This window comes from Mytilus edulis, chromosome 7 (assembly GCF_963676685.1).
Source record: "Mytilus edulis chromosome 7, xbMytEdul2.2, whole genome shotgun sequence".
Classification (NCBI taxonomy): domain Eukaryota; kingdom Metazoa; phylum Mollusca; class Bivalvia; order Mytilida; family Mytilidae; genus Mytilus; species Mytilus edulis.
In genome coordinates this window covers 49,785,151-49,922,423 of record NC_092350.1, presented here as the reverse complement: position 1 = coordinate 49,922,423, position 137,273 = coordinate 49,785,151, and the positions used below count along the sequence as shown (strand labels likewise).

At 32.8% G+C, this 137,273-nt stretch overlaps 2 protein-coding genes across 3 annotated transcripts; both read right to left on the bottom strand.

The window, feature by feature from the left end:
• Positions 1-18,253: 18,253 nt before the first annotated feature.
• LOC139481716 (uncharacterized) lies at positions 18,254-78,686 on the bottom strand. 2 transcript variants are annotated; one of them, XM_071265184.1, is made up of 15 exons: positions 78,565-78,684; positions 63,891-64,037; positions 61,933-62,072; positions 59,576-59,664; positions 54,918-54,959; positions 50,719-50,854; positions 50,059-50,132; positions 44,454-44,516; positions 40,462-43,786; positions 39,185-39,308; positions 36,174-36,300; positions 30,992-31,110; positions 28,993-29,188; positions 25,611-25,677; positions 18,254-22,061 (listed from the first exon to the last, which is right to left on the bottom strand). In XM_071265184.1, the coding sequence occupies exons 2-15, from the start codon at positions 64,029-64,031 to the stop codon at positions 21,734-21,736; spliced, it is 4,971 nt and encodes a 1,656-aa protein (XP_071121285.1). In that variant the 5' UTR covers positions 64,032-64,037; positions 78,565-78,684; the 3' UTR covers positions 18,254-21,733. The 2 variants fall into 2 exon arrangements, with proteins under 2 accessions (XP_071121285.1, XP_071121286.1); XM_071265185.1 differs by lacking the exon at positions 50,059-50,132 and having other exon boundaries at positions 78,565-78,686.
• Positions 78,687-94,548: 15,862 nt separating this feature from the next.
• Positions 94,549-115,331, bottom strand: LOC139481705 (uncharacterized). The gene is made up of 5 exons (XM_071265176.1): positions 115,189-115,331; positions 114,834-114,945; positions 106,839-107,506; positions 104,047-104,100; positions 94,549-101,779 (listed from the first exon to the last, which is right to left on the bottom strand). Exons 3-5 carry the CDS (start codon positions 107,490-107,492, stop codon positions 94,823-94,825), a joined length of 7,665 nt encoding a protein of 2,554 aa, XP_071121277.1. The 5' UTR covers positions 107,493-107,506; positions 114,834-114,945; positions 115,189-115,331; the 3' UTR covers positions 94,549-94,822.
• Between the last annotated feature and the right edge of the window lie 21,942 nt (positions 115,332-137,273).

Genomic DNA, 137,273 nt, shown 5'->3' with positions numbered 1-137,273 from the left:
TTAAATGTTGTAGTTGTTTTTCTCTTGTTTAAATGTCATGAATCAGGGCTATTCATGAGGGTTTGGATGGGGTTAAATGATTAAAGAATAATGCCCTTAAAAAATGAAGATTAGAGAACGGGCAAAAAAAATGAAGATTAGAGAAAAAAAGGGGTTATTTTTTTTAAGATTAAAGAAAAAAGGGGTAATAGACATAATGAAAAAAGGTGATAAAATAAAACATACTTACAATCCTATATGACTTTAACTCCACTTTAATTTTTTGAAGATAAGCGAAAAAAGGGGTGAAAATTAAATGTTTACAGAATAACAGACCCCCATCCAGACTCTCATTCATTGCTATTCTCATTTGAATTGTTTCACATTTGGTTATGTCAAAGCCTTTCAAAAGTGTATTGTATGCTCATGTTGAAGGCCATACTGTATCTTCAGCTGCTGATATCCATGTTAGTTGGTCTCTTGTAGCTATATTCATTTTATTGGCAATCATATTATATTGCTTTTTTTATATTCATTAATTCTCTTTTGGCAATTTGAAGTAGTCATAAGTATTATTAAAATTGAGAATGGAAATGGGGAATGTGCCAAAGAGACAACAACCCGACCATAGAAATAAACAACAGCAGAAGGTCACCAACAGGTCTTCAATGTAGTGAAAAATTCCCGCACCCGGAGGCGTCCTTCAGCTGGCCCTAAACAAATATATACTAGTTCAGTGATAATGAACGCCATACTAATTTCCAAATTGTACACAAGAAACTAAAATTAAAATAATACAAGACTACAAGACTAACAAAAGTTTGTTCACTAAATATTCTTCATGGAATTGTTCTCCTTTATTGACGATTTTTTTTTACCATTTTTTTACGTTTCACCTACAATGATGAAAATTAAAATAGATAAAAAGACACTTCAAATCAAAAAAAGGATTAGCAAGGCAAGATTTACTAACAAGTAAAGTAGATTGCTGATATAAAATGATTAGATCGGCTGTCACTCTTTATAAGTTGCCTTTAATTTAAAAATGAATTGTTTGACCCTCTTTAGTATTTTGAGCGTTTTATTTTGGTCTACAATGTTGGAGTTTCTTTTTTTGAATATGCACATAGACTAAGGGGAGCGACACAGGCTCTTTAGAGCATCTAGTTCAATTGTATTTTGATATCAAATGAGAATGAAAAGTGTAATTTTGTTTTTAGTTATGACGATGGTATAAAATAAGTCTCTAGTTTTAAAGGTACTATTATTAAAGATGCCAGTTCAATTGGACAAGTATTGAAACAATTTTTCCAAACTGAACATGCTGGAAAGCATAAAAGACAAAGTTAGAATTTGGTTATACCATGTATACTCTCAAAAATTGGTGTTTTCTGTGAAAAAAAAGATTGTTTCAAAGACAAATTTAGGAAGTACAAAACACTACATTTATATGTGATATCACAAATATTTCCGACTTTATATGGTTTCAGAAGAGAATTCAATGAAATTGGTCTCTTCCTTTAGTAGTATTGTAAAGATATCAACATCAGTCTGCTGTGGGATTATTTTTCATAGAACAACCCATATTTGAAATTTCTATCGAGTTTTTTTTTCCAAATTTAATTGTATTAATTATTCTTATTCAACTCACGCTCTTTCTGACTTTACTAACTACACTGTGTCAAACTTTGAAAAAATATCATATTTGTCTGAAAGTAGAAGTAGAAAATTAAAAGCATTACACAAAGTCCAGTTTTTATTATCAATAAATGTCAAATCTTGATCTCCATACCAAATTTTGAGAAAAAGGATAATAAAATGAACACAATGTATATGCACGATAAAAAGATTTGTGTCTTGACCTTCCTGCGCCTATATCACCCTGCTCAGTCATCACAGCTTTGAGTTGTGAAGCTTTTATGCTTCTTCGCTGTGCTAGCTCACTCGCCAAAATGGGTCACATAATGGCTCACAACTGATATTTTACAATATCAATTTGTAGAAAATTCCATAATATATATATAAAAAAAAAAAGGCAAATTAGTTACATTAAATTGATGAACTTACCTTTAATACCTGTGTGTTAAGTGAAACAAAAATCAGATTTAAACTATTTCGACTTTGACAAATAAAATTGACTGACACAAAATAAAATCACATTGAAGTGTGGTTTTAAATGTTCAATGTTTTATTATAAATGAAGATTTAGTAAAGAAAGTCACTTATAAATGAGGAAAAAGAAAATTATAATTATTCTGGGTTGTTTTATTGAATGCTTCCTCTACTTTTCAATTTTAAACAATGTTTCAATTTTTAACATGTAACAATCAAACCGATTTAAATTGTGATTCAAATGATAAAAGTATTGATTTAAACTGATAAAGACCAATTAGTACACACCAATGACTAATGATAAAAACTAATAGAGTTCAATTTAAAATAGTTTACATCAAAAACTGCTTTAAATTTTTATCTGAGTATTACACGAATTTCTCTAAAGCTGCTGTATATCACACATATCTAGAACATATGAATACTAAATATCTGAACTAAAATATAAATCATAAAAAAAATTATGTTAAAAAGATCCTTGTAAAGCTTGGCCCTCCTGTAAATAACTCTAATTTACAGTCTTTGGATATGATTTGGGACTTAATTGGGCATAAGTTTCCTGGCAGCGTGCTTCAATATAATCTAAAGCAAATGAATGATTGATTGATTGTTGGTTACTTAATATCCAGTGGAAAACATTTCATGCATATTCAAGATGACTAGTGAAGGCAAATGAAAGATCAAAATGTATACATCAATGATGTCAGAATAAAAAGAAAGAATTATAAAGAATGTATAAACCATAAGAGACAAAAATTTATAAAACAAAATTAAGCACACAACTCACAGTATTGCAAAAGATAAAAGACAGAAATTAATGACCAAATATTTAATCCAATAATAATCAATTAATAAAGAGACATAATATTTAGTTGGTTTTTTTTTGTGTAAGTTATCAATGCTTCTCAAATTATTTTCCTTTTCCATTTTTTCATCCCTGTTTACCTTTTAATCATAATTAATCTCTGAGAATCCGCTAACATAATCAAGATATTTTGTTTCTAATTAAAATACAAAACATTTTTTTTTTATATAATTGACCAACTTCCTGTTGTAAAATTCCTTTAACACTTCAGGCCGATTTTTATTAATTAGTGACTACGCTTTTCTCAAGCTCTAAATATTTCATTTAAAGTATCGCCAATTAAAATATTGGAACGTAAATCACTTACCAATTCTGAGAGGATTCCAACCCAATAGATTCACCAATACCAATAGAAACTATCTGTAAAAAAAGTTTGAAAAATTATATCAGTTCAAGCATTAAATCAGAATTAGGCTCAGATAAAGAAATTTTGTGTTTTGCTAATATTTTGCTCAGTGAGTGTTTCAGGATTACAGACGATAAAAATTTATTTTTAGGTATAAAATTTTAAGCTGACTTTTTCCAAAAGTTCATATTCTCTCCTTTTACATGTACATTTATTTTTGTACTAAAGGAAGGAAACACTCCAGTCATGAATCTATTTCTATGTTCAACCATTGGGTATCCAAGAAACATATAATGGAAGAAACATTTCAAGATATGGAACTTCATTATGAAACTCAGTACCATCATTCTCTTAATTAAAACATTGGATATTTGAAAAAAAAAATCATTTATTCAGGAAATTGTATTTCAAAAAATGGATCTGAGGCCTTAATGTTCAGTGGGGTCTCATTGGGGGGTTCCGATCCCGGATCCGGTTTAATGTTTTGTCAGATTCCTGTATCCCGATTACACTATGTAATGTAAGCAATTCTCATTTTTTTGTCATTTCCCGGGTCCTGCTAGACCTCATTTTCCATTTTCACAACACAATAATGTCACGCTTACAAAAAATCGGCAACCCTGCATCACGCTTAGACCCCAATGAGAACCACTTCAGTGATTGTCGTTTGTTTATGTTGTTCATAAGTATTTCTTGTTTTTATATAGATTAGACCATTGATTTCCCCGTTTGAATGGTTTTACACTAGTAATGGCCCCCTGTACCAATGACCTATAATAGTTTACTTTTATGAATTGTACTTTGGATGGAGAGTTGTCTCATTGGCACTCATACCACATCTTCCTATATTTACTTAAATCAATATTCTTTAATTGGTTCTTCCTCAATATCACAATTCATCAAAATATTAATGCAGGCCAAGTTAGAGGGCTGATGTTTATATTGATTGTACCTTTTCATTTCTATGAAACAAATTATTTGTTTAAAAACTATCTTATTTAGATCTTAAATATGCACCTGACATAGAATTAAATGATATTCTATGAATGCATTTATTTGCTAATAAAAGGTATGGGAATTGCATTTATCAACTTCACAATATTAGCAGCTGTTACCTGCTAGTAAATACCTCATTATTATATGATTTGATAATACATAAGTACCATCTTTTTTAAATCTGAAAGATATGTTAGAATAAACATGAAACATCATTAAAGTTGGACATGGTAATATAAGGTCAATCCAGTAAATATGTCATATAAGTATTGGTATTGACTGAATTTGTGGCTTAATATCTGATTTTGTCAGATTTATGTAAAGCTTACTTAAAGATATCAATTAGGCTTCAAGCAGTACTTATTCAATACTTATTGATAGAGTTCTACAACTTCATGTACTGATCATTAGAAATGCAAGAGATAATTAAGTTTAATACTATAAGTTCATTGACGGATCCAGGGGGGGGGGGGGGGGGGGTTCCGGGGGTAGGAATCCCCCTTTTTTTTGGCCTATCAATGCATTTGAATGGGGACATATAGTTGGAACCCCCCCCCTTTGTCCTGGGTTGGGATCCCCCCCCTTTTTTAAATGGCTGAATCCGCCCCTGAAGTTCAGAAATCTTAGTGCATTTATTACTGCAATTGTTGTGGTTTAATTAAATATAAAGAAAATGCACTGCATACATTTAAAAAATTTAATTTACAGTATTGATTATGAATTTATAACTTATATGCTATTTTTCCATTCCAGGATTTTGTATGTGAAGTAAAATTTCGACATCAAAAGAGAAATAGATATGTGTTCCAGAATTGCAAATAACAATTACAGTAACAGTAATCTAAAAGATAGTAAATTGAGTACTTGAAAAAGTCATTAAACCTTTAAATATTTTGCCAAAATGAAGTTCATACCATTACTTTCCTAAAAGAGGACTAAATGATACCAATGAGACATTCAAAGTCATAAGTTGAAAAAAGACTGACAACACCATGGCTAAAAAAGAAAAAAAACCAAATAGACAAACAATCCTGGGATCATACACAAAACACAACATAGAAAACTAAAAACTCAGATAAACACAAACCCTGTCAAAAACTTGCAGTGATCTCATTAGTGCTGTAGAAGGAGATCCTACTCAACATGTAACACCCATCATGTTGCTCCTATAAAACATGTTGAAACTGTATTTCAAGTGATTTTACAAAAAATACAATAAAATTATTAGGTCAATAAATGTATTTGTAAGCTACAGTTAATTATTAAGTTGTGAAACCTTGACCAATTTTGTAATATTTAGTTACAGTCTTATATTGATGTATACCCCAACTATACTTTTATACAATCACCTTCTACTTTTATTTTACTTACATTAGTAAGAGATATATATATATACCCATATGTAAATACAAAAAGCTTTCAAATTTTACAAAAGATAACCTCAAAATAAAACATAAGATCAAAACATGACAGGTAAACAAATATAAACATAAAATGAAGAATTTAAAAAGACACATATTTGAATATTTGTGGCCTCAGGAGTAGTGTTAGTAAATAAAGATATTTTTCTGGTTGTATTGATAACAGTTTCATCCCCTGCAGGGATCTATCTTGTCTTTTCAATTATAAAAGTAAAGTATAGGTCAAAATAGCATATATAAACAGGAAACTATATAATCTTGTGCACAGAACTTTACTTTGATATCTACAAAATCATCTTGATTAACATCAGTATATATAGAAGAAGGATGAAGCTGCAAGCCATGAAATCAGTTTTAACTTTATTATGATAAAGTTTTAATGTTAGAAATTTTGAAAGATGTCAGAGTACTTTATAATTCAAAATTAGATTTATTTTTTTAAGTTAAGTTAATTAAGTTATACAAATTATATTTATTTGTTTTGGTTGATGAAATAATCAATTTATGCAACAACTATATAAAGTCAACCATGGAAGTATTATATTGACAATATAATACTTCCAAGCTTATACAAATTCAGTTGCTTATAAATACAAATTCAGTTGCTTATAAATACAAATTCAGTTGCTTATTCAAATTCAGTTGTTTATACAAATTCAGTTGTTTATACAAATTCAGTCGACCACTGAAATAATTTCCCTATGATAAAGTTGCATCAAACAAAATAAAAAACAAATTCCTGATCATTTTAATCCTGTACATGCCAGGCTGATAAAACATATCTGTAGTAAAGTGGGAACCCATTTGAATATCTTTTCAAAGGTGGTCAGGAAATTTAACTGGTGTTTTCATAGAGTCAATGGGGAAAATGCAAATCCAAGGTCAAGAACAAATTAAAACTTAGACAAAGAACTAATAGCCATCATAAATGGTATCAATAAATAATTCTCAATAGAATAAAATATGGATTTCTACATCTTTTACCCTTCAAATATGATTTTGTAGAACTAAGCTTAGTCAGAGTATACCCTTGCCACATTTGAGGTTTTTAAACGGGTACTTCAATTCTGCATTCTTTAATTTTTTAGGGCATTTTTCTCTTTACTTTACTTTTTCCACAATTCTTCTCTTTTCTTTATATTTTATCACCCCATATTATAGTTCTCTATTAATGACCCCAATTTAACATTCTTTCTTTTTTATCTTTTTTTTTCTTTCTATTCTTCATTCCTTTGGCCCATTTTTTTCTGTAGCTATATATGATAGTCTTTGCCCATTATTCTCTTTTCTATCTAAGAATACAAGATATGGTTCAAGTACCCACCAGAGTGCAGTCATCACATGTTAAACAACATTAAGATATATATTTTTAACTTGTAAGATATCATATCGTAAAAAACAGGTGTTTTTTTATATATATGATCTAAATAATAAATATTTATAATTAATCAATTTTATAGATAATTTTATGATTTTATATCTTGCCTGTTCTGAAGAGGTTGAATGACAAAGGGATGCCTTTCTCAAAATTTAATCCCCCAAATTCAATGTAATGCTGATAAAAATAACTAGCTTGATTCCTATTTAAAGTTGCATTTAAGCTTCCAAAGTTGTACTAGGAAAGAAGATGAGAGATATCTGAGCTGGATTTGTAAACATGTTTGTGTAATTCAGAATGTCAGTAATCTGTTAGAAAAGTTGATTTGCATTTTACCTATAACTATTTATATATCTTCATTGGACATGTTGGAATCTATATACATGTAATAAATGAAAACTAAATAAACAATACATGTCTTAAGTATTAACCCACACAAATATTTATCAATGTTTTTTTTTTACTTTACATGTATATATATATTTTCATGAACAATGACAAATTCAATACATTTGTCCTAAAATATCCTGATCAGAATTGAAATTATTTCCAATTTTGCACAATTCAAGTTATTTACATCATAGATACATGTATGTTATGAACTAACCTGTAAGATTGTAAACTTCCATCATATGATTGTATTCCCACATTAATCAATGCTTTAAGAAAATTTATGTAAATTTAATGTCAACATAACATTTGTTTAACTTATACAAGGTTGTAGATAAATGTGTGTAATTAGTTTGACAGTGTATACATCTTTGTCAAATTAATGGAAAATAAATTATGAAGGCCATTCCATATTGATATCTTGTTTGATATTCTTTTTTGAAATAGCAAATTATTCGCACAATATTAAACCACCAGTGGCGGATCCAGAGGGGGGGTTCCGGGGGTCCGCACCCCCCCCCTTTATTTTGGCCGATCAATGCATTTGAATCGGGACATATGTTTGCACCCCCCCTGCACCCCCCCTTTGCCCTGGGCTAGCACCCCCCTTTCGAAAATTCCTGCATCCGCCACTGAACCACCAAAATTTATATATTTTCACTAAAACATGTCAGAATTGAACTAAAAAAATTATCAACAACTGAACAACTTCAACTATCGAAGGCCCTAAAAGAACCAACTAGAGGCTCTAAACAGCCTGTGTCACTCAACTTGGTCTATGTGAATATTAAACAAAGGACACAGATAAATTCATGACAAAATTGTGTTTTGGTGATGGTGATGTGTTTGTAGATCTTACTTTGCTAAACATTCTTGCTGCTTACAATTATCTCTATCTATAATGAACTTGGCCCAGTAGTTTCAGTGGAAAATGTTAGTGAAAATTTACAAATTTTATGAAAATTGTTAAAAATTTACTATGAAGGGCAATAACTCCTTAAAGGGTCAACTGACCATTTTGGTCATGTTGACTTATTTTTAGGTCTTACTTCATGTACTTTGCTGTACATTATTGCTGTTTACAGTTTATCTCTATCTATAATAATATTCTTGAAAGATAATAACAAAAAACAGCAAAATTTACTTAAAATTACCAATTCAGGGATAGCAACCTATTAACCGGTTATCCGATTCATCTGAAAATTCCAGGGCAGATAGATCTTGACCTGATCAACAATTTCACTGCCTGTCAGATTTGCTCTAAATGCTTTGGTTTTTTAGTTATAAGCCAAATACTGCATTTTACCCTTAGGTTCTATTTTAGCCAGGGCGGCCATCTTGGTTGGTTGGCAGAGTTACCGGACACATTTTTTAAATTAGATACCCCAATGATGATTGTGGCCAAGTTTGGCTTAATTTTGCCCAGTGGTTTCAAAGGAGAAGATTTTTGTAAAAGATTAAGATTTACGAAAAATGGTTAAAAATTTACTATAAAGGACAATAACTCCTAAAGGGGTCAACTGACTATTTTGGTCATGTTGACTTATTTGTGAATCTTACTTAGCTGAACGTTATTGCTGTTTACAGTTTATCTCTAGCTAAAATAATATTCAAGATAAAAACCAAAAACAGCAAAATTTCCTTAAATTACCAATTCAGGGGCATCAACCTAACAACGGGTTGTCCGATTCATCTGAAAATTTCAGGGCAGATAGATCTTCACCTGATAAACAATCCCCATGTCAGATTTGCTCTAAATGCTTTGGTTTTTGAGTGATAAGCCAAAAACTGCATTTTACCCCTATGTTTTATTTTTAGCCATGGCGGCCATCTTGTTTGGTTGGCCGGGTCACCGGACACATTTTTTAATTAGATACACCAATGATGATTGTGGCCAAGTTTGGTTAAATTTGGCCCAGTAGTTTCAGAGGAGAAGATTTTTGTAATAGTTAACGAAGACGGACGATGGACGACGACGACGACGACGGACGATGGACGACGACGACGGACGACGGACGATGGACGACGACGACGGACGACGGACGATGGACGACGACGACGGACGACGGACGCCAAGTGATGAGAAAAGCTCACTTGGCCCTTCGGGCCAGGTGAGTTAAAGAGGTTAACAAGCAGCTATCATTTAAAAGCCATAAAAGAAGAAATCACTCAGTTTAATCAGCTATCAAGGGCATGAAAAGAACAAATCACCTAGATCATTCATTTATCAAGGGCATGAAAAGAACGAATTAATTTAGTGGATCACTCATCTATAAAGGTACCTGAAAACAAATTACCTAGCATATTCATCTTTCAATGGCCCTTTTATAGACCAAATCATGTAGATCATTCTAATTCGTTAATCTTAATTTAAAGGGCCCTAAAAGAACACATCACCTAGAATATTAATCTATCAAGGTCCTTAGAAGAATAAATCACCCAGATCATTCATCTATCAAGGACTGAAAAGAACAAAACGCCTAGATTATATTAAACTATCACCTACTCTATTACAATCAAAAAGTAAATTCATTTCAAATTCAAAATTAAGATGCACATGTGTAAGACATAATAGTGTCCTGTGAAAAAAGGTCCATGAGGACAGTTTTTCATAGAATTTTGGTATTTAATAATGTCCATTGCCATGGAATAGTGTCCCTCAAATGGACAGATTTTTACTGCAAAAGATATGAAATAGTGTCCGCACACAGGACAAATTCTCATAGTAGTTGCTATTAAATTGTGTCCTCCAAGGGAAGTAATACAAAGGTCATTAAAAAGTTTTATTATACTTGAATTTTAATTAAAATATGAAGGATTGATGCAACATTGATTGATATACAAATGTAAACTAACAAATAATGGATGGAAGTAAATATAGAGAAATTTAAGTTCTAAGAAATTTCCAGCAAATGGTAATGACAATGAAAGAATAACAGTAAGAACGAAGTGTAAAATAAAATCGGAAGGACTTCACTATATTTATTATGTCAGAGAAGAAGGCACTGAACTGAAAATAACTAATATCCATTGCCATGAAATATTGTCTCCTAAGTAGACAGCATTTTACATCAGTCATGAAATATGGTCCATCTACAGAACAAATTTTGTAGTGAATGTTATTGAATTGTGTCCTCCAAGAAAAAATAATACTGAACAGCATCTGTTACTTATTTGAGTTTGAATTATACATGTATATAATTATATTAAAAGATATAAATATGAAGATAAGGATGGTATGAGTGCCAATGACACAACTCTATGTCAAAGTAACAGTTAATTAAAGTTCGCAATTAAAAGTTAAAATGCGGCCAGTTATAACAAGGCAATGATATCATTCAATACTTTAATCATATCAAAAAATACCCTGGCGGACACAATGTCCTGTGAAAAAATGTCCCCCTGGACAATATTATTGTAGTGAATAATGTCCATGTTCATGGACACTTTTTCATACCTGAGGACATATTTTCATAGAAAATTGTGTCCAGGACACATTTAAATAAGTAAATATTGTCCATGGACAGTTTTTTCTATGAAAATGTGTCCAGTGGACATTTTTTCATGGGGGACATTATTAAATCCTACACATACAGTGGTGGATCCAGAGGAGGGTTCCGGAACCCCACTCCCCCTTATTTTGATGATCAATGTTTTGAAATGGGGACATATAGTTGGACCTCCCTTTATCCTGGGTTGGGAACCCCTTTTTTTAAATTGCTGGATCCGTACATGACATAGACTATATATACAGATATAATTATCCCAAATGCAGCATAGCCAAACTTTACAGATGTTGATCAACTGTCATACAACGTTTTGCATAAGAAGTTTACAAAGAGCAGAATACATAATTGTTTTTACAAGAAACATACCTAAGATTGTGGTAGATAAATCTGTTTTCCCTCTTCTCAGCAGGTATTTTAGTCAAAGCATCACCTGTACTGACAAACTAAATAATTAGTTATGCAAATTTTATAGCCAACATATATTGACCATCAAACATTTTTTAGGTTCAACAATTTCATACTAAAATCCCCAATTATTGAAATATGTTACAGTAACACTAAAAGATAGAGGATTCTTTTTTTTCAAAAATAGATTGGAATTCAATCAATTTTTGCTCACACATATACGAACATCAAAAGACCTGTTTAAATATTAACTTAATAAAACTCACAGTGTAAAACTTTAAATTTCATAATAAAGTTCTGTATTAGACATCTATGGTCTAAATTAATGAATAAGATTATGACTTTAAAAGATTCACCTATGAAATTAAATAAGTTTATAACATATTTCTGTAAGTTAAAGGTGCAGAAATACTATTATGTAAATATTTAGTTAATGTTATTGTCAACAAAATTTTGTTTATTTTATTGACATGGAATGTACTTAGGAAATTAAAGCAGTCAGTTTATTGTATTTTACTTTTAACATTTCATCTAAATATATTAAAAAAATATTTCTTATACTATTGAAATGTTTATTTTTTTCAAAAGCTGTAATTTCTTTAAAAAAATATATAAAGTCCCAAACAAAATGAAAATTTTCAGACGGATAAATGGACAGACGAACGGACGGACCTACAAAATGCATGTTAAGTGACTGCTATTTATGTGACCATTTTATTAAAAATTATGTGACTTTACTAACTGTTCTTGCATGTTGGGGTTCATGTGACTTATCCGTAAGAATATGTGACACAAGAATGTCGCATAAATGTGTCTCTATAATTCAGATTCATGCAAGTCTGGTGATCAGATAATAAATGAAAATAGTTTCTAATTAATTTTGCGGTACACTTCTAGAAGTTTGGTGGTCACACAATAAACGGGATATTGTGTCACATAAATTTTGCCAGTAAACAGCTGGGTCACTTAAATTTTGGATTCATATAAGTGGTCACACAATAAATGGGATATTGTGTCACATAAATTTTGCCAGTAAACGGCTGGGTCACTTAACTTTTGGATTCATATAAGTGGTCACACAATAAATGGGATATTGTGTCACATAAATTTTGAGAGTATACGGCTGGGTCACTTAAATTTTGGATTCATATAAGTGGTCACACAATAAATGGGATATTGTGCAACATAAATTTTGAGAGTATACGGCTGGGTCACTTAAAATTTGGATTCATACAAGTCTGGTGGTCACACAATAAACGGGATATTGTGTTACATAAATTTTGCCAGTAAACGGCTGGGTCACTTAACTTTTGGATTCATATAAGTGGTCACACAATAAATGGGATATTGTGTCACATAAATTTTGCCAGTAAACGGCTGGGTCACTTAACTTTTGGATTCATATAAGTGGTCACACAATAAACGGGATATTGTGTCACATAAATTTTGCCAGTAAACGGCTGGGTCACTTAAATTTTGGATTCATATAAGTGGTCACACAATAAATGGGATATTGTGCAACATAAATTTTGAGAGTATACGGCTGGGTCACTTAAAATTTGGATTCATACAAGTCTGGTGGTCACACAATAAACGGGATATTGTGTTACATAAATTTTGCCAGTAAACGGCTGGGTCACTTAACTTTTGGATTCATATAAGTGGTCACACAATAAATGGGATATTGTGTCACATAAATTTTGCCAGTAAACGGCTGGGTCACTTAAATTTTGGATTCATATAAGTGGTCACACAATAAATGGGATATTGTGCAACATAAATTTTGAGAGTATACAGCTGGGTCACTTAAAATTTGGATTCATACAAGTCTGGTGGTCACACAATAAACGGGATATTGTGTTACATAAATTTTGCCAGTAAACGGCTGGGTCACTTATCTTTTGGATTCAAATAAGTGGTCACACAATAAATGGGATATTGTGTCACATAAATTTTGCCAGTAAACGGCTGGGTCACTTAAATTTTGGATTCATATAAGTGGTCACACAATAAACGGGATATTGTGTCACATAACTTTTGCCAGTAAACGGCTGGGTCACTTAAATTTTGGATTCATATAAGTGATCACACAATAAACGGGATATTGTGTCACATAAATTTTGCCAGTAAACGGCTGGCTCACTTAAATTTTGGATTCATAAATGTGGTCACACAATAAATGGGATATTGTGCAACATAAATTTTGAGAGTATACGGCTGGGTTACATAAAATTTGGATTCATACAAGTCTGGTGGTCACATCAAAAAAGGATATTGTGTCACATAAATTCTACAAGTAAACTGCTGAGTCACTTAAATTTTGGATTCATAGAAGTGGTCACACAATAAATGGGATATTGTGTCACATAAATTTTGGATTCGTAGAAGTCTGGTGGTCACACAATAAATGGGATATTGTGCAACATAAATTTTGAGAGTATACGGCTGGGTTACTTAAAATTTGGATCCGTACAAGTCTGGTGGTCACATCATAAAAGGATATTGTGTCACATAAATTTTACCAGTAAACGGCTGGGTCACTTAAATTTTGGATTCAAATAAGTGGTCACACAATAAATGGGATATTGTGCAACATAAATTTTGAGAGTATACGGCTGGGTCACTTAAATTTTGGATTCATATAAGTGGTCACACAATAAATGGGATATTGTGCAACATAAATTTTGAGAGTATACGGCTGGGTCACTTAAAATTTGGATTCATACAAGTCTGGTGGTCACACAATAAACGGGATATTGTGTTACATAAATTTTGCCAGTAAACTGCTGGGTCACTTAACTTTTGGATTCATATAAGTGGTCACACAATAAATGGGATATTGTGTCACATAAATTTTGCCAGTAAACGGCTGGGTCACTTAAATTTTGGATTCATATAAGTGGTCACACAATAAACGGGATATTGTGTCACATAAATTTTGCAAGTGAACGGCTGGCTCACTTAAATTTTGGATTCATATAAGTGGTCACACAATAAATGGGATATTGTGCAACATAAATTTTGAGAGTATACGGCTGGGTCACTTAAAATTTGGATTCATACAAGTCTGGTGGTCACACAATAAACGGGATATTGTGTTACATAAATTTTGCCAGTAAACGGCTGGGTCACTTAACTTTTGGATTCATATAAGTGGTCACACAATAAATGGGATATTGTGTCACATAAATTTTGCCAGTAAACGGCTGGGTCACTTAACTTTTGGATTCATATAAGTGGTCACACAATAAACGGGATATTGTGTCACATAAATTTTGCCAGTAAACGGCTGGCTCACTTAAATTTTGGATTCATATAAGTGGTCACACAATAAATGGGATATTGTGCAACATAAATTTTGAGAGTATACGGCTGGGTCACTTAAAATTTGGATTCATACAAGTCTGGTGGTCACACAATAAACGGGATATTGTGTTACATAAATTTTGCCAGTAAACGGCTGGGTCACTTAACTTTTGGATTCATATAAGTGGTCACACAATAAATGGGATATTGTGTCACATAAATTTTGCCAGTAAACGGCTGGGTCACTTAAATTTTGGATTCATATAAGTGGTCACACAATAAATGGGATATTGTGCAACATAAATTTTGAGAGTATACAGCTGGGTCACTTAAAATTTGGATTCATACAAGTCTGGTGGTCACACAATAAACGGGATATTGTGTTACATAAATTTTGCCAGTAAACGGCTGGGTCACTTATCTTTTGGATTCAAATAAGTGGTCACACAATAAATGGGATATTGTGTCACATAAATTTTGCCAGTAAACGGCTGGGTCACTTAAATTTTGGATTCATATAAGTGGTCACACAATAAACGGGATATTGTGTCACATAAATTTTGCCAGTAAACAGCTGGGTCACTTAAATTTTGGATTCATATAAGTGGTCACACAATAAATGGGATATTGTGCAACATAAATTTTGAGAGTATACGGCTGGGTCACTTAAAATTTGGATTCATACAAGTCTGGTGGTCACACAATAAATGGGATATTGTGCAACATAAATTTTGCCAGTAAACTGCTGGGTCACTTAAATTTTGGATTCATACAAGTTCGGTGGTCACACAAGAAATGGGATATTGTGTCACCTAAGTTTGTAGAGTAAATGGCTGGGTTAATGAAAATTTGGATTGATAGAAGTCTGGTGGTCACATAAATTTTACCAGTAAACTGCTCCTTCACTTAAATTTTGGATTCATACAAGTCTGGTGGTCATACAATACATGGGATATTGTGTCACCAAAGTTCGTAGAGTAAATGGCTGGGTTAATGAAAATTTGAGTTTATAGAAGTCTGGTGGTCACATCAAAAGGGATATATTGTCACATAAATTTGACCAGTAAACTGCTCCTTCACTTAAATTTTGGATTCATACAAGTTAGGTGGTCACACAATAATTGGATATGGTGCAACATATTTGAACACTAAATTGCTGGGTCACTTAAATTTTGGATTCATAGAAGTTTGGTGGTCACACAAGAAATGAATATTCATTTTATTGTATCACATAAATTTTGGCAGTAAACTGCTGGGTCACTTAAGTTTTGGATTCCTACAAGTCGGCGGTAAGATATTAGATGGATATCATTTAATTCACTTAAATTTTGGTTTCATACAAGTTTGCTTGTCACATAAGGAATGAAAATCATGCTGTGTAAATTCTTAAATAATCAGGTAAACACACATTAGTATATCAAGTAAGGGACATTAGAACCATCTTTTTTAATATGCTTTCAAGCAGTGAACTTTAATGTAAACTACTTCCAGTTCAGGGTGTGGCTGCATCTTAAATGAGTGATTTGGGGGTTCCAGTTTGAATGGACTGCTGGGACATTTTTACATTATTGATCAAGTGTGGAGACACTTCATTGTAAAAATCGTGCTACGTCACTGTCTTTCATATTGGTTGAAACTAACATTCACTGCATTTAATTCTGATTGTTACATATTTAAAAGGTAGGCCAGAGAACAAATGAGTGGTTTCTATGGAAGGCAGGCAGGTTAACTATACATGCAACATTTTTGCAATTCAAAATCTCGTCATTTTTTGAAATATACTGTATAAGCAACCTAAATGCTGATTTAGAAAGACATACCAATTCAAAACTAGATGCGACAGTACGACACGAATGTCCAAACCAGTCAATTTCAACAAAAATCAGCAGAGCTGAATGAAACATAAACATGAACTGTAAGTCACCATGGTAGACTCACACATCAAAAATCAGCTCAATTTCTCGAGCAGTTTAGAAAACAAGAGGCTCTCAAGAGCCTGAATCGCTCACCTTAATTTTTTTGGTTAAATCTCTCATCAATGATTATTTTGGCTTTTAAATGTTCTTTGAATCCTATTTTCTTCAAAAGCATAAAAAAAATCATTTTCTCCTATGTTCTATTTTAGCCATAGGAGCTATGTTTCTCGACATACAAGGAAATAAAATATAAATTTATACTAGATACTCTGAAACTCATTTAGCCTAAGTTTGGCTGAAATTGATACAGCAGTTTCAAAGGAGAAGATTTTTTAAAGTAAGTCAACATGATGAACAAATTGTGAAAAAAGTCTTTAAAGGGCAATAACTCCTTAAGGGGTCAATTGACAATTTTGGTCAAATTGACTTATTTGTAGATCTTACTTTGCTTAACATTTTTGCTATTAACAGTTTATCTGTATCTATAATAATATTCAAGATAATAACCAAAAACTGCAAAATTTCTTTAAAATCATCAATTCAGGAGCATTATACCTGAAAAACCAGTTACCCAATTCGGCTGAAAATTTCAGGACAGGTAGACCTTGACCTAATAAATACTTTAACTTCTTGTCTTATTTCCTCTAAATGCTGGATTTTTTGAGATATAAGCCAAAAACTGCATTTTACCCTGTGTTCTATTTTTAGCCATGACAGCCATGTTTTTTGACGAAATAGAAAATAAAACACAAACTTTATTTCATACACTGATCATTCAGTTGAAGTTTGGTTGAATTTGGTTGAGCAGTTTTAGAGAAGATTTTTTAAAGTTAGCAAATATGATGAACAAATTGTGAAAAATTGTCATTAAAGGACAATAACCCCTTAAGGGGTCAATTGACAATTTTGGTCATATTAACTTATTTGTAGATCTTACTTTGCTGATCATTTTTGCTGTTTACAGTTTGTCTTTATCTATAATAATATTCAAGATGACCCAAAACTGCAAAATTTCCTAAAAATTACCAATTAAGTGGCAGCAACCCAACAATGGGTTGTTTGATTCATCTGAAAATTTCAGGGCTGATAGATCTTGACCTAATGAACATTTTCACCCCATGTCAGATTTGCTCTAAATGCTATGGTTTTTGAGATATAAGCCAAAAACTGCATTTGACCCCTACGTTCTATTTTTAGCAATGGCGACCATGTTTGTTGATAGATCAAAACTTCGGATACAATTTATAAACTAGATACCCTAAGGAACGTTCAGTTAAAGTTTGGAAGTATTTGGCCTAGTAGTTTCAGAGGAGAAGATTCTTGAAATAGTTTACGACGACAATGGACGCCAAGTGATGGCATAAGCTCACTTGGCCCTTCGGGCCAGGTGAGCTAAAAAGTCTTGAAAACTGTTTGTTGCGGAATGACGGACAAGGGTAAAACTGTGTCCACTTTGTGGCCGGGACAAAAAAAAAAATATTATGTCATTCTAAAAGCCAAATGGACTGGCACATGAGGTCAAAGTCATGAGACTTGTGGGAAGATAATCCTATGTACTCAAGAGATTGAGAAGTAGATCATATTTGACACATCATCTATGGTTACTGGGAAATGTCATATTATGAAAACATTTATTCAACAAAATGATTTTTATTTACAAAGTCATACACAAAAAAAACAAACATCAGAGACGCCAGATCCAACCAACAACTAAATCTGGACTAGTTTTGTTACAGGGATTCATCACACAATAAGTGAACAGTGTACAGTACTAATACAGTATAAATGCAAATAAAATATCAAAATATATCGCATGGAGAACTCATTTTATTGACATTTTTCAAAAGTTAAGTAAACAGAAACCTGAAAATGTCATATCTCTCTTACTGGTGATTGGATTAAGTTACTATATCATTTCAACTTCTACTGTCTGACCTGTAGTCGTATGAAACAAGAGGCTCTCAAGAGCCTGAATCACTCACCTGGTAAACAATGCCTTATTGAACTTATTAACCATGCCAGGAAAACATGTACAGCTAACAATTCTTCAATATTACAAATATATATGACTTACTGTTTATAAATAAAGAAAATGAGACCAAAACACAAACACTTAATACTTAGCAATGGACTGTGAAAATGAGGTCAAGTTCAAATAAAACCTGCGTAACCGACATATAGATCATAAAATATTTTCATACACCAAATATAGTTGACCTAATGCATAAAGTATTAAAAAAATAGACCAAAACTAAAAAAGTTAACTTTGACCACTGAATTATGAAAATGAGGTCAAGGTTAGATGACACCTGTCAGCTAGACATGTACACCTTACAATCATTCTATACACCAATTTTAGTAGACCTATTGCATATAGTATAAGAAAAACAGACCAAAACACAAAAACTTACCCCTATGTTCTATTTAAAGTAAGGGCGGCCATGTTTTTTGACGGATCAAAAATCGAAGCACACACTTTGTGCAGGATAATCTAAGGAACAATCATTTTAAGTTTCATTCAAATCCATTCAGTAGTTTCAGAGGAGAAGATGTTTGAAAAATTGTTAACGACGACAGACGACGACGGACGCCAAGTGATGAGAAAAGCTCACATGGCCTTTTAGGCCAGGTGAGCTAAAAATGGTTACTTTTGTGAAAAATTATAGTTCTGGTGGGTAGCAAAATAATGTACTTTTAAAACATCCATAGCAAATTTCTAAAATTGATATTAAGCACATATATGTGACCAATTAAAATCGAGCATCATATAGGATTATTCCAACCAAATTAAAAAAGTAAAATAGGCTCAATGGGAAAAGACAAAAAAAAAAAGACTTTTGTAAATGAGAACAGCAAAAACAAGAGGAGTCACAACAATTCAGAAATATAGTCATAATTAAAAGTAAATAAGTTGACAGTAATTTTGTCTAATCAGTTTTATATATTGTGTGTTTATTTCCATAGTAATTGTAAAACCATGTGAAATGCAAGTGACTACCGGTCTTTTTAGCCTTGCAGTACATGTTTTAACCTATTTTTTTCTTAATCATTATGAACATTTTATAATTGGAGGCTCCTAGGAGCTTGTAATTGCTCACCTGGCACAAAGCTGCCCTGTCCATAGACCTGTAATTGGGAAATCATTTCAGTTCCCAAACAATTTAATGCTTAATTCCCTTTTTTCATCTTCATTTACATATTAATTTTAATGAGCTTTTCATACATTTGTAATTTTTTTTCTTTTAAATCTTTACCTTTCCAAAAAACTATAAAATTACCCCTTTTAGTAGGTAAAGGTGACTTTTCTAAAATAATTTTGTTTCTACATTTAAATTCTTATTACATGTCATTTAATGTGCAACTCCAGCTAACCTTATAATATAAGATAAATTTCAAATATTGACATCCCAACCATGACACTCTGACATTCAAAACTCCCAACTTTTCAATGCTAAATTATCTATAAATAGTCATATTTGCATTTATCTGCAGTGAAAATTTCATTTCAGAATTGTAGCAAAATAAAAATAGTAATTTAAATGAAATAATTAAAAAAAAAGTCAAAAGTTCAACTCATAAAGAGTTGATAACCTGATTAATCAAAACTGGCACTCTCTGCACACAATTCTGTTTAAAAATGAATAAGTGTAAAAGAAAGTTAAAATAACAATTCAAATCCCTCCACAATTCTTTAATTGGAGGGGAGAGGAATTATACAATGCATTCTTTTTGCTATTAAAGATATAACTGAGGTGCTATGCCAGCAAAGCATGATATGACTGCAGCATATCAACAAGTGAATTTTCAAAGTAAGTTTTTCCTAATATTCTGTATGACACAGTAATGTTTTTGATACTGTAACATACTTGACATAAAATTGTAAATTTTTGCAGCTTTGACTTAAAATAACCTTTAACATGGTAAGAAATAGCAAAAATCTGTCGAGATAGTGAAAGCAATCACTGAGAGGAATCCAATGAAAAAGTCATTCAAATCCATTGAAAAAAATATTTTCTGTGGCCTACTTTGCAAGTTTGGCCCCTTTGACCCCTCTTCTCGAAAAAACATGCTGTAATCAAACTTTAATTGCATTGTTAATGAGAATCATTTAAAAGAAACCCAATTGAAATCACATGAAAAATAAAAAAAGTTGAAAATGTGCCCAAAAGCATTTTTCTCATATTTGAAAACTGTATGAGATACCACAGAAATCACTCACTGAGAGGAATCTAATGAAAAAAATCCAATCAAACCGAAAAATAATAAAAAAAAAAATGTGTCCAACAGTATCGCAAATTTAGCCCTCGTCCCCTTTTATCCCAAAAAAGTTATCAAAATATGCTTGGATTAACTTTTATAGCATTTTGTCTCTAGAAATCCAATAAAAAAATCCCTATTAAAACCATATAAAAAGAAAAAAAATATGAAGATATGCTAAATTGCATTTTTTTGTACTTTTTACCCCAATTATCTTGAAAACAGTAAGAGATAGCAAAAATCAATTAACATATTACTGAAAGCTTTCACAAAAGGAATCACATGAAAAAGATCTTATCAAAATGGGATAAAATTTTTCCATAACACACAAACTAACATTTTGAGGACCCTTTACCCCCTTTAATCTTGAAAAAAGGAAGAGATACAAATACAATGTTTGGAAAAACTTTTAATTGCATTTTTTAAAAGAAATGAAAAAAAAAAAATCACATCAAAATTGGAAGAAAAATAAAAAAAATAAACTGTTAACACAGGGATATGTCTCGCCTGTTGCAAATTGTCGGAGAGTATTGAAGTCATTATTTGAATCGTTAAATCAAGTTTAAATATAATACCAATGACCTAGCATTCATTAGTGGTTCATGTTAAACTTGAGATTATCACAAACTTAGAGACATTGAATTTACATTGAACCATAGAACCCCCAAAATCAATCCCATACCATAAATCATACTAGCTATCATTATGTTAAAATATCATAATGATCAGGTATATTCACTATAACAAAAGATAAGTTGCTGAACCCTTGGTGTTCACACACAAAAGATTCCACCAATAAACACATGGCAATAACATTGTACAGCAAAATTTTGCAGTCGTATACAAACAAAAACTAGCGTTTAGCATGATTCATGTTAGAAATCTTTTTTATAATTAGATGATTTTCTCTCAAGTGGATGCATCCGTGATTCTTTTTGCTTTTTTTCCTCATTTCGTCTATAAAGGCAGATCTTGGTGTTGTGCCGGACTGTAAAAATTCATTAAAATAACGTTTTAGTTCTTTTACTTCAGCATCTGTCCATCTTTTCCGTGTAACTTTTTTTGCAATTTGCACTTCTCCCTCTTCTTCCATCTCTTCCTCCTCGTCCTCCTTGTCCTCTTTTTCTGCCTCTTCCGCAAATAGGTTCTCCTCAATGTCAACAGTTTCTTCTGGAATTGAGCTAAAATGAAGAAACACTTTATTTAGGGACTATTTATAAACTAAGATTTCCTGAACATAACAAGTGAAAGAGGATCTTCAATTCTAGAAATTCAATTAATTTGAGTTTCTTTCAAATTCATTGTTAGGCCAACTTGATCATTTTCTCAGACGAAAAACAGTGGCAAACAAACAAATCTTAATTTCATTAACATTTTTCTCTTTTGGGTGTTGCTTAAAAAAAACCCTCTTTTCAACTGGCGATTTAATTTTTTTTTAGTTAAAATCATTTAAAGTAATTAAAATGGAGCAGAATTTCAAATAGGTAAATGAAATCCAAAGAGCTAGAATCAAAATAGCCTTGCCTTAACATTTGATATCCATTATCGCAGGCTAGACAAAACTGTCATGTAACAGAATGCATAGCACAGACTATGGGTTGGAGGCTGAGAAAGATAAAAGGTACTGCAACGAATTTTAAACTGTCTAGCGGCAAAAAAAAAGTATTTCTGAATAAAAAAATATGTGCTTCGCCAAGCGCAGCTGGATACGACCGCAGAGGTCCAATCCTTAACAGTTTGGACAAAAAAGGACACAATATTCAAGCTTGATACAGGTCTGAATTTGGATTTTAATTAAATATTTCACACAAAATAGTTTTCTGTCACAGAATAAATGTAGTTAAAGAACTTGAAATAGGTTAAATGATTTGAATTTATTTTCAATTAAAGTTTTCATGTTGTTGCGCAATACACTGTGCTGTTGTGCAATACTTAGTAAATCTTGTTTTTAGAATAGTCAAAGAAATAGCAAAATAAATTGTGAGAAAAACCTAAAATTAAAAAAAAAAAAATTGCCATCCCCCCTAAAATTTTTGACCCCCCCCCCCCCCCCCCCCCCAATTTTTATCCAAAAAAAAAAGGTAATTTCATAAATTTTGAAGAAAAAATTCCCCCCAAAAAAATTTGTTAAGAAATTTAATTTTTGTAAAATGTGGTACAATTTCAGAGATATCAATACACTTAAACACAAGTTATAGTCTGAAAACTAGAAAAATGCTTGTTTTGGGCTCCTTTTTGGCCCCTCATTTCTGAACGATTTTGGCAATTACCCCCAAAATCAATCCCAACCTTCTACTTGTGGTATTAAACCTTGTGGTACAATTTCAGAGCAATCTAAAATTTTATTCACAAGTTATTGTCTGGAAACTAGAAAAATGCTTGTTTTTGGCCCCTTATCCCTAAACGGTTGGGACCATAACCCCCTCCCCCCCCCCAAAAAAAACCAATCCAAACCTTCCTTTTGTGGTATTGCACCTTTTGGTTAAGTTTCATAGAGATCCATACACTTAAACTAAAGTTATTGTCCGGAAACCAATCTGTCTACGGACGACGACAACGACGTGATAGCAATATACGAACGCAATTTTTTTGCGGATTTATAAAAATTCCAGACATTGCAAGACAAACTGTAGACTGTATACATGTGTGTTTCACTATAAAACCCCTTGTGTATTTACCATGAACCAACACAATTTTCAAACTTTTGATAATGACTGAATTATTAGAAATATTATTTGAAGTTTTTCACCAACCTGAATGAAATTAAAATTACATATGCTAAACCATATCATATCAAGCATTATTGACCTATGATAAGTAGTCCCCATTACAGAGTTTTTGACACTAAACTTGTTCCTTCTGGACAGAAATGTTACTAACTGAGAGGAATAAGTTGGATAAAAGATTTGAAAGATTTAAAATTGAAGTCATTTAGTCTGAGGATGTATCCTTTTCATGGCTTGCCGCTTATTGATTTTGATGAGTTGTTGAATGTGTTCCTTAAAAGTCAGACTGGCTTACGTGAAGGGTCAATCAGTAAGAGAGAGAGGATAAGAGATAGAACGTTCTTAGATTTATTCCATCACAGTCCATCTCTGTCTTAAATCAACATTGATTTACATGGGGTGTCCGATGTCTTGTTGACATCTATAGGTACAAAATGTATACCGCTTGCTTTAGAAGATTTAGTCATAACAGAGAGTAGTGAACTCAGACGAGGGAATAATAGTTCTTATCGAGAAATGTCCCAAGCTAACTAGTCTCCTTCTCTACTGACATGTCTAAACATCACAGAGGTAGGATTCTCACATATTTCAAACATGGATGTCCAAATTTGCAAAAATTGTCTTTTGAAATAAATAATGAGGACGAAGTACGAGGCACAGGATTGAATTATATCGGACCCTGATGTTTCACATTGCCAATAATTGTGAACTCATAAAAGAAGCATCATTCTCTGAGAATGACAATATTACAATGTATGGTGTTCTGGCCATGATTCTTGGAGACCTTGAGTTTTGATAGCTGAGATGATATAGAAATCCTTAAAGAATTGAACGACCCTGAAGATAAGGACAAGGACACCTCAGAATTGAGTGAAATAGTCCAGCAACAACATGATATCATCCAGAAATACCGTCAAAGAATTGCTGACATTCAGACAAACAAACCAAAACAGAGATTTTCACGTCTAACCAGGCTTGATATTCATTGTGGACTGACAACTGTCAAGAGGTGCTCAAAATTAAATATGGTGAAAGGGAGATTATTCAATTTGAACAGTCCATGCAAGTCCTTGGACATTATACTGTCTTCGACTTGGATCTTTTTTTCCAACACAGTTCAAATAACCACCTAGGCATTGTCTGGACACAATATTTTATAAGATTTATGAGCTTTGCTCATAATCCTTGGAAAGCTCATAATTCCTGTTGAGACCAACAAGAATGTGCCTGTCCCAAGTCAGGAGCCTGTAATTCAATGGTTGTCGTTTGTTGCTGTGTTACATATTTGTTTTTCTTTCATAATTTTGTACATAAATTAGGCCGTTAGTTTTCTCGTTTGAATTGTTTTACATTTGTCATTTCGTGGCCTTTTATAGCTGACTATGCAGTATGGGCTTTGCTCATTGTTGAAGGCCATACAGTGACCTATAGTTGTTAATTTCTGTGTCATTTGGTCTCTTGTGAAGAGTTGTCTCATTGGCAATCATACCACCTTTTCTTTTTTTATAAGAAACCACATATGCAGTCTTCACGCTGAGTCGCAGCCCAGGCTAGTGAAATTGCTCCCTGGCCTGTAAGAATCATATCTACAGGCCAACAGAATCTAAAAATTTTCAAAAAATTGAGCTCCAGGCCTGTAGATTTAAGAGTTCGTCGTGAAGACTGCATAAGCCTCAATTCTTTTTACTGACAGACAGACAGACAGACAGAGTGATTCCCATATACCCCCCCTGAACTTTGTATGCAGGGGTATAATAACTGCAAATCAATACGAGTTATTCTTAATTTCCTAAAAATTTGCTCCAGGGAATTTCAGTTTGCTCTTTATAGTATATATTAATACATGTGTGGTGGGTATTTTCAAACTTTCACCGGATTCTTTTAACTGAAATTTAATTGTAAACTGTATAGATGGTGGGTCTGACCTTCTATCTCCAAACCCCCATTCACGTTTTTTCTGGAATAGCCTTCCCTTAAATGCATTTTAAAGAAATTAAATCTTACAGATTCTCTGAAATAACGTCAGTTTCATCTTCGTCATTACAATCATCATCATTTGGAAAGACTACATCTGCAATGAAGAAGTAACATTAATTTGATTGCTCAAAAAGATAGCTGATTTAAATTAAATCAAACTTTACCATAAGATTGACCAACAGACCAAATATCATTGTCACTCACTAATGAAATTTAGGTCAAAGACAGGTGAAAAGTGTTTAAATGTCAATATAAATAAGAAGATGCGGTATGAGTGCCAATGAGACAACTCTCCATTCAAGTCACAATGTATAAAAAGTTAACAATTATAGGTCAAAGTACGGCCTTCAACATGGAGCATAAGCTCACACTGAACAGTAAGCTATAAAGGGCCCCAAAATAACCAGTGTAACACAATTCAAACAGATAAACCAACGGTCTAAGTATGTACTAAGATTTACCATCAGACCAAATATCATTGTTGGAGACATAATATAAATGAAGAAATTAATGTTTGAAGGGTCTTAAGCTTATAAATACAAACCACATAAGTCGGTTTGAAACACCAAAACGGAATGAACAATAACGGATTACGTTTTGTAGTTTACAAATTCTAAGCTGGTTTACGGTGGTCTTTTTTTACTATGTTTGGATCGTTTCAATCTAGCAGATACCAGTTTATTTCAAATGCATTGAAAAGAAACGAGAAATATGTAATGAAAGGTTTAGTTTTATATTTATCAGTTTTAATTTGATATTAAATAGAAACAACTTATTAATATGGATGAGTTAAAATTATTAGTTTGAACAAGAGTGGAAACACTGAAATGTCTCGACTGTTCTAGTGTTCATAATATAATTTATGTTGAAAGTATAAAAAAGCATTGTATACCACAAGCATTACATTAAATTAACTGTACTTGAGATGAAGGTGAGATAAACCCTTTCAGACATAAATGTAGTTCCTACACTCATTTCATACAACAAATCTAGTTTACCTATTGGTAAAAGTATCTCCGAATTAACTTCATAAAAATAATAACCTTGACCAATGAACCATGAAAATAATGATAAGATCAACTAACACCTTCTAAACAGACATACACACCTTACAATTATTCCCTACACCAAATATAGTACTGAAAAAAGACCAAATCATTGATGATTTAACATTGACCAATGAACCATGAAAATGAGGTCAAGGTCAGAGGATTATTGCCAGACAGACATGTACACCTTACAAACATTCCATACACCAAATATAATTGACTGAATGCTAATAGTATCTGCGAAATAGACCACAACACAAAAATTTAACTTTGACCACTGAACCATGAAAATGAGGTCAAGGTCAGATGACACCGGTCAGTTGGACATGTACACCTTACAATCATTCCATACACCAAATATAATTGACCGAATGCTAATAGTATCTGCGAAATAGACCAAAACACAAAATATTAAATTTGACCACTGAACCATGAAAATGAGGTCAAGGTCAGATGACACCTGTCAGTTGGACATGTACACGTTACAATCATTCCACACACCAAATATAGAAGACCTATCCTATCCTATTGCTTATAGTTTCTGAGATATGGACTTAACCCTGTAAACTGATCCATGAAATGGGGTCGTGGTCATGTGAAAACTAACTGACAGACATGAGGACCTTGCAAGGTACGCACATACCAATTATAGTTATCCTATTACTTATAATAAGTGAGAAATTAACATTGCAAAAAATTTGAACTTTTTTTTCAAGTAGTCACTGAACCATGAAAATGAGGTCAAGGCCAATGGTCATATGACAGACAGACAGTTCGTAACACAAGGCATCTATATACAAAGTATGAAGTATCCAGGTCGTCTACCTTCTGAAATATGAATCTTTAAGTCAAGAGCTAACGCCGCCACCGGATCAATATCCCTAAGTCTCGCTTTTTGCGACGTCGCAGGCGGGACAAAAATGATGAGAGCGCCCTCTACAATATCAATAACAAAGATGGCGGAACGTAAACAAACCACCTCGCCACGAAATTGAACTTGTTCTCTTATTTCTTGCTTATTGTACACTATAGTCCGCACCCCCTCTGGAAGGTCCAATTTTGGAGAATAAAACCGTGGACTATACAGGCCTTTCTAGGGACAGGTCAACATTTTTGTTGTAAATAAAATAAAGTGTGTAAACTGGTTCCTGTCCGACTACAACACTTTGTTCGGGTGTAGCAGAGTACAAGCAGATACCAGTTAGTTTGTAAAATAGTAAATATGAAACCAAGTGCGGTAGGCAGAGGCAATAATCGACTTCCTGTTGTTCTGGCCGCTGACTCGTCATTTTCCAATAACCTCCAAAAATGTGTTTTCAGGGGCAACAATTCCTAAAGGGATCGACAGCTTTTTTAAAATTTTACAGGTAGATAGAATTTGACCTTCTGATCACTTTTGCTAATCAAACTTCTCATCTATTTTCTAGTTTCGGTGATAATAGCCAAAAACCTTTAAAAAAAAATCATTTCTTGGTCAATAACTCTTAATTAGGTTGTCTGATTTTTCTGAAATTTGGCATACAGAAATAATGTCCTTCTTGTCATTTTTGTAACTCATACCATTCATCAATCTTCTATAGTTTTTCAAACAATAGCAAAAAAATGCAAAATTCTGTCAAATTTACATTTTAGGGGCAATAACTCCAAAACGGAGAATCCAATTAATCTGAAAATTTCAGGGTAGATAGATCTTGACCTTCTGATCCGTTTAACCCTGCCAGATTTGTTCTATCTGCTTTAGTTTTTGAGTTATAACCTAAAAAATGCAGTTTAACCCTATTTTCTATTTTTAGCCCTGGTGTCCATGTTTGTCGATAAATCAGGATATTGGATATAATTTATAAACTAGATGCCCCAAGGAACATTCACACTGAATTTTATTCAATTCTGTTCAGTTGTTTCAGAGGAGAAAGTTTTTAAAAAATGTTGACGACGCCCGATGCCAAGTGATGACAATAGCTCACAGGGCCAGGTGAGCTAAAAAGTCATTGCACAATGAAAATGAGGTAAAAGTCACATGATACATTATCTGCCTAAAGTTTTGATCATGAGGTTCATGAAACCAAAAAATCTAGTCGCTAGGTACTAGTTTCAAAGTTATTAACAATTTGAAAAAGTTTACGCGGCCTGAAAGAAAACCTATGTCTCGCTTTTTAGGGACTTTTCCACTCAGAGGAGACAAAAATCAGGAGTTGCTTGACAGACTGCTTACACAATGTTACATGATCACAAAATTTTTGATGTTGTGTAAAAATTGAAGGCTGATTCAAGGAAACAAAAAATAGAAGGCCTGACGTCAAAAGTTAACGACCCATTCCATAATGTGACAACATTTTTCTTTTGTCAAACAAAAATCATACCTTTTATGTCCATGTCCTCTAACTTCTTTCCTTTAAATTTGGAAGTCAAGTTCAAATCTTGAATGAGAAGAAGTTTACTAATTTGAGTCCTCTCCAATAACCCACTCATTTGTCTGTAATGTTCTTTGTGAACAGAACGGGTATGCCCTAGGTGATTGCATACCCAATCCAGCTGGTATTTATCAAGGTTAAGCATCTGTAAAATCATACACATTATCTAACATTAGTACTTGTACAACCCCTCTGAAAAATCAAGTATGCACAACTTTAAAGAAACTTTCTGATTCAATTTATTAACAGATTAATTCAGGGAAGCATACCTGTCAACTGACCCGTATTCTGCGGGTGTGACCCAAGATTTTCACAATTCTGAGGGATCACCGGGAACACCCGCCGGGTCATTGAAATAACCCGGGAATTCCGAAAATGACCCGATTTCACCCGTATTTCTTAGCCTTGAGATTGATTTCATAAGTAATAGTCCTTTGAAATACCGGCAAATACGTAATTCTTCCATGAACAGGAAGTTCACCTAGCTATGTAAACTGTCAAATTAAGTGACCTATTAAGTGCATGGCTTCACTTGACAGCTTTGGTGTCAAACACACTGTTAATTAACACCAATTACCTTAGCTTTAGGTCGTAAATAAATTGCACCATTGCCAATGGCATTGGTTTACAAACTAAACTAGAGTTACTTCCCCTTATTTGTCACCATTCAAAATTATTCCTTATATTTACGTTTTATGGGTGAAAAAGATTAAATCATAAAAATATAAAATTCAAATACATATTGAAAAATAACTTTTCATTATTTTTATACCTTTATACAATTTTTAAAAAAAAAAGTTGAAAATTATTTTTTACATTTATACTTCCTTGTGGAACAGTAAATTTAGTCCGGTAGTAAAATCTGTCCGCCAGACTTTTTTCCCTAGGAAAACAAGTCCATGATCATTATTTTACTAGGAATGTAAGTCCCAGGACAATTTTTCCTAGGAAAATAAGTCCATAGGTAGTAAAATATGTCTGGCACATATTTTCCTAGGAAAAGTTTTCCTAATATGTTATACTAGTATTTTTTTATTATAATATAACAATTATTGAAAATTAAAACAGAATCATATTTTTAGTTAAGATTTGAAAGTTTCATTATTTTTTCCCATTTAAAATAAAGAAAAGTGACTTTGTAACCTAGGAATGTTAATGACATGGACACGATGTCCTAGGAAAATAAGTCTGGGGACATATTTTATTAAAATATAATACACACCTCCATAACTGAATAATGAAACATAACATTTATATTGATATTTTTAAATAAAGGGCATGGACGATTTTACCTAGGAATTTTATTGACTTGGACACGATTACCTAAGAAAATAAGTCTGGGGACATATTCATATACAACTGTAAAACTGAATATTGAAACATGAAATTTTTATTAATCTTTTGAAAAAAAGGTCTGACATTTTACCTAGGCAGTAGCAATATTATTGACATGGACATGATTTCCTAGGAAAATTAGTCCAGGGACATTCATGTCATTAAATTTTTAATGCTCAAGCACTTGATCCGAACAATATTTTAAATCATCAAAATTGCATTTCCATGTAAATAATTTGTTTCATTAAAACGTTCCTTTTAAAATACAGGGCATGGACGATTTTACCTAGGAATATTAATGACATGGACAAAATTTCCTAGGAAAATTAGTCTGGGAACATTAACTTTATTAAAAGAATTGATACACAACTCTATATAACAATATCAAAATATAACATTTTTATTTACATTACAAAATAAAGGGCATCTACAGACAGCTAAGCCAACGTCATACTGTAACACAAACAATTTTTTGTGGTTGCGTATAAACAACTATAAACTGTACATTTCTCCTCTTCCTATCAAATATGAAACTATAACAGATGCTTAAAATCTGTCTCAGCATTAAGTTAATAAAAGATGTCACAATTTTACTGATCCTATATTATTTTACCTGTGTAAGGGTGGCCATGTATTTTCTCATGGAAACGGAAGTGATTCTATGAGGTGATACCAGCTGCAGTTCATTACAGATTTTCTTTACTGAATCATATGCCCTTGCATAATAGTTCACTGAAAAAGAGGAATTTATATACGTACATCAGCTACTGTAGCTCAGTACTCAATGATATATAGGAAGTAACAATTAAGAAATAAGTGCCACTGTAATGCTAACGCACTGGCCTGCAAATACCACATTTTAATAGTGCTTTTATAAACAGGACCAGTTAAAGTTCATATGTTACAAAGTTGAAGTGTTATTCCCATGACACCAGCTCCCTCCCCTGTTTTTATACACTGTCATAATAGACTACACCAATGTCATCAGGCACCAATATTCATTCAATTACTTACAGTAAATCAATGTTTGTTTTTTGTACATATAAAAAATTTCAGAGTTTTTGGCAAAAATTGTATTTAAATTGATAGATGTACTTATGGCCCTTCTGAATGATACATTCAGTCGAAAGAGCATTAATAAGTCAAAATAAGCTTAAAATATTGATAGGTTATAAAGGTCGTTATTGAGACTAGAGCATACCCGTGAATTCGCAGGTCCGTACCCGAGTTAAAAAACATGCTCTTTATTTTTAGCTTGGATGCTTAGACGTCATATTGTTGTTTGGTGAAATCAAGCTGATAATCAGGTGCACATTAATGTCCAATGAAGAAGTCCAGGAGTAGCTTGTAGCCATTCATACAATGTGAACATATAACTTACACATGATTTTCAACCTGCATACCGGGATTTGTATGTAATAGTTGCCGCAGTACATTTAGTTTGACCTAAGTCCTTATAACATTATCCTGGCTACAAGCTTAACCCTTTCACCGATTGCTGCCCAGACAGAAGCTACTCTGAGACGATGGCTTCCCTGGCTACTTTTACTCAAGTGGGAGATCTTCATAATAAATGTCAATGAAAAATTTGTTTGTAGTTATTTGTGTATTTATTTCATTCACTAACACCATGTTCAGTTTTTTTTATGTTTTGATATTTTTTCCTCATAAAATATTCTAATTTTCAATTTTTTCGGCATTATTGAAGTGAAATTGTCAAAATTCTGCTCTTTGACCCCAAATCGTAATTTTTTAACCCAAAACGGCAAAATTTTGAAAAAATTTGTGAGGCTGTACAAATTCCTCACTGAATGATGTCCATTCCAAGTGTTTTGTACATAAAATGACATTTTATGTCAAAAACGTATACTAGTTTGGCTTAATTTTTCCATATTCTTTCCCCAAAAATGTTCCCTCATTTAAAATTCTCGTAAATTCCGTAAATTTCCTCTGATTTTGACACGGTTTTCAACAAACGGAACCGCCATGTTTACACTTTCATCCAAGTATCCATCAAAGAAAGATGACTCATGTTTGCACTATTTTGAGCGGGAAATAAAGATGTATTCCGATCCCGGTAAAACGGGACTCATCGTCAGCAGTCTGAAGCGTGAATCCCAGTTAAGCCTGGCTACAAACTAGTATTTTATTTTACTCTTATTTCAGTGCATGTAGCAGCGTAAAATATATGTTCCAGACCGTATGAGTATTTGGACCGTACGCGTACGGTCTGGACCGTATGCGTACTTTTTCAAAATACTCATACGGTTGGACCGTACGTGTACGGTCTGATTAATATCATTAAGAAGTTGCTTAAGTTTACAAGTTACAAATGCATGTAAAGTTCATGTACAGATCAACATAACTTAACTCTCAAATTAGTATGGAAAAGTTCAATTGTAATTGGAATAAAAGCTTTATTTGTTAACTAATAAAAAAATTCACGCTTATCTTGTATTTAGTATGTCGATCAGTAATACATTAATAAAATTATGATCATAGAAATTTACGATATCGAAAGTTAACATGATGTGGGACGACAGTTTTAGAATATTAGAAACTTTACAAAAAAATGCAAATGCAAAGGAACATGAATGAACTGCAAACATGTAAATGTATAAAATATATCATTAATTGTGGTAGCAAGTGTCACCTTGGGCGAGAGTACCAAAATAGTATTCAGATATACAATTAAACAAATATTTAATGTCAATTGTTCAATTGTTCATTTTATCCATCTAAAAGTAATTGTAATGATAACAATTTATAAAACTAAAAATAAAGATTGTGATAAATGGTTATCTCGTACTGGACCATACGCGTATACTCATACGGTCCGACCGTACGAGTATACGTATACGGTCTGGACCGTACGCGTACGGTCCAAATACTCATATGGTCTGGAACATATATATCAACAATATTCCTACTTTCGAGGTTATCACAATGTTCATTGCGACACCATGGATTCAGTGTTCATTCTGTTCCAATACTTAGAACTAATATCAATGATATACTGCAATATATAATTGTTATGTAATCGATAAAAAATAACGACAACATGTAATAAAATGCTGGGTTGAGTTCAAAATCGTAGCAGCTACGTAGCCCCTATCAGTATCTATGTAGCAACTAGTCTATATCTACACATTCAATTGTCAAAATCTACATAGCACTACGTACTACATAGTCAACCCTGACTCAGAAGTGCATTTGTGGATTCTATTTCCTCATGAACGACCAAAAGACGAATATTTGAAGGCCAATAGTCTATAAGACAATAGCAATTTAAAGCCAAGGAGTAAACAAAGACTCAAAGACTGATAAGAACTGCAATAGATGATTTAAAGATGATTGTTCAGAAATGAACGTTTAATAATTTCATCTGCCGACATGATTGCAGATAAAAAAAAGTTGTAAATAAAAAAACAATAAAAACAAATATAAGGGAATACACGTGCATTTAATAATTTCATGCCTTAAAAACAGTAAAAAATATATTAATTCTCAACCCTAACATACTTTTTGGCTTACTGCGATTTGATTAGTTTTCACTGTTGCTCCTAACTGATGAGCATTTGAAATCCATCAGAAATGTGTATGTTTAATAATTCTCTAGCTTAATTTCTGCATATCATTAGCAGCGTAACATATAATATTGTTTGTAGCAAATCATATATTACATCTGAGTCTATTACCTTTACAATTAAAATGCATTAATAAAAGTTGGTCTAAATACTCAAGGTACGGTCATCTTTCAAAGTTACGACCATCTTGTGTCGGTTACGACCATCATCCAAAATACTATAGTTGAAGTTACGACCATCACACATTTAAAGTTACGACCATCATGCTTGAATTTTTGAATGACTATTTTACGAAAATTGGAATGTTTTAATGCATCAAATTTGGTTTTAATATCACAGGACTGCCGAATAGTATGTACGAGTTTGGTTCAAATGAACCTTTTAGTTCACGAAAATCGGAAAAGAAAAACTTATCCCTAGAGTTGTCTCCCTTCTCCGGATGGTCGTAACTTTTAGTTACGACCATCCGCTTACCACCAGTGCATATTGAACTTCCAATTGGCATAAAAAACATAACTTTGCAAAGGACACATTTAGAAAGGGACCATCCTAGTAAACTTTCAATTTTTTTGTTAGTTTCGCACAAAATTTGTTAATTTGCATATAGAACAAGAGTGCACACGCTGAAATGTCTCGCCTTCTATACTAATCATTGATGTTATGTTGATAGTCCTAAGTATAAAGCTTTATTACAACTGTCTCATAAACTTAACATTAACCCAGATAACTAAACAAAGACCAATGAACCATGAAAATGAGGTCAAGGTCAGATTAACCATGCCAGGCAGACATGTACAGCTAACAATGCTTCTATACAACATATATAGTTGACCTATTACTTATATTTTAAGAAAAATAGACCAAAACACAAAAACTTAACACTGTGCAATGAACCGTGAAAATGAGGTCATGGTAAAAAAAAACCTGCGCTACTGACAAAGATCATAAAATATTTCCATACACCAAATATAGTTGACCTATGGCATATAGTATTAGATAAAAAGACCAAAACTCAAAAACTTAACTTTGACCACTGAACCATGAAAATGAGGTCAAGGTCACATGACATCTGCCTGCTAGACATGTACACCTTACAATCATTCCATACAACAAATATAGTAGACCTATTGCATATAGTATGAAAAAAACAGACCAAAACACAAAAATTTAACTATAACCACTGAACCATGAAAATGAGGTCAAGGTCACATGACATCTGCCCGCTAGACATGTACACCTTACAATTATTCCATACAACAAATATAGTAGACCTATTGCATATAGTATGAAAAAAACAGACCAAAACACAAAAATTCAACTATAACCACTGAACCATGAAAATGAGGTCAAGGTCAGATGACACCTGCCAGTTGGACATGTACACCTTACAGTCCTTCCATACACCGAATATACTAGCCCTATTGCTTATAGTATCTGAGATATGGACTTGACCACCAAAACTTAACCTTGTTCACTGATCCATGAAATGAGGTCGAGGTCAAGTGAAAACTGTCTGACAGACATGAGGACCTTGCAAGGTACGCACATATCAAATATAGTTATCCTATTACTAATAATAAGAGAGAATTCAACATTACAAAAAATCTGAACTTTTTTTTCAAGTGGTCACTGAACCATGAAAATGAGGTCAAGGACATTGGACATGTGACTGACGGAAACTTCGTAACATGAGGCATCTCTATACAAAGTATGAAGCATCCAGGTCTTCCACCTTCTAAAATATAAAGCTTTTAAGAAGTTAGCTAACGCCACCGCTGTAGTCGCCGCCGCCGGATCACTACTATCCATATGTCGAGCTTTCTGCAACAAAAGTTGCAGGCTCGACAAAAAATTGGCAATGATTTTTCTGGTAAGCTTGGTTTCAAATGGTTAAGAGGTTTCACAGACATGGCCTTTTTAAAACATTTCCACATAGTGTCATATTTTCATTTTTTTTTTTAAATTATCGATTTTATATGGCAGACATCTTGGATTTCTGATCTGAGCAAATCCAAACTTTGTAGAAGACAGACAATCCAATGAACATTACAACCACCTTTTGTTTGGATTGGCCCAGTAGTTTCAGAGAAGGTTGAAATGTAATTCTACAGATGAAAACAAACGCACAAGTTTTGACAATAATTTGCATGACCCTTTGGGTCAAGTGAGCTAAAAATGTAGCAACCATTGTATATAAAGTATGCATACCAGAATTTGGAAACAGGTACGGATTTCCCTGGACTATTTTTGCTAGTTTTCTTTGCTCATTATTGGCAAGAAAAGAGAGAGCTCTTCTACAATCTGGTGGAATAATTACTGGAACTGGTCTTCCTCTCTGCAAAAGATTAATGGTCATGAAGGTCTAAAATATACAGCTAATAAATTAAAGGTCAATATAACAAACTTTTCTTGAAGACTTTGAAAATCAAAGCACTAGAGAGTGAATATAAACCAGTCTCTCATTAGCCACTTTGGCTCCCTTTCTTGACCGTTTTCTCATTGATATGAAAGCCACCTTCTTATTCAATAGACATGAAAAAGATGAAGTTGTGTGACAAAAACATTCACAGGCTGATAGCTACTAATAATAGAACAAAAGAAATTGAACTCTCTATTATAAAAGGCAGGAAAGGTCTTGCATTTGTGTACATTAGTTGTATCAACTGTAAAAGCTTACAGAATCTAGACATACATTTGCAATTAAGCATATAGATAAATAACAACTGTACTAATCCCTGATAATGTTACTGACAGTGGGTATCTTTACATTTGGGATCCTGAGAAGTTTCATGAAAACAATCATGAATATTCTTCACATATTAATTAATATACATGCAAAATTTGAGTTCTGATCCTTGTTGTATTGCTACAGGAAAAAATTCCAAAGTTGATGCATTTTCTGTAGCAGTAATATCTATCTTAGTCCACCTGCATCAGTTTCAAACCAGTGTATCCCAAACTCTGTCTGACCGACAAAATGCCAGACAAAAAATCATTCAGTCACAGAATTTTTTAGGATTTTTAGTTAAAAATATAGTATAAAACAAAAATTTCCTTTTTGCTAAGTCAGTTTGGCACAGACTGTTCAAACAATTAGTAATATTCTTTCATTTCATTATTTTCATTATCTATCAGATCTTAGAATGTAATCTCTGGTCCGAGCTGTTTGGGCTCAAGAGAACTTTTTCCAGTTGTTGTCATTTTAGTGAGATGAAAGGGTCCTTTTGTTAAACAATTAAGACCATATATTTCAGCGTTCTTATAAAGCATTATTTATTATGAACTTGTCAAGCAATTGTGACTGAGGGAAACAAACTTAATGGCTTTTGCATCGATTATGATGTACTTGAAAAAAACGCCTTTTCCCGTCGTTATTTACTCACAAGCGTCTCATGAATAATGGCAGATTACCAGTACGGGTCGAGCTCATATTTAACAGGGAGATAATTTTAGCAAAGTAGCTTTCAGCCCAGTACACTGATCATTAAACTACAATTTGGGTTTCATCCATGTACAGTTTGGATCTAAACAATTCAGTTTCTAAGAACATTTCCTTCAAGCATTTTCTGACAAGTTGAAAGCCATATGGCAACAAAAGTAAACTCTGCTTCACAAGCGCAGCATATCAACAAGTTGATTTTCAAAATAAGTTTTCTAAAGGATTTTAGCAATTAGCATGGTGACCTAAAGGAAAATCTTTGATCCTTCCAAATTCTGCTATTGAAAACTAAGTTTTAGAAGAAAAAAATCTGTATTTCCTCAATATTTTTGGAGACTATTTTTGGGATATGTTTCCAATGAAATTTGAAGTGTCCATATGGTACAAAGTACACACCACATAATTTTTAATTTCTCTACTCTCCACAGTGAATACTCCTTCATAAGAAATCAGTATTTTTAACCCTTTCACCGATTGCTGCCAAGACAGAAGCTACTCTGAGACGATGGCTTCCCTGGCTACTATTACTCAAGTGGGAGATCTTCATAATAAATGTCAATAAAAACTTGTTTGTAGTTATTTGTGTATTTATTTCATTCACTAACACCATGTTCACAGTTTTATTCATGTTTTAATAATTTTTTCTTCTTAAAATATTCAAATTTTCAAATTTTCGTCATTTTCTAGGTGAAATTCTCAAAATTCTGCTCTTTGACCCCAAATCGTAATTTTTTAACCCAAAACGGCAAAATTTTGAAATTTTTTATGAGGCTGTACAAATTCCTCACACTGAACGATGTCCATTCCAAGTGTTTTGTACTTAAAACGACATTTTATGTCAAAAAAGTATACTAGTTTGGCTTCAATTCTTCCATATTCTTTCAAAAAAAATGTTCCCTCATTTCAAATTCTCGTAAATTCCGTAAATTTCCTCTGATTTTGACACGGTTTTCAACAAACGGAAGCGTCATGTTTACACTTTCATCCGGGTATTCCATCAAAGAAAGATAACTCATGTTTGCACTGTTTTAAGCGGGAAACATAAAAGAGGTATTCCGATCCCGGTAAAACGGGACTCATCGTCAGCTGTCTGAAGCGTGAATCCCGGTAAACCGGGACTCATCGGCGAAAGGGTTAAAGTATCAGTACCAAACAGTACGTAGAAATCTTTATAAAATGAAAGAAATATAATATTAAGGACATCATTTCAGACAAGAAAAAAAATTGAATTTCTAAAAATTCCTTCACCGTTTCCTGTGGAGAAATTAAAATTCATCTGTGTCAATATGTGCAATTCATTTTGGGTAGGCAGTAATAGCAATATTTTCTGCAATCCCTCTGTCCATTTCGTAAACTTTGGTATGTATGATGGCTTGTTTCGAAGCCGAGACATTTCTACACTTGTGGTTCGATTTTCGGGGTACCATATGTGATAAAACATTTCCGCTTTTAGAAAACCTCAAAAAGCCCCTTGTGATGCGTCTTATCGGAATGAAAAATTCCAATTTTCACACAATGAAATTCTATGGCAATTGAGATCTTTCCAAACATTTAATACCTTTTTGGTTTTTACATCTTTATTTTATGGTCTTCTGCCCTTTCAAACAGCACAAATGGTTCAATTCAGTCAATTCTTTTAAACAGTAACATGTCCAATATCATGCTGATTAGATGTTTTTGTTTACAATTGTAGTTGTGTTCCTCACTCTGGGGCGCATTAGGGATATTGACCCATCTGGTGTTATGCAAATATATTTCTTTAAGGTTACTTAAAATTTACCTTTCCTCTCACTGTCATGAGATCTTGTTTCTCCACTAGATATTTCTCCACCTCAGTAAAATCTTTAGAAAGCGAGTCATCTATATCCTGAAGACCTTGACTCCTTGATGCAAAACTTTGCAGCCTGCAAAATAACATAAACTGTTGCCTAAATTTAATTTTCCAGCACATTTTGGGACCTTATCTTAACAGCAGGTGAGGCTAGTACTTAAAACTAAAACATCTATTTTTAAAAATTCCTGCACTTTTGTTCCAATCTGCCCAGAGGATACAAAAAGGAAGATTAAAATGTGAAAAGTTAACAGAAAATAAACAATAGCTCACACAGGGTTGCCACCCTTTTTCAGACATGGAATTCCAGGGGTTTTACAGGGTTTTCCCAGAATTTCTCCAGTTTTCAAGGATAGATTCTTTTGAACTGAATCGTGCAACACTGACATACACTACTTCTCCTAGCACATTCATTAATCAGAATTGATTACCAAAGTAAGGGAAGTAACTCAAAACTTGGAACCGTTTCACTGAAAATACATCTACTCATTTTTAAAACAATGTACTGTAAAATAATAAATCAATGCCATGTTTTTATTATGCCAAAATATGTTTTGATCAGGTGATGATTCCAGTTAACATGTTTAAATCTCAGAGTAATCAAACTAAAACAAGCAAATTTACATGCATTAACCCTTTCACCGACGAGTCCTGTTTTACTGGGATTGAGGCTTCAGATGGCAGACGATGAGTGTCTGTATTTCAGGATTACGGTATAGGGTTTTGTTTTTTGCAGGAAAATGAAATTATTGCTCTTTACTTCGAATCCAGTTGAAAAGAATTAAATGGCAGTTTCATTTTCATTTAAAGACGACAAATTAAAGATTTTATGGGAATTTTAAGTTGAGATAGACATTTTTGAAAAGCTTTTGAAGGATAAGAAAACTATGATTCTATCCAAATTTCTGTGTTTGAAGTAAAAGTAACAATCAAAATGGACATCAATTTTCAGTAACTTGTTGACATTTTGGGGTAAAAATTTTGTTATTTACATCTTTTTGGAACTTTCATGAAAAATTTTACAAATTTCACCTTTTTAATGCTGAATCTGAATGCAAAATTGATAAAAAAAAAAAAAAAAAAAAAAAATGACATTTAGAATAGTAAATCCTTTCTGCCATGATATCACTACAACAAAGCCATTGTCCAAGAGTTACTTTGTGAAGGGCTACTATCGGTGAAAAGGTTAATTTCTGACTTTTCAGAGTACGAATATGAACACTTACTTTATGACTTCAAGTTCACCGCTTCTTCTTTTGTTATACAGAAGCAACCTTGCTTGTGCAAGGGAAACCACTCTGTGGAAGTTGTCTGATGTGAGAGGCAGTTCTTTTAGTTCCTTCACAAGAAATTCAGTAATGTCCCTAATGTCTTCTGGGGATGGAAGCTCTTTTTTTTCCTGGTATTTTCGGAGATTCAAGACATTTCTGGCAGTGGTTGTTACTTTCTCTTTCCATTGTCTTGTAATTTGGTTCAAAATGGTTTCACATTCTAGTGCTTCCTTTGAATTACCATTGCCAGATTTTTCCACAATGAAACCCCATTTACTGCATATTAGCCTATTAATGTCATATTTCAATTTTATGGCATTGCTTGGAGATAGCAAGTCCTCATTGTCATCAGCATTTGGATAAGAGCATTTAATTGCTGCAACCACAATGTCTCCGAAGTGCTGAGGTTTTAAAAAATCCCATAGTGGTTTCTGTTTTATATTTTCAATGTAGTCTTCTTCTGATTTATCTTCACCTTCATGTGAATGTTCTCCTTCAGACGCATCTTTATCATTTATCTTTGACTTCTGTATAGATCTGAGATGATTCAAAAATCGTGCGCAAAGACGCATCCTTGCACTTGCATAGTATTTTCTCTTCTCTTTGTTGCCTACATTCATTTTTAACCAACTCTCTCCAAGAGCCATAATTAGTGGATCTTTTTGGGCAATATCAGAAACTTCATCACGCGTCATGATGGACAAGACTTCCTTCTGCATTATGATTGTTGGCTTTGTTTTAATATGTCCAGCTAGGATTTGTGACTTAATTATCAAGTCTTTTTTTCTTTTCTTGGTTTTCAGATTCAAATATTTATTACACTCAATATTGTGGCACTTTAAACCTTTCAACAAAACCCATTCTCTGCAATCAGGGCAAGGACCATACTGAGTTATATCGAAATAATCTTTTGGCCTTCTTGCCAAAATTATCTCCCCTTCGCCCTTTTTCAGGCACTGGCGGTTATGCCGGTCATCTCCCAACTTGCGTAGAGCAGTGAAGTCCGGTTCGAATTTAACTTCATCTTGATTTCTGTGTGTTTTTAAGTGTTCATTTATGTGAAGGACAATTTTACCGCAAAAATAACATGCATGGGTGTTATCATATATTCTTATATCTCTACTCTGCCCAGCCTTTGTTCTTGGTCTTTTCAATCTGTATCTTTTTATATAAATGCCTTTCATGTTTGAGTCCTTCATAACAAAATCAGATTCAAACTTATCTAGTACTTGTTTATTGTCAATCCCATCATCAGAATCAGAGTTTATTCTCTGTTTTTTATTTTTATGGAAACTCTTTCCATCAGAGTCATTCGTTCTCTTTACTGATTTTACAGTTGAGGTTTCATCATCTTGGAAAGCTACATTTTTTGGTTCTATTAATTCTTCAACTTGATAAAGTTTCAATAAATCAGGATTACCCAATTCAGGAAAGTTGCTCATTTGTTTTTTATTTTTATGGAAACTCTTTCCATCAGAGTCATTCGTTCTCTTTAATGATTTTACAGTTGAGGTTTCCTCATCTTGGAAAGCTACATTTTTTGGTTCTATTAATTCTTCAACTTGATAAACTTTCAATAAATCAGACTTACCCAATTCAGGCAAGTTGCTCATTAATGGGAAAATATCTGAAAAGTCTGATGCATTTCCATCATTGTCTGCATGTTGATCTTCAGAATTAAATAACACAGATAGCTCTACTTCATCACTGGGTTCGTTTACTTTGTGACTATCATAAGAATCAAGCGATAGCTCGACAGTTTTCTGTTTATAATTGTTCTCTGCAGCCTGCTCTCCATCACTGGATTTGTTTACTTTGTGACTATCACAAGAATCAAGCGATAGCTCGACAGTTTTCTGTTTATAATTGTTCTCTGCAGCCTGCTCTCCTTCATCACTGGGTTCGTTTACTTTGTGACTATCATAAGAATCAAGCGATAGCTCGACAGTTTTCTGTTTATAATTGTTCTCTGCAGCCTGCTCTCCTTCATCACTGGGTTCGTTTACTTTGTGACTATCATAAGAATCAAGCGATAGCTCGACAGTTTTCTGTTTATAATTGTTCTCTGCAGCCTGCTCTCCTTCATCACTGGGTTCGTTTACTTTGTGACTATCATAAGAATCAAGCGATAGCTCGACAGTTTTCTGTTTATAATTGTTCTCTGCAGCCTGCTCTCCTTCATCACTGGGTTCGTTTACTTTGTGACTATCATAAGAATCAAGTGATAGCTCGACAGTTTTCTGTTTATAATTGTTCTCTGCAGCCTGCTCTCCTTCATCACTGGGTTCGTTTACTTTGTGACTATCATAAGAATCAAGCGATAGCTCGACAGTTTTCTGTTTATAATTGTTCTCTGCAGCCTGCTCTACATCATCACTGGGTTCGTTTACTTTGTGACTATCATAAGAATCAAGCGATAGCTCGACAGTTTTCTGTTTATAATTGTTCTCTGCAGCCTGCTCTACTTCATCACTGGGTTCGTTTACTTTGTGACTATCATAAGAATCAAGCGATAGCTCGACAGTTTTCTGTTTATAATTGTTCTCTGCAGCCTGCTCTACATCATCACTGGGTTCGTTTACTTTGTGACTATCATAAGAATCAAGCGATAGCTCGACAGTTTTCTGTTTATAATTGTTCTCTGCAGCCTGCTCTACATCATCACTGGGTTCGTTTACTTTGTGACTATCATAAGAATCAAGCGATAGCTCGACAGTTTTCTGTTTATAATTGTTCTCTGCAGCCTGCTCTCCTTCATCACTGGGTTCGTTTACTTTGTGACTATCACAAGAATCAAGCGATAGCTCGACAGTTTTCTGTTTATAATTGTTCTCTGCAGCCTGCTCTACTTCATCACTGGGTTCGTTTACTTTGTGACTATCATAAGAATCAAGTGATAGCTCGACAGTTTTCTGTTTATAATTGTTCTCTGCAGCCTGCTCTCCTTCATCACTGGGTTCGTTTACTTTGTGACTATCATAAGAATCAAGCGATAGCTCGACAGTTTTCTGTTTATAATTGTTCTCTGCAGCCTGCTCTCCTTCATCACTGGGTTCGTTTACTTTGTGACTATCATAAGAATCAAGCGATAGCTCGACAGTTTTCTGTTTATAATTGTTCTCTGCAGCCTGCTCTCCTTCATCACTGGGTTCGTTTACTTTGTGACTATCATAAGAATCAAGCGATAGCTCGACAGTTTTCTGTTTATAATTGTTCTCTGCATCACTGGGTTCCTTTACTTTGTGACTATCATCTGGTAATGTAGGGTTTTGTGTCTGATCTGAAATATGATTAAATACAATGTTTTAGTCCATACTACTGCTATGTACAGTTGTTTCCTACATAATTACTGTTTGTCCTACAAAATCTTGAGAGTAGTTTTTTCAGAAATATTTTCTTTTTGCTGCTTCAGTGTAGGAACGAAAGTGTACAGAAAATCTGTTGATGTTTTTTACTTGTTTTGATGCATAATTTAAAAAAGAAATTCCCATTACATCCGATTATTTTGTTTATATTGGCAAAGCAGTCTCAGAGGAGTTGACGACAATATTGAAATTCACTTTAATAGGGTCCAATGTTAAAATCAGTTCAGACATATTGGATAGCACCAAGGCAAACCGAACACAATTTTTAAAGGGGACCATCCTAGGACCATTCAACCAAAGTTAATTTCAAACCGGCTCAGCAGTTTCAGAGGAGTTGACAAAAATGTGAAAAGTTAACAATGACGGATGTAAAGTGATGACAATATATAGCTCACATGGCAAGGTGGGCTCAATAAAACAACATGGCCTTACCTGGAGACAATGAGATCCAACTGACCTATATCAGACGTTGCTCAGTGTATAGCAATGGACTTTTGATATAAATGATAATTACATGTACCTCTCCATTTATTAACCCCACCACCTTTATCATTATTCATAAATTATCAAGTATATAACTACCTTTAGCCCATTTAAGATCATCAATGAAACTTGCAAGCATGTTCTTCTTTTTGGATAAGTATTCTGAAAAAATATATAAATAATATAAAATAATAATATAAAAAATCTAAAGAACAAAATCATTAGTTCTTGCAGTCAACTGAAAAACTTTAAAAAAAAAATCTACTCTGCCTACAGCAGTATTTTACAACCGATGGTTGTTGTGATGTATTTTGTAGTTTATAATGCTGAAATTTTATTTTGTCTTTGGTATCTAAATATGTTTTTCTTGATTATCATATCACTCAATCATAACTTAATAACTAGATGTGTCAATACGATACTAATGCCCAGCATGCAAATGTCGAACAAGTATGGACACACTACTTTACTTGACACAATATATGCTGAACACAGAAATCAGACAAGACATAAAAAGTTCTGTTTTTAAAAATTTCGTTCCATTTTGGCCAACAGTAAAACCTACATCAAATCTGTTGTCATAACACCAGTGCGGAATTTCATAAAAAACATGAAGAGAAAAAAAAAAAACGAAATCAGATGAAAAATAAAGATTTTATGAACAAGTACGAAATAGCCCCTTAAACATCGGAAACCGGAAGTCCTAGCTCAAATCTGATTGAAAAAGGAGTGTTGGAAATTTCATGAGGAATTCATAGCAAAAAATGATAAATTATTCGCCTACTCATCAACAGCAATTTTCCAAGTCCACGGGATGTAACTCCATCAAAAATAAAAAACCTGAAAAAAAACTATCTGTAACTCATCAATAAACACCTGCATACAAAAAATTAGTTCAATACATCTCGAGGCATTTAGAAAAAAAGTACAGAAAACAGGAATTTTTCCAAGTTCAAGGGGCACAACTCCTTCAAAAATCAATGAAACGAAACAGAACTCAAATTCGATCTGTAAGTCATCAATGTACACCTTAGACCAAAAATCAGTTCAATATTTCAAAGCGTTTAGAAAAAAGTCTGGAAAACTTGTCGTTGCGGAATGACGGACAAGGGTAAAACTATATGCCCCGACCACTTTGTGGCGGGGGCATAATAAATTCCCAGATTTTACTCTGGTCACTTTTGGATGTTTGTTAACTGAGGTAAGGTAAAGGTCTGGAGTCACACATTTTTTTCAATATAACACTAATATCTGTAGACCACCTGTAATATTATGACTGAGGTTAAACTTGGTTGAGAATGATAGGTTATCTATGAAATTTCACCACAGAATGATGTGTAATTCATTTATGGCTATTTTGTATAACATATTTCTAATTTACTAAATTTTTTTCAATTTTAAGAAGATTTTATGACTGTGTCTAGGGAAAGATATATATTAAAAAAATCATATTTTACATCTGCAAATTAGTACTTTTGACTTCAATCATGTTATTTCAAGTTTTTGGGTGGTCTCAAAAATTCATTACAAAAATATTACAAATTTATGAAAATGGGTATACAGACACTACTGTTATGTTATAAATGTATTGCTTAAATTTCTGGAGTCATTGCTTTTATAAATGTGTATGGGGCGTCGCTGGCCAAGTGGTCTAAGTAGTCGAAATACTGTATCACTAGCCCGTCAACACTGAGGTTGCGAGTTCGAATCCCCCACGTGGCAGGTGTGCTCTACTCCAATCTTAATTGACTAGGATTGTCAGTTTTCCTACCAAAGGCTGGTGGTTCTCTCCTGCTTCCTCCACCGATAAAAACTGACCTCCACGAAATAGTACAAAAGTGCTGAAAGTGGCGTTAAACACCAATCAATCAATATAAATGTGTATGTGTGCTTCATTAGTAATTCTGAACAAAATTATTTTCACATTTCCTTTGTTTATGATCAGATTTTGTGAAGGAACATAATCCTATGTTAGTGTCTGTAAACCAAAATTCAGATTTTACCAAATATGTAACTTTAATTTAAAAGCTTTTGCAATGACATTTTTTTGGTATCAAATACAAATTTGACGTTTTTTTGTGTTTTTTTTTTGTAAATTTAGATGAAAATATGAATTTTATAAAATTATGAGGTATATCACACTGCAATGTATTTTTTTCCCCCTTTATGTTGTACAGGATTCAACTTAAATTTACTAAAGGGAGATGAAACATTAAGGTTCTTATAGATATGAAAAAAGTCTTGATTTGCCTGTATAGGTCCTTGAATTCAAATAATCAGACATCTTTTATAAACAGTCAAATCTCATTATAACATATAACAAACACGACATTTTCTATTTTCTTCATAAAATAGTCATTTTTTGCTTAATTTGAAGGCTGTAAAGACCAGAATGCTTGTCAAGTATCACAACATACATCTGCATATTAGTTTTAGATGCATGATTTTTTTTATTAGTTGTTTTTGGCTTTGAACTAGCTGTCAGTAACTGCGAGTACTCTCAAATCAGTACTAATAGTCTTTTTGTTGTTGGGATGTATAAGTGCTGAGCCACTCTGTTTTTGTTAGATGTATTTCTATCCATCTGATGAGTTAAGCCTTTTTCAACTGATTTTTATAGTTCGTTCCTATATGTTGTACTGTTACACCACTGTCCAAGGTTAGGGGGAGGAATGGGATCCCGCTAACTGGTTTAACCCCGCCACATTATTTACATATGTGCCTGTCCCAAGTCAGGAGCCTGTAATTCAGTGGTTGTCGTTTGTTGCTGTGTTACATATTTGTTTTTCGTTCATTTATTTGTACATTTGTTTGGCCGTTACTTTTCTCGTTCGAATTGTTTTACATTTGTTATTTCGGGGCCTTTTATAGCTGACTATGCGGTATGGGCTTTGCTCATTGTTGAAGGCCGTACGGTGACCTATAGTTGTTAATTTCTGTGTCATTTAATTTGGTCTCTTGTTTAGAGTTGTCTCATTGGCAATTACACCAAATCTTCTTTTTTATATATATATTTTTGCGTATATATTTTTGACTGCTAAAGTGTCACAGTTTATAAATAAACTACCGTGAATATAATGGGTTTTTTTTCAAAGTGAAATAATATAACGATGAAAATGGTACTTTTTTTAGGTCTTTGATCCCATATATTCAGGATACTTAGCAGAATATCTACTATGTATTATACAGAATTCAAAATAGATCTGTAACTGGTCATATTAAAACTATATACCAAATATCAAATTAATATCTTCAAGCATGACGAAAAAAGTGCAGATAACTAGTTATTTACGTGAATTTTCTAAGTCGAAGGACCACAACTCTGCACAAGAGTCCACACGCTAAAATGTCTCGCCTGCTTTCCTAACCTTGATTAATTTTATGTTGATAGTCCTAATGATAAAAGTTTTACTACAAGTATCACATAAACTTAAAATTATCAATGATCCATGAAAATGAGGTCCTGGTCAGATAAACCATGCCAGACACACATGTACACCTTACAATCATTCCATACACCAAATATAGTGGACCTATTGCTTATAGTATTAGAAAAACAGACAAAAACATAAAACTTAACATTGACCAATGAACGACGAAAATGAGATAGGACATATGACACCTGCCAGACAGACATTACACCTTGCAATCATTCCATACACCAAATATAGTTGACCTATTGCTTATAGTTTTAGAAAAACAGACCAAAACACAAAAACTTACCATTGACCAATGAACCATGAAAATGAGGTCAAGGACAAATGACACCTGCCAGACAAACATGTTCACCTTACAATCATTCCATACACCAAATATATTTGACATACTGCTTTCAGTATCTGACAAACGGACCTATTCACGTAACTGTAACCTTGATCACTTATCCAAGAAATGAGGTCGAGGTCAGGTGAATCTTGTCTGATGGACATGTAGACCTTGAAATGAACCCATATACCAAATATAATTATCCCATTACTTATTATAAGTGAGAAATTCCCATAACAAAAAAACTAAACTTTTTTTCAAGCAGTCACTGAACCATGAAAATAAGTCAAGGACAATGGTCATACGACAGACGGAAAGTTCATGACATAAGGTATCTGCATACAAGGTATGAAGCATCCAAGCTAGTCTTCTACCTTCTGAAATATAAAGCTTTATACAAATAGTTTACGCCACCGCCAGATAGTAATTCTTATGTCTCACTATGCGACTTAAATTTTGTCGCAGGCGAGACACTAAAATCATCAGATCGGAACAAAATTTGAACTTGATCTGTAACTGGTCAAAATGAAACATTATACAAAATATCAAATCAATATCTTCAAGCACAATAAAAAAAGTGGGGAAAACTGATTTGTGGGGACCGACAGACAGACTGACAAAGTGCAAACCTAGTCCCCTTTGGCTTCGCCGTTAGGGGACTAAAAACAGACAAACCCTTTCTGGATAATACACTGAAATAAGTGATAACAGTCATGCAATGAACATATTGAAACAAATATATATTATTATATAGATGACAAAGAAATACTGAAATTTCTCAGATGAATCTGATATCATCACTTATCGGTTGATTATTCACTCATGAAACTTTTTATGTCTTTTCTCAGCATATTTTTGCAAAATGTACCAAATTTATTCTCAGTTTTGCCCTTTTAACTTTTCAGAATTATCGATTATAAGAATGTGAAATGCAATATACTTTATAGTGCATTGGGTAATTTTTGCAGTTTCAAATTTTTACAACATTATAACCGTAAATTGACCCAAATTCATAAAATATTATGGAAAAATCGAAATAGTTGGCATGTAAGAGAATTAAGCAATTTATTTTTACACATTTACGTAAAACCTCATAAAAAGGGCAAAACTATGAACCTCACAAAAATTTGCCGCAATAAGGTACTTAAATTGGATGCAGTCATATTTGGTTTTTTTTATAATCATACGCTCATGTTTGATGTTATTTATCATGAATACTACTGGAATAAGACATTTTTTAATCATGTTTTGTGATCTATTTATAAAAACATAATTAACAATTTAATTTGATTTTTGAAAATATACCACTTGTGACGGAACAACAATAATAACTCTTATGAGCACTGCTAAATTATTTTGTTGTTCAGTCACTCGTAGAATATTTTCAATTATTAACTTACAAATTAATTCAATTGTAAAAATGACCAACATCTTAATCACTTTCATGGCTGAAGACCTGTTAGTAAATTCATTTATTTTGAAGAGTTAGTCGTCATGTAAACTTTGCCACAAATCATTCATGAACTTAGTAGAGTCCAAAGACATGAAAGAGTACATGGATAAAATTGAATGTTGTCTAGTATTATGTAAAACTAAGTCTTCAGCCATGTCCAGTTTAAAGATTGAAACAGTTACTTGTACTTAACCAAATGATCAAATCAAAAGCCATAGTTGAATAGTTACATAAAAAATGTTTAGTATTTAACTTTCCTTGATCTTTTTTTTTTTCAGTAAGAAAAGTTCTTTTTCATCAATCTTTCCATTCAATATGAATTAAAAAGAATCATTCAATACAATTTAAATGCTGTAAACATATATATGTATTGTTTGCATTCTTTGATCAAATGATTTGAAGTATTCACAACTGTTTCCTCTGTTTCTCTCAAGTAAAACATGCTAAAAGTTAACTTTGATCAAAATGTTATAAAAGCATAAATACTCATTCCAATCTGCTCCCAAGAACTTCTCAAAGATCTCAAGAATGGCTCAAGATTAACCATCTTCACTGTAAACCTACATGTATATATGATTATGCTATAGTTTATGATCAATTTGGTACAATATGCTTGGTAAAATATACCTGCTCTTTATGCTGACTGAAGCAAACTTAAACATGCATCTTCCAAACTAGAAGTCAGACAGAAGATGTCAGTTTGTCTGACCGAATGTCAGATACAGGTTTCTGGAATTTCGCAAGACTGTGAGAGGAATCAAATGATAAAAATCGAATCAAAATCAGAACGATAAAAATTTGCAATGCCCCACAATATGACATTTTTCGGGCAGTGTTCTCCCCAGATATTTCATTTAGCATCCTTGTAAACAGGGACATTTGAAATATAGTACCATCTTGTTTCTAAAAAATATAGCATCACATCCATAACATAATCTATAAGAAAACCAATTCAGATAGCATCACATTCAAGAAATATAGCATCACATTACCATGATGCAAAAGGCCCTGGGGAGAACACTGTTGGCCTGTTTAATATTGAAAACAGTAACAGATACAAAACATAGAGAGCAGCCACTGCCTGACTAAGGGGTCATATAAAAACCTTACGAGTTAACATAATTTGTAATAAAATTATTTGCTTACACTGCATCATCAGCTTTACAAAATACATCAATCATGTTCTTGTGCAAACTATCATGGTATACAAGGACAGGCCATTTCATTTTACTTGGAATTCCAGGTAGTCTTGACCACATAATGGTTCTATCTGTCTCTAATTCTGGAAAAGATTTAGTATTAGTTTAAATGCAAATAACATTCAATATCAAACGACTATGATGCAAGTTTTCTCAATTCATTTGTAAGGCAAAACTTCATGGAAAAGTTATTCTTTAATATCAAAAGCAAGGCCAAAAAAAATAATACCCTTGTTTCCTGCTAACCAACCCACAAACTTTTGGATTGGAATGTATCGCTGACAAACTCATTTTCTGACGGACTACTGGGAATTTCTTCCTCAACCTTGGGTTTTAAATGGATATCTAATAGAGGGGTTTGCTCTGTCAAGATTTTCCAATAAAATGTAAATATTGCATGCATCCAAGAATGGTGTTTCATGTGATACAATTTCATACTGATATTTCTATTGTATATATTCTTAATGTTTTATAATTCAAAGAATTTCTGCCTATGGTTACACGTATATATAAACCTGGTCTTAAAATTTAAGGTCTAAATATTGGAATTATGTAATTTCAACTGATAAGTATCAAACAAAAAAAACTTCATGAAAATAATATGTGTAATTATAACTAGAGGCTCTAATAAAGAGCCTGTGTCGCTCACTTTGGCATATGTGAATTAAACAAAGGAAGCAGACAGTTCATGACAAAATTGTGTTTAGGTGATTGTGATGTGTTTGTACATCTTCCTTTACTGAACATTCTTGCTGCTCACAATTATCTATAATGAACTTGTCCCTGTGGTTTCAGTGGGAAATGTTAGTAAAAATTTACAAATTTTATGAAAATTGTTAAAAATTGATTATAAAGGACAATAACTTCTTAGGGGGTCAATTGACCATTTTGGCCATTTTGACTTATTTTTGAGTCTTAAATTGCTGTACATTATTGCTGTTTACAGTTTATCTCTATCTATAATAATATTCAAGATAATAACCCAAAACAGCAAAATTTCCTTAAAATTACCAATTTAGGGGCAGCAACCTAACAACCAGTTGTCCGATTCATCTACAAATTTCAGGGCAGATAGATTTTGACCAGATAAACAATTTTACCCCTTGTCAGATTTGCTCTAAATGCTTTGGTTTTTGAGTTATAAGCCAAAAACTGCATTTTACCCCTATGTTCTATTTTTAGCCGTAGCGGCCATCTTGGTTGGTTTGCCCGGTCACAAAACACAATTTTTAAACTAGATAGCCTAATAATGATTCTGGCTATGTTTGGTAAAATTTGCCCCGGTAGTTTCAGAGGAGAAGATTTTTGTAAAAGTTAACTAAGATTTACGAAAAATGGATAAAAATTGACTAAAAAGGGCAATAACTCCTAAAGGGGTCAACTGACCATTTTGGTCCTGTTGACTTATTTGTAAATCTTACTTTGCTGAACATTTTTGCTGTTTACAGTTTATCTCTATCCATAATAATATTCAAGATAATATCCAACAAGAGTGCACACGCTGAAATGTCTCGCCTTCTATACTAATCATTGATATTATGTTGATAGTCCTAAGTATAAAGCTAAGCTTTATAACAATTGTCACATAAACTTAACATTAACCAAGATAACTAAACATAGACCAATGAACCTTGAAAATGAGGTCAAGGTCAGATGAACCATGCCAGGCAGACATGTACAGCTAACAATGCTTCTATACAACATATATAGTTGACCGATTACTTATAGTTTAAGAAAAATAGACCAAAACACAAAACCTTAACACTGTGCAATGAACCGTGAAAATGAGGTCACGGTCAAATGAAACCTGTGCGACTAACATAAAGATCATAAAATCGTTCAATACAACAAATATAGTAGACCTATTGCATATAGTATGAGAAAAACAGACCAAAACACAAAAATTTAACTTTGACCACTGAACCATGAAAATGAGGTCAAGGTCACATGACATCTGCCAGTTGGAGATGTACACCTTACAGTCCTTCCATACACTGAATATACTAGCCCTATTGCTTATAGTATCTGAGATATGGACTTGACCACCAAAACTTAACCTTGTTCACTGATCCATGAAATGAGGTCGAGGTCAAGTGAAAACTGTCTGACAGACATGAGGACCTTGCAAGGTACGCACATATCAAATATAGTTATCCTATTACTTATAATAAGAGAGAATTCAACATTACAAAAAATTTGAACTTTTTTTTCAAGTGGTCACTGAACCATGAAAATGAGGTCAAGGACATTGGACATGTGACTGACGGAAACTTCGTAACATGAGGCATCTATATACAAAGTATGAAGCATCCAGGTCTTCCACCTTCTAAAATATAAAGCTTTTAAGAAGTTAGCTAACACCGCCGCCGCCGGATCACTATCCCTATGTCGAGCTTTCTGCAACAATAGTTGCAGGCTCGACAAAAACAGCAAAATTTCCTTAAAATTACCAATTCAGGGGCAGCAACCCAACAACGGGTTGTCTGATTCATCTTAAAATTTCAGGGCAGATAGATCTTGACCAGATAAACAATTTTACCCCTTGTCAGATTTGCTCTAAATGCTTTGGTTTTTGAGTAATAACCAAAAACTGCATTTAACCTCCATGTTCTATTTTTAGCTGTAGCAGCCATCTTGGTTGATTGGCTGGGTCAAAAAACACAAATTTTAAACTAGATACATCAATGATGATTGTGGACAAGTCGATTAATTTGGCCTGGTAGTTTCAGAGGAGAAGATTTTTGTAAAAGATCATGGAGTTTTACGAAAAATGGTTAAAAATTGACTATAAAGGGCAATAACTCCTAAAGGGGTCAACTGACCATTTTGGTCATGTTGACTTATTTGTAAATCTTACTTTGCTGAACATTATTGCTGTTTACAGTTTATCTCCATCTATAATAATATTCAAGATAATAACCAAAAACAGTAAAATTTCCTTAAAATTACCAATTTAGGGGCAGCAACTCAACAATGGGTTGTCTGATTCATCTACAAATTTCAGGGCAGATAGATCTTGACCTGATTAACAATTTTGCCCCCATGTCAGATTTGCTCTAAATGCTTTGGTTTTTGAGTTATAAGCCAAAAACTGCATTTTACCCCTATGTTCTATTTTTAGCCATGGCGGCCATCTTGGTTTGTTGGCCGGGTCAAAAAACACAAATTTTAAACTAGATACATCAATGATGATTGTGGCCAAGTTTGGTTAAATTTGGCCAAGTAGTTTCAGAGGAGAAGATTTTTGTAAAAGTTAACGACAGACGCCGGACGCCAAGTGATGAGAAAAGCTCAATTGGCCCGAACGGTCAGCTAATAAAATTTGATATTATTATCATAACTTACGTGAAATAAAAAACAGTCTGGCGGTAAGGGTTGTTCGACTGAACCTAATCTTTTGTGCCAAAATTGTGTTTTTTACTATATAAAAGCAGGCCCTGTTGGTCACAATGATTCCCCTATATGACCTCGTAAAAGGTTTTGAAAGATATATAAAAATTTGTAAGGGTTCCGCGGAACCCAGTGTCTGGCCTACTTTTGATGTTGTCTATATTTTCAGTGTGATAGGTGAATGCACATAGTGAATGCAATGTTGAGTCCATTTATACGTAAAAAAACAGAAATAAATACTTAAGTCCATTTATAAGTAAAATACGGGAAAAAATATTTTTTTTTTTACTAAATTTACTTCTGGATACTATCTTGTCATCATAAACAAGCTTCTGTCCAAGTTTGGTAGAAATCCAGGATAGTTTAAGAAAGTTAATAAAATTTCAAAAACTTTAACCACAGAGTGAATATTTGTGGACGCTGCCGCCGACAGAATGTAGGATCCCTATGTCTCGCTTTTTTGACAAAAGTCGAAGGCTCGACAAAAACATTACTATTTATATCAAGCATGTTACTGGAATCACAGGATTATTTTATTACACCTTAAAACACATCCTAAGATTTATAATAACTTGAACAGAAACTTTATATCATAACCATAGATTAAGTATTCATAACCATATTAATTTTTTTATGAATACTATGTTTTTTTGTAAATTTGTAGCAGATGTTGCAAAACCAAAAACAGTAATCATCTTGCAGTATTTACAGCCAATTGTATAATATCCATTTTATCTGACGCCATACTTTACAAACCTTTTTCCTGATTATCATCTGATCTACTTCCCAATGACGAACCTGCGATAACAAAGAAAGAATTTAATACAGGCCAACATTTTACTTAGACTTTTCCTGAAATAAATTTTTGGGATGTTGACAAATTGTTATTTATTATTGTATGAAAAACCGCTATGAAATACATTCACATCACTACTACAATCATTCCATAAATTACTTTGGGAGTTTAATAAAAAAAAAAAACAATTTTTGCATTCTTGGGGAAAATATTTCATTGATCATCATGGAAGTTGGAAGTTTTAAAAGCCTAGTACATGTGTGTCACTACAGATCTTAACATAACAGCATCATTATATATTTGTACCAAAGAATTTTAAAAATTAGCAGTAATCTATGAAAACAATGAGAAGAAAAGTTTTTATGCACAATTTCACATATTTGATATCACAATTCTGATTTTTTAATTATGTTTATTCTTCTGTTTGTTGCTGGAAATAGATAAATTCCAACTGGGGTATTTTATCAGAAAATATTTGAAATCATATTTATAATTTAACATTACATTTTGTTGCTCCGACTCCCAGGGTTCGACATTAAAGGTAGCCTGATTGCCCAGGACAAAAAACAAGAGGCTCTCAAGAGCCTGAATCGCTCACCTGAATTTTTTTGGTTTAATCTCTCATCAATGATTATTTTGGCTTTTCAATTTATTTAAATGTTCTTTGAATCGTCCTATTTTCTTCAAAAGCAAAAAAAAATCATTTTCTCCTATGTTCTATTTTAGCCATAGGAGCTATGTTTCTTGACATACAAGGAAATGAAATATAAAATTTATACTAGATACTCTGAAACTCTGAAACTCATTTAGCCTAAGTTTGGCTGAAATTGATACAGCAGTTTCATAAGAGAAGATTTTTTAAAGTTAGCAAATATGATGAACAAATTGTGAAAAATTGTCATTAAAGGACAATAACCCCTTAAGGGGTCAATTGACAATTTTGGTCATATTAACTTATTTGTAGATCTTACTTTGCTGATCTTTTTTGCTGTTTACAGTTTATCTTTATCTATAATAATATTCAAGATAATGACCAAAAACTGCAAAATTTCCTTAAAATTACCAATTAAGTGGCAGCAACCCAACAATGGTTTGTTTGATTCATCTGAAAATTTCAGGGCTGATAGATCTAGACCTAATGAACATTTTTACTTCATGTCAGATTTGCTCTAAATGCTTTCGTTTTTGAGATATAAGCCAAAAACTGCATTTGACCCCTATGTTCTATTTTAAGTAACGGCGGCCATGTTTTTTGACGGATCAAAAATCAAAGCACACACTTTGTGCAGGATAATCTAAGGAACAATCATGTTAAGTTTTAACCAAATCCATTCAGTAGTTTCAGAGGAGAAGATTTTTTAAAGTTTGCAAATATGATGAACAAATTGTGAAAAATTGTCATTAAAGGACAATAACCCCTTAAGGGGTCAATTGACAATTTTGGTCATATTAACTTATTTGTAGATCTTACTTTGCTAATCTTTTTTGCTGTTTACAGTTTATCTTTATCTATAATAATATTCAAGATAATGACCAAAAACTGCAAAATTTCCTTAAAATTACCAATTAAGTGGCAGCAACCCAACAATGGTTTGTTTGATTCATCTGAAAATTTCAGGGCTGATAGATCTAGACCTAATGAACATTTTTACTTCATGTCAGATTTGCTCTAAATGCTTTCGTTTTTGAGATATAAGCCAAAAACTGCATTTGACCCCTATGTTCTATTTTAAGTAACGGCGGCCATGTTTTTTGACGGATCAAAAATCGAAGCGCACATTTTGTGCAGGATATACTAAGGAACAATCATGTTAAGTTTCATTCAAATCCATTCAGTAGTTTCAGAGGAGAAGATGTTTGAAAAATTGTTAACGACGACAGACGACGACGACGACGACGACGACGTCGACGACGACGGACGCCAAGTGATGAGAAAAGCTCACATGGCCTTTTAGGCCAGGTGAGCTAAAAAGTCGTCATGGGCAAGTAAAAGCTGAAGTGTACTTGTCCAATGGACAAGTGAAAAATAAAAGTAATTCACAGTGAAATACTGAATAAAGTCTTAATGTTAATTCTCCTTAAAATCAATAATGCGCAATATCAATAAACTTGACCGTATCGAAAATTCAAAGTATTGTTTAGTATTTTCCCTTTGTTATTAATATAAACATTATAAAGATATTGTCCAATCAGAGTATGATTATTCAATGACACATTCATTAATGATTATGAACCAATCGAATTAGACCTTGCTATTTTAGGAACATTAATTAGTTGAGCACATTTCATCAGAGCGGATATTTACCTGATGACAGTAAACCCAGAACAAAGACGGATATGTGAACTTCTAGTAAAATTAAGTTCCAACAGTTCTTTCCTCATTATTAGTACTTTAAAATACTCATGCTGAATGTAGAATAATGAAATACATGTAAATTATTTTTTTATTTTTTTTTGGAAAATTCGAGGACATCATTTAATAAAATGAGGGTCACACCTGTGCACATGCACACACTTGTAGTAGTTCCACAAACAGTATTCTGTTGGTTTTTTACCAACAAATCTTTTAAACATTTTTTAAAATTGTCGTCTTCAATACATTTTTGCTAACATCATGAACATTATGAAAATTTAAGCATGTTGAGAAAAGTACTTCAGCAATTCCCTTAGCTATACATTTGTATTTACCTGATTTATAATTTTATATCAACAAATAGCTGTTTAAAATTTATGTAGTAAGTTATATTTGGACAAGTGTTTTGTTCTATCGGACAAGTAAGTTTTCATGGGCACTTGCCTGAAGCGCAAGTTGTTAGAAAAGTTAATGTCGAACCCTGACTCCATATAAACATGAAGGCTACAGCAGGTTAAAACAAGTAATACTGTGTTTGCAAGCAAGACACAAAAGTCACCAAAAACCAGCAATATGGTTGCTCTCAGCCAAAATCTGAAGCTGCCATGAAATTCGGAAAGCCATGTTTATCATAGAAATCAATTTTCATTCAAATCCGTAAATTTTCATATTTAGGCAGGAAAACCAGTCACTATGGCAACCAGCGACGTATTGTTCCCCCCTTTTTGTGCATAATATTATTAAGTATGTTAAACTCTACCAGTGTACTAATTTTCAAGTTTCTGAGATATAGCAATGTCCTATTTATTGACCTTTCCCCCTTTTCCGTCAATTTTTTTTGTTACATGCACCCCTCCTGGGCAAGTCCAAACTACTAATTAAGTTTCATTTGAATCCCTTCAGCCATTTTCGAGTTTTTATGTTCAGAGGAAGAATAATAACTAGAATTGCCATTGCGAGCAATAGCTGATGTAAGAAATCCATATACCAAATTTCATTGAAATCGGAGCATGTTGAAATTTTGACGTGTTTTGGTGGCCATTTTGAAATTTTTTAAAACTTTAGATTTTCCAAACATCCTACCAAGTTTCAAAGTGAATGCAGACTACACGAATGAATTTTATTTTTACAGGACATTCTGTCTGGTAAGCATCCTAGCTTTACCAGACCGAATGAAATTTTACCAGACCAATTGTTTTTACATCTAATTGTATATTATCCGACAAAAAATAACAAACATATGACTTTGTTGTGTCCTACTCCTCCCAAAAAATGCAGAAAAACAAAATGATGTAACAAGAGGGTATATTGTTATGAAAGTTGTGCACAATTGCTTGAATGCATTTAAGTGAAGAGTAATGTCCCATTTTATTGGATTTTGACAATGTTTGTAAACTAAACATAATTTAGTTTCTGTATAAAATATTATTTCCTGTTTCTTTTTTATTTTTGCATATATCTTTTGGTTTTCAATTCTAGCATTTATATTTCATAGCTGAATTTTGTGATCTGCTTGGATTTTTATTCATTTATTGTAATTAATCGCCAAACCCGGAATTATCCTTATCCCTTCCCAGAATCTGATCCAGTTTTATTTACCTTTCCGGTTGTGCCAATGATAGCAGCCATTGTTGTTTTGGACAGTCAGATATGTTTTTACCCAGATTTACACATTACTGGTTGGCGATTTTCGGCATAAAGCTAGCAGTTGAACAAAATAAACATCTCTGTGATGAATAATAAAGATGAAAATGAATTTGAGATCGTTTGGCAATTTTGCTAGAATGTTAGAAAAATCCATGAAAAAAAACACCGGACATTCGGACCGGAATTCAACAAAATTTTACCAGATCCATTATTCACCGTATTTGTCCGACGTATTTCGTGTAGTCTGGAATGGCCTGCACATCTCGGAGATCTCGATGGGACAAGTTCATGCATAAAGAACAGAGGAAAAAAATAATGAGAAACGAAACAAAAACAATAAGTCTCCCAACGAACTTCATTCGGGAGACTTAATAAACAAAAAGAATAATAAGAAACCGAACAAAAACAGTAAGTCATGGCCACTTCGTGATCAGGCACTTAATAATAAGAAACCGAACAAAAACAATAAGTCCCCCAACTTCGTGGTCGGGGACTTGATAAAAAGAAACGAAGCAAAAACAAAAGTTGCAAAACTTTGTTTTGGTGACTTAACTATAAACTTGTATATGGAAGACCAATGGCTTAATATTGTAAAAGTAACCACAAAAAAATATATACCCTCTTGTGCTAATGTTGTCAGTTGGTTAGGTTGTTTTATCAGCGAGACTCTGTAAAAGTAATTTCTCCAGAAAACATCTTCTTTAACTCTGTAAAAAAGATATAATTAAATAATGTGAATTCATTTCTATTTGTTGGTGACAAGATTCATGGTCCTCCTGACAAAATTCAGTTTTCCCGTTAATCTCTTTGAAACAATTGGTTTCTGTTAATACAATATTGATAACGCTGTGATCATATTTCAATTCATATTTTTTTTTTTTTTTTTTTTTAAATTTGTTGACACTCGAGATATTACCTTTCTATTTTCATATCTGAAATTTTTATGAAAATAGCCGGTGTTTTTATCATAAATATGTTTTACGAATTGTACAGTTTTACACCAGTCATGATCAGCTGTCTTTACTTTTTCGTCTTACTTCCAGTCATTCTAAAAGCTCGTACAGTCCGCAAGATTTTGTATATCGATGTTTCCGAACTAGATTATTTAAATTGGAATCCGGGAAATGACCGACATAAAAAATAAAACAAAAAATAGATCAAAAAGACTAAATCTTGTTTTGATTATACATGTATGTAAATCGATTAAATTTCTATTCTGGTAAATAATGGATTTCGATCAAGAGCATCAGAAATAACAGACAATACTTTCAATCATTCCACATCAAATTTAATCATGAATGGATTTTCCCACGGTCGGTCAGAAAGGTCACCTGTGTTTACTGTTTATACGATATTTCCCGCCAAATAAAAATCTTGTGCATTGGACAAAATCGATCTTTAATATCTTTTTATATTGGCATTCAATATTATTGTGAGTGAAGTCAAATTAAAGTTCAACCACGTGCACTCGCTGTTGATCACGAATATGTGTATCATGGAATTGTCTTTACACGGCAAATATTTTTTTAGATTGCTGTAAATAAAATATATAAAATACAAGTTTCCAAGTTTACATGGATTGTCCGTAAATGAATATTATGCAATTAAGTTCAGGATTTCGGGATCTGTGAATTCTTTTTTCGAGATGTCGGGAAATTAGGATTTTAATTTATTTAAATTCGGGACCTTCAGACTTCGTGTTTTTAATGCCGGGATTTCGAGAACTGGACCCCTCCTACCCCCACCAAATGCAGCTCCATTATATTGATTTAGCATAATGAACAAACACGGAAATATTAAAATAAACTGTATATGCCCGGGAAGAATCAATATCTTCTTCTAGTTTTATTATTTGCGTTCCGTATTTTAGTTATACATCTCCAACTTTCGGACAATATTTGTTTGCAGTAAAAAGTAAAAACTACGAAGAATTATCAAGCTACTAATAAGGGAGCTACTATTTGATTTTTATGGGGGGCTAGGATGAAAAATTTTGTCCTGCATTTTTTTTTAGCTGTAATCTCTGTCCTGCCTTTTTATTTTTCACTCTGTTCGGTCCTGCCTTTTATTATTAGTTTTTCCCGACTTTTTTTTACCTAAATTGTCATCCTGACTTTTTTTTTTGCAAGTGTCTCATCCTGCCTTTTTTTTTTTTACTCAAAACTCCTGTCCTGCCTATTTTTTTCAAATTTCATCCTAGCCCCCCCCCCCCCCCCCCCCCCCCCATAAAAATCAAATGGTAGCTCCCTAATATACAATTAAGTATTGCTCACTGTAATTATTTTTATCTCATAACTGACCCAACGCAGACTGAATATTAAATACAAATTATAGAAATATTTTGCATGTGACCGGGTGAAACTAAAACGTATGCAGCATCACTTGAGACAGCATTCAGCTAAACAATGGATTTACGTGGAAAATAAATCAGTAAAACAAAAATAACCTTCAGCTTCAAGAAATAGGAATACATGTAAAAATAAAATATGTTTAAAATTTTATGCAAACAAATAAGAAAAAGATACACAAAAAAAACTACGAAAAGGAACATAAAATAAAAAATAATTTTGAGGAACAAAGAAAATAAATAGCAGTTGAAATATAAAAAAATATAATTAAAAAAAAATAGGCTATTTTTATTAAAACAAAGTTCTCTCCAGTAATTCACCTGTAAAAATATTTTATGTCAAATACGATGTAGAACTAATATAATCAATAAAGTGACTAAGGTTAAAATTACAGGTAACCTGTTTCTGAAATCAGTAAACCGTAATTCTAGCAGCACGGATTAAGATGAAAGGACAAATGTATTACCATTCACACCTGGATCTGTTGATTAATGACCATACTACCTACCATAAAAATGTCCGATTATTCATATATCCAACTAGACGGATTAAGGCATCCATAAAAATAAGTCCCTACCCGTACTGTATGTGGATAAACATTTAAATTGTACGATGAAATAAACTTACTGTTTGGGAACAAGTTCAAATCTCATTTTCCGTAAATTAGGATCTTCCTGTGATGTTGCCATAGCAACTGGAAAGGTAGCATCAAAGTCAAACTGAAACTGGACACCAGCAGGGGGATTTCTCACAAAGTTTCTTTTGTCCTACAATAAAACAAGAACAGAAGACTGATTCATAAAAAAAAATGTTCAGCTCGCTTTTTAAGAATACATGGAAAATATTCTAAAAGACAACAATCCACAACTTCAATAGAATCGTAATAAAAATTAGAAAAACAGACTGATATGAAAAAGAAATATCAAAAGTTTATGTTGAGCCTCCTTGTACATTTACATTTATTATAAATCATTGTTGAGGGCCAAACATAATAACCTGTACACGAGTTCTACTACACCATACCTGCAATTTTTTTTTATGAATTTTAATCAGATTTAGGTTTAAAAACATCGGAGACAAACAAATCAACACATCAATACTTGTTAAGAAAGATAATTAAAAATATTTCTTTGAAAAACTGTCAAGACAGTTGAAGACACCATACATGTACAAAATGAACATGCAGACATGCATTGACTCGTAATCTTTATTTCTATAAAAATAGCATGTTTCAGCTAAAGAAATTCCAAAAAACTATGTGCAGCATGTATTGTGGATATATTGTAAATGAGAGTCAATCTATTTAATTTAAACAAGCATTCTGAGCGTATAAAAAACAATACATAGTCCCCTACAAGCTGGGGCGCAGCTTGATATGACGGCAAAGGTCGAATCCTAAACAGTAGGGGCAAGTATGGACTCTTTGTCAGACTAATATTTAAAAACAACACATGAATCATCAAAAATCTGTAATCAAATCAATATCTATAAGCAACATGAAAAAAAGTTCTTAAAACTGATTATGTGCGTGAATATTCCAAGTCCAAGGACCCATAACTCTGCAAAATATCAGACCAGAACCAAAATGGAACTTGATAGGTAACTGGTCATGATGAAATTATATACTGAATATCAAATCAATGTCTTCAAGCATCACGAAAAAAAAAGTGCAGAAAACCCGATTATTTGCGTGAATTTTTAAGGTCCAAGGACCATAACTCTGCCAATAAATCATCCGACCTGAACAAAATTTGAACTTGATCTGTAACTGGTCATGATAAAACTATATAGGAAATATCAAATCAATATCTTCAAGCACGATGAAAAAAAGACTTTCGTCTGTGGCGACATAACATTTTTTTGCAATTTCTGAATTTAAGGTAATTGGATCAATAATATTGTTTATACCAGCACAACTTTTTGACACTGGAATTATTATGGCAGTAAAAGAATAAGATCATAGAGAAACACACACACAAGCAATAACAATATTTAATGAACTTCCGTGAATATCTATCTGATTATTTAAAATCTATCTAATCATATCACATGCATCCTTTTAATATTTATATTAGGAAAAGTATAGATTATCATTGGAGATCTTTATAACCATACATTGATATGCTTGCGTTAAGATTGAAATTAAATATATAGAGTTGACCGCTGATAATCTGTTTATACCTGGTTTGTATTTTTGCAATGCAACATCAGTGATGATGGCATTTACATGTATCCAACTTATGATGTCAAACAACAATGATTTTTCATATCAGCATACTGAAATAATCATGACTTTAACATCGAAGAAAAAAGCCTAAACTAATGACAAGGCCTAAATTTTTTTTACCTGTTTCCGCCTACCCTACGGACCTTAATTTTTGTGCCTGCCTTAAAGTTTTTTTGCCAATTTTTTTACAAGTACTATTTAAGTCTGTATATGTCTTCAACACAAACCAGTCAAAAACTTTTGAAAAAATAAAAAAGTTTGCCTACATGTACCTTGCAACCCTAGTTTTTTAGAGCATGTTAGCGGAAACAGAGGTATTTTTTTCTTGGTCCAATTAAAGATAAGAAGTAACACATACTGTAGACAATGCAAGGATTTGTTTTTTCATAGTCTCCTCTTCATTATAACCAACCCAGGGTGGTACAGCTGTTTTGGATCTCTTGCCTTGTTCCTTCTTCTCTGTAGCAAACTTCTCCTGTTCCTTTGCAAAATCTCCCATGATGGTCTACAACACAGAATTTGTAAATACATATATATGTATCTGTGTATGTTTATTTTGCATCATTGTAAGTACATGTTCTGAGTATTACATAATTACCTTATGTACATATAAAGATAGAGGATGTGGTATGATTGTCAATTAGACAGTCATCCACCGAAGTCAAAATTACAATTGATTTATCATCTACAATGGGAAACCCCCATACCGTAATCCAAGCTTTGTAAAAGGCCCCAAAATAAAATAAATTGTGAAACTATTCATAAGAGACGATAAACAGCCATTTTTAATAAAAACGCAAAACAAATAACAATTAAAACAAAAAGACAACAAAAACTATTGGACTTCAGGCTCCTGACTTGGGACAGGCACATAAAGTGTGTGGTGGGGGTGCATGTTTGTGAGCGCTCAACAACTACAATGCCGACGACAGCATCATACCATAACAGGGGTCGAAATTAGCGCTGGTCCGGGACCAGTAGATTTTGTCAGCTGGTGGTCCGGCGGACCAGTTGAAAGGAGTAAGTTCGGTAAGTGCCATATTTGGCCCCAATTATAAAGTTCATGGTTACAAGACAATAATTGTTTTAAGTTGCCTTAAAGACATGTGAAAAAGTTAAACAGAGCTGTTTTTGTCAAAGTTTAATTCTAACACAACAATTTTTACATTCCAAAACGGTCAAGATAAGGGATTTTGGTGAAATTTGACAAAATCAGCGGGATTTCAACCAAATAAAGGACCAGGAAACATAGAGCGCAGGTGTCGACAAGCTTAATACTCAAATAAGACATGTTAAATGTCTTCACAAACATTATTTTAAAAGATCTTTGTTGTCGAAGTATGCGCTCTATGTTTCTTGTCAAATAATCTTTGGAAATTTACCCATTTTCATTGATTTTTTCATGAAAAATCAATATGATTACAACTTGTGACGTCATAATGAAACTCAGAAACGTAAAATTTTAAACAAAATGGCTTATATCCTATCTTGTCAATGTATTAGCTATAATTTATCGTGATATTGGTCAATAAATCCGAATTTGAAATTTACGCTAAAAAAGTGGGCCATTTTAGGACCTTATTGAACATACTCCTTTGTCGATAAAAATCTCTGATTGCATCGCAATGTCAGTTTGTTTACAAAACAAATTACCTGAGAAATCAATTACGCGGTATTGGTACTGGGGGTATTACAATTGATCAAATTCATCAATATCTCGAGTGAGCGTCCTCATAACAACAAAAAAATGTGAAAATTATTGGAAGCGGTTAAACCGCCGAAAAAAAATTAAAATATAATGACAAAGAAAAGGAGGATAGAAATAAAGTATAATATGACATTTGACAAAAGAAAATAAAAATATCAAAAGTCCTGGGAAAGATCGTCAATGCCTCAATAATATCGTCGATCGCAATGTTATGAATAGTACAACATGTGCAAAATCTGCAGTGACAAACCTGGATAAAAAAAGTATTTTTGTAACTTGATCTTAAGTTTTAAATTAGATTCTGTACTAGTACTTGCTCATGCAAATTCTGAGCAACATAAAAAAAAGCTACAGGAATAAAGGAGAGGAAAGGCAGGGAAAATCATTTAAACTTTGAATAAAAAAAAATCAGAAAAGCTGGTGCCACTGACTTTGTGATATTGAGTTATTCTTTAGTTACATTTCCAGCACATTCTGCTAATGCAGAACCTTAAGGGACTTTTCAAGATCAAAATTGCGTTCAAGTTTTTTTTTCGGATTTATTATCGACACTGAAGATATAGGATCATTTGATACACTGCCAGCTGGAACATTTCTGGACAGAGCTCCAGACAACCGAGCTTGGTACCCTATGGTCGTCGTGAAGTTAGTGATGATGTTGAAGACACTATTAACATTTTTACAGTTATTGATCCTAATCTTTATAAAGAATATCATTAACTTGATCAGAATCAGGATCAAAATTTCTTTGATAAATGTATAATGTTATGTAACTAGACCAGCAGTATGCAAATAAAAGTAAGCATCTGTAATTTATTTTGGAGTTTGTCAAATTTATGTCATTTTTGCAGGACCAGTAGAATTTTCAGTGCACTGGTCCGGCTGGCCAGTACACAAAAAAGCTTAAATTCGACCCCGGCATAATATGACCGCAATTTTTTGCAGTCATATAAAACAGTGGCCTTATTGTGTGACAGCCAGAATTGAATGAATCCAAAATTTGAGTGACAAAGGAGTTTAGTGGTGAAATTTATGACACAATATCCTTTATGATGTTCATACCAGACTTGTATGAATCCAAAATTTAAGTGACCCAGCAGTTTACAGGTAAAATTTATGTGACACAATATCCATTTTTTGTGTGACCACCAAACTTGTATGAATCCAAAATTTAAGTGACCCAGCCGTTTACTGGTAAAATTTATGTGACACAATATCCATTTTTTGTGTGACCACCAAACTTGTATGAATCCAAAATTTAAGTGACCCAGCAGTTTACTGGTAAAATTTATGTGACACAATATCCTTTTTTGATGTGACTGCTAGACTTCTATGAATCCAAATTTTAAGTGACCCAGCCGTATACTCTCAAAATTTATGTCACACAAAATGCAATATCTCATTTATTGTGTGACCACCAGACTTCTATGAATCCAAAATTTAAGTGACCCCGCCGTTTACTGGTAAAATTTATGTGACATATAATCCATTTTTTGTGTGACCACCAAACTTGTATGAATCCAAAATTTAAGTGACCCAGCAGTTTACTGGAAAAATTTATGTGACACAATATCCATTTTTTTTGTGTGACCACCAAACTTGTATGAATCCAAAATTTAAGTGACCCAGCAGTTTACTGGTAAAATTTATGTGACACAAAATATCCATTTTTTATGTGACCACCAGACTTTTATGAATCCAAATTTTAAGTGACACAATAACCATTTATTGTGTGACCACCAGACTATTTAAGTGATGCAGCAGTTTAGTGGAAAAAAAATTTGGGACACAGTATCTATTTATTGTATGACCACCAGACTTGTATGAATCCAAAATTTAAGTGGCCCAACAGTAAAATTTAAGTGACATGATTCCATTTTTTAAAATGAATGTGACCACCAGATCTGTATGAATCCAAAATTGAAATTCTCTTCACTGGTTAAATTTATCTGTAACAATATCCTTTTTCTAGGTGACCACAAGATTTAAGTGACTCATATGATATCCTCGATATTTTCTTGAAATATAAATATTCCCAACAATCTTACAGCTTTTACATTAATGCTAGCATGACAAATCTTTGTTTGTATCAATGTTTGCTCAAGCATTGCAAATAAGATAGGCGGGGCTTCAGCTTTTATACACCATACTTCAATTTTATTTGACGTTACGTTTGAGGTTAAGGACACTAAATTTTAAAACATCACATGAGAAATATTCTCACATGTTTCCTTACCTGTAAATATACAATACAGGCAGGATTCTATTTCGTCAAAATCATCTCCCCAGTTCATTTTCACAATTGTAGAAATGGAAGCCAAAAATATTTTTTTTTCCTCTTAAATATGCATTTTCATCATCCAACTTAAAAGACTGTTGTCAAGTACTGTTAGTAAAAACAAGAACTATCTTTAAAAAAGATATCTGACGTATTTAAATTTGAGTACCGGTATATGTTTAAAACTATCATTTCGATAACCTTCAGAAGCACAATGACTTAATGATGCAGGACCTCTTTAATAAAATCTCCATCTGAATGTAACTACAAGAAATTCTTTACCAAGTCTGGTTATATTAAGACAATAATATATAAGAATATTGTGATGACACCTAAAAAATTTGTCAAAAATCCAGTGCAAATAACAAGAAACAAATATACATTTACTACTGTTTACATTAAACTTAATTCATGTTTAACAAAGCTAGAAACTTTTGGTAGTATAAGTAGTATCTTTCTGTTTACATTCACCAAAACCCCTCGGAAATCTCCCATGCGTAGGTGCGTTCTAAAAGTCATGTACAGTGAAACCTGACTAAACCAACCCTGAATAAACCGGACACCTGTCTAAACCAAACTTGTTCTGAAGACCAATCATATCACATTTTATGTATTGTGAACCTGATTAAACCGAATACCTGCCAAAACCGAACAAAATCTGAAGTCCCGAAGAGGTTCGGTTTAGACAGGTTTCACTGTACGTTCGTACAACAAAGTTTACATTAAAAATTATATAATTGTCCTGAATAAACAGCTGTCATGGATGCAAAGAGCTATTGGAGAAAAAAATATTTTAATAAAAATATAAATCTTTGTAAGATCTAGTTCAAATATTTATAGTTTTTAACTTGCTTTCCATCACGATATAATTTTCGAGACGTTTTTTCAAACACAACCAAATCACTCACCATGACAGCATTTAGTCCAATCACAGAAAGGATTTTCGAGCATGCGTATTCTGTTGCCATAGTTAAGCGTCCTTAAGTTCAAAGGGCACAAACTGAAACTATACCGACTACGTCGGAAAAATAGCTATTTGAACACACCTACTCTGATTTTGTGATTCATTAGATAGGTATTTTATTTGACCCATATATTTCATCATTTAGTACTGTGATTTTTTTATGTTATAAAGTAAACCCCGTAGCTTTGCTATATAAAAATGATAGAATATGAAGCGATATGATGTATCAAATACTCTTGCTTTGTACGTTTTGAAGACAAAATATTCATCTCAAACACATCCAAACATAAAAAGGTGCACTCAATTTTCTCTTTCGATACCCATTTTTTAAAATATTTTCTTTAGTCACATAATGGAAGGGTAGACACGGATATAACTGAACTTATAGAATGATATGTTCTACATCCGTGGTAATTTTTAAAAACGGGAGGTTATGCATTTTCTTTATCCAACTTGATAGATACCCATGTCGTCGACTTAATATCTAATTGTTCTGCTTAACTATGTAATACAGTGAAACCTGGGTAAACCGAACCCTGATAAAACCGAATTTCAGTTGAAACCGAACAATTTTCAAAGTCCCACAAAATTTCCCTATCAATTAACGTTAATTTAACCTGAAAAAACCGAACCCTGTCAACACCGAATTCCGAACGCTTTTTGAAGGCTCGTTAGTAAATTTGTATCTAAAAATTACCTGTCAAAATAGATCAATACCAATAAAAACAATAAACATTATTAATTATTTGCATGATTTAATTAAACAAACACAGAATGGCAGAGTATCCCCGAAGGTATTTGAGGTTTAATGAACTTGTGAGTTGTTATTACAAACTAATTAGCATGTCTGTGTTCATGTATAAAGTGATTTTTTTGTAAAGATACGTTAAACTGGTCAGCTACCCCCATCGCCGTTAATGAAAAGAAAGTAACTTTCCCTCAGATCAATTAAATGCACCTTACTCAAATAATTACGGCCACAAAATCGAAACTGCCATTCTGTTGCTAAACTGTTTAATTAAATAATAGTTTAAATGCTTTTCACCGGATTAAGAAGTCGTGCAACAAAACAAGGTCAATATATTTCGATTGCTGGATTCCCATTAGAGGCCGTATTTATTTGATTCGAACGCTCCCGAAGACTTCCGTTAGCTATTTAGCAACGATAAAGTCCGAGAATAAACTGGACCCCTGCTGTTGTTTTACTGTTATCGTGTGCCGAAGTATCAATCACCCGGTGACCAGTTAAGTCCGAGAACTCGTGTGTACAATGACGTTCCCGATTCAACTACGGAATCGTCATTTGACAGTGACTGTGAATCTGAATTGGTCAGTGAATTAACGGATCAGAAAATAATTATAAAAAGCAAAATCGCTCCACGTCGGACATCTCCCAACGACGAGCGTGATTGACGGAGTTGCATTTGATTTATAAACAAAAATGTAGCAAAACGTCTATCTTCATCTTCTTTTATTTTTACATTTACATCTAAATCAACACAAGAATAAACTGTCGTCTGTTGTGACACCTATTATCCCTTGTTAGTAAATGCCAAAATTATTTTGGTGTCGACTTCCGTTTACCTCTATAATCCGAATACCTGTGAAAACCGAACAAAAAGCAAAGTCCCGAGGGTGTTCGGTTTGGACAGGTTTCACTGTAGATAAATTAAAAACTTATGCAAATGTTTTTTGGTTTTTTTTTTAAATAAAACACTTTGTATTTGAGAAGAAAACTTATTTTAAGTTTCTATTAACTTTTTAATGAGCTTCGATTCTTTTTTATTCTATTTCAACCGGGTTTTCGCCTTAATATTTCGTCAATGAAAGAAAAATAGAAGCCCCGCCTATCTTAATTGCCATGCATGAGCTTGCTCGTCGCTACTACGGCCGGGGTCTGATTTTTTTTTAAAATGATGCAAAATCCTGCATTCTGGGGGTGTCCTAGACCCTTATTCAGACCTCTGAAAACATCATTTTTTACTGAAGATAATGTAAATGATTAACTAAAATTAGCAACATGATGGGTAAATTTTCTGTACATGTGATCACATCATTGATCATCTTGATGGACCAATATAATATACATTTTTGTGCATTTTCCTGCAGGTTGACTGCTAGTAAATATTTTTGAACTGAAAGAATCCAAAAATCTTAGTTTGAATAGAAACATATTGTCTCTGGTTTGAATCATTACTTGAATAATTTAGTTTTAAATGTAGTTTTAAATGAAAATTGTAATTCTGACATTGAGAACATTATGTTTTAATTTTATATTAAAAAAAGTGTTGGTTTTGTTTTTACAAAATTAAAAACAATATTCACTGACTAGTAGTCAGCTGGAGCTTCGATTTCAAAGTTAAAACTGTTACAGAGGTGCTATATTTTATAAAATCGTATGCTATCCCCAAAAAGATATGAAAATTTAGACTAAAATTCCTGCATTCTGAGCATACTTGGGAGTGGTTTAGATGCTTGGGAAAATGTTAATTTTGTCTTATTTTTGTTGTTGACTTCAATCACATTTGATTTTTTTTTTTTTTTTAAAATGAGAATCCGTAGTCCTGGCAAGGCTAATTTATATTAGATTTTTTTTCTGGGAAGGTGTCTTTTGTAAGACAACTAAGGAAGTCTGTTCTTGAATATATGTTAATAATACACAGGCAAGTGCCGGTGAAATAATACTAGGTGAATTTTATAATTTTATTTCAATAATAATCGAATTTATTAAATATCTTGATCGATTTATTTACGTACGTACTTAGTGACTAATGACCCCCTTTTTTCTCATAAGACTTGTACACGTATTTCAAACATGTTGTCAAGCGATGTCGTTTTATTTTCTCTTATTTGTTGACTGTTCAGTAAGCAGTAAACTAAAATCCTTTTGAACTAAAGATATTTTTAAAAATTATTTGTGGTCGACAATATTCTACTTTCGTTATTGACCTTCATTCTCTGGACACCACGTGGTCGTGGGCTTTGAAATGTGAACTACAAAAGCCTTTACGGTGCTGTTTTCCAGATTCTTGACAACATTATATATTTATACTTTCTTTTATTTGACTGATATATTTTCATAACATGCTATTGTCATCTTTGGCTTATTCCTTCTCTTGAAGCCAAAACCGAGGCTAAAACCAAACAGGGTCATAATGTCCATCGGAACGTCTCTCTTTTTATCCTTGCAAACATACAATTCTTACCGACTTTAAATAGACGACCAATCAGCGGACTGCATTTACGTGAACTATATTTAGTCAAAGGTAAACACTGATTTACATCCTTGTTTACCGCGACTTTAATCGTGGAAGCTGATGCATTGAACAATTATTTTTTAATATTAACCTGATTATCTTTTTTTATCTTATTAATTTTTTTTACTCATGCAAAAATAGCCGGCGAAAAAAGGACAATAACCGGCGAAAATCGCCGGCTGCATGCTTCTAACGACATCACTGTATAGTAAAAGACAACATTGAATGTTTGATGAAATTTGGGTGATAACACAAGGTAGGGTCAGTCTGGTAACCGTAAACACATTTTTTGGGGCCTCAGGACTAAACAGCTTTACAAACCCCAGAAATCAACCTGATCAAAAAAAAAATAGAAAGTGCACAACTTCATTCCCTGCAGAACAATCTGTGCAAGTTTGTTAAATTTTGTCAAGGCATTAAGGAGGACGAGCAGATAAGAGAAGTGTGATGACGACGCAAGTGAACCCATTATGTAGCCCTGCTTAAGCAGCAGGCGTCAAAAGTATCATCTCTTTAGAAATCAAATAAAACAATTTAGACATTGGTAAAACATCTCAATCGAAAGAGTGTAATTTCCATTGTTGAGTCTAGTCTGATGTTAACGTATATAATTATCAGACTGACAGAGATCACGATAAAATTGCCCTCTCAGGCGTGACATAACTTATCTACAAGTGAAATTATCGGAAATATGAATGTTCATTCATGTCCAACAATTAATATAATCAAACTATAGCTGGACTTATGGTCATAGCTCTAACCTTAATGCTAACCAAACCCTTACTCTGTGTATAACCAATACATTTTATAGTGATGGCAGAAACAATGTACAAATGTAGATAAGAATATTGAACTGAAATGCTAAATGATTGTTAACTTACCCTTTATTCACGACTGAAATCACAACCAACATAGATCAAAAATAAAATAAATAACAAAACATTGAAAAAGAAAGAACAAACTAAAAACAGAAAAAGATGAGCAGGGAAAAAATATATAAAAGCTTTAAGCAATAGTTGTGCAAGAAAATGAAAAAAAACTGTCAAAAAAATGTGTTTTTCCATTACAAATAATTCAAATAATCAAAAAAAGATAACTACTTAAGCTCTCAACATAAACCTGTAAATTTCGAAATTATTCATCTGGCATAAAATCAAAAAAACTCTTAACTGATGAAAAGAAAAAAATGCAATGTAAGGAAAACCATTAACTGAAAATTCTAATATATCAAAACGCAAGTCTGTACAAAATGCTGCCGCTTGGCTAAACTCAAAATCAGAATAAAAAGCTATGAAAGAACAAGGAAAATGATTCAAAAATAAAGATGCCATCAACGTCTTTAGTCTCCTTGGTAGCCTATAAAAAAAGAAAAGATAAACGCAAAATGAAAAGACAGAAGGATGATGAATAAATAAGAAAATAAAAAAAAAAAAAAAAAAAAACAGACAGTTTATTCCTATGAACAAGGATTCATTAAAGTCCTTCAGTCTATTCCAACGTATGAAATACAGTGTACATCTCAATAGTGAAAAGAACAGCAATTCCTGTAATCAGCATAAGCAGAACAAGAACAGTCATATCCATGTTATCCTCCATCTTGAACTAGAAGTCAATGCATGTCACATAGCTTATGGTATATTTTTGTGTTCATGCAGATCTTTGAAAAAGTTAGCCATCACATAAAAACTTGGACCATGTCATAGGCTGATTTGTAGTTCATCAAAGGAAAAAAAAATGGTTTACCCCAAAACCACCAGGTCAACTGACAGACCATCATTTCTTTTAACAAATAAAAAAAAAATCATTACTGGGCCAGGACCAATTATAGTCAAGTTTTTTTGGTAATGCATAACAAAAACTGAGCCAATAAATAGTACATACATACATTCATAATAAACTGTTAACACAGAGATATGTCTTGCCTTTTTGTAATTTTAATAATTAATGCAAATTTTGAAATTAAAATAGTAATACTTTAACATGTAAGTTATGCAAGTATTCAAAGTCAATGAACCATGACTGAAGGTACATGGCTAAACAATCTCCATGGAAATGAGATGTGCCAATTCTAATACAACTGCATACCAAATACCATAATGCATTGACTTATCATAAGTCGTTCCTTTTAAACAAACCTAAACACAAACATTAACTTGTAAACTATGTAAAAGTGTCAAAGTCAATGAATCATGATGAGGGGGTGGGGCTATATAATCTCCATGGAAACGTGATTTGCAAATGTCAATAAATTTGCATACCAAATATCATTGACTTAACATTAGCTGTTCATCTTGAACTGACCTAACCACGAACTAATACATGTAAACTAAGCAAACATTTCCAAGTCAATAAACCCTGACTGAGGGGGCAGGGCCAAATATTCTCCATGGAAATGAGATATGCCAATGCTTATACACCTGCATACTAAATATCATTGACCTACCACTAGTGGTTCCCCATAAACTGATCTAATCACAAACTAATACATGTAAAGTAAGCAAACCATTCAAAGTCAATAGACCATGACTGAGGGGGCGGAGCCAAATAATCTCCATGGCAATGAGATGTGGCAATGGTAATACATCTGCATACCAATTATCATGGACATACCACTAGTGGTTCCCCATAAAACTGAGCTAATCACAAACTAATACATTGTTGACACTGTTGCCAACGCCAGAAACGGCATACCTATGTCTCGCTTTTTGACTCCGTCAAGGCGAGACAAAAATGTGTCAAATAACCAACAGTAAAACCTTCACCTTTACTTAACTGAATGTCTGGTCCAGTCACATATACAGTCCTGTCTACCCATTATGTGGTCTATCAGTATTTTCAATTATTATCATCAGTATTTTAAGAATTCTGTCAGTACAAACACCGGTGAGTGTCACAAATATGCAAGGAGGTCTGGGCGCATATGCCCCCCCCCCCCCTGGGAAAATTTTGAAAAATTAGATGCCATTTCCTGCATTCTGACAGCAATTTGGTCATATTTTAAAGATGGAAAACAACCTTCTTGGTACAAATTTTAAAAGGATTCCTTCACCTAATCCTATCACCTATTACATTTTTGAGAATATTTGACTTTTTTTATAATGTTATAATTTTCATCAACCCCATCGGCCATGCTGATTTTAATATTCAATGTCAGAAGCCCGATCATTGAAACGATGGCACACTAATTCAGGATCAAAATCAGATTTTTTTCCAGATTTGCCCATCTCCGTAGATTGTTTAATACAATCTGTAAAGCGTATTTTGACATAAAATTCCGTGAAAAATATGGACAAATCGTACAAGTAATCACCTCTGCATATACATGTACACCTTGGGCTTGGGAATGACTTGGACTTTTACATTGAGGGAAGTCTGTTTACTACAGCAATATTTGTCATATATTTCAGGTAGGTGTCCTTAAAATAATGGGACTTTTGACAAGGCCATAAAAAAGAATAGGTTTGTTTGCCCAAACCCTACCTACTCAGAAAAAAGCTGCCTACTCAAATTCTTTTATTGTCCTGATTTGAAGAAGTTTTTTTTTAATCAGAAAGGCATGAAGACTAATAAACACCCGATACTTCAATTTTGTTTTTTTTAAGAAAAAGAAAGAAAATGCCTACCTACCTACCCACTGTCTCAACATTTGGGTAGGGTTTGGGCAAACCAAAATATTTTAATTGTGGCCCAATATTTATTGTTACCCGTCAAATATCTTCTTATGTAAAAATAGGAAATGTGGTACATGTATGATTCAATAAGACAGCTATCCACCAAAATTCAAAAGAACAAAATGTCTGTTCCACTACAGCTTCCTGTCAAATTAATGTGACTTTTGTCCACCAACAAATGGCAACTAAATTACATGTACATGTATATCTGTTGGGTGTCAAATATTTTCCTATGTACATTAAAATACAGCAGCTATTTGTACAAAAATGAGCATGTATTGATCAAAATGTGACTTTTGATGATGCATCTACATGTAACTATGTCACTTATTATAAAGTGTCCACAATAATGTGACTATTGTCCTGTAAGGCAGCAACCATTTGATTTTCTGGGGGGGGGGGCTATGGTTTTTTTTGGAAAAAAAAGTTTGTTTCCAGTTCTTGGAGAAAAAAATAATTTGTTTTTGATTCTGAGAAAAAAAAATTGTTTGTTTCACCCTCAGCTGTCACTATATGTAATTCTAAAATTGAAAGAAAAAAATTGTTTTCGACTTGTCGCGAAAAAAATAGATTGTAAAAAATTTGTCCAGAAAAAAAAACCATAGCCCCCCCCCAGAAAATCAAATGGTTGCTGCCTAACTATGTGACACTTGTGTTGAAGAATAGCAGCAAAATTAATTTAGCATGAAAGTTCCAAAATTAGCTGAAATACACAACACTAGGAGTGTCACAATACACTATTTTTCGTTGATTTGCTTCGTACGTACATGTATATGCAGATTATCTTTATATTATGTCACACATTTTTATCGGTACACACTGGAATATTAAACATGGAGGAAATGTAAATTATGTCAAGACCCATGTTAGACAACTGGAAATGATAAAATTTCTGTCTTGTGATATTTGATAGACAACTTAACACATTCTTACCGTAATCTAATGCCTATAGTGAATTTGTAATTCATACGAGAACATCAGAATTGAATGATAAATACAAAACATTGCTGAATCATGCAGTTGATGGTAAGAGTGAAACAGAAGAATGTGGCTATTGTTAAAATTGGTGTAATCAAAGGAATATCCATGTTCCAAACTGTATGAATAAAGTCTGTAATAATCCGAATCAAAGATTAATAACAGAAAACCAGCTGGTACATCATTCAAAATAGAAGCCATGGCCATGCTTCAGAAAAAAATGTGACAAGTCACATGGTCAGTAACTTCCTGTTTTATGTCCATAATTTATGGGCCATCCTATGAAAATAATGTTGTAATGTTTTGCATCAGCAGTGTTTTCCCTAGGCTATTTTAGAATAGTGGTCCCGCTACGCATAAATTTCGGCTGCCATGCTTTGATCAGAGCCACTAGGCTTCCCGCTAAGTGAAAAACTATCCGCTGTGTAAATTTATTATTGGTATAAATTGTAAACGAGAAGTGACAAAACACAACAGGTAATCACACATGTTCTGAATCTCAACCAACTGATAATTGGCAAGACATTGTGTGCTGGACATTTACAACCTCGTTTATAGTCTGGTGTTTCAGTTTAAATGATAAATTAACAGAGTTCGCGAAAACTTTTTTTGATCCGTCAGTCTTAGGACTGACAAAGCAAGATTATATACCGGTCCTACAAAATCTGTCAGTTTTATCCTGAAATAAAATCAGTAACTTATTTCAACGGAAATTAACTTTATTTATTACACAAGGTTCCAACGCCGATCGTTTGCCAGGAACAGCTCCTTGAATCAAGCCGCTTGAACAAATTTGATAGGCCACATGTGACTTGCCGCCTTGGTCAGTAGTTTGTTTATAATAAAAATCGGAAACCTGTTACGGAAATTACCGACAGGTACATCTGATGACCAATGAAAAAACGGTCCATCTGATAACCGATGTAAAAACGTGCCGACATAGGCACTGCAACGGCCGTTTTTGCATCGGTCATCGAGACCGTCGCAAGTGGACAACATACTGGTCCCAGCCTCATTTTGGCGGTCAGGACAGACGATTTTCGCGAACTCTGAATTAAAATAGGTCAGGTCCCACATATCTTTCCACATCAACAACCTTCTCCTGGACACCGGAGGTTTGACATTGAGATTTAAGTTAATCATAAAAAAAAAGAGACGCGAAAATTATCTTCTGAAAAAATTTAATCAGAAATAGGTGAAAAAATTTTAGTGCAATAGTTTTCACGACACGCTTCAAATTCACCATGGACCCCACCAGACATCAAAAATTTTCTAGGGAAAACACTGATCAGAAATAATAAATGCAATGGTCTAAACCAGGGCTCACGCTACAGGGCGACTAGAGCGAAGATGTGGCTTTTCCTCTCGTCACTTCCATTTCTCTAGCTCTGACCAGTAATGCCCTCATGTTACACATTTGTAATTGGAAGGGAGTGTATCTAAATTTTTTTTTACGAAACAAATGCCTGTGCTGTGTAAATGGCGGCCTTTATTTTAAGATTGGTTGAAAACTGGACGAAAAAATATATAGTCGGTTTTGTGGCATTATGAAGTGGGGCGAACATTTAAAAAGTTTCAAAGCCATTTTAGGCGAAACATATTAGACGATTATGCCTTGAACTCGTTTTATTGCTGGAAAATTAACAAAATAGACTTCGATTTTGGAACAAATAGTCATTGGACTAATTTTTCTTCAATCTGTGGGTAAATGTTATGTGATTTTGAGTCAACCCCCCCCCCCTTTTTGAAGTTAAATGGTTGCTCCCTAACGCCTGTGTTGAGGGTGAAAAAACGCGGAAAATTGTTTGCGTTAATAATAAGTTCTATTTAAAGGATCAGGGTACCACAAAGGAAATTATACCTACGTGTACATGTTATTTGAACTGCTTGATGGTAAAGTCACACAGTACACACAAAAAAATACATGCATTAAACTCTTCAATTTCAAAAAAAATTATAATGTTAAATCCGTTGATCTGTACGTCCAAGACGTCAAAATCGAAATCTGCACAGTATTGGAGAGCGGATACAAATTCGTCGTTCTCTTCAAACAATAAAAAACCACGTGGAATTTCTTCGGACGGCATTGGAAATGTTGGGATATTAATTTCCTGCCTTTTGTCACATGACCTAAGGAAGGAAGTGTCACATAACGATAAAATAATGAAATACTTACCTATTCAAGAAATCTATATTCCACTGTTAAGTGTTTCATCAAGGACTGGTGATGAAATGCATCAGAAACGGTGCTCTGGAATGCTCTGCAGACGGTAACTGTTTTAGCGCTATTTTCCCTGCGCATGCGTCGGATAAAGCATTGCGGACCACGTAAATTTCCGAGGAGTTACGAGTAAAAAACACACAGTTCCGGCCGGCGGGTTTTTCAAAAGTGTAAGAGAGATAACTCAAACATATCACACAAGGACGTCCATTTAATGGATAAAACTTGTCCAAACAAAATTATGTGACCTTTCACAAAGGAATTTTTGTGTCATAAAACACCTTAATTTTGCTAAATTTCTAATTTTTTTATGTGACAGTCACATAAAAGGGAATGGTCACATAAATAACATTTGTACACAAATAAGGTCACATAACATGCATTTTGCAAACACGGACGGACGCACAGACCAAAAAATATAATGCTCATGAATGGGGTATAAAAAGGAAAAACAAGTGTCTCAAGAAAATATCAGTCCATGATTGTCTTATAAATAATATTTAATAAAAACAAGAATGTGTCCATAGTGCACAGATATATGGCAAGCCATGTTGCTATTCATTCTGACTTCAAGATATCTCATAAACTATATAAGATATCTTATATAATTTATAAGTTATCTTATGTAGTTATATAACATATAAGATATCTTATATATGAAAGGAGATACATATTCTTATATATTTATTATAGGAGATATCTTGTAATTCAAATAAATAATAAAACGGCTTGCCATACAGAAACACACGCCCTATCAATTTCTATGTTAAGTGGAACCTGAAATTGGGGTCAAAACTTTATTAAAATAAGAAAGAACATGCGTACTCAACTTCATTAACTTTAACCCAAAAACTTTAACCTTAAGCGGGACAGACAAATGGATGAACAGACAGACGGACAAACGAATGACCACAATAACCGACTCACAGACTGAAAAACACAAAGATTTAAACGAAAGTTATATAGTAAAACTACTACAAATGTAAACAATTTGACTTTCATTTACCATATAAGAAAAGGATCATACATCTAAATAATTTGATTTAAATAGCCATTTCAGCATGATTACACAAACATTACACAAAATTCATCTTTATATTATTATCCAACTTTTCCTAAATATACATTTGTAATATATAAAACTTTCAACTTACCTAAAAATACATCAAAGCAATTACGAGATCTCAGTTTCTACATGTACAACAATCCCATGTTTAATGAGGCATAGTTGATATAGTTTATACCAGATTGTTTGTCAGTCCCTTTATGTCTGGACCACTGATTTCAATGATTATACCCTTATAGTTTATCTCTGTTTATGTACTAAAGTATAGTTGTCCAGTTTCCCCCTAAGACATTAACTGGCCAGATTTATCAAATGTGGACCTATCAATTTAGAATATTTATTTGTCTTTTAAAAATTATAGCTCCCCATAATATTTCCATTTCTCAAAGGAGTGTGGGAAGTTTTATAAGTCTGATTTTGTATATATATATAAAAGGTTAGAAGCAATAATTGGTTGACTGTTGCTTAATTTTGCTTCACTAGCTTGTATATACATAGCTTACGAACTTGCTATTGTTCTAAACGTTTAACCTTCAAACTACACGACAAAACTTCACAACCCTTTAAAGAGGGGGGGCAAGGGGTTTAACTGTTATGATGTTATGGGGCAATTTAATTCTTTGTTATCTGTTATTTTGAAAATACATTTGCTGTTAGCTGTTATTGTCTTATTCTTTGTTAGCTGTTATTGGGCTTTTAGTTTTTTTGTTATCTGTTATTGTGATAATGTATTTGCTGTTAACTGTTATTGAAAATTAGAATGTTAGCATTTTTTTTGACAGTCAATATTCGGTATAAATTGAAGATCACTGGACATTGAGGTCTACCACTACTAATATGTTTGTCCCGTATTCAGAGAAGGATTCCATTAACATATACCCATCACAGAAGTCAGGTCCAGGACAATTCAAGTATATCTTATGATTATCTTTTGTAATAAATTCCATTTTTTTATGAATGTGTATTTAGAATTATCTTATTTTTTGTATGAGAATAATGTTTCCGTGACCTAAATGGTTCGCGAAAATTAATATTTTTATATATAGTATAGTAATAATGTTCCTTGTTTCCCGTACGAACATATTAAATTAAAACAATTCTTAATATGACAAAAAGGAAAACATATGGCCAGGAATATCTGACAAGGATCTCAATTAAGGACTAGGTCCTAACAACCACTTAACCTTTTATATTATATGGTACATAGACTCAGCTCTGTGATTCTTTTCAAAGCAGAACCAAATGCATTGTACAATGAAAGTTCCAACCATGTACTTGGGTCCGAAGCTGCACATAACTCATTACAAACAAAGATTTATTTCGTTTCTTGAAAGCCATTGTTTCCCTACTAAACTATGTATTCTACTTACTAGTACACTTGGTACAATCAAAAACCTCAGCTGATAAGAAATAGTTCAAATAAGGCCTTTGAAAATAGTGGAATAAATTGCTTTTGGAGTGTCGAAATTCGTTCGAGGTACTTGATAAATTGCATGCTTATAATTGGTGCTTTTGATTTTTCTACCTTATATACCACTTTGTCTCATAGTCTTATTAAGAAAAATTCACACACCTCATTAAATAGTCATTTAGAAAAAGTCAGAATATTCAAACTCTTTTAGGTCATTTTTTTTATTAGCAACAAATCAAGGGAGCTTCAGTCAATATATATATAAACAATACACCAACGTTTCATGAGAACTGCTGAAAGCATTTTTGAGTTATTTTTGAAAACTAGAAAATACCACCTTTTTCTAATGAATAAAATCCCTTAACTCAATAACATAAAATTTTAAATTAATAAAAATCGAAAGGGAGTTTACAACAATAGACAAACATTTCAGCAAAGTTTCATGAGAACTGCTGAAAACATTTTTGTGTTAATGTCTGAAAACTGGAAAATCCCCCCTTTTTAATTAATAAAACCTATTAACTCGGAAACGTAAAATCTAAAATTTATAAAAATTGAAAGTTACCTCATGTTAATAGATATAAACAATTCACCAAAATTCCTTGCTTTGTGAAAGCATTTTTGAGATAATATCAGAAAACTGAAGAAAAAAAACACCAATTTTATTGAATAAAAATCCATTACCCAGAAACTTAAAATCTAAAATTTATAAAAAAAATCAAAAAGGGAGCTCACATCAATAGATATAAACAATTTCCCAAATTTAAAGCAAATTAGTTAAAGAGTTTTTGAGTTAATGTCCGACATGTTGACAACAGACGGACAACAGTATACCATAATACGTTCCGTAAACGAGCGTATAAAAAATATTATAATATATTGAGTAGTAATTTAAACACATTCTAGATACATAAATTAAAATTAAAAACATAGTCATAGAAAATGGAATGCATTACAAAGGATTATATCCTTAATAAGAAATACTGATTTGTCAAAGACCGAATTATTTTAATATTTCATTTACTGTTAACTGTTTTTGTCCATTTTAATTCCTTGTTATCTGTTATGAGCCAAATCAATTTGCTGTTTTGCTGTTATTGGGACCTCCCTTGCCCCCCCTCTTTAAATATAGAATAGTTTACACCAACTTCCAAGCATGGACTGAAGCTCATAAACTCGGCAATCAATGTTAAACGCAGGACTTCGGGAATGTCCAGGAGACAACCTTGCTTCGGAAGTTTACACCTTACTATTTGATTGATTGTTTTATTGGTTTTCACCCCTTTTAGAACTATTGTGCTATGCAAGTTTTTATTGGCAGAGGAAGCCAGAGTGCCCGGAGAGAACTTGACAACCTTCGGTAGGAAAACTGACAATAAGAAAACACACTTGCCGTGTGCAGGATTGGAACTTCCTGAGTGACTCACAACCTTAGTGTTGACAGGCTACTGATACAATAGTTCGAATATTTAGACGACTCATTCACTTAAGCCCCTCTAAATATTTGAATGCTCTGTGACTTAGAGAGGTACCATGTGTTTTTATGGGAAAGGTGAGAGAACAGGAGATTTGAGTAAAATATAAAGAAGGCAGGATGAGCAATTTGATCTTAATTGACTACTACTACTTGTTTTCCTGCCGCAAGTCGCCAGAGGGATTTCTCTGGTTATTGCAGACTTCCTCGTCCAATAAAAAGAATCTATGATATAGCTATTTAAATAAAAAAGATGTCATGGGATTGTCAAGAAACAAATGACACAAACAGTAACAACGGCCTTTAAAAATTAGTAAAAAACATACAGTATAGTCAGCTATAAAAGACCACCAAGGGACGACATCAAAAGTTCAATGTAGGATAAAAACTTAATTCATATAGTTTTTTCACTGACCCCCCCCCCCCCCCCCTTTCTTAACTTAATTTGAGAAAAAAAATGATTGATCAATAAGGATATATATAATCGATTTCAATTAAACAAAACTTGCAGCAATTTTGACCCCCACCCCCAAAAGATTAAGTTATCCTTCATTGATTTTTTTGTCGTCCCTAGTGTGCTGAGTTGGACACCACCAATCTAGAATTCGAATACTGAATGTAAAAACAAATTCAAGCAATAATATGAGAAAATATTTAGAATATGAAAATGGTAAAATGTAATGCTTTTTAAATTCATATCGCAACAATTACATTAAATTCCTATCTATATATATTTTTTTCAGAAAATATTGAATTTATCTAAAAGTTTAAGATTTGTTCAACGGGACAGGTTATCAGACAGTTGATTAACTGCGTGTTCAGAACCTTAGTACAGTTAATTAAGGAATTGTTAAAATTTCATTACGCAACAGACAAAACTTTTATTGAAATACTTTTGATGTATTTTTCAAATAGTAGATTTGGAATCTATATATTATATGTATACATTCAAAACATGGTCCAGTGGTCAAGCAGACTATCAGCATGATCAGTATCTAATGGATTTATCCACATTTGTTTACTGTATAGAATCGCAGCTGTCACCTGTACCCATTTGATGGTGAAAGCTTTGTTTGTTTTCTCTCCTCTTAAAGTTTTCTTTAACATTATCTTTGAGTGTGAAGTCATCAAACTTCAATTTTTTAATTCAAAAGTGACACAATCATCTCGATATTAAAGCACTGACAGAAAGAGCAATGAGATAGGATGGATTGCCGATTTAGGGGCAAGGTAGAGGGAGGCTATCTCAACTTTTTATTTTTTATAATTGGGTTTACCATGAAAATCAAATATACAATTACAAAATTTCTTTAGGTCTATAAGGTCATTTTTAGTTGACCTAGCAGTCCCTATATATTAGTAAGGTCATGAAATATAAAGATGATTGTAATTTCAAATGGTATATAAATAAATGCATTCTCGTGGACATTTAGCTGTTGAGAGAAAACTGGGATCCCGCTAACATGTTTAACCCCGCCACATTTTGTATGTATGTGCCGATCCCAAGCAAGGAGCCTGTAATTCAGTAGTTGTCGTTTGTTTTTGTGTTACAAATTTGTTTTTCGTTATTTTTGTGTACATAAATTAGGCCGTTAGTTTTCTCGTTTGAAATGTTTTACATTGTCATTTCGGTGCCTTTTATAGCTGATTATGCGGTATGGGCTATGCTCATTGTTGAAGGCCGTTCAGTGACCTATAGTTGTTTATTTCAGTGTCATTTTGGTCTCTTCTGTAAAACTGTACAATGACAAGACAGTTTCCCCTTATATTAACAATAAATCAATATTTTCTAATGTTACATACGAAAACATAGAAATATGAACTTAAAATCTTACCTTGAAAGACATACAACGAAAATGATTCTTTCTAACCATCTGATGGGATGCTGTTTCATGTTTACATCCGCTTTAAATTATACCATTTAAAATTATATACCACTCAAAATATGTATATTTATAGCTAATTTGCATTTATTATTTTTGAACTTCTCCTTATCTCTAGATTTTGAGGTAAATACTTTCAGAAATATGAACTTAAAATCTTACCTTGAAAGACATACAACGAAAATGATTCTTTCCAACCATCTTTTATGATGCTGTTTCATGTTCACCTGTTACATATACATTGTAGGTATATCTTAATTACTGTATACTGTGATTCAATATATATAATATCTAAGACTTTAATAAAGATAATAATTTACTCCTCCAGGAAATAGTGTCACAAACAAAAAGACATCAGGTGTTTGCATTGTTATTTATTACAAAAATGATGTTGCAGTTTTTGTTTATCAATATATCATGACTAAGGGGAAATAACTCTTATCAATATATCATGACTAAGGGGAAATAACTGTAGATAAACTTTATAATCTTCAAATAAAAAATGTATACAATGTTATTGATAACAAATGTAAATGATAATTTAGCTAGGATTGTATGACATGTTTGTTCCTTGTCGAAAAATGCTGGTTTTAATCAAAAATATATAAGGGGAAATAACTCCAATTTGTTTAACCACTTTAAATTCTAACTTATTGTTTTTTACTTTTAAAACTATTTAACATACTTTGTTTAACTGAATTATTATAAGTTTTCACTAACCACTTTTCTTGTATATAGGATTGCTGCTATCGTTTTTTTCTTAGTTTTTTCTTCTTTTGAGGCAATCACATTAATTTTTCAAACACATTCTGATAAATTGCATACTGTGCTGAAATGTTTTTTTGCTAAACAGTTCATCCATATAAAGTCTCATAAGGCCACCCCTTAACAATTGAAATTCTTTATATGATCTTTCCTACCAATGTCTTGTCGAGTTGGGTATGTATGTAGGTAGAGAAGTTGCATATTTTAGAAGAGAAAACGACTGAAGAGCAGAAAAATTTAGACGAGTTGTCAAAGATTTTAAAGGTAGGCTGCTTTTTCGCTGGGTATGTAGGCATTGATCATCAAACCCTTTCAATTTCATTTTGGCCTCTCCTTGATTTATTTTGATAGTCTTACAGATGTCAATAACAGCATATTGATAAAAACTTTACAATAGGGAACAAGAGTGCACACGCTGAAATGTCTCGCCTTCTTTATTAACCATTGATATAAATAAATGTTGATATACCTAAATATAAAGCTTTACTAAAACTATCACATCAACTAAACATGATCCAAGAACATGTAGTCAAAGTCAGTTAAACCCAGGAATACGTGCACATATTACAATCATTCCTTAAATGTAGACTAGTTGACCTACTGTACATCGAAGAAACAAACTAAACAAGGAACACTAAACATTGCATGATCAATGAGCCATGGAATGGGGTCAAGGTCAGATGACACCTGTTAGATGGACATAGATATAAGATGATTGATACATGAGTACCAATGAGACAAATTTCCATTCAAGTCACAATTTATAAAAGTAAACCATTATAGATCAAAGTACGGTCTTCAAGAGTAAACCTTACAATCATTCCATATACCAAATGTAGAAGACCTATTGTATACAGTATTAATAGAGAAACATGCACAAAAACTAAACTATAACCAATAAAAATGAGGTCAAGTAGACCTATAGCTTACATGTGTACATGTCTGTCTGACAGGGATCATCTGACCTTTACCTCACGCCCACATGAGAGGATTTAGACCGATGTCCAGAATTTTTTAACCTCACTAGTACTGTATATAGAATGTATAGCACAAAATTTTCTCATAATTTTACATGCACACCTAAAACTGTCAAAATTATCAGTTTGAAGGTGGCTGCAAAATTGTAAAAGTAGAAGTAAACATGTTTCATTATCCGTGGCTATATCTAATAACTAACAAACCGGGAAACTTAGCCAGTTGCTGTAGGTTATAAGTAAACTGTTACACAACATAAAGTGCATGCAATGAAGAGTATTTGTGTTAAAAAACTGAAAAAAATAGATTAATATCATGTGTGTCCTAGATCTAGATGCTTAGATACACATATTTTATTAATTAAACATAATGGACCTCAGAGTTATTGAGAACAAATAGCGTTGACTATAAAAGCAGTTCATTAAACCTTAAAAAGATCTGAAAATGAAGTTCATATCTACCGGCAATGTCAAATTGGAACTCCAGACAATAAGCAACCTAAATATACTAGATCTTACTATTTCAGAGTTTAACAAAGCTTGACAAGCAATATTTATATATATATTTTGATGAACTTGTTTGAGGCCAAAATTGGCCCTTACCGAACCTACTCCTTTGTACAACTTAAAGAATTTTTATGAAAGACCAAGAGTTGTTTTGTAAATCTAGTTTTGATTTTTGGCTTGGGACATGCACATAAAGACTAACTTGTGGTTATATAAGAAAATTCCTATTTTAATCAATTAGATTTTCAGCAGTAGATTCTCACACTTAAAACTGTGAGTGATACAGGTACTGTGTACTCTGAAAGGGTTTGAATATCCAGCTTTACATGTGACATCCATTTGTAAATCAAAGTACTTGTTATTACCTGGGAACAGTATACCTAATCAATATATATTTTTCTGTTATTACAGAGCAGGTAAAGATAGCATCACATTTGCATCGTGTAGTAAAAATTCTACACAGCATTAGATTCAGCATAGAAACGCATTTTGCTACTTTTGGTTGATAATTATTTCCATTTTTTAATAATCAGATAGATTCATAATGCACTATTTTCTGCAACTTGTGTAATATTAATACAAATGAATTTCCTTACAAATATGGTAAAGCATACAAATCCTTTTAAAAAGTAAAATTCTGTGCATATATTATCAATAAATAGATATGACAAAAGAAGCAATGGAATCTAAATTATGTACACATTGAGATCTGGAGCTGGCATTTGAGTAACTTCTAGTAGTTCTTTATTATAAGTTATATGGTTCGCTACTGACCCCATACCGATCCATAGAGGGTTAGTAAAATCCATAGGGGGTGAGGCCGAGTCCCCTATGAATTTTATTCACCCTCTATGGATCCGTAGGGGGGCAGTAGTTAACCGTATAACGAATTTATCGGACGCTGGACTTTTTCTGCGGCGTTTTGTTGAAAAATAAACAATGAAACACAACAACATTAATAGATGACAACGCCATTACCACGTCATGAACCCCATATGAAACTTACTAACCCCATACGGTCTCATAGTGGGTCACCACGTGACGGCATTTAACCAATCACAACGTGATAATTCATCTGTGGTCCGATAATTATGTATCATTGTCATTTTGCTTATTTTCTTCTGTGACCTTTTCTGATAATGACTCAGGTTCTTTTAAAGTGAGTTTCACTGTTAGAATTGTTGTGTGTTTGTTTATTCTACATTGGCTTAAGGTATAGGGGAGGTTTGATACCTCACAAAACATTTTTCTGCCTGTCCACTCCCAAGTCAGGAGTCTCTGGCCTTTATAAGTCTTTTGTATTTTTTTTTAATTTCTAGTTCATTCTGTATATGATTTAAAGATTAGTGTGACATCCATTTTCTCTGAACTTGTACAACCTTTTTGTTTAGGGGCCAAATGCCCCCTACAGGTGCAGGATTTTCTCATTGTGTTGTATACCCATTGGTTATCTGCCTAGTGGTCACTTCGTTGCCTCTTTGACATATTAGTTGGTTTCATTCTCAATTTTATAGTCACTACATTGTGTGTACTCACAAATAAAACAAGAATGTGTCCACAGTACATGGATGCCCTACTCGCATTATCATTTTTTAAGTTCACTGGACCATGACATTGGGGTAATAATCTAATTTGGCATTTAATTTTAGAAAGATCATATCATGGGGAACATGTGTAATAAGTTTCAAGTTGATTGGACTTCAACTTCATCAAAAACTACCTCGACCAAAAACTTTAACCTGAAACTTGCACTATCATTTTCTATGTTCAGTGGACCATGAAATTGGGGTCAAAAATCTAATTTGGCATTAAAAGTAGAAAGATCATATCATAGCAGAACATGTGTACTAAGTTTGAACTTGATTAGACTTTAACTTCATCAAAAACTACCTTGACCAAAAACTTTCACTGAAACGGGACGAACCGCGGACACACAGATCAGAAAACATAATGCCCCTCTACTATCGTAGGTGGGGCATAAAAAGAGATGAGTTTGAAATAATGCCAATCAGTCAGTTCCCGTTCATGTAATTACTTTGTGTGCAAATTTACCCTTAACAAAATCTGGCTAATCATTACTGTTATAAATGCAAGAAAATTTGTATTATTCATTTATTCTTATTCTTCAAAGAATGCAAATAGTGAGATTTTTTTCCATGAAAAATATGAATTTATAAGATTTTGAAATGCTACATCATTCATTTACAATATTATTATATGTACATCAACAACAGAAGCTGATATTATATGTTAACAATCTCAAAATGGACAACATAACAAACAATAAATATCTGTATCAGATCACATGATAACAATTACATAGTCACATGATGTAAATAGATGAACAAATCATATAGTGTTTCATACATGATCAACAATTTTATTTACATTGCGGTAGATAATTGGAGAATTTCCAGCACATGAGTTATCTCCCTTGACATGATCAACCTATTTTCCCTATATTATAAATATGAATGTTTGGTAATGTATTATGTTTTTGTGATAATTTTTATTATAACTGTATGTGAAACATTGAAAAAAATCATAAATGAAAAAAAACAAAAACCGAAAGATGACCATTAAAATGATTTTTTTTTGTAAATTCATCAAAATTTCAAAAATTTTATGATTAAAACAATTAATGAATAGGATGTGAATTTTGTTAACTTCACAAATTTTTGTACAAGAGATTTTTTTTGTGTGTGGACAAATAAATCCTAATAATTGGGAAGTTTCCAGCATACAACAAAACATTCAACAAAATTAAAATATTTTTATCTTTTTTATGAACCACAATTAGAAACTTTACCATTATTAAGAAACTAAAAGCTTGACTTTTTATCCTGGTACTTGATGAGCTGCTTTATCAGCTTTATAACAATTCCATCCAATAAATAACTTTTTAACGTAATTGATAAAAAAATTCAAATGTTTTGTACAAAGTATACAACTATAGATCTATAACATCAATTTTACACAAAACAAACTGAACTTTGTCACAGTATTTTCAACAGTATCATTGTAATGGCTTTTATTAAAATAATTGTGCACCAACAGAGCCGACTCAGACCTAGAACTATAACTTAGACAAAAAACATGAAAAAACATTAAGGTTTTTGAAAACGGTTTTCAGCTAGATAAATTCAAATTAAAACACATCATCTTGGTTTTACAGCTGTAATTTTTTTCAAATCTATTTGCATAAACCTGTTTATAACAAGGATTTACTTGAATCAGGAATAATTTTGAATTTGAATTAAAATGTATGATGAAAAATAACTCAAGTTAATAGGTTTCAGGTTATTTTCACACAGTTATGTCCCTTTGGACAAGTGGTGACTCAAGTTTGTAAAATTATTAAACAGTCTAGTCTCCGTCAGCTGAAATTTGTAGTGGTTATCAGTAAAAATAATCTAAACTTTCAACCACGTTTACTCGTGATATATTTTTTCACATTCCATTCATAAATCTTGAAAAGAAAAACCACTACTGACCTACCTTTTAAGTGATTGCACTGTAATAATCCTGACCTTCACATTTTCCAGAATGTTTTCCATTGTAATTCCGCATTCTTCGTTTCTATGAGGATCGTTTGTTTACATGCAACGCACGTCACTTACAAAGTTTCCTGTAATGTTCTTTTCATTGATGTGATAAAGTTTCCAGCGCTTTATGCAAATTTTATGAAATTGAACTCCACGGAAACACTGCCGGTAAAAATAATGGCGGATTCCACCATTCAAAATCGTCTTGGAAAATGTGAAGGTCAGGATTATCACAGTGCAATCACTTGAAAGGTAGGTCAGTAGTGGTTTTTCTTTTTGCGATTTATGAATGGAATGTGAAAAACTATATCACGAGTGAACGTGGTTGATAGTTTAGATTATTTTTACCGATAACCGCAACGAATTTCAGCTGACGGCGACTATAAACAATTAGGAATAAAAGAAAGTTTTTCTCAAATAGGTTATCAGAAAATGGATAGTAAAGGAATAAGATGCCTCACCTATTTAACTAGTTATAAATATGCCCATATCCCTTTTGATATTTCTTGCCATATTATGATACATGAAGAATCAGCACAGAAACTTATTAGCTGGGTTGTTTTTTTTTTTTGTTTTTTTTTTTAGAGATAGAGTAAAATTAATAGGGAGCAGAAAATTACATCATCTTTGCCAAAAAGGTGGGTCTAAATATACGGTTGTCCACATTTTGCCCAACGTCCATGACTTCAGGGGAAAGTTGTAAACCCCCCTTCCCCTACCCCACCCCTAATAAACCCTTAAATATTATAACACTTTCTCAACTTTGTCACTTAGCTTAAACAAAAGTGCATTTTTAATCTTTGCCCTACATTTGATTTATAACGAGAATACAAAAATATTTCCAATCTAACATCTGTCCAACATCATTAGTTATATTATATATATTTCATGTAATTTTTCTATCTTAAGTTTTGTAACCATTGATCTTTTATCACAATAAATGTACAGTTTATTATAAACATTTTATGATAAATTATAGTTCATTCGTACTACATGTAGTCAACTCATGTACCTATACAGATGCTGGGAACATGGTGAATGCATGTTAATGGAAACATTCTTGAAAAAAATAAAGATTTTTAATTTGACATACATTCTGACTATCTTATAAATTATATATAGCAAATCGAAGGTATTTAAGTACATTTTACAACTTACATAAACATTTAGCAATAACAGGTATCTAACTAATCAATGTATTAACATCTGCCACTCAAGACACTTCGCATATATTTAAACATAGATTCACCATATTAAAATATTATAGATTGTATACCGGGCAAATATGTACTAAACACTCATTTGTGCACATCAGCTGTACCAGTGAATAATTATTTAATTATTAAGATTTCAATATGAAACAAAAAATAAAATCATAAGGATTTAAGTCTATCACTGGATTTTTAAAGAACACCAATCTGCAGTCCATTAAAACTATTTTAGTTTTTTTTGCAGTCCATTAAAATTATTTCAGTTTTTTTTGCAGTCAATCAAAATTATTTTAGTTTTTTTTTGCAGTCAATTAAAATTATTTTAGTTTATTTAACTACAAGAATATTTTATGTTATTGAAATAAACATAATATCCCTTAACTTCAAATGGATTCCATAGATTACTGTTGTTAACAGTCAACAAGTTTTTCATATTAAATGGGAAATATAGCATTAAGTGAAGAGAGGCATTACTTGATTTTGAATATTTTATGCCATCAATAATTTTGTTTTCAAAGGGCTGTGAACACATCTCAAGGTCGTTTTATATCTTTTAGTAATGTACAACTGGAATTTTCTAGAGGAAGTATTCTGCTAAACTGGGAAGCAGTGGGCATGGATTTGAACATACTAATTGTGATATCATTTAATTAGACAAATGAAAATAGATTTTGTCATTAACCTTTTTTTCAATATGTAATTGTTCATAAAAATGCTAAATTTAAAACATGACAACCAGGTCAAACTAAAAAGAGTGATAGGGTTTGCAACAATTGTTAATAAGCATCTTGTGTTTCTGCACAAAAGAGATAACTGAAATTAGACAGACAAAAATATAGCTTACGTGAAAAATATAATGCCCATATTGAGACACACGAATATCACACAGAATATACTTTCACATTTTCAAAACGCAGACCTTGGATGTTTTCAATGTGTAAAATAGTCATATTTTGTCCAGGTGAAGCTAAAAACATTTTTGCATCTCGCCTCAATGTTGACAACTTATTTGCAGCATAAAGGGTGTATAAGCTCTTCGATAATAAACCAGATGCTCCACAGGGCGCAGCTTTACACCACCCCAGAGGTCGAACCCTGAACAGTTGGGGCAAGTATGGACACAACATTTAAGCTTGATACAGCTCTGAATTTGGATTGTGATTAAAATGTTGACCATAGGTTTCTGACATAGAATGAATGTGGTCTAAGAACTTAAACTTAAAAACCTAAAAATTTTAAATTGGACATTTACCTATTATGGTCCAATATCCCAAATCTAAATACATGGTTAGATTCAGAATATCATAGAAGCCCAAGAATTCCTTTTTTGATGAAATCAAAAAATGTTCAATTTTAGACCCTTTAGACCTCAATGTGGACCAATTTGATAACTGGGCCCAAATATTAAAAATCTAAATACATGGTTAAATTCAGCATATTGAAGAACCCCATATATTCAATTTTTGTTGAAATCAAACAGTTTAATTTTGGACCCAGATTTGGACCAACTTGAAAACTGGGCCCATAATCAAAAATCTAAGTACATGTTTACATTCAGCAAATCAAAGAACCCCAAGAATCTAATTTTTGTTAAAATCAAACTAAATTGAATTTTGGACCCTTTGGACCAAAAATTAAGAATCTAAATACACGGGTTAAAATAGATTTGGCATATATATCAAAGAACCCCAATAATTCATTTTTTGATGTAATCAAGCAAAGTTTAATTTTGGACCCTTTTGGCCCCTAATTCCTAAATTGTAGGGACCAAAACTCTTAAAATCAATCCCAAACCTTCCTTTTGTTGTCATAAACCTAGTGTTTAAATTTCATAGATTTCTATTTACTTATACTAAAGTTATTGTGCAAAAACCAAGAAAAATGCTTATTTGTGACCTTTTTTTTACCCCTAATTTCTAAACTGTTGGGACCAAAACTCCAAAAATCAATCCCAACCTTCCTTTTATGGTCATAAACCTTACGTTAAAATTTCATAGATTTCTGTTTACTTATACTAAAGTTATTGTGTGAAAACCAAGAAAAATGCTTATTTGGGCCCTTTTTGGCCCCTAATTCATAAACTGTTGGGACCAAATCTCCCAAAATCAATCCCAACCTTCCTTTTGTGGTCATAAACCTTGTGTTTAAATTTCATAGATTTCTATTTACTTTTACTTAAGTTATAGTGCAAAAACCAAATGTATACGGACGACGACAACGTCATACCAATTTTTGCGGTCGTATAAAAATCCCATTCTTTTATACAAAATGGTCAATAAAATTTCGTCTGCCATCATTTTTACCATAATTTAAAACCCCCTTTCCTTAAACCCTAGATCTGCCCCTGTTTTCTGTCTATATGTGATTTAAGGTGTTGGATTTGCCCACTACATGTAGTACCTCTAAAAATATGTTAAACCATTTCAAATCATTCACGTAACATTTACACAAAAAATTAGGGTTGATATTGTATACATCAAATATATATATACAAACTATGTACACAAAAACACTAAAAAACTATCATTATATGTTAAATAAACAATTCTGAAACACAACATTTCAACTTCTCTAAAAATGTGAGATTTAAATACGAGACATCAATTGATGGGATACTGGCACATATAAACTACTAAAAACTTAACAACAAAATTTTAAAATCTTAAAAATTTTGTCCAAGCACTGTTAAAAAAACAACACACAAAAATATAGCACTTTATGTTAAAATACAACCGAAAAAATACCATGCAAATGTCATCTCTTAAGAAAACATAAACAGTACACATAAGAACCTTCCATTTATTGTTATAGGTTTACTCTGGGAAATATTATTTGGTGTTACAGAAAAAAATAATGCCTGAAATCTAGATTGCCATTTGTATAGATCATGTAGATAAAAAGGTAGAAAACAAGTTTTAACTTTAACAATATTATTCCTGGCTGCAAAATTGAAAAGTTTTCATGATCAACATTGTTGAAAAATCAATCATTCTATCTCCAAAAATAAAATTCATAAAAGAAAAAATAAGTATGCACACTTCAGTTGCTTATTTTGTAATTATTTCGTAATAACTATGAAAAAACAATTGTTGCCCAATTTTTTTTTGGGTTCAAATACATAAATTTGATAGACATATTTCTGACTAACACGAAAGGCAAGAGGAGAAAGTTTTTTCATTAACAAGACTGGAACAATAAGTACAAAAACAACAATCTTAAGTTTTTCTGCCAGTTTTTCAATGTCAAATTAGAAAATGTTTGTAGCTAACAAAAAGTGATTGTTTTGGCAATTTAATTAGGTCAATTGGCGTAAAATCGCCGAACTCAAAGAGTGGTGTATTAATACATAAATACTTTCATTCTAGGTAAAAATATCATCAAATGTTGTCTAAAATGGAGTCTGATATATCCCCTGTACCAAATTCAAACTGCACAGAGGGGTCAAACATATCACTTGGTTTATGTACAAGCCGTGGAGGAAGATAAAAATTTGGTGGCATTTGTCTTTGTTCCTGAAACACCCTGTTCCCTGAATCAACAACATTTCTTTGTCCTACATATTGCACTCTAGGATTAAGACTAGATTTAAAGTCAAAATGTTCAGGAATGTTTACCCTTGAACTTTGACCTTTGTCACTAGAATGTATTGATATTGTTTCATTTTCTAGCTGATACGGAGGCAGTAACTTCTGAGGTATTTCTTTTTTCTGAGGCGTAGTAGGGTAAACTTCCACTTCTTCCGGAGATGACACGTCCTCATAGTCTGTGTTAGGCACAACATTTGACGAGACTTTAGGTTTGTTCATTAAATTACAGGGAGCACTCATTTGACGATGTACTTGTGAATTACTAAATCTATCCCTATTCAATAAACCTGTAAATTCTAAACCCTGATTGGAACTTGACAAAAGTCCTTGGTTACTAATCTGTCGAACAGAATGTATTGAATTTTGGAAGTCAAACACACTTCCTTTAGAAGAGGCAACATAGCTTGCCGATGAACTTGGTATTGGTGAACAAACAGCAGACTTTTCTGAACAAGGAGGAGCATGTTGAAAACTTAAATGACTTTTTACATGGGGCTGATCAAACGATTGACTTCTATGCATATTTGACAAGCTTGATTTATTATGTGCCTGTTCTGTTCGTAATCTAGTGCTTAAGGACAGAGGTTCAGATTGTTGTAATACTGGTTGAAATTGATCAATCCTCCCCTTGCTGACTGTTTGTTCCTTTTGATGCAAAGACTGTGTTGACATTTCTTGATGAGGTATTCTTGATGTGTTTTGAAACTTCGATTTTCCATGAGAATGGTCATGATATTTTCTTTGACTATGAGATAAGGCCTCATGCTGTGGAACATGATGTACTCTTGAATAAGGATCCACTTTTGAACTAGATTTAGGACTCTCTCCTGATGAGCTGTCAGAATTTTTCATGTGCGATTGCCTATGATGTGCAGCCATTTTTGAATGCTTTCGTTGATACTGAAAACTTGGACTTGACGATGGACTAGATGTTAAATGATCTTGAACTTGATCCTTATTTTTAGTCAAAAAGCGATCCTGAACTTTATCACTTTTACGAGACATCAAATGTTCCTGAATTTTATTCATTTTACTCGGAATAAAATGATCTTGTAATTTTTCCATCCTATTTTGAACACTAGAATCTTGAACATTTTTTCTACTTCCAGCGAACTGATCTTGAATTTTATCCATTGCATTTGAATTCGGTTGAATTTTATCATTCTTTTTAGGCATGAAATGATTCTGAAATTTATTTGATTTATCAATCATGTCTAAAATAGCATCCTGAGGCTCTGTGCAAGAATTAATATAATTGTTCGATTTTGTTGACATACTCGCATTACGTGATTTCTCAGACACAACAAATTCTGTTGGCATTGACTGTTGTTGATTTGAATTCAAATAATTATTTTTTACCGGTAAACTTTGTCGTCTTTCTTGAGGTTTATTGTTATTTCTTAAAATATTAACATTATGGCGTTGCTTCTGCTTGCTAAGGTCCTGTCCATTTTCAACATTTTTAGGTCTATTCTGATTGAAGGATGGAGAAACAATCACGTTTTGTCTTTTGTCCCATCTTTCAACATCAGGTGACGGAGCAGCAGGCTGTTGTCTATTTTGAGAAAAGACTTTAGACGAGTGGATAGAATTGGGTTTGTATGTGTTTAAATGTACATCAATCAACTGTATAGGAGAGAAACTAGTATCGAAATGAGTATGGTGGTTATCAAGGATGGAACCATCTTGTGAATTGCCTCTCTGAACAATGGGAGGGTAATCCTCTATGCTCTTTTGCTGGTCAATATTTCCTAATGGACTGAAGTTTTTAGGAGAGCCATATATCTGTGGACTTTTCTGTTGTAATAATGCTATATTAGGTGAAGGCATTGATCTATTAGAAAGCTGTAATAAACCATGATGCCCAAATCCTTGACTTTTTAAAATCAGTTCATTGGTCATTTTTGCAGAAGCCACTTTGGCCAAATCAATGGGTGAAATGTGAGTTGGTCCTTCAAGAGGTGGAGAAATATCACAAATATAGCTTTCATCCTCTTTACTTTGATTGCAATCAATAGCTAAAGGCTTCAAAAATGCTTCCGACTTCTGAACAGTTTTAGCGTTATTAGGCGATTGAATTAAATTAAGCGGGGCCACATTATGCGTAATCACTGCAGCATTTCCTTTCTTTGAATAATTAAATGGTCCAGGCGATTTCCTGAAAAGAATGTCAGATAAAGGTTGCTCACTTGAAGGTATTATAGAAACTGGCTGTATTGGAGATAATGAATCTGTTGTAAAAAATGTTTCTTCTTTCAGATGTTCTGCATAATCTTCAAAGTCAAAGTTTGTCACTAATGTAGGAGAATCTGTATCACTTATGTCATGTATGTCATCTTTATTTCCATTATTCAAAGCATTCAGTTGAACCTGATTATTTGTTATGATGTTTGGAGGTCGAGGTGACCTCCTTCTACTGGCTAAAGAATCAGACTTGACATTAAAATTGGAACCACTGTAGCGAATTGGTGGTGTCAATAAGAGATTTGTCCTGCTGTTTTCAGATACCAATGTAGGAGCTTGCTTGGTAGTCATTTTGTTGTTTTGAGAAATTGGTGTCCAAGATTGGTTGCAAATACTTTTAGTGTCATTAAATCCAGTAAAAGGCTTATAAGTGTTGTTACTATCCATAAAATTTATCATTGACCTTGAACTTGTTTCTTTCTTGACATCATCTAATTTATTGGCCGAACTGCAGAATTGAAAAAACTGTTCAGAAGAATCATCAATTGGAATGCATGTTTCACTTTTATTATTCATTTCATCTATCCAAGAGCTTTCAACAGTTTTATTTGAGAAATCATTATCCTCACTTCCTTTAAAATCTACTGAGTTTCGAGATGAAGAATCCCTAAATGATGTATTCTCCTCTTCAATTTGAAGCTTCGAAGCAGTACAGAAATTTGAAGTTTTATTTGAGAAATCGTTTTCCTGACTTCGTTTCAAATCTATGGAGTTTCTAGATAAAGAATCCCTTGCTGATTTATTCTGCGATTTATTTTCAAACTTTGAAGCAGTACAGAAATTTGAAGGCCGAATGACACGATCATTACAAATTCTTTTTGCTATATGGTCATTGTTCGTAGGTTCATCGTCTATAACAGTTATATCGGAAGAAAACAGGTCAGAATCAGTTGTATTATTCATAATAATAATCTGACCTTCCTTTGACCTTTTTGACTTAGTGGAGACGCCACCAGCCATTGTGTCCATAGGTGAAGTAGCACTGGTGAGTAAAGACATCACTGACTTTTCAAATTTTTGTTTAGCTTCTTCAGGAATAGTACCCATTGTCTTTGCAATTAATTCTAACAAATTATTTGAGCTATTCTTGTTCAGTTCTTCGTCAACTTTAGAAGGCTGAGCTCTTTTGACCGACACTGAATCAATTTCCGTTGACATGATTGGTTTATTCGGATAAACATAAACCTCTTCTGGTTTTGACCTGTCTCTAACAGATTTCTGACTATCACTAAAAACAATACTTGGAGTCGAACTAACAAATATATCACATACATGCTTACTCTCACAAAAGTTAGGAATGGCCTTATTCATAAATGATAAATCTGTTTCAGAGCTACTGGTAGTAAATTTTTGTCCAATATCATAATTAAAATCTTTCCTTGAAAAGGTTGATGCTGATATACTACTTTCTATTTTGTTGACATTTACTTTTTGTTGAATGGGTGCCGATTTCACAGGACGAAGATCGGCAGATTCCAGCCAATCAATGTCAGTACAGAGTTGAGCAATTTTTGAACCTTTAGGTAAAACAATTTCCACTTCAGTTATACTTTGCCTATCTGATATATCTTCAGCTTTTTCATAATTATGCTTTTTTAGGTGTGCATTTCCTATTTCTAATATATCGTCAAATGTAACCTTAGGTGATGGGAGAATAGAATCAAAAAGAGCTTCTTGTGGAGTTATACCTTTCTTTTCAACGGGTGCAGATATAAGATCTGCAATAGAATGGAAAAGGTTTCTTTCCTCTTGTTTCTCCTTCACTTTTTCAGTACTTTTTATTCCTGATAAGTTGGAATTACTTTTGTTCCTAATCACTTTGTCATATGTCAGTGATTCTTTACTTTTTGCATTACTCTTTTCCAAAGAGGGTGATTCTTTACTTTTTGCATTACTCTTCTCCAAAAAGGACAATTCTTTATTTTTCATGTTTTCCTTTTCTGGAATTAAATTCTCTTTACACTTGGCATGCTTCTTGTTCTCATTTTCTAAGCATTGAGATTCTTTACACTTTAAGCTTTCTTTTTCTGTACTTTTCAGAGGTTTTAATTTCGTTTTCAAAAAACTTCTTTCAGTCTGAATGCCAAGAGTTACGGTATATGTCAACTTCCTGTTTGTACCAAATTTCGTTTCGGCAACACAATGAGATGACCTAGTTTGTAAACTTATTTCAGCATCTTTACTTATTTTTTCCAAAAGTGCTTTTTCCCTCGGTTTTATTAACTTCAAACCAACACTAAATCCATCAAAATATTTACAATTCTCCATCTCTTTTAAAATGTCATCCCCGTCGCACGATACACCAACATCCTTTTTAATAATTTCAGGCAACACAATATTATCTCCCCTATTTTCCTTATCATTTTCAATTTCCGTAACTTTCTTACAGCCTTTTTCTTCCTGACTAGAATTAACAGCAATACTAGAATTAGCACCATTTGTGATTGTCGGTGATTTGACAGTTTCTACTAAAAGGCCTGCAGCACCATCTGATGGTGGTGTTTGAGAAGGCTGTCCATTGTAAGGTGAGGTAACTGATACAACATTTGATACAGGAGGTGTGACACTCGGATAACTAGTCAATTCCAACTTATCCTGACATGACAAAGATGTCTTCACGGTGTCACGAGCACGCCTTTTAACATCTGCAGCACTAAGAATATTCACTAAATCAGGAGGATCTAGACTTTCCTGACTAATAATTACTTTCGCTGAATTACTTTCATTTTGCACATCACTATTTTTTGAAATTTCTGAAACTTTTTCAAGAATTGGTGGAGATATTTCTGACCCAGTAGAAGTAAACGACGGCAGAGACTGAACGTCTGTATGAGAATCAATTGTTATCTCACATGGTTTAAGTTCTTCACTCACTTCAGCTTTGTCATCTTCAGTGTTTTCAACTTTTTCTTCAGTTGTTTTTCTTAGCAAAACAGAAAACATTCCTAACTTATAGAAATATCTATCCTTTTCTGACAATGTTTCACAGTCTAAGGGTTCAAAAATTTGACTTTTGTCTTTTGGAGTAATACAAAATGTGAAGTAAGGTGATATAAGGCGTTTCCGACTTTTAGCCGATTTTTTTGGTTTCTCCTGTTTTTCAGATTGCCTTTCAGACTGTACAGAACCTTCCCGCCTTGTTGAATTGTCCAAAATACTTAATTTCCCAGCTATCTGTTTCCGTCTCTTAGCAGCATTTATCTGTCTTTGTGTTAGCGGCAAGGTGTGCACTACACTTTTCTTAGGTCGCAATATTATCTGTGTCATAGTTCTTGTGTTTCGCATTCTACATGGAATTTGATTATGTTTGATCAACATGTCCCTTGTTTTGAATGTCCTTTCACAAGCTTTACATTTCACAGGCTTTTCATTTTTCAATTTTCGAGACATATTCTTTTTACTGTCAGGTACTTTTAGTTTTGTGGCTGGTTTTTGTTTACTTTGTGGTTTTGTTTTAGAACTATTCAACACGGCTGTTTTTGACTTTTCGGTTTTCCTGTCAATAGTCTTATTACCTTCTTTAATGTAACTTTTCTTATCCTTTGCCTTATTTGAATTCACTACAGCCCTTTCTCTAGTACCCACTTTCCCATTTTTCTGTTTTTGAGGAACTTTTGTTTTTAATAGCGGTTTCTGTTTTCCATTCACAGCTTTTTTAACACTTTTTGCAGCCCTTGTTGGCTTTTTAGAATCCGTTGCTGTTTTCTCATTTGATAGGCAGTCAGTCAAAACAACAACTAAATTTTTCTTCCCATCATTTCTAGTTTTTAAAGTTTTAGTGTTTTTTGTTTCTTTTGTCTTTGTTTTTACATCATTTTTCCTTTTTGTTTTGTTATTATTTTCCTCTTTTTTATTTTCACCCTCATTATCACCTTCCAGTGGACTTTCTTTTTCTTTTTCTGTTTCTACGTCTTTCACATCTGTTATTAACTGTTCCTTTTTGTTTATTTTTAATTTTATTCTATTGTCAATCTTTTGTTTCACTTTGTTTTTTAACAATTTATCCTGCATTTCTTTAAGAGTCATTTCCTTCTTTTTAACTTTTGTCGGAAAATCGTCAAAAAAGTCTTTGCTTTTCCTTTTCCTAATTCGTTTAGGAAGAGCTGCCCCTATTCCCCACACTTCAGATTTAGGTTTTTCTCCAGTGACTAATTTCAAAGTTATTTTCGGTATTTTGTTACAATCAGATGTCTGCGGTTGATGACTAGAAACAATGTATGTTTTATTAAGAGATTCCGTCGATATTTCGTTGCCATCATTTTCAAGATCTGGATTGCAAGGGGATGCATCAGGTTTGCAAATGGTTGTTCCTAGATCACATGATAGCACCTCCTGGCCATGTGGAGATTGAACCTGTTGGCATGGTGATTGCTCTAGATGCAGTGGAGACATTTCTGGTTTTGAGGCACAGGTTTCCAGAGGATGTGGTGAAGGTTCTGGTGTATCGGAAATAAAATCGTAGATTTTCAGGGCTTCGTCCAGCTTATCTGCATTGCTCATCACCTGTAATCAGATAAAATGTCATTGTTTTAATCAAATAACAAATTGATTTGAGGTTATAATTTCGTAATTAGAGCACATGGTGTTTTAACTGACACAAGAAACTATTATAATGTGTGTTCTGGCTTCACTTAATCAATGATTTTGACTGAATATTATAACAAAATGAAAAAATGAATTGAGAAGGAATTAACTTTTGGCTTGTAATTATTATGCAGCCTTTTGCTAAACCACAAAATCAGATATACACGAAAATATGTTTTTTTCTCAACCTACGAAAATTGGTACCCACGAAAATAGATGAATCCACATTAAGATGCATATTAGATGACACATTTTGAGTCTTATTAACCACTTGATATAGCTTTTGTATCTTGTACTGAAAAAGTACATTGGCAGTTATTTTAGCCTTGATGCATACATGTATTAAACATAATGTCAATGAATCAATGTTACTATAAACATATTCTGAAGTCAATTTATACATGTCTTCCTATTATATTATAATATAAATTATTATTATGTCAGAGTTTTTAAATCTTTCAATCATTCACAAATTTGTCCTGAAACATTCTTTAACTGAAGTATTTCATAGTCCCGTCAATTCAGTTTTATGTTGGTTAAAAGCTCATTAGAGCGTATGTTGTCTCTATTAGTATACTTTAACCAACTCTAAATAAAGCTTATCTATTTATTATTTATATATAGTTTATAATTTGTATGACACCAAAACTTTTAATCACAAGTTTATAACATTAGACATGCATACATTTTTTTATTTTTTTTTTATAAATGATGTATGTACAATCATGACAATGTTCAATTTAAATATGTAATAATGCTACATGCAAACGTCAATTTTTACTTGTTTATATGTTTAAATATATTTAAAGAATTGACATTGAATTGTTTTTGTAGGAAAGTTTAAGATACCTTCAAACATTACAATCTGGTAAACATACATGTATATCATAGGACATGCAGAAAATGACACACTTTTTGTAACATAAAAACCTTGACATATATATATATGCTGCTTTGATGCTTTATTTATCTTTAAAAAAATAACTAGCAAATCATTTGTTTTACACAAGGTTGTACAAGCTTATCCATGTTATATATAAACATGTTTGTTTTAAAAATGTACATCTTCAATCAATTCTTGAAAGTGTTTTAATATGACTGACAATTAATGGTTCTTATGTTGTTATTTGGAATAGAATACAACAAGAATGTGTCCAAAGTACACGGATGCCCCACTCGCACTATCATTTTCCATGTTCAATGGACCGTGAAATTGGATAAAAAATATAATTAGGCATTAAAATTATAAAGATAATATCATAGGGAACATGTGTACTAAGTTTCAAGTTGATTGGACTTCAACTTCATCAAAAACTACCTTGACCAAAAACTTTAACCTGAAACATGCACTTTCATTTTCTATGTTCAGTGGACCGTGAAATTGGGGTCAAAAGTTTAATTTGGCTTTAAAATTAGAAAGATCATATCATAAGGAACATGTGTACTAAGTTTAAAGTTGATTGGACTTCAACTTCATCAAAAACTACCTTGACCAAAAACTTTAACCTGAAACATGCACTTTCATTTTCTATGTTCAGTGGACCGTGAAATTGGGGTCAAAAGTTTAATTTGGCTTTAAAATTAGAAAGATCATATCATAAGGAACATGTGTACTAAGTTTCAAGTTGATTGGACTTCAACTTCATCAAAAACTACCTTGACCAAAAACTTTAAACTGAAGCGGGACAGACGGACGAACGGACGGACAGACGGACGCACAGACCAGAAAACATAATGCCCCTCTACTATCGTAGGTGGGAGACGGACGAACGGACTGACCGACGAACAGACGGACGAACGGACGCACAGACCAGAAAACATAATGCCCCTCTACTATCGTAGGTAGGGCATAAAAATCAAAACCCAGAAAACTCATTATATCTTATATAGACATAAATTTAACCACATAGGATAATTGTGTATAACAATGAGTGACACTTGTTGGGCAGTAGCTTATGATTAACTTATCTTTCTGGAGCTTCTGTTAGCGGTATGGGTTTTGCTTATTGTTAAAGGCCATACAGTGTCAGTGACCTATAGTTGTTAACTTTTAGGTCCTTTTGGTCTTTGTTTGATACATTGTTAAAAATTATTGTAGTTGTCTCATTGGTAATCATACTGTTATTACTGCATCTTAGCTTCTTTTTTATATATTGACACTTCGACTGTTACAATGTTTTTATTACCTGACTACTGTTGGCATCCTCTGAATTTCCATCTACTTTCTTGTGAGAACCATTCTGCCAAAAAAGAAGATTTTCATTGAACAATACTGTCAAGTATTTTATTTAACATGTTGAAAGGATAAAAATATAAACATTTATTTCTATAATAATAACAGGCTATTATTTGAACTTGGAATTATCTTTAATTATGGAATTTGCTTGATTTCTTGTTATTGGAATTTTTAATAAATTCCATGTTTATTCTGTTTCTATTACAACTAAAATAGTATATTTTCAATAGAATGTACTGTGCCGCGCACAACACTATCTAACCAAAATACATTGTATGGAAAGTGTTATTATTCGCTCAAAAGATTATGATACCAAATAAACATGGAATTTATTAAAAATTTTAAACACAAGAAATTATGCAAATTCCATAATTGAAAATAATTCCAAGTTCAAATAAAAGCCTGTTAATTAATAAGTTCATATTTTATAATCAAACCAGAAATAGTACCTTTCCTTATACTATTTTATTTCCAATTGCAATTTTTCTTTTCCCCAAGGACAGTTATTTGTATCTTTTTATTCAACATGTTGTTTGTTTGATCTCAGTCATATCAGTTGTCCATTGGTCTGAATTCTATTCATGCTATAAGAATTCAAATTTTCTTCACTTCCTTGAATTTTTCTATTGTAATGTCACAAAACAAAACGAAGAATATTACCTTTACATATAGTCTAAAGTCTTGCTCTCAGATATATGATAGATATATAGAATTTTTTAGTATTTCTCACAAAATAAACAAGGAAATTAAGATATGAATTAGCTGTCAAAATTTCATTATTTACCTGAAACTAACTTCACAACAATTTTAAAATGAAGAATTTTGGTGGCTGTCTCATTGACATACATTTATATTAATCCTTCTATTTATATATAAATCCTAAAAATCAATGAAATCTGACAAACATTTCACACCTTCTCATTTGATCATATCTATCAACATAATCAAATGGAAATAAAAATAAACGTTTTTCTCATGTCTCGTTATTGATCCATCAATAAATAGCTTAAGAAGTCAGTTGTATACGTCACCGAAAACTTTTAAAACATCAATGCAGATGATATTTACACTATAATTTTTTTTTATATAAATCCATGTGAACAAGTCAATAATCCTTTATATTTTGATGTTATAAAAAGCAGGGTATGGAAGAATATATATCTAAAAAAAACTCCATTACTAGATCATGTAGATCAATCATAGTTATAGTTTATAAAACTGGGTTATCTGTTATCCTCAAGACATTTTAGTATTCTACTTTCATTCTTCTCATGTATAACATGTATAATACAGCCCTAAATATAGACCTCTCACTTTCACATTCAGAATTAAATATAAGGTAAATTACTATTTTTAAGTTGTTTATTATTGAACCTTTCCTGTTGTGGAGGTCTAACCTTTCCACTCCAGACAGCCAAACCTTACCTTAACCTTTATTCTCTGGGCGCCAGAAGTCGCATAATGGCCTCCACGTCCAGACAGCCAAAGCTCAGACATAAACAAGTTTTTGTTTTTATCAATACAAATGTACATGTATACAAAATTGGGAGATGAAGTATGATTGCCAATTAGACATCTATTCACCAGAGACCAAAGGATGTGGATGTAAACAACAATAAAACATTATATGACCTTCAACAATAAGCAAAATTCATACCCCACAGAAAGCTGTACAGGGGTTTGTTATGAAAAAAGTGAAATACTTTAAACAAGAAACCAACAGTTTCAATGTTCTTTGCTTAAAAAAGTAAACAAAAAACAAATACAAATGTATGACAGACAGCATACAAAATAAATAAACACCTCTGAGATACCAGCTCATAACTTTTGGAAAAGCACATAAATTAAAGATTAATGTGGTGTGTTAAACATGTTTGTCAAAGTCTATTAGCTAAGTATTATTATCTTGCTAGAAAACTAGTGACCTGTGAAAACAGGTTTTTGTTTTATATCACAGGATGAAACAACTGTGGCTAAACAATTGATTAATACAATTTGTGTATAATTGTTCTAGTGATTGATTGGTGTTTGCTATACGCCGCATAAATGAGGGGGGATAAGACCTTTATCTGGACACCGGGGTTGGGTGTTTTTAAGCTCGGGATTTCGGGATTGACCCTTTCAGGGATCCCCAAATTCTTTTTTTGAATCTCGGGATTTCGTGTTTTTAAGCCCGGGATTTCGGGATTTCTTATTTTTAAGCCGAGGATTTCGGGATCAGGACCCTGCCTACCCTCCCTCATGAATGCAAAAAGGCTATATCACAGATGGAGCTTACTTCAAATAAATTTGTGTATAAAGAACTACATGTAGGTACATAATAATGACTTAATAACTATCATTGACTATAGACATTTTAATCAGAGTATGATTTTGTTGTTGATGCCAAACAGATTAGACTTACAAAATGTGTAGATATTTTAGGAAAACTTTCGATATACAAAAATGTGAAGCTATTTTAGGAAAACTTATGATATACAAAAGTGTGTAGCTATTTTTGGAAACCTATTTCTCAAGGAATATAAATTTGATATCTTAATATCATTATCTTTTAAAACCATGAACAAAATTGAAATATTGAAGATTATGTCACATCTGAAATGATTATTATAACAATACAAATGTATGTCTTATAGTATTGAAATTAAAATTTTCAAAAGTTTTACAGATGATGATGACAGAAGACAAAGGAGGACTGACATACACCAAGTGATGAGATTTTGAAAGTAAAACCATATCTACCTTTTTTCTTTCAACTTTTGCTCTTTTAACTAGATCCAACATTGTATACTGAGACTTGAGGTCAGATGAGTCCTGATCAATGTCAGAATTCTCTGGCACAGATATCTGTTCTGAGGAACCATTCGAATTACTAAATTGTTTTAGTTGATCTTTCTTTTGTTGTAATATCTGAGCTGCTTTTAAAAGTGTTTCTATCTGGTTTGTGACCTTGTCTTCATTTTGTGACACACTATCGTCCGAATCTTCCTCATTGGCTGAAATCAATGAATCAAAAGTATCCTTCAACTCATTTTTCATTTCTGGTTTGTTACACGGTCGTTTGACATGATCTCTCATTTCATTGATCGTCACAAATTCTTTCTTACAGATGTAACATTTTAAGTCCATCCTTTTCTTTTTATTTGGAGTTGAAGTCTCACTCTGAGGGGAAGGCGTAGGGGATTCATACTTTGATAAAAATGGATGGATCTGTTGGTTCGAATGATTGTAGCCGCCATACTTCTTCTGAGTAGATATTGCTTTACATTCTTTGCTATGACGCCATCTCTGCATTGGATCAGGGAAACCAGTCATACAGTGACGGCACCAGAACAACTGTGCCGATGGATTGCTCAGCTGATGACATGGGTGCCCAACAGGTGGTTCCCCTGACATATTAGATGGGTTTCCTTAAAATATGAAAAAATATATAGCACATAATATATCCATTTTATTTTGTAATGTATCAAAGACATAAAAGTGTAATGTACATTCTTGTAGATAAGTGAATGAAAAAGAGCAATGTCTGAATATGGAGGTTTTATATACCTATGTAACTTAAAACAAAACTATATCATGATGAACCTCGATTTTTTAAATTATCATTAAATGAATAATTTTAGATATCAATCAATAGATGAGCAATTCAGCACGAAATGAAACATGCTGAGCTCCAATATTTAATCATGGAAGTTCTACATGTTCTGTTCTATGTACAAATGTATGGTAGGTATGATTCAACCTAGAGCTGTACATGGCTACCTTAAATTGCTTCCTGTTGCAATGTGTACATTTTGATCCTGACTTGCAAATTATGTCCTGTCATTTATTTTTCTGTTCAGACAAGAGGTCATCCTCTTTAATTTTGGTAACTTTTCTGCAGATTTTGATGGGAAGGTTTTTGTGCATTGACTTAAGCTGCAAGTCTTTGTTGTAAGAACCTCACGGTTCACCACTATCAACCATGATAGTTGGTTTGTTGTAAGAACCTCATGGTTCACCACTATCAACCATGATAGTTGGTTTGTTGTAAGAACCTCACGGTTCACCACTCTCAACCATGATAGTTGGTTTGTTGTAAGAACCTCACGGTTCACCACTATCAACCATGATAGTTGGTTTGTTGTAAGAACCTCACGGTTCACCACTATCAACCATGATAGTTGGTTTGATCTGTTATGTTGGTTATACTGCCCAATAATTGCAGTAATTAATCTTCCATTTTTTTTTATGTTTTATTATCAATAATATGCAAGAAAAAAATAACCATTGGCCACCCTCATATATCAGTATATCAATGTATATCAGACTATATAACTGATTATTTCTATGCTATGCAATATAATTTACTACAAAATGTCATTAAATGAAGCATCCATCAGGCATTTCTCTCCTATAATATGAAAAGGTGACAGGTCAAATGTCAAAGGCACTGGCTACGTGGAAATGTAACAATGATAAAAATATTGTTGTTACATTGGAGACTAACTGCCGGAATGCAAAGTTGGGTAAGGAACCGATTAATTACGAATGGAACAATAATTATTGAGGCTAAGGTTAAATTGTGTTATTGTTACATAAAAAACAGCAACTTACGCTAGATCTATTAAGGATGTACTTTGGTGAAATTTAAAAAATCAAGAAATTAAAAGTGATAATACATTTTGAATGAGCACTAGTTAAGGAACAAAATAAGCTAAAAAAATTGATAGGTCACAGACCTCGTTTTCGAGATATTTGAGTTTTTAAAAAAAATGTAGAAACTGTCAGTGTAAATAAAAAAATTAAAGTAATTGTATGTAATGTAAATATAAAATAAATGTCTTCAATTGTATTATTTAGTACATATTACAATTCCAATTGTACATTGCTGTTTTTCATGTAACAATAACGCTATGTAACCGTAGCCTCAATAGTTATTGTTACATTCGTAATTAATCAGGTCCTTACCCAACCATGCATTCCGGCATTTAGTCTCCAATGCAACAACAAAAATTATTATTGTTACATTTCCATGTAACCGTAGCCAGTGCCAATGTCAAAACTACCAAAATCATAATAATGCCTTGTTTGTTCAAAAAATAAAATTAAGATAAAGGCTTTATGTACATGTGGGAAAATAGATATGTTTGTTTAGGGGCCAGCTGTTAACACATGGTTAATACTCAGAAATGTTTCAAACCTGATGTTTTTTTCTTAGAAATTTATATAAAATATAATTGAAAATGGAAATATGTATCTTATTTTTTATCAATTTAAGCAAAATGTTTTATTGGTATTTGTTTGGGGTTTACTTCCATTACACATGTTACAAGAAGATTTTAAGTTTAAAGGAAATCAATTTGACAAAATATCATGAAATGATTATGAATTTCTGATACATATAGAAATTGATATATTTAATATCAGACCTGCTGAGAAAAGATCACCTGTCAAATGTTTATCATTGAATAATCAATAATAATTATACTTTAACAAGAAACACTATAATTTGGTTTCCCTCCCCTATTACATTGTATTACAAGACATGCACTTTTCAAATAATTAAAAAATCAATGATCTTTTATTTCGACTCTTCAAGACCTTCAATATGTGTTTAAATTTTACAAACTTTCCTATGATAATCATAGGTTTCATCCTTTTTTCGAAAAAATCATGTATTCAGCAAAATTTGAGAATAGAAGCAATTATTATTGTTATATAAGGAAACAATTGAATTCAATTGATTTTAAAATAAAATGGTGTAAACTGCATTGTGCAAAAATTTCAAAATTAGAAGTCTAGTTGTGAGAATTGGTTTAAAAACCTCTAAAATTCATGTTTTTTTCAGAGATTACTATCATGTGTAAAACTTTAATCAATTGAGTAAATATTAAATTTTACTATTGAAAATGTATCTAAAATGTCTTTTAATATTTAGCACATGGGTTAAATTAAAAGATAGTAATTACAAAATTTAACATATGTTGTATTGTCATTTGATACAAGAAACCAACAAATCCACATGGCACTGTATTGTTGAAAACTTGCAATTTTTATTATAAGATATATTCATTTGGTTTTGAAATAAGTAAAATACAAATAAAAAAAAAGAAAATTCTGCATGTCAGCTAAGGTTTTCAAAAATCTCTCACTTGGGTAAGAGCTATTTTAGCAAAATAATTATTCTTACAGCACTTTCAATGTAACATTATGAAAGATCCAGGGATCTCCATGGATGAAAATTGAACGATGGAGGAACTTTCACCATCATAAACCATATCTACGCCCTACAGTGTAGCACGATCGAAAGTATTTCATCCCTCCATATAAGAATAGGTGAACATGCTAATTCATTGCTTATTTAAATTATATTTATTTGAATTTTCGTTATAAATACTATATAGGAATATATATATTTTCAATAATTGATCTATGAATATATTTCAATAATGCTGCGTTACAATCTTCAAAAATATCAAAACTTCTCTTGAAAACTTAAGGAAGTTCGCTACTCAGTTTCAAAATAACAAGCATTTCATAACACTACTATATAATTATGATAGGGGATTATTAAGGGAACCAAAAGAGCAAAAATAAAATATAGGTCAATGTGCTTGGTTTCGGGATGTTAGCTATTGAATTTTTTTTTTTTTTGGGGGGGGGGGGGGGGGAATGGCCTCTCTTGATTTTTCATAGCTTTATCATCAAATGATCATTGACAAGTTTTAAGTTCTGAAAAACTATCAAAAAATAACAAACATTTTATCAGACTTTTACAGATGGCTTATAATTATACAAGCAAAAAATTTATAAAAAGAAAAAATTGGGGTCAATGGGGGGGGGGGGGGGGGGAAATGTTAAGACATTCAAATGGATAAAAACAAAAGACTCTGAAAATCTGACAAAAAAATCAAAAACATGACGAGCAAACATCCTTAAACTTCATTTGGTATTCAAACTAGAGAGTGAGACACATGAGACAATTATTGGTGTTTTTATAATACCAGATTTGAAAGTCAATGTGGTCATCTTAAATATAGCATTAAATTTTAACTAGGGTAGTGATTTGATTGATATACAGATTATTCTCTGTGCAAACTTTGTTTAAAATAGTCTGACAAAGTTCCATTCTAGTTTCTGTCTTGATCCTTATTACATCAAACAATGAAATTTCGTACTCCATAAATTTTCAAGATACATGTATGTATCATTAATATCAAGGCAAACCTAGAACATCCAACAAAGTTCTACACAACAGGGAGAGTAATTCATATTCTTATGTGTGGACTTTACCTAGTTGTAAGGATCTGGAGTTGGTTTCACAAAAAAAAACTTGCAATGTACGACTAAGATTGATCATAAGTTTTGAACAATGCAGTAAACTTCCAATCAACCTTAGTCTTAAGTTTTTTTTGTGTAAAAGACTCCTGTAGTTTAAACTGATTGCTTAAGGTGGTACCTGACACTACAGGGAAATAACTCTGTAAAGTCAGCTAAACGTTTTAATTACGTTGTGTTGTAAAAGGAATATTAAGCTTCTCAATGATCAAAATTGGTGTTTGTCAAATTGCTATATAACCAGTGTAATTTTTCTGACAAAACGGTTGGTTCAAATATTTTTAAATTTTTATGCTTTTGTCAAAGGGTCAAAGTAAATGCTTTGTCAAAATTTTATGATAATTAAACGAGCCAAATTAATTTTAGTGAAAGTGTTGGGTACCACCTTAACTAGCAGCCAGTTTTGTTACAGGATAATCTAAGAACAAAAATTGTCTGATTGCTTAGATTTTAGTCCCCTTAAGACTTTCATCAGGGAATACATGTATATAAATACCACCCGTTTGAATATATTGTTTATTCTCAGGCCTGTATCCAGAAAACCTCTGAAGGGGCTATTGCAGGCCAAGATGTTCGACAATAGGCGGCAAACTTCTATCTTGGTTCCTACTTAAAGAATATTTTTATGTTTTGTTTTCAGGGTGCTTCTTACCAAAAAACTTCACAGTGCCAGATCCAGAGGGGGGATTCTGGGGGTTGGAACCCCCTTTATCCTTGGTAAGGAACCCCCTTTTGAAAATGGCTGGACCCCCCCCTGCCACTTCATAGTTAACATATAAAAAAAAAACTTCAATGTTTAGATTGATTGATTGTTGGTTGCTTAATGTCCAGTGGAAAATATTTCATACATGTTCAGATTCATTAACATTTAGAGAATATAATAAAATTCAGTGAAAGCCAATGCAGAAATGAAAATAGCTTTATCCAGGGCTTTCCATAGAAATTGAAGTAGAAGGCTGAATTAAAATTATAGGCGGCTATAACATGCGTTCGGCGAAGCCGGACGCCCACCAAGCTGTAAGCTTGGTGCCTTACGGCAGGGGGACTGGGGGCCGCTCAAGGCCCTCAGAAGCTCTGGCATAAATAGAGCAAAATACTGCATTCTCGCAATCTCCTGGCACCTAATTTAATCTTTCAAATGACCATTTTTTAAATTAAAGAAAGAAAAAAAAAAACTCAAAGAAATTTCATTTTTTTTATGTTAGTTTTTTATTTTCATTACCTTATGCTTTAAAATTCATTTACTTTTAAAGGAGTTTTATTTAAATAATCATCCGGTTTGTTAGAAATCTTCATCGATTTATTTTGCATAACTACGTGCATTTGTAAACAAATGACCCCCCTTTTCTCTCTAAAGACTGTTACGCGTATTTAAATCATACAATTATTTCTCAAGCATTGACAGAAAATTGATATATCCTCTGATTTTCTCTTTTTTTGTAAACTGTTCAATAAGTCGGATACATAAATCATTTGAAAATGTTATTTATTTGAGGTCGAGTCGACAATATTCTACCTTGATTCTACAGATTCTCTGAACACCACGTGGGCTTTGAAAAATGAACTTAAAAAGATACTGTTTTCCAGATTCTGAACAATATGATCTAATACATTTCTTTAATTTGACTAATATTATTCCATAACCATAAGATTGTCATCCTATCCAATTGTCTTCACGTTTTAAAAGCCAAAAAAAGCCAAAGAGTTAATGTATGTACTGAGATTCCGCCAATTAAGACGCACCCCTTGATTGACTGTAAGGGTACAGCGGAACGTCTCTATTGTTATCGTTCAATGACCACCGGAACGTCTCTCTTGTTATCTTTGAAAAGAAACGATGCATTCTGACTTTAAATAGACAACCAATCAGTGACTTTAATTCATGTGAACTATATTTAGCCCAAGGTAAACACTGACTTTTCATCCTTGTTTATCGTGACAGCGACTTTGCGACAATATACGTCTCTCAGCTGCCTGTAAACATTTGAAAAAGATATTTTTTTCTTTTGGAATTTATATTTTTGTCAGTGAAGTAGCCGGCACTTGAAGCCACCGTAAGCGGCGGATTTCCGCCGGCTCCCGGCTTCAATGGAAAGCCCTGTTTATCATGTACTTACATTGCATCATAATCAAATTTATCTAATGGTGTATGTTCACTTGTGTTCATATATAGATAAAGGAAGATGTGTCTCCATCCAAATAACAATTTTCTTTTGATTGAGCTTAAAGCCATTTCAATTGATATTTTATACTATTTTTTCAGATAAGGTTGAAGGTTGGTACCTATTAAACATTTAAACCCGCTGCATTTGCTTTCACGTGTCCGAAGTCAGGAATCTGATGTTTACTGCAGTTGTATTTTGTTCAATGGTTTTACACTAGTCATTTTTTGGGCTGTTTGGTTAGAGCTAGGGCTCCAAGTTGAAGACTAATGGTTTACATTAGCAAATTGAGACTTTGATGGAGAGTTGTTTCATTGGCAATCATACCACATCTTCTTATATCTAATTATAGTTATTATTTCAAATTAAACTCATTCTAATATGACGACCTATTATCGTCAACCAGTATAATCACAATATATCTTCCTTTAGCGCAAACACAGTAATACACAAAACGGCTGTTCGCGGAATTTTTGTTTTATGAAATTTGACCATTCAGAAATAAACTGAAATAGACTGATTTGTTTATTTTGATGTAGAATAGAGATAACTATATTGTATATGAACCTTGGCCTTTGTAAAACTGGGGTTTTGATGTTAAAAATTGAGAATATCTGGTAGTATAAATAAGTTGGTCGTAACACAGAACAGCTGGTTTTGTGTAAGTATGCGTTTGCGCTAAAAGTAGTTATACTGTGATTATACTGGTTGACGATAATAGGTCGCATATTAGAATAACTTATACAACAATATTAATAAGGACAATCACCACCTCAATAACTTAAGGGACACTTGACAGAGTCTTTTATTATATATGATGGAGGAAGTCAAAGTACACTCAACAGGTTGCCCGGCGTGAACAGACAAACCAGATAGATATCAGCAGATTGATCTCTAGTTAAAAGTCAGCAGCAACTTTGAACAACAAATGCCCCCAAAGTACACATTCTAGTTTAAGCTACAGTCAGCTGGGTACCAGAGATGTGTGTGAGAGAGTGAAAATAACCCTTCTGATGTAATTATATTTTTCCTGACCCACCCAAGTCAGGGACTGTAGCGATCAGTCTTAACCACTAGACCACAAACTCATATATAGGGGACTGGTGTAGCAATTCTAAAAATGGTCACTTTCATTTCAATGAACACTCCCAGTCCCAGGATTATTTTGTTTACTATACTCTGAATGGCAAAGCCTTAGACATGGTATCATAATTTTGGTCAAAAATTGATAGGAACAAATTGTCTAGATTATTACCTTTTAACTTTAGCAGAGAATAGAATCAATATAGAGCTCAAGTTGGCAGCCATCACAACTTTCTTGGTGCACGTTGGTGGCCAGTCTACCTGTGTAGGTTGCCATGAAATGTCTGAAACGTAAACAAATGAGAAACTTTGCTTAACACATTACTTCAGTATAGTGAAATGTGATCTTAGTATGACAAAGGATTACTGGAATTGTCAACTAAATGACGAATATATTGAGGAAATGAAGTAGAAAAAAATTGTCACAAAAGTAAATTAGAGTGACCTCCCCTTAGAAAATTTCCATAAATGCGGAAAATCTCGTAAACAAGCCACTACGTTAAACGAAAACAAGTAAAAGTACATACTATGTATATGTATGATCGTCATATATTACAACCCAGGTATATAAAACCATTATCGCAGAAAATATATTCTTCTTTCATTGTCGGCAGCTGTGTTTTTCAACAATACACTTCATATAGACACCAGGTGGCGGGACTGTCTCATTAATATTCATCATCTGTCTTCCCGAAAGTAGGCTTCACATTGTTCGGGATATAATAAACGATTGCTTGTGTTTTTATTGTACAATGCAAAATGCATAAAATTATCGTTTATATAACCAGATGCAATGCTACACCGTAATGCAAGGTATATATTGTGGATGCATAAAGGGACTGAACTGCACGTGTTTTTTTCTTCTTTTCCAGATGAGAGTTATCTTCCTTTGAATGCATTTAACGCATATGTGTTACAAAAAAAATTAATAAAATTCTCTATTAGATATTTTTAAAGACTGGGAAATGGAAAAGTTTAACTTAAAATTCTCTAAACACATTCTTGGTGTTTCTAAAAAAAGTCTGTACTTCACAAGCAAAGGATTTGCACAGTGTCACTGACACTTGTCTTGTTTACACTGCGAATATTTATGTACTGGTAAAGACATGGGCAATCCCCATCTGATCTTTTGAGTAGAGCATATAGTGCGTATAAATCAGACAGAAACCAGTCAAATAACTCATGGTATAGAATATACTGTTCGTTTACAGTTAAAAAGTGGATCATAAACAAATCTATCTGAAAATTTTTGTAAAATAAATTTAATCAAATTCTATTTGATGTCATGAATGTCTGGAGCGAAAGAGGTTTCTTAATGCACTGCTAGACAAAAGAAATAGTTACTCAAAAGATACTCAAAAACTCAGCCAGTATTTCAAATTCAAATTTCAAAAAATTAAAAAAGTTACCGTTAGTTCATGATGAACTTGAAAAAATTAGACTGAGTAACAACAGTTTGAGATAGAAACTGAGAGACATGAACGAAAACTAAAAACAGCCAGAAAACTTGAACTCATTCTGTCCAGATGTATATATGTCTAAATTGAAAAAAAGTTCAAACCTATGATTGCGTTGGATAAAAACCGCAATTTTATGCGTGTGCATGTAAAACAAATTTCGTGGTAGAGGGGTCTAACAGAACAAACAACATTTTCCGAAAGACCAAAAAAAGTGAAAAGAGTATATTTTAACAAAACGCATTTGACTAACAGGTCGAACAACTGATGTTCATAAACCCTGCTGACTGCCATTGACGATTGCCAAATAAATTGATCACAAGATGTAACATAATAAATCTTTATATTAATTCATTACCTAACAGAAAACATTAATAAACTTGCGGTAAAGATGGCATACCACAAACATGAGATGCAAACATTTTTTTACAGCATATCCGGATTTCGACAATTAATGTTTCATCAGTGATGTTAGGGATGGAAACGGAATTTGGAAGACCACATAATTTACCTCAATTTAGGATAGACTATATATATATATATTATTTATATTTCCCAAAATTACAGGCCCTATAAAGGGCATAAAATCAGATACAATTGATTTACATAATTGGTAACAACAACAATAATAGAGGCATATACATATATATTTGGAATATAAGCATTGGTCAGAATCAAGCTAAAAACCACATATATATTGTGAATAACAGAATAATAAAATTACATTAATATATATGTATTTATTCTCAAATTATTTACTTGACTAAGTGTCAGTGTTCATACCTAATCTCCTTAATTTAAAACAGTCACAAATATAACAGCCTAGTTTTCCATAAGAGTAACATTTTCTTGGGTTAACATGGAGCCATACAAATTTAGAAGATTCATTTAAATTTATATAATTATAACAATTGTTTGAAATGTCTTGAGAAAAATCGTCCCTTTGAATATCATAAAGAGGACTATATAACTTTAAAGAGTCAAAATAGGATGAACGGTTGCCAAATAAACCAGATCCAGATTCCGACAATTAATGTCTCATTTGGATGTTAGGGATGGAAACGATATTTAGAAGGCCATATAATTTACCTCAATTTAGGATAGACTATATAATTTTAAAGAATCAAAATAGGATGAACGGTTTCTAAATAAACCAGGTCCGGATTTCGACAATTAATGTCTCATCAGTGATGTTAGGGATCGAAACGGTATTTGGAAGGCCATATAATTCACCTCAATTTAGGGACTCTATAATTTAAAAAAGTCAAAATAGGATGAACGGTTGCCAAATAAATTGACCACACGATGTACCAAATGGATCTTAATATTAATTTATTACCAAACAGTAAAAATGTTGATAAACATCAACCCAACAATGTTAGATCTGTAAATTTGCTTTCGCAAATTTTTGGTTCTTCCCTCGCCGGGATTCGAACCCATACTACTGTGATATCGTGACACCAAATCGCCTGCACTGCAGCCGTCCCGCTTGACCACACGACCACATGGGCTCTCAATAAAAGAGCTTTCGCTGGCCGTGTGTTACCTTTCCTCGTCAGTTTTAATCTAGCGGTGTACTACAGTACATGATATATAAGGCATGAAGATGTTATTGTTACAGATCAGCTAAATTATCTATAGTTAAGGATACTACAAATTAATGTAATATACAGTCACAGACAATAATTATATTTATAAGTACGTCTGAGTCAGTGACAACTCTACAACAGATGTATCCATCGGATCGCCATCAATGATGGTGATACATGGCTGTGTACATAATGTATATACAACTCGTCTAAACATCAACCCAACAATGTTAGATCTGTAAATTTGCTTTCGCAAATTATATATATAAAGGCCCTTTCAACACCGTTCACTTTTATTTCTATCAATTGCACTTTATTTTAGAGTGCCCTCTATATAAGCTCAACAAGATTTAAATTCGTACACAATTTATTTCAAAACTTTCCAAACTTGAGAAACATAACTTTTGAAAATATATACATCCGGATCATGAGAAGTTTAGATTTGAATACAGCTTTTAGACAGTACCTAAATAAATTTTTATAGATCAGACAGGAAAACTGAGAAACAAATAGAGTTATCCCTCTTTGTACTAACTTTAAAGTTTATATATTTCCATATTTGTTCTTAATCATTTTTAATTATTAACAATCAGTATGTATGTATGTTAGACTGAATTTGTTGTTTGTGTTGATTTTATATGATATTTGTGATTTATATTGATTTACTTCCTCTATATTGAAACATACATGTATTAATTTGCATTTGCTCTTTGTAGTCCATCAGCTGGTACGGTAAAATTTCAGTTCTGTGTTACACCCCAGGGTACCACATTTTTTTGGTATAATTCTAAAGAGTAATGTCTGAAGAATATTTTAAGAGGTGTAATACTTTTGAAAAAGTGTCCAAAAGGGGTTAAAAGGGGACATATTTAAGAGCATATCAAAAATTTAGTTTTACACATATATACAGAAATATGAAAAAATAACCAAGTATTCGGTACTAATTTTTTTTTAAAATTGAACAAATCATATCTTATTAAAACGGAGGTTGATTTTTATTTAATCGTAGAGGACCAAGAAAAAAAAGGGGGGGGGGGGGGTTAATTTCCATAATTTCATGATTTTGAATGAAAAAAAGCATTCGTACTAGTGTTGTTGATAAAAAGGTATATTTGTATGCCCCATTTATGGGCATTATGTTTGCCGGTCTGTGCGTCCGTTCGTTCGTTCGTTCGTTTGTTCGTTTGTTCGTTCGTTCGTTCGTTCGTTTTTAGTCCAAGTTAAAGTTTTGGTCGAGGTAGTTTTTGATGAAGCTGAAGTCCAATCAACTGGAAACTTAGTACACATAATCCCTATGATATGATATGTCTAATTTTAATGCTAAATTAGAGATTTTCCCCATTTTCATGGACCACACCATTCAAACTTAGAAAATGATAGTGCGGATGGGGCATCCGTGTAATAGGGACACATTATTGTTTACATTGAAAAATAGAGCATCAAGTAAACTAAAGGCTGTTGAAAAACATTCAAAGGTAAGAAAGAAAAAAAATAATAAATCAACGACAAACACAAACCTAAGCAACCTGATATGCACGATTCTGTCACGTATTTATACATCACATTCATGAAATAACTCATATATCACTAAAAAGAAAAAGACCTGTCAGGGTTACTAGATCTATATTAAAGTTTTCTTAACAACAGAATCACCACATAAGGTCACGAAGAAGGTCAATTCATAGAATCATCATCATTTTCGTCACCTGCATTATACAGAATTATCATCATCATCATCTCCATCATCTTCGTTGTCATCGTTAGCATGCAATATCAACGATTTGATAATCCTTATTGCTACAAGCATTAGAACATTTACAGCCATCTGTGCAGGATAAACCTAGCCGAACACAGGAACATCTTTTATTGGCACAACCAGCTTTACATGAACAGCTTATCAAAATTAATAAAGTATCTAACACTGGCGGTTGGTCCAACCGATTGATACTGATCAAATCGTTCTAAACAACCCAACTATGGTTGTTTGGCGACGGAACACTTCTGTGCTCAAGAGCAGATTTCAAAATCTTTGCCTGAAAGTTGTCTGGATGCATGTGCTTGGACATTGCATCTTTTGTTGGGGCAGTAGATGACAATGAATGTTTTTTGCATTACAAAAAATTCTGAATCTTAATTCATCGATGTTCTTAATTTCGTAGCCATATATAACACACAAAAACCTCTTACGTGTTTTGGCAACTATTCGTCTACTTCTTCAAAGGTTTCACTAAGACGGGATAGACTTTCTGAAAACTCCACAGGACGTGCCAAAACGCCGAATGCTTTGCTTTTTCCTTTATCAGACAAAACACTTACTTAATCACAATCAGTAAAGGCGTGAAATCCTGGCAGTGCTCTACACACATTCTCCCCCAATTTTACACACATTAATTGCACATTTATTAATCTGCATTTGGAATAATAATATTAGAACTGATATAATTCTGAAAATAGCAGGCCAATTATACTTCCAGTGTCAAAAGATTTTATACCAATGGAATCGTTATCTTTGTAAGCTACGTGTTTTGCATGAAGAAACATCTTTGTGTCGGCTTCTTCCTGTATGATAAGAAGCTAAATGCATTCTACACTTTTACTATTTCATTTTCAACATATATTTTGTGGCACATACTTCCATATGATACAAGTAAATCAATACCTTCAAGTGTAAATTTATATGATTGTTTACTCCATTCCGACTCAAAGAATTCAACAAGAGAACAAGGCTGTTGATTTTCTATAAAAATCTTGACTTATTTGCCACAAAGTCCTTTTTTTTCTATCAAATTCAATGAAACAGTAAAAAATAATGCTTTGCATCAAGTTTCCCCTTGGAATATGTACTAAATGGTCTATCTCTATTATTTATTATATCTTTAGTTTTGATACAATTGAGGTTTGAAAAATTCGTACAAAAATGGCTACAGAAGGGTACATAAACCTTAACCCAAAAAATCGGATTGTTTGTAATGTAAATAAGTTTTTAAAACAAAAAATCTTCAGTGTTACATTAAATATGATAGTTTAATATCTGTTTTAGTTGTTTAAACCTATACTTTAATTTTTTTTAATCGCTTTATATTAAAATTTTTAGTCTAACACCTTGTATTTTATCAATAAGATAATGAAGTTGAATTCTACCCCCAAAAAAAATCAAAAAAAATCGCGGTACCCTGGGGTGTAACACAAACTCCTTAACTATAGCGCTTTTGAAAACTAGCAGATGGACTATTGGACACGGATTTAACTAACAATAATATACGTCCTTGACTTTGAACAATACAATCCGTGACGCGTATACATACATGTTTATTTGTACAAAGGATTTAAGGATGCCATAATTAATTGGCAATTTAACAAAAGCAGCAGAGCTGACGATATCGGTTTGCAAGTAATGCTTGTCAGTGCCAGCTGAATTTGTAAATTTTGAAAACGCGCCCGGTTCTCAAATTTTTCAATGCTGCTCTTTAACCTCCAAAGTCAATAGATAAAAGAAAAACTGGGTCGATCCAATTATTCCCACGGGAAAAAATTGGCATGGTCCAACTTCCCCCCTCAGTGTTATAAATTACCATATGTGGAGCAGGATCTGCTTACCCTTCCGGAGCACCTGAGATCACCTCCAGTTTTGGGTAGGGTTTGTGTTGTTTAGTCTTTTATTTTCTATGTTGTATCTTGTGAATACTAGTCTGTTTTTTTTTGTAATCATGGCATTGTCAGTTTATTTTCGATCTATGAAGTTGTATGTTCCACTAGTATCTTTTCCCCTTCTTTTAAGTGTTTTTTTTTTGTTGTTGTAATCTAATAGTATTTATTTATTCATAAGCAAACATATGATATATGACCCATTTTGACTTAAAATAAGATTTTTTTTAAATTGCTCATATATTTACTTGGTAATAATGTGTTAAAAAATATCGATTTTTGTTGAAATGATAGGACATTTTTTGAGTGGGAACTCACTTTTGTCCTATGACTTTATATTAATATATCTCATAAACACTGAGTGAACCAATCTAGGGTTTGGAAATTATATTAGACAATATTTTTGATGAGAGATAAAGCTAGCAATTGTGTTTCCATGTATAAATATGTATGTATTTTTTTTAATGTCATTAATGTTTTATTTCATTCAACAATGCAATAGATATAATTGCAGTGGTTTAATAATTACTAACCACATTATACGTGACAGATAAGCTTTTCCATTGTTTTCAATTAATGGGTCGTTTTCAAAAAATGTGGATATTTCAGTTGTGAAATAACAATACAAAAAAATATTCAATTTTCAACTTTAATATATGAAATTGAATAGTTTAAGGCAGCAACCATTTGATTTTCTGGGGGGGGGGGGGGGGGGGCTATGGTTTTTTTTTGGAAAAAAAAGTTTGTTTCCAGTTTTTGGAGAAAAAAATAATTTGTTTTTGATTCTTAGAAAAAGAAATTGTTTGTTTCACCCTCAGCTGCCACTATATGTAATGCTAAAATTGAAAGAAAAAAATTGTTTTTCGACTTGTCGCGAAAAAAATAGATTGTTTTTCGCCGCAGGCGAAAAAAAAAGTTTGTACAGAAAAAAAAACATAGCCCCCCCCCCCCCCCCAGAAAATCAAATGGTTGCTGCCTAACAACAATACAACCTGAAATAAAAATATGCAATCTTAAATGCTACTACAAAAATATTTTAAAAAATAACATAGAAACAAGTATAGGACATATGTCAACTACATAACGGATTTAGTTTCGGTCCTTAATTTTTTTTTAATAATATTTACATTTTGCTTGATATATATTTCCATAAAAATCATCACTCTTTTTTCAAAACAGTTTTAAAACATGGTTAAAATAACACTTTTTAGAAACATATTTTAAAGTGAATTTAATTCAGCATTGTCAACTACATAACGCTTTTTGTCAACTACATAACGATTCACTGCGTTATGTAGTTGACCGTTATGTAGTTGACCTATTTGTGGTTTTTGGATGTTTTTCTTGACCCTAATACTACCAGATAAATGGTTTTTATTGAATCAAACTCCGAAACAGTGGTGACGTTGCTTCGCTAAACTATCAACTATGATAGTTTAGCGAAGCAACGTCACCACTGTTTCGGAGTTTGAAAAAAAAAAAGTGATGATTTTTATGGAAGTCAACGTAGCGTAGTAAAGAGGACGTAACCGCTGTTTCGGAGTTCGTTATTGAATTAGAGTCAGTCATTACAGACTTTGAATAATTTATGTAAAAAAAAATATTTATGCCAAAATTTATCAATGTTTTTGCCGTTACAAAGTTGACATAGAATAAAATTACGGAGTAATTTGTACTCACCAAAACTAATCTATAATGAAATGAATCAATGATGTCATCCTGTAACTTTAAGCACGTCATCAGAGGATGAAGAGTAAGTAGAGAACACTTCCTTAGTTACAAGGGATATAACCTATTGTAGTTTTTTTTAATTAGTAAGACTTTCTAAGATAACAATACGAATACTAAAAATTTGAACTAAGGCGTATAGGTACAGTTTTCAATTTGTTAGCGGGCATGACGTAAAACAGCGAATCAAAGATTTGAACTTTATTGGTCAATGCTGTTGATTAAAAAATACTCAATTCCAGGACCTGAATATTACCAATAATTGAAAAGTTCCAGGTCGACGGGTTCAAACAGAAAGATTTGAAAGCAGAGAAAACTGTGTATCTTATAATCGGCACGACTTTATCAGATGACAATACCAATACTAAAATAAGGCTTTCACATAGTTATAAAATGACAATACCAATACTAAAATAAGGCTTTCGCATAGTTATAAACTTTATAATTCAGTCACGGACCCGCGATATCACGGGTGTGTTCTAGTATACACACTATAAAACAGACAATACACAAATATAAATTACAAGTACTATTCTATTAAGAATTATGAGAGATTATAAAACAATTTCTATATAAAACTAGTTAAAATACATACGATTATTAAAAAAATTTCATTTTAAGAATATAAAAAAAGTATTTCTTCTACTTAAAATATCAAAGCAGGTTTTGGCAACCATATCATAACAATTAATGTTTTTAAATAAATAAACAAATTTATCATCATCAGACAAATCATTAAAATCTACATTATATTTCATAGCTTCGCTATATAAACAAAAGCGCAAATCTACATATAAAGGACATGATAGTATTACATGTTTTTCGTCTTCTATGTTATCATTACACATAAAACACACATTTCGTCTACATTTTTATTTTCATACCGCCCTGTTTCAATTCTCAACGGAGCTACTCCGCATCTAAATTTAGCAAAAGCACTTCTATATCTATAAGATAATTTTTTAGACAAATATAATTCACTTCCATAACTGTCTTTAAACAATTTATAAGTCCGCAATGTTTTACCAACATCTTGTGTTAATGTTCTATTTTGCCAGTTTAAATTTCTATATACTTGTCAAGTAAAAATTCTTTTATCTGCATAATATTTTGTTTACACAGTACATTATTTAAATCAGTATACAAATCTAAATTACATTCTTTAAACTTAGACATAATCCTAAAACACCAATTTCTTCTCTTATTAAGAGCATTTCTATAACACCATTTAAATATTCTATAATTTAATCTATCTGTGCACATTATGTTACACCTAGCCCAGTGTCGAAAAACACAAGTCCACTGCTTAACACTTGGAGGCCTAGGTCTCCAGCCCATATCCCCTTGAATTACATCGTTTGGGGTATATTTACCCACACCCATAAAAGACCTGATAGCTCTGTTCTGGACAGCATTTATACATGAAAAATCTCTGGTGCCCCAAATGGCTGCACCATAACTTATTACTGGCCAGACCAGGCTATCAAATAATTTAGTAAATGTACTGTACTGGAAACCTCCATGGGCCTTACTCTTTACAATAATCAAACTTAATGCCCTGTTCGCTGATTTGGCTACAGCTTTAGCCATTACATCATAATTTAAAAATTCAGTTAATAGTAAACCCAGATATTGATAGCATTGTACAATACATATCTGCTTATCATTAAATAAAAACAATGTTGTTGTCTGCTGTACAGAAGGATTTCTAAAATGTACAATTTTAGTTTTCTCGTGATTAACATTTAATAACTTATTTTTACACCATATATTTAAAACATCTAAGAGTAATTGCAAATCGCTTTCATTCTCTGCAATCAGTACAATGTCGCCTGCATATAACAAAATGCCAACTTTTTCACCATCAATATCAATACCAATATCTAATGCTTTAATATTTGTAACTAAGCTGTTTATAAAAATATTGAATAAAATTGACGACAAAACACAGCCTTGTTTTAGGCCTGAATTTACACTAAACCATTCAGTCATATGCCCATTTAATTTAATAGCACATTCAACTTGAGAATAAATAGCTTTAATAACACACAAACATTTTTACTTATACCAAGATCATTAAGATCGTAAAACAATAAATTTCTATTAACCGTGTCATATGCCTTTTTAAAATCTACAAACACTGCAAACGTAGATAATTTTCGTAATTTTCTGGTTTCAATAATCGATGTTAGCGTACTCAAATGATCAATAGTACTTCTACCACCACGAAAGCCGTTTTGCTCATCGTGTGAAATATTTTTAGTTTCTAACCAAGATACTAGTCTATTATTTAAAATGCTACAAAATAATTTATAACTACATGGTGCCAATGTAATGCCCCGATATGACAAAGGATCCCTAGTGTCTGCTGTAGAACACTTAGGTATAGGTGTTATTATCCCTTTACTCCACATGAATGGGATTTTACCAAATTTAAAACACTTATTAAATAAATTATGTAAAACATATAAAGTATATCATTTCTATATAATTCTATAGGTATCAAATCAATACCTGGCGCTTTGCCATTTTTTGCTTTAATCAATACATTTAAAACTTCATCAATAGTAATTTCACAATCTAAAAAATCATCTGAAACATTATTTGTTATACTTTCATTCGGCAAGTTATCTTTATCTTTACAATTCAATAAATTATCAAAAGAAATTTTCCATTTATTTAGAACTACATCAGTATCAGTACAAATTGAACCGTCATCATGTAACACTTCCATTGGAATGTTCTTCTGTCTTTCATTCCCAACACCAATTCTTCCTATTTTCTTCCAGAACTCCCGGGGGTCACCATTTTGGACGGCACAAAGTTCTTCTTGGCTACGATACCAGTATTGTCTTTTCGCTTGTTGGCAGTTTTTGTCAAAAGTTTTACGTGTCTTCACAAATACATGACGTGCACTTTTCCTTTCGTTACGGTTAGGATTTTTACGCCAAATACGTTCAGCTGCACACACTTCATTCCATAGTACTATCTAGTTTGGAGTTCATTTCATCTTGAATAATATTAACAAGCTCGTCGTATTTATTGTCTATTTCTAATTGATTGTTATCTGAATGTTCAAGATCAAGTATGAGTTGGTTTAACTTAGATACTACTTTAACATCTGTTAACCAATCATTTGGCACATTTCGTGTATCAAATTTCACATGTTCAGTTGTTTCGTTATCGGTCGACTGAGCATGACGAACCATAATTTGGTCATCATAAACTAAAGTATTAAATGTCCAGCATATCAATGAGTGATCAGGAATATGTTTTGGGTCGTACGCTCCTGTGGTAAAAGTACTATTAACAAGACTTTGAGCTCTAATAACTTCAAAATCTACAAATTTATTCAAATATTCATATGGCACTATACAGTAATCAACGACAGATGTTCCTGTAGTAGATATAAATGTATAATCATTGTTTAAAAGGTTCCTTCCGTTTAAAATACAGCAATTAACATTACTCAAAAACTCACAGAAAATGTCTCCGTAACTGTTGTTTGTAAAATCAACAACATTGCGCTCGGGTAAAATATCTATCCCTTCTATAAAATCCGGCATGTCTGATACTCGACTGTTCCAATCTCCAAACAAATAAAATGGGCTACCATTCGGGATTGTATATATATCGGAAGAAAGCGAGTCTAAAAATTCATAAATATTCACCGATCGTGCGGAGTTTTCTGGAGGCAAATATATCACACATGTATAAATGGACGAGTCCGGGTTGTTTTTTTTCGGAAAAAACGTATCCATAAAATCCCATCAACAGAATCGCTCACTTTATCAACATTATAATTCACTAAAACATCGTTTCTTACTAATACACCAACACCTCCCGATCCCGTTTTTGCACGCACGTGTATATGTTTACGGTTATGTCCAAACCACGTGTAAACTTCGATATCAACAACTGATTGACCAACCAGGTGAGTTTCGGCCAACCCTAATATATGCAAATTACTCTTATGTATACATGAAGCTAGCATAGAATTCTTTTCACTATTTATAGTTTTGCTCCACCCATTAATGTTCCAAAACCCGCATGTAAGCTAATACCACCTCCCACGACCACGCCTACTGTTACCTTCGTAACTCTGTCGTCCATCCGAATAATCACGGTGTTGATCTCGATCATTATGTCTATTTCTATCGGTACGGGAGCGTGGATAATTGTTTGCTCGTTGACCGTTGACCTGTGGCAAATGGTGAACACTAGTATATTCAGACTGTTTCCTCACTACAAGTCCAGATTTAATCATGAAATCGTTATCCCTGCCTAAGGCTTTTAATAGTGTACGATTGTTATTGTTATTAATTCTTTGTTGGAGTGATAAATCGTTCTCAATATACACACGTGAATATTTAGTTGAGTTTTTCAGTACACGTTTAGCTTTCAATACACCTTTCTTGTGTTCCATAGTAGCGAAAGTTATTACCACAATACCCGGTCTATCGTCAGATCTGCTTGTTTTCCTGACTAATATAGCTACATTTATATCTGCCAGTTTCAGACCATCCTTAAATAAAGCTGAAACCTTGTTTTTTAGTAGTGAATTGAAATTTTGAAATTTCCTATTGAAACAACATTTTCTTTCAATTCATTAACTTCACTAGAAATTTGGTCTTTCAATTTACCTACTTCACTTTTTACTTTATCATGAATAACTTTGTCGAATTTAACAGTTAGGCGTTTTTCCACATTTCCCTCAATTTCAGACATTCTGCTCTCTAACCTGCTAGCTACACTATTAAAATTGTCTGATAGGTTGCTTATCATTTGAACAATTGCATTAAACTGGATGCTGTCAGAGTTTGGTAAATGCGTGGAGGGGGTGGCGGAAATACTGGAATGCTTCATCTTCTTATGTTCGACCTGATCTTGGTCTGTTTCTGATAAATGACGTTTTCTAGGAGTATTTGTTGTTGTTAGATGTGGTTTATGTATCTGAGCTACCGTGGTTAAAGTACTCACATTATGATCTGTATTTTCAATTGGATTTGGCGCCATTACTTTTTGAACGAAATCCGTGGCTCCAAATTGACTAAGAGGATTTCCATCAAAACACTCAATAAAACTGGATTCAAATTGGCTAAGAATCATCATCAAGTCTATAATACACTAATATATATCCAAAAGTTCAACTTGAGTATCACTTTTAAGATTTAAACTAGGAAAATATAAATATTTTTCCTTACAGATATAAACACGACTTGCCACCTTAATCACGTGACATTCTTCAACCCACTCCCTACAACATATACATTACCATAATTGTCAACAGATATTCCATATAGGTACTTTAAAACATTTTCATTTTTAAATGTCCATTGTTTTGTTCCTTGTAGATCACAGCATACTACTGTATGATACCTATAACTGGATTGATTACCATAACAAGATGATATCGCTATAGTGTTATCTTCATTGTTGTATGCTACACCATGTGCTTCACGTACACTCAAAGAAAAGTCAACCGTTCCGTCTTGTTTTACTACAGATAATTTGTTTGATGAAGGATACGTAACCACAATTCTATCATCAGACAATATGCAACATCCTCGGACGAAAGATGATTCGAATATTATAGTTTGTTGTAACTGGACTTGTATATTCCCAATGGCCGCAATGGGGGATATTTTAGGAGTTTGTTGTTGTTTTGTTCTTACAATGTTCAGTGAGGTACTTGAGTTGTCAATATATACTTTGCCAAACACAGCAACATGATTTGCCATGTCTTTCAGTGATGTATTAAAGTTGAACTTGATCTCCACTCGATTGAGAACATCACTTTCAGTAAGTGAATGAATGAACTCACTGTTTTCAGTTACACCAATTTCAAGTTGTGTTAGTGCTAGAAAAGTCTGTAGATCGGATGCGCATTCTTTTATGTGTGCTACGTTCTTTTAGTGCTCTACAACTTTACTTCCATGCTCATCTAAAGCTTTCATTAACTGATGGATTTTTGTTTTTTCTCTTCTCCCTGTCTCGTTTAATTCTGATATGAAGTCCTCTTGCAGTTTATCCAGATATTATCAGATATCAGTTATCAAATTGCTATGTTTATCTTGACGAATGCGCTTGATGTTTTCGGCTACTTCATTTAATGTTTCCTGTTTGAGGTCTTTGAGTTTTTGACAACTTCATCAAGATTGGAAATATTTTTACATTTTGTGTGATTTTGAACGATGCACTTACTACAACAAGGGCATTCATGCTCATTGCAGTAAATCTTATAATTTTCATCATGTGTATTACATGTCTGCTTGATATTTGTAATGTAATCAGGTAGATTTTCATACTGTGATATCGGTATAGTTACATGTGTGCTTGTCCCTATTGAAATTCCATGATGCTTAATACAGTTTATACAGAGGCCCTTATCACAATCTAAACACCATATGGATGCAGTTTCAAAGACATGTTGATATTCACATACACAACACGAAGGTACAAAGCTTGCCATAATCTACAAGAACAATAACATATCGACTGTTAAAGATTGGTAAAATATTAATCATTTTACATTTGTTCAACATTGACAAACCTTTTAACAGAAGATGTTAGATGTAGTTCTACTTCTATATATCTGATGAGGTTATCCCTTTTCAACTGATTTTTTAAGTTTTGTTTTCTAATGTTGTACTGCTATACCGAGTTTAACGAGTTTAATGAGTTTAACCCCTTCCCATTCTTCATGTACCTGTCTCAAGTCAATAGCCGGTAATCCAGTGTTTGTGTTTTTTGTGCTGTTTCTTTTATTATTTGGTTTTTGTTTATGTTTGTGCATAGTTTATTTTGTGTTGAGCAATTTACCCCCCGGCCCCTATCCATGATGAGAGGGAGGGTTAGCGCCAAAAGTTTTGTTTGTACCTGTCAAAAGTCTTGTGCCTCTAATTCAGTAGTTGTAGTTTGTTGTCATATACAAAATTGTTTTTGTACAAACTTGTGTAAATAAATAAAGGACGGTCATGTTCCTAATGTCACAATTACTATCTTGTCCTCGTTTCCCCTATTTGACCAATCTAACTAGGCTTATTACTGAGTTCGAACATATATGAGCAACACGGTGGGGGCTGCATATTGAGAAGGATTGGATTCTATTCCGGAGCACCGGATATTTCCTGGATTTTAAGTGGGGTTCTTTTTTCTCAGTTTTATGTTTCTATGTTTTGTTTTGTATATCGTTGCTTGTCTTTTTGATTTTGTTAGTTTTTGTTCATCAAAGCGTTGCAAGTCAATTTTTGGTTAAGTGTTTGAATGTCCCTTTTTGATATTTCCCTTTACTTTTTTAGAAATACTTTTTATGAAGACGACATTTTGGACTAAACATTACAACAAAAAATATGATTTCAGCTTTTCAATTGTGAATTTTCCATTTTTATGGAGCAACAATCCAGCGGCACCTGTATATCTCCTATTTCCTATCATAATTTCCTAAATATATGGTTGCACAATGAAGCTAATACACCAAGTGATCAAATTGAAATCATGACTTCTTTAATTCAACTGGCACCATAATTGTTGTTACTTCACATTCCGTGCCCTTTCCCCGAATGTAACCTACCGAATACGACCTCACATAGGATTGGTACTCACATAACAAACACAAAGAGTGCCACATTTGGAGTAGGATCTGATTACCCTTTGGGAGCACTTGCGATCAACACGTTTTCGGAGGAGGTTGTATGGCAAAGTCTTTAGATATTTTAATGTTGTGTTTAGTGTACTGTTGTTCGTCTTTTTTTCCTTCTTTTTAGCTCACCTGGCCCTAAGGGCCAAGTGATCTTTTTTCATCACTTGGCGTCCGGCGTCCGTCGTCGTCCTGCGTCGTCGTCCGTCGTCCGTCGTCGTAAACTTTTACAAAAATCTTCTCGTCTGAAACTACTAGATCAAATTTAACCACACATGGCCACAGTCATCATTGGGGTATCTAGTTTAAAAAATGTGTTCGGTGACCCCGCCAACCAACCAAGATGGCGGCCATGACTAAAAATAGAACATAGGGGTCAAATGCAGTTTTTGGCTTATAACTCTGAAACCGAAGCATTTAAAGCAAATCTGACATGAGTTAAATTGTTTATTAAGTCAAGATCTATCTGCCCTGAAATTTTAAGACGAATCGGACAGCCGGTTGTTGGGTTGCTGCCCCTGAATTGGCAATTTTAAGGAAATTATGCCGTTATATGATTATTATCTTGAATATTATTATAGATAGAGATAAACTGTAAACAGCAATAATGTTCAGCAAAGTAAAATCTACAAATAAGTCAATATGACTGAAATGGTCAGTTGACCGTTTTAGGAGTTATTGCCCTTTATAGTCAATTTTTAATCATTTTTCGAAAAAGATAATTATCTTTTACAAAAATCTTCTTCTCTGAAACTACTGGGCCAAATTAAACTAAACTTGGCCACAATCATCATTGGGGTATCTAGTTTATAAAATATGTCTGGTGACCCGGCCAACCAACTAAGATGGCCGCCCTGGCTAAAAATAGAACATAGGAGTCAAATGCATTTTTTGGCTTATAACTCCAAAACCAAAGCATTTAGAGCAAATCTGACATGGGATAAAATTGTTTATCAGATCAAAATATATCTGCCCTGAAATTTTCAGATGAATGGGACAACCCATTGTTGGGTTGCTGCCCCTGAATTTGTAATTTTAAGGAAATTTTGCTGTTTTTGGTTATTATCTTGAACATTATTATAGATAGAGATGAACTGTAATCAGCAATAATGTTCAGCAAAGTAAGATTTACAAATAAGTCAACATGACTGAAATTGTCAGTTGACCCCTTTAGGACTTATTGCCCTTTAAAGTCAATTTTTAACAACTTTCATAATTTGTTAATTTTTACTAACATTTTCAACTGAACCTTAACTGGGCCAAGTTCATTATAGAAACAGATAATTGTAAGCAGCAAGAATGTTCAGTAAAGAAAGATGTTCAAACACATCACCACTACCAAAACACAATTTTGTCATGAATCCATCTGCGTCCTTTGTTTAATATTCACATAGACCAAGGTGAGCGACACCGGCTCTTTAGAGCCTCTAGTTTAGCCATGTTGCTATCAGTTTATTTTCGAATGATGGGGTTGAACAAACCTTTAATATCATTCGCCTATCTTTTAACTTGATTGATTGATTGTTGGTTGCTTAACGTCAATGGCAAATATTTCATGCATGTTCAGGATGAAAAAAAGTTAACAATAAACAAAATACTAGTAGGTAGATCTAGTAATAGAGGTCATCCGGGATAATGGTTAGGGAAAATTGGACTGCCACTGGTAAATGAGGGTATATTGGATAGGGATAGAAATTTTGGCCTATCTTTTAAACATCTTGCTACATTAAGTAGTTTTTTTTTATGTTTCTGGTATTTAATGAAGTTTGAAGTGTCTCAGAAAAACAAAAACTGCAAAATAGATTTTTCTGGTTATTCATAAGTTTGAAAGCCAAGTAAGTGTCATTTTAACACAGATAATTGATTGAATGTCAACTGTAAAAAATAATATTGTCGATAGAAGAAATGTTTCCATGGAATAAGTCACAGACAGATCTTAAAAAAAATGTTGCTATGGTTTTCCAAACCTAAACTGAGAGATATAAACTTACAACTTCAAAATATTAAGTTGGAACTGCGAAATATCAACATAGAACTAAAAATCAGAGACATCTCTTTGCACTCCATGTATACTGATGGTGGCATTAGAGACAAAACTTTGCAATGCAATGTATACGGATTATCAAATCAGTGCCATAACCTTTACACTTACACTGATGACTTTATTTTACGTGCTTTCGAATGATGACCCATGTTTAATCAGTGTACAATAAAGACTTTAATCTTTAATGTTTGGTCAAGGCTAAAGACAAACAAATAGTATGGAATCATATGGCCACAGTATGACTATTTGTAAAAATAAGGCGAGAAATATGAACGTACGTATACACTCCACCTAACCATTATGCTTGCCAATCCTGTGTTTCACTCTTGATGCATGCTTGGCCTTTTTTCTCCCATGATCCCTTGTATTTACACGTGCAGCTTTTAGAAATGCAAACAGAACACATGAACTTCAAATTTATTTGCTGCATTTAAAGAAAACCCAAAATAATCTTTGAATTATCTGTGGAGTATTTTTTTTTTTGGTTATTTTACTGTTAATCATCATAAGAACTCCTTCCTATAGCATTAAAGTGGCACGTAAACTGCTTGAAATTTCGACCCCGTGTTTTATTCTTGCGATTCTAGTAAATTAAGAATAAGTTCGTATGAACTTGAGTCGCCTTTTTCTGAACCGTATTACCTTCAATATTAATTGCTAATATTTTGATAATTGCATAACTGAACAAACAAACGTGTCACAGAAGCTGAATGTGCAAGTTCCACGCAGGTTATACGACCTTTTCAGTTTCTTAAAAAGAATCCTACATGAACCTATCGATCTTAACGTGACAAACCAAATATACAAGTTTCATGCTAAGAAATTCGCGCTTTATCTTAAATTGACTGGCGTAAAATACAGATGAAAGATATCAAACGGACATTTAAACTTATAACTTCAAATATAAGGACAATACCAAAATAAAGACAAAAAATGTTAAGAAAACAACAGTTTCCAACGCAGCATTGAAAAATAAGGAACGAGCAACACGAAACCTATAAAAAATAGAGATTTTTAACGCTTTCGTCGTTAAATTTCAGACAAATAAGAAGCAAATAGTGCACAAAACCGCTCACCTGTTAAAGATATGCAATTGTTTTCCCTTCATTGCAATCAGTTGTATTGTAATTCATCAAACCAACTTTAAAAGGCAACAATTCTAATGAGGGGTCATTTGACAATTATTGACAAGTTGACGTATATGTAGGTCTTATTTTAGCTGAACACGTTTGTTTCCTTTATCTATTATAGTTTTTGCAAATAAAAAGTAAAATATGCTTTTCAAGGGCAATAACTCCTGTAAGAAATCAATTGACTATTCGTCCATGTTGACTTTCTCCTAAATCACATTTTGTTCAAATTTTTACTTTGGAAAGATTGGCTTTGTCAACTCAATATATAGTTTCCTCATCCTAATTAAGATTATAACTTAAATCTGTGAAATTGAACTGCAAAACAATAGACATTTGAAAGGCATTAATTACAAAATGGGTAGTCCGATTTTCTGAAAAATCTGAAGAATTTTACCTTGACCCACCAGATAATTTTACTCATGTCAGATTTGTTCTTTTTAAGTTTTTTTTCAGATTTGTAGGCCACAGTTTGGTTCTTGTGAAACTACTTTTCTCAGCAAACAATCATACTACTATATTCTCCTTTGCCTTTACGTACTTTTAAGTATCCTTTTATGAGACCTTTTCATTTTATCTACATATTACTCGTAATCAATAACCTGTATATGTTATACTTACAAACTTCTCTTATTTCTCAGATAAAAAAATAAATAAAACAATTACAAGAGAATCTAACAATTGTGTTTCCATGTATGTATGTAGTTTTGTGTCTCATTCATTGAATAAATCAACCAACTTCTCAGTGGTATTGTTACAAAGACCATGTCAGTTCCATATATATATATAAATCCCTATTTGTCAGCAGACACTCAAGTTTTGTCTTTTGAATCTATTTTATATTCATGACCAAAAACATTAGACCCATCTGGACCCCAAACAGAGGATGTATATTTAGATGCATATTTATAAATCAAATAAACATGAGTTAGTATATCTTATGTTTTCAAACTGTACGAGACAAAAGTATTACTTTTAATACAAAATAGAAATGCCAATATAATATACATTTCTATATGAGCAAGTGCTAACAATTGTGTGTCTGTGTCTGCATGCGGTTATAACTCCACCATTTTTATTTCATTCAAAAATGCATTATAGATAAAATTGCAGTAGTTTAATTTCTAGATACGTTATACAGATATGTTTTATTACTTATAGTTGCAACTAACAACTGTTTAGTTTCCTTTCGAAAGTTAATTGACAATGGGGAAGCTAAGCAATCTCTTCTTCTCAAGAGTTCTCTATGTTTTTGTCCATCAGGGGAGATAACCACGACATTCTCTGATCTACATCCTACAACATACACGTTACCATCATTGTCAGCTGATATTCCACATGGATGACTCAAAGCTTTTTCATTTTTGAATGTCCATTGTTTTGTTCCTTGTAGATCGCAGCATACTGCTGTATGATACTTATAACTGGAATAATAAAGTTTGTGTCCAAATATTGTTATGTTGACTTCTGAGTCGAGGTTCTCATTACTTATATCACGTGTTGTTTTGTCAGTTAGATCCATGGCCCGAATGGCTTTGGTTTTTACGTGATACAGCAGTGTGTTATTTGTCACCGCTATACCAGTGGTTTGTTCACCAGGAAGAATAGTTTTCAGAACTTTTTATTCCGTTAAATCAATTATTGTTATTTGTTTCCCTTGATCACCCCAACAGGATGATACGGCTATAGTGTTATCCTCATTGTTGTATGCTACACCATATGCTGCTTGTACGTTTAATGAAAAATCAGCTGACCCGTCTTGTTTAACTACAACTACTTTGTTTAATGGATGAAAGGTAAAACATAATCTACCATCAGGCAAAAGTCCAAATCCTGTGGCATACGAAAATTTGGCATTTATAGTTTGTTGCAACTGGACTTGTATATTCTCAATGAGCACGATGGGTGATGATTTATGTAATACCACTGAGCTTGTTGTCGTTTTTTCTTCGCAATGTTTACAACGTTACTGGAGTTGTCAATATATACTTTTCCAAACTCATGAATACTATTTGCAATGTCTGTCAGTAATGTATTAATGTTAAACCTGATCTCACCATGATTGAGAACATCACTTTCAGTAAGTGAATAAATGAACAGACCGTTTTCAGTTACACCAATTTCAAGTTGTGTTAGTGCTAGAAAGGTCTGTAGATCGGATGCGTATTCTTTTATGTGTGCTACGTGCTTTTGTTGCTCTGCAACGTTACTTCAATGCTCATCTAAAGCTTTCATAAACTGATGGATGTTTTTTCTCTCCTTTCTGTCTCATTTAATTCTGATATGAAGTCTTCTTGCAGTTTATCCAGATGTTGATTGATATTTAACCGAACCTGTTGAATTTCACATTCGATATTTTTTCTTTTCTCGAACAATGTTTTCGGATTACCAGTTTTATCTTTACGGATCCGTTTGATGTTTTCAGCAACTTCATTCAATGTTTCATCAATTTCTCAAAAAGCGTTTGAAGTCTTTGTGTATTTGACAACATCATCAAGATAGGAGATATTTTGACATTTTGTATGTTTTTTAAACAATGCATTTACTACAACAAGCACATTCATGTTCATGGCAGTAAATCAGATAATTGGCATCATGTGTACTACATGATTGCTTAATATTTGTGATGTAAGATGGCAGGTTTCGATATTCTGAAATCGGTACAGTGACATGTTTTGGTGTTGACTTGGAAATTCCGTGATGCTTACTGCAGTCTATACAAAGATCCTCATCATAATCTGAACACCATATATGGATGCAGTTTTGAAGACATGTTGATATTCACATACACTGCAAGAAGGTACAGAGCCTTGACATCTTCTAAAAAAGAATAATAACTTATTTACATTTAAAGGTGTGTAAAATGTTATTGTGATTTCTGGACTAAATTGGACAAAAATGCAGCTGTCCAGTATATTTAACCACTATTTTCAACACAGAACAATACGAAATTAACCATTGAAAAAAAAACTCATCATAGATACCCAGGACTAAATTTTGTATATACTCCAGACGCGCGTTTCGTCTACAAAAGACTCATCAGTGACGCTCGAATCTAAAAAAGTTTAAAAGGCAAAAAAAAGTATGAAGTTGAAGAGTATTGAGGACCAAAATTGCTAAAAGTTTAAAAGCATACATTAATTGTTGCCTATTGAGTGTTGTTCATAATCGTTTGTGTTGAGTTGTATACTTTGTAATCTTATGTACAACATATACAAGTTTCAAGCAGGTTGGTCTACATATGACTAACCTGTATGCAAACGTATATATTTCCCCTCTGAAATCGCACCAGCTTACATTATATTCCCATTCAAAGAATAGGATTCTATCATATATACATTCCTAACATTCTGCTATATAATGGCGCCCGATTTCAACTT

Excerpts from the sequence above, each read along its gene's own strand:
- LOC139481705 (XM_071265176.1), bottom strand. The coding sequence starts at position 107,492 with ATGTCAGGGGAACCACCTGTTGGGCACCCATGTCATCAGCTGAGCAAT. Across the intron at positions 104,101-106,838 it reads CAAAAGTTGAAAGAAAAAAG|AATGGTTCTCACAAGAAAGT; the intron begins GTAGATATGGTT and ends CTTTTTTGGCAG. Across the intron at positions 101,780-104,046 it reads AGGATGCCAACAGTAGTCAG|GTGATGAGCAATGCAGATAA; the intron begins GTAATAAAAACA and ends ATCTGATTACAG.
- LOC139481716 (XM_071265184.1), bottom strand. The coding sequence starts at position 64,031 with ATGGGAGATTTTGCAAAGGAACAGGAGAAGTTTGCTACAGAGAAGAAG. Across the intron at positions 43,787-44,453 it reads TGATCTTAAATGGGCTAAAG|ATCAGACACAAAACCCTACA; the intron begins GTAGTTATATAC and ends ATCATATTTCAG. Across the intron at positions 36,301-39,184 it reads TCATGACAGTGAGAGGAAAG|AGAGGAAGACCAGTTCCAGT; the intron begins GTAAATTTTAAG and ends AATCTTTTGCAG.